The 130,014-nt window shown below is 32.2% G+C and overlaps 12 protein-coding genes, 1 long non-coding RNA gene, 1 other non-coding gene and 2 pseudogenes across 25 annotated transcripts; 13 read left to right on the top strand and 3 right to left on the bottom strand.

Annotated features, from left to right (window-relative positions):
* Positions 1 to 10,595: 10,595 nt before the first annotated feature.
* LOC111018433 (vestitone reductase) lies at positions 10,596 to 13,885 on the top strand. The gene is made up of 4 exons (XM_022294515.2): positions 10,596 to 10,825; positions 11,294 to 11,815; positions 12,745 to 12,940; positions 13,558 to 13,885. Exons 1-4 carry the CDS (start codon positions 10,702 to 10,704, stop codon positions 13,706 to 13,708), a joined length of 993 nt encoding a protein of 330 aa, XP_022150207.1. The 5' UTR covers positions 10,596 to 10,701; the 3' UTR covers positions 13,709 to 13,885.
* A 9,601-nt stretch (positions 13,886 to 23,486) lies between these two features.
* LOC111018442 (vestitone reductase) lies at positions 23,487 to 25,968 on the top strand. The gene is made up of 4 exons (XM_022294526.2): positions 23,487 to 23,668; positions 23,861 to 24,382; positions 25,032 to 25,227; positions 25,619 to 25,968. The coding sequence occupies exons 1-4, from the start codon at positions 23,545 to 23,547 to the stop codon at positions 25,767 to 25,769; spliced, it is 993 nt and encodes a 330-aa protein (XP_022150218.1). The 5' UTR covers positions 23,487 to 23,544; the 3' UTR covers positions 25,770 to 25,968.
* A 1,445-nt stretch (positions 25,969 to 27,413) lies between these two features.
* LOC111020829 (vestitone reductase-like) lies at positions 27,414 to 32,624 on the top strand (annotated as a pseudogene). The gene is made up of 4 exons (XR_015792131.1): positions 27,414 to 27,546; positions 30,363 to 30,887; positions 31,670 to 31,865; positions 32,474 to 32,624. The product of XR_015792131.1 is annotated as a vestitone reductase-like (transcript).
* Positions 32,625 to 36,847: 4,223 nt separating this feature from the next.
* LOC111019896 (vestitone reductase-like) lies at positions 36,848 to 40,513 on the top strand. Its single transcript, XM_088126370.1, is given in 5 exon segments — positions 36,848 to 37,062; positions 38,224 to 38,477; positions 38,479 to 38,749; positions 39,538 to 39,733; positions 40,297 to 40,513. Coding segments are annotated over 5 exon segments (987 nt in total). The 5' UTR covers positions 36,848 to 36,938; the 3' UTR covers positions 40,439 to 40,513.
* Positions 40,514 to 44,052: 3,539 nt separating this feature from the next.
* Positions 44,053 to 47,866, top strand: LOC111022109 (vestitone reductase). Its single transcript, XM_022299276.2, has 4 exons — positions 44,053 to 44,420; positions 45,031 to 45,555; positions 46,819 to 47,014; positions 47,473 to 47,866. The coding sequence occupies exons 1-4, from the start codon at positions 44,297 to 44,299 to the stop codon at positions 47,612 to 47,614; spliced, it is 987 nt and encodes a 328-aa protein (XP_022154968.1). The 5' UTR covers positions 44,053 to 44,296; the 3' UTR covers positions 47,615 to 47,866.
* Positions 47,867 to 52,933: 5,067 nt separating this feature from the next.
* On the top strand, positions 52,934 to 53,483 carry LOC148210460 (uncharacterized). The gene is made up of 2 exons (XM_088126326.1): positions 52,934 to 53,421; positions 53,480 to 53,483. Exons 1-2 carry the CDS (start codon positions 52,934 to 52,936, stop codon positions 53,481 to 53,483), a joined length of 492 nt encoding a protein of 163 aa, XP_087982452.1.
* Positions 53,484 to 53,512: 29 nt separating this feature from the next.
* On the top strand, positions 53,513 to 54,004 carry LOC148210459 (uncharacterized). The gene has a single exon (XM_088126325.1). The coding sequence runs from the start codon at positions 53,513 to 53,515 to the stop codon at positions 54,002 to 54,004; it is 492 nt and encodes a 163-aa protein (XP_087982451.1).
* Positions 54,005 to 58,205: 4,201 nt separating this feature from the next.
* Positions 58,206 to 70,322, top strand: LOC111014784 (protein transport Sec1a). 2 transcript variants are annotated; one of them, XM_022289616.2, is made up of 21 exons: positions 58,206 to 58,522; positions 58,795 to 58,850; positions 59,003 to 59,084; positions 59,366 to 59,444; positions 60,356 to 60,406; positions 60,504 to 60,600; positions 60,703 to 60,735; positions 62,192 to 62,317; positions 62,743 to 62,934; positions 63,016 to 63,099; positions 63,204 to 63,302; positions 63,383 to 63,459; positions 63,639 to 63,732; positions 64,578 to 64,703; positions 64,798 to 64,893; positions 65,119 to 65,238; positions 65,338 to 65,415; positions 66,767 to 66,975; positions 67,378 to 67,468; positions 67,572 to 67,661; positions 70,067 to 70,322. In XM_022289616.2, the coding sequence occupies exons 1-21, from the start codon at positions 58,444 to 58,446 to the stop codon at positions 70,136 to 70,138; spliced, it is 2,031 nt and encodes a 676-aa protein (XP_022145308.1). In that variant the 5' UTR covers positions 58,206 to 58,443; the 3' UTR covers positions 70,139 to 70,322. The 2 variants fall into 2 exon arrangements, with proteins under 2 accessions (XP_022145308.1, XP_022145299.1); XM_022289607.2 differs by having other exon boundaries at positions 60,504 to 60,735.
* Positions 67,908 to 69,175, bottom strand: LOC148210458 (uncharacterized). Its single transcript, XR_015792333.1, has 2 exons — positions 68,705 to 69,175; positions 67,908 to 68,506 (listed from the first exon to the last, which is right to left on the bottom strand). It is a non-coding gene; the product is annotated as an uncharacterized LOC148210458 (long non-coding RNA).
* Positions 70,323 to 71,680: 1,358 nt separating the features above from the next.
* LOC111019663 (peptidyl-prolyl cis-trans isomerase FKBP43) lies at positions 71,681 to 77,897 on the top strand. 2 transcript variants are annotated; one of them, XM_022296069.2, is made up of 13 exons: positions 71,681 to 71,820; positions 72,054 to 72,127; positions 72,295 to 72,527; positions 73,070 to 73,206; positions 73,898 to 74,216; positions 74,491 to 74,691; positions 75,627 to 75,803; positions 75,948 to 76,130; positions 76,759 to 77,014; positions 77,120 to 77,207; positions 77,297 to 77,338; positions 77,437 to 77,485; positions 77,564 to 77,897. In XM_022296069.2, exons 1-13 carry the CDS (start codon positions 71,808 to 71,810, stop codon positions 77,643 to 77,645), a joined length of 1,854 nt encoding a protein of 617 aa, XP_022151761.1. In that variant the 5' UTR covers positions 71,681 to 71,807; the 3' UTR covers positions 77,646 to 77,897. The 2 variants fall into 2 exon arrangements, with proteins under 2 accessions (XP_022151761.1, XP_022151769.1); XM_022296077.2 differs by lacking the exon at positions 74,491 to 74,691.
* Positions 77,898 to 80,171: 2,274 nt separating this feature from the next.
* LOC111014741 (DUF1499 family protein) lies at positions 80,172 to 83,962 on the top strand. The gene is made up of 7 exons (XM_022289553.2): positions 80,172 to 80,423; positions 80,506 to 80,562; positions 81,360 to 81,485; positions 82,574 to 82,652; positions 82,794 to 82,886; positions 82,978 to 83,091; positions 83,207 to 83,962. Exons 1-7 carry the CDS (start codon positions 80,254 to 80,256, stop codon positions 83,258 to 83,260), a joined length of 693 nt encoding a protein of 230 aa, XP_022145245.1. The 5' UTR covers positions 80,172 to 80,253; the 3' UTR covers positions 83,261 to 83,962.
* Positions 83,963 to 84,417: 455 nt separating this feature from the next.
* LOC111020444 (protein cornichon homolog 4) lies at positions 84,418 to 87,633 on the top strand. 9 transcript variants are annotated; one of them, XR_015792358.1, is made up of 6 exons: positions 84,418 to 84,983; positions 85,248 to 85,429; positions 86,302 to 86,387; positions 86,913 to 86,984; positions 87,123 to 87,171; positions 87,335 to 87,633. XR_015792358.1 is itself a non-coding variant. In XM_088126741.1 (5 exons), the coding sequence occupies exons 1-4, from the start codon at positions 84,912 to 84,914 to the stop codon at positions 86,942 to 86,944; spliced, it is 372 nt and encodes a 123-aa protein (XP_087982867.1). In that variant the 5' UTR covers positions 84,420 to 84,911; the 3' UTR covers positions 86,945 to 86,984; positions 87,123 to 87,633. The 9 variants fall into 9 exon arrangements, 8 of the variants coding, with proteins under 8 accessions (XP_087982866.1, XP_087982867.1, XP_087982865.1 ...); XM_088126741.1 differs by having other exon boundaries at positions 84,420 to 84,983; positions 87,123 to 87,633; XM_022297139.2 differs by lacking the exon at positions 86,302 to 86,387 and having other exon boundaries at positions 84,647 to 84,983; positions 86,913 to 87,035.
* Positions 87,634 to 92,922: 5,289 nt separating this feature from the next.
* On the bottom strand, positions 92,923 to 95,813 carry LOC111020435 (LOB domain-containing protein 19-like). Its single transcript, XM_022297120.2, has 2 exons — positions 95,345 to 95,813; positions 92,923 to 93,477 (listed from the first exon to the last, which is right to left on the bottom strand). Exons 1-2 carry the CDS (start codon positions 95,627 to 95,629, stop codon positions 93,142 to 93,144), a joined length of 621 nt encoding a protein of 206 aa, XP_022152812.1. The 5' UTR covers positions 95,630 to 95,813; the 3' UTR covers positions 92,923 to 93,141.
* A 12,069-nt stretch (positions 95,814 to 107,882) lies between these two features.
* LOC111020837 (LOB domain-containing protein 18-like) lies at positions 107,883 to 112,145 on the top strand. Its single transcript, XM_088126351.1, has 2 exons — positions 107,883 to 108,377; positions 111,655 to 112,145. Exons 1-2 carry the CDS (start codon positions 108,021 to 108,023, stop codon positions 112,021 to 112,023), a joined length of 726 nt encoding a protein of 241 aa, XP_087982477.1. The 5' UTR covers positions 107,883 to 108,020; the 3' UTR covers positions 112,024 to 112,145.
* A 3,090-nt stretch (positions 112,146 to 115,235) lies between these two features.
* LOC111020855 (calmodulin-like protein 3) lies at positions 115,236 to 115,873 on the top strand (annotated as a pseudogene).
* A 534-nt stretch (positions 115,874 to 116,407) lies between these two features.
* Positions 116,408 to 116,491, bottom strand: TRNAL-CAA (transfer RNA leucine (anticodon CAA)). Its single transcript has one exon. It is a non-coding gene; the product is annotated as a tRNA-Leu (tRNA).
* Between the last annotated feature and the right edge of the window lie 13,523 nt (positions 116,492 to 130,014).

Here is a 130,014-nt window from a genome sequence, read left to right as displayed (position 1 = left end):
ACGAAAACATATTCAATTAATTTCTTGAAATGTAACCTTAACTTCATATTAAAGAGTTTAGGCTATTTTTACGTTGTGTGTCAAAAATAGACGAACAGTGATGAATTGGTTTTTTAATATACAAGAACCAAACGGACGGTTTCACATCCCTCATTCTCCACTCCTGTTCCAAAAATCTTGCCCTCATCTTTTTTCTTCGTGGCTGTATGCTTTAAGGCATCTTTTATTATGAGTCCCACGTGAAAATGGTCATCGGTGAAAGAGGAGAAAAGATAATTGAATGCACCGGAGTCGGGATGCAGCAGCGTCTTCAAGCCCCAAGCTCGATTCTTGAGATCTCTAAATTATTTATGGAAAAATAGTTTGCTGAGAGTGGTAGTAATGAATGCTTAAATTTATTCTCGTGAATAAGAGATGTGTTTCTTAGGTTGTTTGTTTGTTCTTTTCTTTTTCTTTTTCTTTTTCAAGTGTTACTGAGGTTCTATTATTTTCTGCTTTCTCTGTCAATTATCTCTGAAGGTGACATAACTTTTGCAAAATAAAGAGAAAAAAAAATACACTCTTTAAATTATGTTTCTCTGTTTTTTCTTTTGGTTGGAGGGCATTTGGAGAAATTTGCTAATATAACCCCACCAAGAAACAATGGACTCATTTGTAAGATTCAATTTTTATTAGAAATCCAAGTTTCAAGTTCGAGATATGCACTGGTTACACTGTTGTTCAGCTCAGATAACAATTATCGATTAAATATCTACTAGCATAAATCACACAATATAGATTCCGAAAAAAAAAACCTTCTTCGAGAAATCCAAAGAGGAATAACTTATGATTTCAAGTCATTGACTCCTTTTATAATACATAGTTTTTTAAGAGTGATGACCAAGTCTTGTCCTCACCGTTATCGTACAACTGAGAACTCATTATTCTATTTTTAAAAAAATGTTTATTTTTGTATTTCTCTCTTTTAGTTTGTCAAACATTTAATACAGGTAAGGACAAAATTTTTTCTTATTAAGGATGTAGTTCCAAAACTATAAAAATGGAGGGATTTTTCTTTTTCTTCTGCTCTGCAAATGCATCTCTAGACATGAGTATATCTTCATCCCTAATATATCTTAATATATCACTGATATCATTAATATATCGAATATAAACATTATTTACACTAAATACATGAATAATGTGTTTTATATTTGATATATCACTGATAAATTCTTTTAGGATTGAAGACTTTGGTTCAAGCACGCTGCAAGTCTCTTCAATCAAGTATATCAGTTATATCAAATACTAAGTATATTACTGATATACTTCATAGGAAGTTTAATAATCACATTCAATATATGAATTATATACTTCACATTAGGTATATCACTGATAAAATCTTTTTAGGTTGCAGATTTTGGTTTAAATAATATTATAGGTTTCTTATTGATATATTAATTATATCGATATTATGCTCATTTTAAGTGTATATATAACTGATATACCTAATATATATAACTAAAAAACTATATATGTTTGGTAACAATTTTTCTTTTTTTGTTTTTAAAAAACAGAAAACCAAACATGTTTGGTAATTATTTTTAGTTTTCTGTTTTTAAAAAGTTATAAAATTGAAAATACAAAATTAGAGAGAAAATTCTATGTAGAGTAGAGATGACAATACTGTGGGTGCAGATGAGGATGCTTCCCCCATTCTCGTGCTCGTGAAAATTTTTGGTCCTCGTCTCTACCTCGTTGTTCGGATCGAGAGATGTTATGGAGAAAAATTATCGGTTTTATAATTGTTTTTAATTATTTTTAGAATTTAAGTATAAAAAAAGTGTAATAAATATATATTAATTATTTAAAAAATGAAATCGGGGACGGGGTCGAGACATGCATTTCCTATTTTTGGGGCTCGACTCTGCAGAAATTTTTGTCATCCCTCAAGTAAAGACATCAAAATAAGTGTAGAGAGATGTAAATAGACTTTTGGAAGATAAATTTTAGAGGGATAAATAAAAAAATTTAGAAAAAAAATTAGTGAAAGAAAAGTTAAAAACAAAAAAAGAAGAAGAAAAATTTTGAGAAAAAAAATTGAGAGGAAAAGATATGGTAAAGAAAAAAAATTAGAAATAAAAAGAAAAATTATAGTGGAAGAAATTTAGAGATAAAAACAATATTCAAATTATAATTTTTAAAGAAAATAAATAAATACAAAGATAATAAATAAAAGCTAGTGTGAAAGAAAATTGAACGAGAAAAGAAAATAGGAGGGAAAGAAAAGCTATAAAAGATGAAATTAAAGTTAGGAAAAATATTAAAATTCTAGAGAAAGAAATGAATTAGAAAAAATGAAAAATAAAAATATAGAAAAAATTGGAGAAAGATAAATAATAATAAATATTCAAAATGAAAACTTTATAGAGAGAAAAATAAATTTTGTGGAGAGAAATTTAAAAAGAAAAATATTTTAGAGTGAAAAGAAATATTTTAGAGATAAATATGAGAAAGGAAAAAAAAAGTTGAGCATTACAAAAAATCAGATTTTTGAAAATTCTTTTGTTCTAAATTTACTTAGAATTTCAAAATTGTTTAAAAAAAAACAGAAAATGGATTCGGTTATCCAACGACACCATTTTTTAAAAACTAAAAATCAAAAACTAAAACCAAAGTCCTAAATAAATTTAAATTTTTAAGCCAAATTTTAAAAACTAGAAAATGATAGCTTATAAAAACTTGTTCCCATTTGATAACCAAAGTTTTTGGTTTTTGATTTTTCTTGTTTTTAATTTTTGGTTTTTGGTTTCTATTTTTAAAAAAACAAAAACATATATTTTTTATAACCATTTTTTGTTTCTTGTTTAAAAAAAAAAACCAAAACATGTTTGGTAATAATTTTTAGTTTTTTATTTTTAAAAAGTTAGAAAATTGAAAATACATATTAGAGAGAGAAAATTTTACCTAGAGTAGGGATGATGTGGGTGCGAGTGATGATGCTCTCCCCCATTATCGGGTTCGTGAAAATTTTTAGTCTCTATCCCTATCTCGTTCTTGGGTCTGAGAGATGTTCTCGAGAAAAATTATCGGTTTTATAATTGTTTTTAATTGATTTTAGAATTTAAATATAAAAAAGTGTAATAAATATATATTAATTATTTAAAAAATGGAATCGGGGACGGGGACGGGGTTAGGACATGCATTTTATATTTTTGGAACTCAATCCTGCGGAAATATTTGTCTTCCCCTGACGTAGAAACATGAAAATAGAGATGTAAATAAACTTTTGGAAGATAAATTTTAGAGAGATAAATAAAAATATTTAGAAAAAAAATAGGTTGAGAAAAGTTAAAGACAAAAAGAGAAAAATTTTGGAGAAAAAATTAAAGTCGGGAGGAAAAGATATGTTAAAGAAAAAAAAAAGAGAAATTATAAAGAAAGAGAAAAATTATAGTGGAAACAAATTTAGAGATAAAAACAAGATTCAAAATATAATTTTTATATAAAATAAATAAAAACAAAGATAAATAAAAGTTACCGTGAAAGAAATTGAACGAGAAAATAAAATATAATTTTTAGAATAAAAAATAGATTACGGAGGAACAGAAAAGTTATAAAATATGAAATTTTCCAGAGAAAAAAAGTTAGGAAAAATATTAATTTTTTAGTAAGAGAAATGAAACTGGTCGGTTAGAAAAAAAACAAAAAATATAGAAAATATTGGAGAGAGAAAAATAAAAATAAAAATAAAAATATGAAAATTTTAAAGAGAAAAAATACAGTTTGTGGAGAGAAATTTAGAAATAAAATAAATTTAGAGGAAAAATAAATTTTTTAAGGATATATATGAGAAAGAAAAGATAAGATTTTAAAAAACAAAAACCTGTTTTTAAAGATTAGTTGTTTTTGTTTTTGAAATTTACGTAGAATTTCAAAATGGTTTTTGAAAAACAAAAAACTGAAAATTGAATTGATTACAAAACAATCCTGTTTTTTAAAAATCAAAAATCAAAAATAAAAAATTGAAAATTGAATTGGTTATCCAACAATCCTGTTTTTTAAAAACCAAAAATCAAAAACAAAAAACTAAGTATTTATCAAACGGGTCCTAAATAATTTTAAATTTTTAAGCAAAATTTTAAAAACTAGAAAATGATCACTTATAAAAACTTGTTTATATTTTAAAAATTGATTAAGAATTCAGGAAGTAACTGTTAAAAAAAATAATAAATAAATAAAATATCTACATTCACGTGAATCATGTGTGAGTATGTATTCACGTGAATCATGTTAAACCTTTAAAATGATAGATATTAAAAAAAGTGATATTTAACTTATTAAAAATTAGTTTAAAGACGAGAGATCTATTAGAACTCTCAATGATTTGGGGACTAAATTTGCAATTTAAATAAGGTTTTAACTGCATCTTCTAGAACACGTTGATGTGATCAGTTGTGCTCATTATTAGACTAATTTTGGGCGAGTTAGCGCACCATAACATATATCTCAATAAACTAGTTTCAACGACATTTTATTGATGGTGTTAACGATGAAGATAAAAGAGAATCATGATTCAAAATTCATATGTACAGATACTCGGGCATTTTATAGATTCCATTTTAAATATAAGCATAGTGCATGTAGATGATATGGCGAAAATGTACATTTTTTCTTTTCGAACATCTAAATGCCAGTAAAAGGAAGATATGTTTGCACTTTCCACAAAATGACATTGGAAGAAATGATTAAATTCTTTCTTCCAAATACCAAGAATTTCAGATACCATCGCATGAGTGAGTTCAATTGCTTATTAGATTCCTGGGACATTACAAGTCAACTAAAAAAAAGATTAAATTACAAATTTATTTTATGAAATTTGATACTTGTGTCTATTTAGTCTTTATAATTTAAAGAGTTGTGATATTTATTCACTATTAGCATGTCCTATCGAACAAACAATGACTAATTTTGTGCAACATGACCGACATGTGACAAAAGATCTAGTTAAATATAATGTGGAACTACCTTTTTTGGAGTAAGATATTAAATCTCTTTTATAGTATACGCGGCATAATTTACTCAATTTATATATATAAAAAGTTATTTGTCTTCCACGTCGTATTATGATTATGTTACATGATCCTTGTTAATGGTAGAGACTACCTATTTATTTATTTTTTATTCTTAATCATTATTTATGTAGCGTCGTCTCAAATTAGCCAACTTTTATTAATAGACATGTTGTATAAGTTCGGAGATGTGATTAAAACTTTTCAAAGTTACAAAACAATCACAATTAATTTTAAAAGTGTCCAATAGATTTTTTGACTTATTCAACATGTTATTTAAAAAATTATGAACTTATTAGATAAAATATTGTTCTTGACCTTTTAATTTTGTATCTTAATAAATCCATAAAAAAAATTTAAAACATACCGAATAGGTTAAGAATCTTTCCAACACAAAATTTAAAGTTTATCTATTGGACACTTCAAAAAAATTTTGTTCAGTACAAACATAGGGGAAGATTTGAACTCTCGACTTTTTCAAATATATCTTACTCAATTAAATTATGCTCACATTGGAAGATAAAATTTATAGACGTATGAGACACAAAATGTAAACATAGTGATCTATTAGATATTTTTTAAAATTTAAGAATGATTAACCCTAACTTTTAAAGTTTACAGATTAAATTTGTAATTAAAATTTTAAATATATATATATATATATATTTTGGAAGATGTACTTCGCTGTTTTGTGTCTCACCAATCATTCTACCCATTCAGCCTTTCATGTTGATCTTAATCCAGAGGAGGTTTCTAGACATTCAATTATATGCAAACATGGGGCTCTTCCTGCAACTTATTCTTCCCCTCATAAATGAAAGGTTTATGAAAATTATTCAATTCATAGATTTGTTAGTTCAAAAAATCAAAATAAAATTATTGAACTATTTCTTCTGGCCCTTTTCCAAATATGACCCTTAGGATTTCGATTCATTGATTTGCTAGTTAAAAAAAATCAAAATAAGATTATCATACTGTTGATATAATAATATGTCCAAATATAGTGGAGCTTGAGAGGGAAGACCTCTCGAACGAGCTTATGTGAAACGAGATGGAGGAGGAAGACTTGAACACTCTGATGCTCAAGTTAGTCTGAGTTCGAGTTTGATAGATCAGTTTCAGACAAAAATTGCATACTTGATTGAGTGGAGTGAATGTGTATTTATAGGGAATTGAGGGGTAGTTACTCATCCCATCAATTGTAAACTGTTTTCAGATAAGTAAACTCTTCTGTGCGCACTGTTGACGAAACCATATGGCGTCAGAATTTGTCATTGAAGAACTCGACGGTAGATGAACTTAGGAGCTCTTACGTAGATGAATTTAGGAGCCCGACAGTGGATGAGCTTAGGAGCCCATCCATAGATGAGCTTAAAATTTCTTCCGACGATTAGCTTTGCAGCTTGACGGTAAATAAGCTTAAAGAGGTCTTCTGTGGATGAACTTAGAAGCTCTTCCATAGATAGGAGCTATATTGGTTAAAATTACATAGATCTCTTCATTTAGGTGTAAATTTCGCATTTAGTAAGGAAAAAAAAAAGGTAAAAGGTTAATTCTATTTCATTCAAAATGGTTCGGATGTCCATTATAGACCTCCAAAATTTCTAAAAAAAACAAAACTCAAAACGAAAAATGCTGTCAATCTTACCAAAGACTTGAGAAATCCGTCCCCTAAGTACTTATTGAAAAAGGTTTAAAAAAAATATTCTCTCCATTTCATGCGAGGTTCTAAATGTTGATCATGTCGATCATGTCGATGTATATTTCTTTAAAAGTCAGGAAAATAAAAAATCGAAAAAAATATTTAAATTAACAAATAAATATTTTTTTATTTCTAAAAACATTAAAAATAGTTAATATTAATATTATGTATATATCAGTGACATTTTGTTGATATTTTTCATATCTTATCGATTTATTTTGTAATTAATATTAATGAAAATGTCGATTTATCCTTTATATCGATATTCAACTCATGGATATATGAAAATATCGATCGACATGTCGACAAAGGCTTAATACCAAGATTTCATGCCCAACAAACTTTTAGTTAAAAATGATTAAATCATACCCTGGCCAAACATTAGGACGAAATAAGAAACCTGTCTTAACCTTGATTTTCTAAATTTGGATCCATTATTTCACTTCCTAATAAAAAGATAAAAGGTAAATTAAATATAGTTTTGATGATTAAAGATCGACTTTATTTCTAAATTACTCCTCAAATGTTAATACTTATTTTAATTTTTCAGACGTTGTTAAACTATGTTCGCTTTCGCCTCTATTGAGGCAGCTTTTATTTTAAATAAACTCAAATTTTTTATGTATTTTCAATTTCTATGGAAGTAATGTTTTTATAAACTATATGTACTTAGATGATAATTAACAATAAAATAGGTAATGTCGTTGTTTTATAAATTCTCAGGAAATTTATTAGGAATTGAAAAATTTAAAGCATATTATTAAAATTTAGTACAATTGATTAACAACAACTCATCTTTCACATTTTCACAATGACAAAGTATTTCATCTGGGACATGAACTCTGATGACTTTACTTTTGGTTTCATCCAAAATATATCATACCAATGAAGATGTCCTCTATTACTTATAACTCCGACAATTTTAACAACTCTTAGATAAATGTTAAGACTTTTAAAAGATGGGCGATGAAGATGGATTTGACACGTGGACTTGTAAGCTAAGAAGCACGAATACGACATAACACATACATATGACACATCATTTTTTTTAAATATAGGACACGGACATATGACAATGACACATTTTTTAAAAAATACTATTTTTTTAAGCATATATAATTTTTATATAGCAAGGAAACTCAAAGTTTATAAGTTTATATATTTGTATGCTTAAAAGAATAAGTTTGATGTATTTTACTCTCAAAATTTATTATTTTGTCCTATATTGCTATTTATACTTATTTCTTATGTTTAACAAGTGTTTGATAGAATCCATTTCACTTTGTACAATTATATAGTGAGTGTTTGACATACATCTATTGAGCTAACAAGTGTATGATAAGTGTCGTTAGCGTGTCAAAGTATTCGACACGGACACGTTATCTAAACTGAAGTGTCCTACAAAATATGTCCTCCTCATCCTTAAATGTTTGATAACTGAGAGAGAGACATGCAAAAATAGATTTTTTTAAAAAAATAATAATAAGTTGTCAAATATTTAAAGGTGATGAGGACAATATTCCTCATCATTATTGAGGATTCAATATTTTTTTTAAGTTAAAATATTAATTTGGTCTCTGTACTTTCTACTTTAGTTCATGTTCATTTTAATCTCTGTATTTTTAAAAAGTGACCATTTTAAGTCATTTCATTTTATTTTAAATCTCATTTTTTCTTTCACAAATTCAACACCACACTACAATCAATATATTTCTTAAAATGTAAACATTACTTTATACTAAATAATTTCCGTTATGTGTAAAATTTGTGTTAAAATCTTGCAAAGAGAGATTAAAATAATCACTTTTTAAAATTACATGGACCAAAATGAACATTTTCAAAATACAGAGACTAAAATGAACCAAAATTAAAAATATAAGGATCAAAATGAACATTTTAAAAATACATGGATTAAAATGAACTCAAGCTAAAAGTACAGAGACCAAAATAGTATTTTAACATTTTTCTTAATGGACGAAGTATATCACTGATAAATATTTTTCGAGTTGGAGATTTTGGTTTAAGTAGCATTGTAGGTTTCTTATTGATATATACTTTAGGTATATAATTGCATTTTATACTTTGTAAAAAAAACACTACATTCACGTGAATCACGTGAGTATGAATTCACAAAAAAAAATGAGAAAAAAAACTACATTCACGTGAATCACGTGAGTGTGGATTCGCGTGAATCTTTAAGAATTATACGTATTAAAAAGTGATCTTTAACTTGTTACAATTATTGCTATCCACAATTTTTTTTTATCTTTTTATTTCTTTACAAATAAGAGAGATATTTAAATGGTAAATTGTTAAATAATAGTAGCATAGGGATGAAGACACCGTTCGATATTTGTTTTGTTTTTTTTTTTAAATTTTATTTTTAATTTTTTAAAAACAGGCTTGATGTTTGTGAAATTATAACAAAATTAAAAATTAAAATTAAAAACAGATTTTTATTTTTAAAATCTCATTTCTTTTCTTTCTTTTCTTTTGCTTTTCCTTATCTAAATTTTTTCTTTTTCAATTTTATTTTATTATAAATTTTATTTCTCTTTTTATTTGTTATTTTTTTCTAACAAATATACTTCAAATTTTTTCTTCTAAAATTTTTTCTTACTATAAATTTTCTTTTTCCTAATATTTTATTTTGTCACTAATTTTTTTTGGTCTAAATCCTTTTATTTATCTAACTAAATTTATGGTTAAAAAATTTATTTTTATCTCTTTAAACTTTTATTTTCTGAACAAAATCACCGCAGATCAGGCATTCGCTCCAATAACAAAAAAGCATCAGGAATATACGAGTTTTTCAACCTTGTAAAGTAGCCGACTATGGGACACGTACTCATTGGTGAGCAAAAAGCCCTTTAATTTCCCACCATGCCCCAACTCCGTTCCTAATTCATTTTTTAATAATAAACATATATTTTATTAACTATATTTACTAAATAGGAATAAACTATTAAATATTTTTAAAACTAATCATTTATACTAGTAAATAATAATTTCAAAGTGTTTACATAATCTTCCTCTGTTCGAAGAAATGATTCATCGAAATAATGAGTCACCGTCGATATCGACACATCTGAGATCGCTAAATGTTCGGGAGTTCCTCTATTCATTCCTTTTGCTTCTTCTTCTTGTTGTATATCTCGTCGTACTCATTTTCTCTTTGTTTCTCGAGCTTATAGTGAGTTACCTGCTCAATATCGTAGGGGATCCACCCTATTACATAAGTGGATTCCTTCATTTTGATCTTATATCATGATATAAGTAAGTAGTTTTTATTGTATCGGCCAAAAACCTGACTAATTGATCTTTACGGTGCTTCTTCTATCAATTAGATCCTTTATCCATAGAATAAAGTATCTAGGCATATATATTTCTTCGTTGAGTTTCTTTGCTTTCTGATATAATTTTTATGTATTTATTACTCATTTTTAATTTTTAAATTCTAAATAAAAATTTTCTTCGAAGATTCTCATCCCCAAACAAGTATTTTTCTACTTGGATCTAAATTCTCATAAGAATGAGATAGAGATGGGAACTTAAAATTTACCCCAAAACTAGAATGAGTTTATCTATCTGATTTTTAAAAATCAGAAAACAAAAAATAATTATGAAACATATTTAATTTTTTATTTTTCTAAAAAACAAAAAACATTTATCAAATATATGATTTTTATTTTTTTTAAAACAGTAAACAGAAAATAAAAACCCCAAAATTTGTGTAGTGTCCCCCAATCAGCAGAGCAGAAGTATCGCGTGGTAAACGACAGCCATAAACCCTAAACCTTATCTCCAATTACACCAATTATTTTATTTGTTGTCGTCCCAATCAATTCAACTGATCAGAGTAGATTAAGATTTTAACTCCCAAATAGAAATGGCCGCATTTTTCAGTATAATTGAATCTGCAGACGGCAAAGAAACACAAAACCAGAAATGGAAGGCGGGGCGAAGGGCAAAGTTTGTGTAACCGGAGCCACTGGATTCGTTGGCTCATGGCTCGTGAAGAAGCTTTTGGAGAGTGGCTACTCTGTCAATGCCACTGTAAGATCCGACCCAGGTAAACCACCCCTTTGCCACACCTCTATAACTTCGATTGTTCATGATTCATGAACAACAGAGAAGATTTTAAGGCGTAGCTTGTTTCGGGTTTGTTTGTTAACGTTTTTTTTTATTTTTATACAATTTTGAGAATGGTTTTAAAAATTGGAATTAAGAAACAAGATAAGGGCTGTTGTGGGCAAGTTTGATAACGTTTCCGTTTCCTAATCCTGTTTCATGTCGGCGGTTTCTCGTTTCTAAATTTTGAGAAAGGTTTCCAGTGAACCAATTTTTGGAAACTTTTTTCCCATTTCTGTTTCTTTATTTTGTGTGTGGAGGCGCATTAGATTAACTAATATAACTTGTGTCAAGTTGTATGAAACTAAATAATGGCCTTGTGGTGCATGAAATGGGAACGAGGAAGCTAGAACAAACAAGCTCTTCCTAATTCCTCGTCTAAACTTGTTTACAATTTGACATTGAGCAGAGAAGAAAAGAGACTATAGCTTTCTCACAAATCTACCCGAAGCATCGGAAAGACTCCAGATCTACCATGCCGATCTCGACGATCCGGACAGTTTTGGCCCTGCCATTGAAGGTTGCATTGGAGTCTTTCATCTTGCTAACACAAGTCATGGGGACAAAGAACCTATCGAAACAGTGAAAAGAAGAACAATCGATGGAGTATTGGGGATCTTGAAAATTTCCCTGAATTCCAAAACAGTGAAACGAGTTGTATACACTTCTAGTGCATCTTGTATACTGTTTACTCCCAACAAAGTGGATTTTTTGGATGAAAGCTGTTGGAGTGACGTTGATGTCATTAATGGTCAAGTACCATTTTTAAGATCTTATGCAATTTCCAAGACATTGGCTGAAAGAGCAGCTCTTGAGTTCTCCCAACAACATGGATTGGAAGTTGTCACTGTTCTTCCAACTTGCATTACTGGTCCTTTCATTTGTCCTAAGCTTCCCGGCTCTGTCGTGAGGACACTGGCTCTGCCTTTCGGTAATTTTTATGTTGCTTTTTGTTTCATGATCTTTTAATGTTTATCTTACTATAATTTGTTACAACTTTCATTGAATCCTACTGGCTTGCTGGAGACATAATTCTACTTGCATCTTTATTAAATAATGAGTTTAAGCATTATTTTGGTTCTTTTTACTTTCTCCTTTGGTTCTTACTTTTAGAACGTTGATGGTATATATAGTTTGTGTAAATATTTAGAAATAGGAACCAAAATAGTCACTTTTTATAGGGATTAAAATGAACAAAAATTAAAAGTTATGGTCATTTTAAAAGTATGGGGACAAAAATGAAATTAAATGAATTAAAGCCAAAAGTACCAAGAACGAATGGTATTTAAACCTAAATAATGTGTCTCTTTAGTCTTTAGGCTCCAAACTTTAAAAAGTTTTAGGGTAAGTTATTAACATGATCCATGAACTTTCATGGTTATGTGGTCATGGAACTTTATAAGGTGTCTAATAAGATCTTAAAACTTTAAAAAAGGTCTAAAATGTCTTTGAACTTTAAAAACCTCTGATAGGTTTGGTAGACACAAAATTGATCATTGTTTAATAAATCTTGGATCTAATAGACACAAAATTGAAAGTTGTTAGTACCCACCAGACACTTCCTAAAGTTCATGCTTTGTTAGATACAAAATTGATTGTTTCAAGATCTATTTAGACACTTTTCTTAAGTTTAGAGATCTATTAATGTTTAGGGACTGTATTTGAAATTTAACTAAAGTTTTAACTCCATGTCAATTATGTGAAAAATATTGATGTGATACTTATTAGATTAATTTTGGGTGAGTTAGCTTAACATAACATATATCTTAATCAACTAATGAGCATGTTACAATGGTATTTTATTGATAGTGTTAACGACAAAGATAAACAAGAATCATGACTCAAAATTCATATGTGCAGGTACCGAGGCATTATATGGATTCCTTTTAAATATAAACATGGTGCATGTAGATGATGTGGCCAGAGCACACATTTTTCTTTTCGAACATCCAAATGCGAACGGAAGATATGTTTGCACTTCTCACAAAATGACATTGGAGGAAATGGCTAAATTCTTTTCAGCCAAATACCCAAAATTTCAGATACCATCTCTTGAGTGAGTTTATTTGCTTATTGGTTTTCGAAGTCATTATAAGTCTTTTTTCTCCTTTATGAAATGATTAAAAAAATATTAAATTGCAAATTTGCTTTATGAACTTTTGATACCTGTGTCTATTTAGTTTTTAAAATTTAAAGAGTTGTGTCTATTTATTCACCATTAACCTATTCCATCGAACAAACAATGACTAATTTAGCACATGACTGACCTATGACAGAAGGTAGTCATTAATAATATAATAAAATATAACTTGGAACTACCCTTTTTAGAGCAAGATATCAAATCTCTTTTTATAGTATACGCCACATAATTTGCTCAATTTGTATATATAAAGTTATTTGTCTTCCATGTCGTATTTTGGTTATGTTGCATGATCCTTGTTAAATGGTAGAGTATTTATCTTATATTCTTAATCATTTGTATGTAGTGTTATGTCAAATTAGTCAACATTTATTCACTTGTCATGTTGCATCGTCGTTTAGTTGACATCAAAGACTTATGTAGAATCATAATTAAAAAGTATGAAGATATACTTAAAACTTTTCAAAGTTTATAGGCTAAACAAACACAACCCATATAAAAATAGAGGCTTTACTTGTCGAACTTGGTTGCAGGTCTTTGAAAGATGTCAAAACCTATGTCAAAGTCAGCAATCATATGATCTCGTCGAAGAAGCTTTTGGATACTGGTTTCGAATACAAATATGGGATTGATGAGATATTTGAGGGAGCAATTCAAAGCTGCAAAGAAAAGGGTTATCTCTAGCTTTTCCTTAATATATATTTATGAAATAAAGTGAGAAGTGAATATGAGAATGTTGCAAAAAGATACTAAAATGTGATGATATGGCTTGACTTGTGTTTCCATGTATCATCTGACCTCACTATTATGCATGCTCGAACTTCTGTTTTAGAATAAAATTTTCACCTCTAAATTTTTCTATCTCTATCGGTTAAAATACTATTTTGGTTTCTATAATTATAGTTTTGTTTATTCTAAGCTATGTACTTTTAAAATGTTTATTTTTATTCTTTACTTTTAAAAAGTGATCATCTTAGTTCCTACATATAAAATTTAAAATATAAATTCTACACATAACAAAAACTTCTTGATGTAAAAGTTATGGTTACATTTTAATAAATATATTGAAGGTAGTTGGTGTCGTGTTAAAATTCTGATAGAAAAAATAAGATTAAAAATAAAATTTAGGGATCAATATGATCACTTTTTAAATGTATAATGATCAAAACAAATATTTTGATGGCTTCAAAGTACAATGATCAAAATGAACGAGGAGGACAAAAAAAAAAAAAAGATCCAAATGAACCTTTTAAAATTACAAACCAGCAAATTTACATTTAAGTTGATAAAGGACAGCCGAGACTCCGACTGAAATTAGAAAAAATGGTAAATCGTAAACTAACTTTTCAATGGTAAACATTAAACCTTTAAATTAAAATAATAATAATAATAATAATAAAATTTGGTTCTATTTAAAAATTTCATTCATTCATGCTACTGAAAATAACTTCTCTAGTTCGGCTACTTTAATATGGTCGAACAGCTTCGATAAATCTGCTCCTCAATGTCTTAACCCACGACCAACATAAGCTATATGATTCTTCAACTTCTTTACCTACGACCAGCATAAGCTTAGTCAGCCTTAATTGAACTTCTTTACCTACAGCTCTCCTAGGTAAGAACAAAGCGACCGTCACTTGTCCCTTTAAAATTTTAATTTTGAAATAGGGACAATTGCTCCTCTCTGTTTTTTTTTTTCCACTTCTTTGACGAGTTCTATAATTTTAATGGGTGTTTTGCTCTCTTCCATTTTTGTTGGTAGGCACAAATTGGGGAGGAGGTTAGGTAGGTTACTAAGGATAGGGGGAGATTGTTCTTAGAGTCGGTGGACAAAGAAAGGCTCACATTAATCAGGGAAGAGAGCGATATGATGATCTGTATCAAAATTTTTCACTCAGAAAAGTTTAAGAGTTAGATTGCTACAATTGAAAATTTAAAGGTGCAATTGTAACAATACATAGTAGTTTGTGCAACTTGTCCATAAACAAAATGACCATCAAACCCACGACCTCAAAGTAGACGAAGAAGACAAGAAAGCCAATGATGGTGTACCTCCGACAACCTCCATGTCACTCCAAATGAATGGGAAGATAAGGCTGCCAATGATGGCAAAGAGAGGTCCAATGGCCTGAATGGGGCCATTAAACGAGAGGCTCTTCGCTGTAACGACCTCTGGAGACCTGAAAGTAGATGAGGTGATTAGAGTTAGCTTCTTTATAGTGGTAATGACAATGATGATTCGAACAGTTTGAAAAGTTGAAAGAGAGATCGTGAAGTATTTATGAAGAAAAGAGTTTTTGTTCGTTAGAAAGAGGTAGAAGAAGAGTAAACGTAAAAATCATTAAAAATATAATTCAATATTTCAAAAATATATATACTGCACCTATTTTTTCAACTTTAGCCCAACGGTAAATAACAAATTTGGTAAATAACAAATTTAGTTTATAAGTTTTGGTAGTCGTGTCTATTTAGTCTTTAAATTTTAAAAAGTTAAAAAGTTTAACTATGTTCTTGAACTTTGTAGTGTAATTCTGTCTTGCCAAATGGAGCTGGAGATTTCTTAGGGAGGATTCTGCCCTATGGAGGAAAGTTATTGTAGCAAAATACGCCATCACAGACCACCGAAACCAGCTACCAAACCGAACCAAGGGTTTGTGGAGGGACATTGACAACCATAAGCCCCTGTTTTTTGACAGAATAGCATACAAAGTGGTATAGGCTCCCTCCCAAGATTCTGGAAAGATATTTGGCTCAACACATAACCCCTCTGCAACACATGCAACACATACCCCCAACTTTTTGCCTTGCACAATAGAAAATTGGGCACTGTACAAGACTTTTGGTCTTCAATAGACAACTCTTGGGACATCCAATTTAGAAGGCATCTAAAGGATGAAGAGATTATGGAGCTGACATCTCTCTTGCACAATCTCTCCACAATCTGCCTCACATCCAACAGGGACATTATTATCTCGAGATTGGAACCAAATGGGCATTTCAGTACTTCCTCCCTCATCAAAGACATACAACGGTCAACAACAACCCAGGTCTCACCCTCTCTGTACCGAATCATATGGAAGGACCACTACCCCAAAAAGATTAAGTTCTTCCTTTGGGAATTTAGTCTCCATGCTATAAATACACAGGATAAGCTCCAAAGACGTATGCCCTTCATAAGTATCTCCCCACACCGGTGCATTTTGTGCAAGCATCATGGTGAAACCATCGGGCACATTTTTGTCAGTTGTGACTTGGCCTCAAACTTATGGTATAAGCTTCTTTACTTGTTTGGTTGGTCGACTGAATTGACCACACCACGGATATCTCAAAGCTCCTCGATTATACCCTCAATGGTCACCATTTCAAAAAAGAGAAACTTTACCTTTGGCATCATTTTGTCCAAGCTTTACTGTGGACGATATGGACAGAAAGAAATCAGCGAATTTTCCAAGATTGGGAGTGCAGACATCACCTCATTTTTGAATCTATAGTTTTTTTTGTTATCTCTTGGTGTAAATATTCTCCTCTTTTCCATCATTAGAGTTATGCCTCTCTCTTATCTAACTGGAGAGCCTTTTTGTAGCCCTTTTCTTGGGTCTTATATTCTCATATTTCATATATCAATGAAATAGTTTCTTTATCCAAAAAGTAATTCTGTTTAGTCTTTATTATTCACCATTGACCTGCCCATCGAACAAACAACGACTAATTTAGCACAATGTGACAAACATATAACTAGTGGTAGTTATTAATAACAAAATAAAATATTATGTGTACTTACCATTCACCAAGATATCAAATCTCTTCTATAGTCTACACCACTTAATTTGCTCAGTTTATATATAATATAATATAATATAAAAGTTGTTTTTCTGCCCCCATCGTATTATATAAATTTATATTAGGCAACATTTGTTTAACAGATAGGTTGTACGATTATTTAGTTGATCACTTGTCTATCACATTGGGTTAAATTAGCCAATATTCATTGATTAGACATATTACATCATCGTTTAGTTAATAACAAAGACCATGTATAATCACAATTCAAAGTTTGAAGACATGATTAAAACTTTTCAAAGTTTATAGACTAAACCGACACAATTGTCACAGGTCTTTGAAAGATGTTAAAGGCTACATATTCACCGATGTCTCGTCGAAGAAGCTTTTAGATACTGGTTTCAAATACAAGTATGGAATTGATGAAATGTTTGATGGAGCAATTCAAAGCTGCAAAGAAAAAGGTTATCCGTAGACTATGATGAATATATATTTATGAAATAAAGGGAGAAGTGATATGAGAATGGAACTTCTGTTTTAGAAGGTTTTAGTGTAGGGTTAAATTATAAATTTAGCCATTAAACTTTTTACGGCATCTAATAGGTTTCGTTGAATTTAAAAAATGTCTAAATAGATTCTTGACTTATTTGACATTTTTTTTAATTTATGAATCTATTAGATGCAAAATGGATCTTGAAATTTCAATTTTGTGTATAATAAGTTCATGACTTTTTTTTTTAATATTGAATAGATTAGGAATATATTAGATGCAAAAAGAACTATTTGATAACTTTGAAACTTTATGGACTTAATTTGTAATTTAACTATTTAAGTGATATTATTATTATTTTTTATTTTTTTATTTTGAAGATATGCAACTTCTTGCTCTTATTCGAATTTCAACTTTCGGTTCCATTCTTTACTCTCTCATTTTTCCTCTCTCCTTTGTTCTTTATTATTTTTTATTCACACATTCAATTTATTTTCTAATTTTAATGAATTATTTTTAAAAGGTATTTAAAATCTATTTAAATATGGTAAGTATAAATATCAATTTTTAACTCATAAAAGAATCGATTTGATTCTTGGATAATCTCGATGCATAGGAACAATGTGGTTTTCAAAAGGAAAGCCCTAATACCCAGACCCTGAATTCACAATGCAATGAAAGTCGTTATTGAAAACAACACAAGATTGGACTGACATTGAATACTGATGCGGCTCGGTCGGAGACTCAGCAGGCAAGGGGACTTGGGTGGGTCTTGCGTAACTGGGGATGTGTCATCATTCTTGCAGGCATCCATTTCGTCGATAATTGTAGGAGTGTGAAGATGTTGGAAGCTATGGCTATTCTGGAAGGGATGCAGAACCTCCAGTTTATGGTTTCTTATCTTATTCAGGTGGAGATATACTCGATAGAGATGGATAAATTATTGTGAAGGGAAGATGATGATCTTACTGAAATTTTTGTATCCAGTATCTTGTTCACGGGACTTTCAAATTAGAAGAAACTGTATGTTGGATTACTTGTATCCGTGATTGGCTGAGTCTTGTGGCCAATCAAGATTTTATTTCTTCTTAATAAAAGTCCCTTCTTTTCTTAAAACAAAATAAATAAAAAAAAATAAACTATAACATAATTAAGTTACAATAAATTTTATATGAACTAATTTCAACATTTTCCATCCAAATTTATATGTTTGTCGTCATTTTGTCCAAACTGTTTGTCGACTTCGACATTTCTATAAAAATATTACTATTAACTTTCATGAAGATGATTAAAAATTATCTATAGTAGCTTAACTAAATTATAATTATAGTTTTGTTGACAAATTCACATCATCTCAAATTCAAAATAATTCTTAGTTTCTTAATTAAAGTTGAAATGTTGTTATCTATCCTCTTATTAGTTATTTCCTTAATTTTGTAACTAAAAATTAGATTAGATTAGAAATGATCAATAAAACACAATCAAGCAACATGAACTTTAATTCACTATGTTGACGGCGAATTTGGAAGAGGTCCACATATCCGTCGGACCAACATTCACTCCAAGGATTAAATGAACCTGCTACCAGAAAACTTGAGCTGGTGCAGTTTCTACCTAATGTACTTTGACGCTCAAGTTAGTAATAAAAGTAAGAGAATAGGATAGACACCTTAGGTTTGAACGACAGATTTTTTACTTGGTAAAGGTTTCCCTTTTATAGGTGCAGATGGCTGACCAGGAAGGACGACAGTTGAAGTGGCAGGAGATGCCGAGCTGTACGAAGTCCTGACGGTGGAGTGTACGCCCCCAACAGTGGGTGGTTCCTCCATTTATAGGCATGTAGCCTGCAGCCTACAGGTATTAGGTGGTAGTCCTCGGCGTCCTCTTCATACAGTAGTGGTGACGACGTACCTGCATGCCAGTATACGGTGGTAACCATTGTGGTCTCGTGCCTCGTTGTCGATCTCGAAGTCCGATGCGCGTCTTGCTCGAATTTACTCTCAACATATTAATTTAAATAATTTTCATGATTTTGTTCTGACGTTTTCATTGCTTCGTCGACATTTCCATTAGTATATTACTTATATATTTAGACATGGTGGTTAAATGTGATCAATTATAGTCTAATTAAGTTACAAGCCTTATTCACTAATTCAAAAAATCTGCATCATTTTTCACAATTTTCATGATTTTTCCAATAAATCCCTCGATATCGACATTTCTGTAAAATTGGGACCTCGACAATTCCATTTACATCAACATTTCAAACCTTGGTTATATGTTTAAGAATTGAATTACTTCCTTCCTACATGTTTGCTATTGTCACGTAGGATGCATTACCCTTATTTATACCATGGACGCATTTGAAAGTTTTTTTTTAATTTTATTTATCTATTTCCTTATCTTTTTTACCAACGGGTTATCGTTTTCTTGACTAGTTCTTGCATCAATTCAAAGATGTTAGACACTATGAAGGCAAATAATTGATCTATAGACTCTGTGTGTGAAACATATATGTTTCATTCTCTAATTATAATATATGTACAAAATATTGTAATAGCAAATTTTACACATTTTATTCATGCATGTATATGAATGCTTTGATTTTATTATATACAACTTTGTTATATTTTAGAATTTATAAGTATATCGAAATCCAATATTTGTGAACATATTATCACATTAAATTTTTTGGGTTTTCACGACGGCTAAAAACCATTGTTACATTTATTTGGAAGAAAATTGACTATATGGTGACGTTTACTAGTTGTCATGAAAAGTTCTTGTGATGTTTTTTATCCGTCATTAAATATAATGATGTTTTTTAGTCGTCATAAAATCTCTTTTCTACAACATTTTTTACATGTCATTAATTCCATTTTGTATGACGTTTTTTATTCGTCGTGAAATCCATTTCCATGCCATTTATAATAAATGTCATGAATACCCTTTCGTAATGGGCAATACAATGACGTAAAAAAAAGTTCACGAAATTGTTTCTTCATATTTTTTAACGTCACGAGAATCAAAATTTATGCTAATGGATGGATCCTGGGTATATAAATTGGATACGTCGTACGCCATGGCGTTCTGATGTACACAATTTTATACTTGATAAGGAAGTGCATGATTTTGTGAATAGTTAGTATACAAACTCGTAGTTTTGGAATTTTTTTTTATCTGATTTACATTTATTTTATTATTACTTGGGTACAATGTTTTTGTAATTTATATTCTAAATTATATTATTTATGAAATTTACTCAAATTTTAAAAGAGAGTAGTATTTAAAAAGAGAAAAAAAAAAGAAACTGACATGAATCCTGCATTCACGTGGAAAGAAAAAACTACACCCACATGTTACATGTGATTCACATGAATCATATGTATAATGATAGAAATTAAAAAAGTGATCTTTAATTTACTAAAAGAATATTCGAAACTAAAAAAGTGATCTTTAATTTATTAAAAGGATATTTGAAAGTTTGGCGGTGCTTAATAACTAAGGTTTGAAATGTTGGAAAATATCGGGGGTTTTTATTTTATAGAGATGTGATGTGAATAAAAATTTAAGAAATATTATAGAAATCATGGAAATGATTTAAATTAATATAATAAACTTTAATTGTGACTTAGTTGGGTTATAATTAGTTGGGTTATAATTGACCTTTTTCAACCATCACATTACCGTATAATGAATTTTGAGATAATGTGTTCGGAGGGTTGTTTTAGAAACTTATTTACACAAATGTCTAAAATTTTCTAATTTTACACTTTTAGATTTCTACCATTTTATTTTAATTTCGATTTTACCCTTATTTATTGCATTTACATTTATTATAGTTATTTTTTTTAAATATAAAATATTTAATTCCATAAATTATTCTCATAATTCTGTAATTATTGTGGACCCCATACTAATTTTTAATTCAAATCCCTTAATTCACTCTTTCAACGCCTTACAATTCAAAATCACATAAACATCTTTTTGAAGTCTTGATAAACACATATACGCATATTCAAAATCACAGTATATATCCACTTATATATCTGCATATATATATTCAAAATCACTATAGTAGATATCCGCATATATACAACTTGAGTTATAAGATGTATCTACTTATATATCAGCATATATACATTCAAAATCACTATAGTATATATCCGCATATCTACATATATACAAGTTGAGTTATAAGATATATCATAATCAAATCACTATACTATATATCCTCACATATACAATATTTCACACCAAATTAGAAATTGAAGACATCCGTTGGAATGCAAACCTTTTAATCTGGAGAAGAACTGAGAAAAATGGAGGCGGTCGAAGATGAAAGGCTCTTGTGACAAAAAAAAAAGGCAGAGTAGGCCGGAGAGGAAGGTAGACGGTCGGAGAAAAAGAACGGAGGGTCGGAGAAGAGGAACAGACGGTCGGAGGAATAAGAAAGGAGTGTGTTTCGAAAATGGATGGGTTTTTGGGGTTTTGAGATTTTTTAATTTTGGAAAGTATCATTGGCACATTTTACTCCCAATTTACCAATTCTAAATTTTAATAATTATTTAAAATTGAGATGGACCCTAAAGATATACTAGTAATTTGTATTATAGGTATCATTTAATTCGGGATTATTTCATGACAAAAGTGTAAGTTCTATACTTTTTGATATTTTACGTAATTATGATTTATAAATAGACCATTTATGTACTAATCCCATGAATTTTTTTAAATAATTTGATTATCGGCCCAATTTTCATATGATCCAATTTGACTAATTAAATCTAAAGAGTCTAATAAAAGATATGTGGCATTATTCAAGCATTGTCATTTTTGCTTTAATTTTAATCTACGAATGTTGATCGCAAAATATAGCAAGTCCACGTGTCCTTCAATGGGAGCCGTCAAACTAGCGAACCTACAACAACAGATCTCAAGACCAACAATCAAGTTAGTAATTGAAGGAGAAGAGTAAAATGGAGAACACCTTTAGTATAGAGTGATAGATTTTTCATTTTAGATTTATCATTTACCTCGCGAGGTAGGTTCTGTCGTCTTTTATAGGTGGCAGAGCAGATCAAGGAGGATGCCTGGCGCAGCAAGTCCCGCTCGCGTACATGCTCTAGTTGGTCATTAGGACATATTCTTGACACGTGGTATGACCTCTATCGCTTGTCACTCTAACTCTCACACTACAGAGTGCTTAGCGCCACCGCTTGCATACCTCTACCAGCTTTAGCGTCGCCCCTTCTACTGGTCCTACGTCCATAGTAGATCGATCTCGCTACCACTTGTCATCCTGCGCTCCCTACGTCTATACCCTAATTCTCACCCTCAACCCACGATAATTTATAATTGGCCCAAATAAAATATAGCTCTATCCATTAATTTGTCATACTACAAACTTAAATGTGAAAAATAGTTAAATGGTAACTACGAGATTAATTTTTCTTATAAATAAAAAAAAATTGTAAAAGTAGATAATTTTTAAAGAGAATAATAATTAACAAGGGAGCCAAAGAAGCACTCACCGCGAATCCCAGAATATTTTCCCCCCAAATTTCTGTAGTGTCCATCAATCACCAGACAAGAATTACTATGGCCTCTAAAAAGTGATAACTACGGTTAAATATTTTGTAAACAAAAAGAAATTGCAAAAATAATAATAAACTATCAAATATTCGAATTTCCCTTACCCATAATTCTATATATCTGTCAATATGTTGACATTTCATCGATATATCTATGTTTTTTTATTATAGTACAAGAAAATTAACAAAATATGAAAAATATCAACAAAATGTCACTAATATATGCATAATACTAATATTAAATTATTTTTAACTAATTTAGAAATAGAAAAATGTTTATCGGTTAATTTAAATAATTTTCTACGATTCTTTTGTTTTTCGAATTTTTACAAAAAAATCTATGACATCGACATTCTATGGACCATCGATATTTCGATGAAATTGAAACACATCTCTATTAACATCGGCGTTTAAAATCTTATCCTTTCCTGGAATTTTTTTTTATCCGCGTAAAAAGGAGAAATCTTTTTTGATCTATCTATTTGTTTAATCCCGAACATTGTTTCCTAATGTCCCGAGAAACTAAACGCCAAAAAGCCCTAAACCCAATCTCGAGGACTACAGCGATCCAGTTATTTTAATGGAGGGGAAAGAAATGGCTGCATTTCTCAATATAATGGAATCTGTGGAGTGGAAAGAGAGACAGAAAGCGAAATATGGAAGGTGGGGCTAAGGGGAAAGTTTGCGTCACTGGCGGCACTGGATTCATCGGCTCATGGCTCGTGAAGAAGCTTTTGGAGAGTGACTATTCTGTCAATACCACTGTAAGATCCGACCCAGGTAAAAAACCCCTTTATTCACACTTCTCTAACTTTGATTTTTCATAAACAACAGAGAAGATTCCAAGACGTACGCTTATTTCGGGTTCGTTGGATAACGTTTTCATTTCTGTACAATTTTGAGACTGTCTTTAAAATTGGAATCAAGAAACCGGAAACGAGTGCTCTTGCTAACTGATTTGAGATTGAGCAGAGAAGAAAAGAGACTATAGCTTTCTGACAAATCTACCCGGAGCATCGGAAAGACTCCATATATACACTGCTGATCTGAATGATCCAGAAAGTTTTGGCCCTGCCATTGAAGGCTGCATTGGAGTGTTTCTTGTGGCTAATCCAAATCCTGGGGGCCAAGAGCCTGTGGAATCTGTGGTAAGGAAAACTACTGATGGAACATTGGGGATTTTGAAAGTTTGTCTGAATTCCAAGACAGTGAGGCGAGTTGTGTACACTTCTAGTGCAGCCTGTATGGAGTTTACTCCCAACAAAGTGGATTTTTTGGATGAAAGCTGTTGGAGTGACATTGATGTCATTAATGAACAAGTACCATATTTTAAATCTTATCCAATTTCCAAGACATTGGCTGAAAGAGCAGCTCTTGAGTTCTCCCAACAACATGGATTGGAAGTTGTCACTGTCCTTCCAACTTGCGTTACTGGTCCCTTCATTTGTCCCAACCTTCCCACCTCTGTCCGCATGACATTGGCTCTGGTTTTTGGTAATGTTTATGTTGCTTTTTTACTCTCATTTGCTATGCATCTTTGTTAAATAATGGGTTCGTTGAACTTTCAGATTATGTCGAGTAGGTTTTCCCGAAACTTTAAAAAACATCTAACATATCTAATAGGTTAGGTACCTAATTATTAATGGAGACAAAATTGAGCAGCCCAAATAAACCACTTGACATTTTTTTAAGTTGGCTTGTTACACAACATTGAAAGTAAAGCTTATTATGCATTTTTAGACGCTAAAAGATCTATTGAAACTTTAAAAAACATCTAACCTGGTACCTAATTAGTTAATAGAGATAAAATTGAGAGCGGCCCAACTGAACCACTTGACAGTTTTTAAAGTTGGCTTGTTACACACAACATTGAAAATAAAGTTTATTATGCACTTTTGGACGTTAAAGATCTATTGAAACTTTACATGTTCAGGGAGATTCATAAATTGACTAAAGCTGTAGCTACATTTTCAAACTTTGAAATATATTGACGTGATATGTTGTGCTCGTTAGATTAATTTTTGGTGAGTTAGTCTAACCTAACATATATTTGAATAGCTTAAGGAACACATGTCACTATTTTATTGATGGTGCTAAGGATGGAGATCTAATGAAATCATTCTTCAAATATTCATATTTGCAGGGAACGAGGCATTATATGGATTCTTTTTAAATGCAAACATAGTGCATGTAGATGATGTGGCCAGAGCACACCTTTTTCTTTTTGAACATCCAAATGCCAACGGAAGATATATTTGCTCCTCCCACAAAACGACATTGGAAGAGTTGGCTAAATTCTTTTCTGCCAAATATCCAGAATTTCAAATGCCATCTCTTGAGTGAGTTCAACTACTTATTAGTTTCTTGGTCATGACAAGTCTTTTTTCTCCTTTATGAAATGATTAAAAAAAGGTTAAATTACAAATTTAGTTCGTAAATTTTGGTAGTTGTGTCTATTGAGCCTTTAAAATTTAAAGAGTTGTGTCTATTTATTCACCATCTACATGATACCTTTAGTTAGTGGAGGGTAGAGACTACTTTTTTGTTTTATTCTTAATCATTTGTATGTCATGTTATATAAAATTAACCAATATTTGGTCACTAGACACGTTTCATAGTTGTTTAGCTAGAAAAGAAAAACTATGTAGAATCACATTTTAAAGTTCGGAGATGTAATTAAAACTTTTCAAAATTTAAAATACAAATTTTATTTGTCATACTTGGTCTCAGGTCCTTGAAAGATGTCAAAAGCTTTGTCAAAGATAACAATTGTATGATCTCGTCGAAGAAGCTTTTGGATATCGGTTTCGAATACAAGTATGGAGTTAATGAGATATTTGATGGAGCAATCCAAAGCTGCAAAGAAAAGGGTCATCTCTAGCCTATTAATAAGGCCTCTCAATTGCAGAAAGAGGACGAAACGAGTTGATATGACTTGTTTTTCCATGTCATACATCATATTTATGCTTGCAAAAACTCTTTTCAGGTTTCGGTTTCTGTATTTCTTTGGATATGATCAAAACCCGAATGCTTCCTCGGTTCAAGAAGTCGAAATAAGAAAGTCAAACCATTTTTTCTTACCATTTTTTAAATTGGTAATACTTAGCTCCTTAATTTTAGGAAGACCAAATCATATTTTTATATTGAAATTATGAGAGTGAGAATTCGAATTTTAGTTATTTTTAGAGACGACTAATTTTGTTAGTACCCAACAGATAATATATACATGAACTCAACTCATATTAAGGATGTGAAACGGTTTAAGTTTAATAGTAAATTTCAATTCGTGAAAATAAATTTATTAATTGATCAGCTTACACACACTTTAACTAACGGAAGAAAAGCAAAATAATCGAAGAAATGCAACATAAAGAATAATTAACATAGAGATAGCATAAATTCTACAGGACGGTGCGGCATCACACCATTTTTTAAACCTCTAAAAATTACAATCTTACCAATAATCTTTGTTTTTAATTTATTTTTTAGTTAAATTTAAAGAATTAAAAAGAAAATTATTAATTATTAATTAATCTTAAGAATAAATGAACACATTTGTAATTATTTAATATAGATATAGATATCAAAATTATATAAATTTATATAATTTTGTAAAAGTATTTTTGTCCAGTAACCCACCAATGACTCGTTCGTAAGATTCAACCGAAATATCCAAAGAGGAATTAATTTTTACCAATTTTTTCTAGGCTCAAATCCTTTTCAATTCTCCCATGCTTTTCTTTTCCATATAAACAATGCATTAAAATCTTAACCAAACTCATGTTTTTCGACTAACATGATTTAATCCGAACATAATTCAACGGTAATTGACATATATCTTCAATAAAAAATATGTGAGTTTGATCCCCACTCCCACATATTGTACACTACAAGAATTTCAAGTTTCGGCGAAGCAATTTTTAAATATCGTCGCCAAAAGTGGCCTTCAGCGACAAAATTAAGTTTCGTCGCTAAAAGTCGAAAGTTGGACTTTCAACGATGCAATTGAAGTTCGTCTCTGAAAGTGCCTACTTTCGGAGACGAAATCAGTTTGCATTGTCGAAAGTAAGCACTTTCAGAGACGAAATTAAGTTTTGTCTCCGAAAGTAGGTACTTTCGGCCACGAAATTAAGTTTCGTCGCTGAAAGTCCAATTTTAAGACAAACATTGATTTTCGTTGCTGATGTTGATAACTTTCGGCGACGAAAACTAATGTCGTCGCCTAAAGTCCAAGCTTGGCCGTCCAGCCTAGACTTTATGCGACGACTTTTAGAAATCGTCGCTGAAATTTGGTAATACGTCTAATTATTGGTATGCAGACGACCCATTAATTCTCGCTGGTCAAGTACAAAAGTTTTTTATTTGGATGACCCCAAACTTGGTAATAATTGGAAAGTTGTTCAAAATACTCTAAATAAACGTATGGGATATTCCATGACAAAAAGACGCTGGAAATGATTATCATATTTCATTGTTCGAAGTGGGACCCAAGATCAAAGTAGATGAATCTACTCAAGATAGTTCAATGCATCGAGATGATGTTGATCCTGTTGTCATTGAGGGTCAAGAACAATCAAATAGAAGCATACATATGCGCAATATGGATGATTTTATAAATGACGAATCAGACGATGTATTGGACGCGTCAACTGACAATAGTATAGATGATGTTAATGATTAATACAGTAGCGAATAAATAATCCTCCAAGTACATCAATTTAATTATATGTTAGATAAATAACCATTTCATTATCGAAACCCTCTTCGGCGACGAAATCAACATTTCGAATGTTTCGTTACCGATGAAACATTGGGCGACAAAATGTTAATTTCGTTGCCGAAAGTATAATCAGCGACGAAACAAAGTTTCATCGCCGAAGCTCTCATTGGTGACGAAATTTTGTCGTTGCCAATCCGTCGCCGAAGATATTTTCGACGACAAAAATTGTCTTTTGTTGCCGAAAACCTCTGGTGACAACCCTACAGCGACGACTTGGGCGACGAACTAATTTCGTCGCCGAAGACCTTCGACGACAAAAATGTTGCTTTCGACGACGAATTTGTGCGTCGCCAAAACCTAAAATTCTTGTAGTGGTACTAAAAAACACTAACATAATTTAACAATTAAAATTAATTCTCACATCATAAAACTCATTTGCAAGTGTTTGTCCTACATTGATTAGGTAAAATGTGATCTAGGACAATATCTTATTCATACGAGACATTTTGAATAATTACAAAAGTAAATCCATGAATACTTATTATCTTAGTGTTCGGGGATAAAATATTTGACCGCCACGTGGAGTACGGGGATTGATTATCAAAAAGGTTGTCCGGAACAGCTAGTCAGCAAGGCTCCTTCTCGGAACCTTCCGATATGGGAGCTCGTAGCTCCCAAACAATTTATAACTTAGAAAGTGTCTGAGTTCGATTTGCTCGAACCCGACACATCCGACCTCAAATCCGACCAAAATAACCGCCTGTCGCGACCCCTGTCGGAACCTAAACCTATAAATAGAGAGCCTCATTTCACCATCAGGTATCGAATCTCTTCTCAAACTTAATATTGAGTTCGAGCTGTTTACTGACTGGAGCGTCGGAGATTTTACCTTCTTGTTCAGGTCTTCCCTTCACGTTTCAGGTCGGGACAATGACCGAGTTCGAGCTGAGCAAATGTTGTGCAAACCCTTGCTCTTATTCGGCCGATTGGCTGCTTCCTTTTTTAACATCATTTAACAAATTTAGTGTCTGAGCTTTGAGAGCTGTGTCTGTTTGAAGTTTAAAAGGTTCAATTATGTTCATGAACTTCGGTTACTAATTAGCATAACAGAATAGACATATGACAAAAGACGGTTATTAATAAACAAAATAAAATATAATGTCAACTACCTTTTCTAATGATTTTGAAGTCTGTGCCACTTAATTTGCTAAACTTATATAATTTTTTGTATGCCGCATCTTAGTATACAAGTCAACATTTTTGTTTTTATTTGCACGAACATTTAGTCAATGGTACGACTACATAAAATCACTCTTCACATTCAAACTTTTGAAATTTTATATATTAAACCGACTTTTAAATATCGATGTCGGTGAAAATTTCGGGATTTCAATTTCACGGAAATACAAATAAAATATCAATGTCGATATATATTCTTGTAAAATTTATAAAAATAAAAAATTCGTAAAAACTATTTAAATTAACAAATAACTATTTCATCATTTATAAATAGATTAAAAATAATTGATATTGATATTGATATTATGTTTATATTAGTGAGATTTTGTCGATTTTTTTCATATTTTGTCGATTTTTTTTTTGGTAATGTTATGGAAATGTTGATTTATCCCTCATGTCGATATCTTTTTTAGTACAACACGTGGGGAAGAGTTTCGAATTCACAACCTCTTGGCTAGAGGCTGATGTTAATTATCGCTCAACTATATGCTCGCTTTTGACATTCCTCATGTCGATGTTGAACCATGGAAATTATTTAATACTGGGATCGTGATTTTAAACATTCGTCGACACATCGACATTTCGATCGACATATCCATGTTTTCATGGGTTCGACATCAACATGAGGAGTAAATCGACATTTCCATCATAGTACAAGAAAATCGACAAAATATGAAAAATATCACTAATACATACATAATATTAAGATTAATTATTTTTTAACTAATTTAGAAATAAGAAAATGTTATTTATTCATTTAAATATTTTTTACGATTTTTTAATTATTCTAACTTTTATAGAAATATTTATCGATATCAATATTTTATCGATATTTTCATTCATATTTAAAATTTTTGACGGAATAGATACAAATTTTAGTGCACTTTTAGCCATCCATATCAAACCTTCTCTTATTACACCAATTCTTTGTGGTTGTCCCTGTAGAACCAAAAAATTTGGGCCAATCATAAACGGTTACGTCATTATCTATTTTATTTAGGAATTAATTATATATTAACCATAAATTAAAATTAAAGATAAGTTGACAATTAAAATATGTAATTGAGTCATATGAGTGTTGGCTTGGAATCGATTTGGTTCACAATCTTGGCACAAAACCCAATTTACCATGAAATAAAGTGGATTAATATTTAAATTTAAATAAATCCATTTAAAGAATTGGGCTTGACCCAAAAGTACCCAACCCAATGGTCCACGAAGCCTATGTAAACCTGAGAGGACCTCATTCATTTTGGGTTCAGAATTTCAGAATTGAATTCACACCAAATTGAAGAATCTGTTGAACACTAGAAAATTCGAAGACCAACTTGAAGACTGAAAAACTTACATGAGAAAAAAATCAAAGGATAAACATTAGAGATGGAATCATTTCTCCGGAAATTTCGTGTGAGCTTATTTACATTTTCATAAAGAACAGAGAAGATTCTTAGGAGTGAGCTTATTTCCTAGCTCGATTTCCTTATCTAAACTTGTTTACATTTTAACATTGAGCAGAGAAGAAAAGAGACTATAGCTTTTTGACAAATCTACCATGGGCATCAGAAAAACTCCAGATATACCATGCTGATCTCGACCACCCGGACAGTTTTGCTCCTGCCATTGAGGGTTGCATTGGAGTCTTTCATCTTGCTACTCCAGTTGATGTGGAGGACAAAGAACCTATCGAAGCAGTGGCACGAAGAACCATCGATGGAACATTGGGCATCTTGAAAGTTTGCTTGACTTCGAAAACAGTAAGGCGAGTTGTATACACTTCTAGTGTAACCTGTATGCAGTTTAATCACAAGAAAGTAGATTTTCTGGATGAAAGCTGTTAGAGTGACATTGATTTCATTAATAATAACGTTCCACTTTTAAGATCTTACTCCATTTCCAAGACATTATCTGAAAGAGCAGCTCTTGAGTTTTCCCAACAATATGGATTGAAAGTTGTCACTGTTCTTCCAACTTACGTTGTTGGTCCCTTCATTTGTCCTAGCCTTCCCGGCTCTGTCCGCGCGACAATGGTTCTGGTTTTTGGTACTGTTTTTGTTGCTTTTGCATCTTGAAAGTACCTCATGTTCTTTGAATAATATCTCATGTTCATTGAATGCTGTCGTACTATTTGTTACAACTTTTATTGAATCTACTTGCTAGAGACCAAGTTTCCTGTATCTTTGTTAAATACTGTGTCTATTTGATCTCAAACTTTTAAAAATTTTGTGTTAGGTTACCAATATAGTCTATGAACTTTTAGGATGGTGTCTAAAAGATTCTTAAACTTTAGAAATAGTCTAATAAGTCCCTGAACTATAAAAGAACATCTAACAAGTTCTGATAGTTTTTTGATCTATTAGACACAAAATTGAAAATTTCTTAATTAGTCTGGGTCTTAATAGACACAAAATTGAAAGTTGTTCAGAGACTTATAGACACTTTTTATATTCTTATACAATATACACAATATTGAGACTTTAAGAACCCACTGGATATTTTTTAAAGTTCTAGAATCTATTAAAATTCTAAATATTTAGGGACTAAGTTTGTAATTAAAACTAATTACATTTCCTCACTTTAAAACATATTGATGTCCCATGATGTGCTAACTAGATTAATTTTGGTTATGTTAGTGTAACATGACATATATCTTAATATACTAACGAGCATGTCACAACGGTGATTAATTTTAGTTGAGTTAGCGTAACATATATCTAAATAGACTAGCGAGCATGTCACAACGGTATTTTATTGATATTCTTCACTATGAAGATTGAATAGCATCATGGTTCAAATTTCTTATGATTCAAAATTCATCTGTGCAGGTGATGTGGCATTATATGGATTCGTGTTAAATGGAAATATGGTGCATGTTGATGATGTAACTAGAGCACACATTTTTCTTTTTGAACATCCAAATGCCAATGGGAGATATGTTTGTTCTTCCCATAAAATGACATTGGAAGAATTGACTACATTCTTTTCTGTCCGATACCCAGAATTTCAGATACCATCTTTGGAGTGAGTTCAACTGCTTGTTAGTTTTTTTTTTTCTTTTGCAAAATAACTACTCATTAGTTTCCGGGGTCATTACAAGCCTTTTTATCCTTTATAAAATAGTTAAAAAAAGGTTAAATAACAAATTTAATTTATGAGCTTTTATAGTTGTGTCTATTTAACCTTTAAAATTTAAAGAGTGGTGTCTATTTTATTCACCATTAATGTGCAACTACACTTTTGTGGAGAGCAAGATATGAAATCTCTTTTATAGCATGTACCACCTAATTTGCTCAGTTTATATATACAAAGTTATTTGTCTGCCACGTCGTATTTATTAGCCAATATTTGTTTAATGGATATGTTGCACGGTCATTTAGTTAATAGTAGAGACTACGTATTTATTTAGTTTTGGTTCTTAATCATTTGTATGCTACGTTGTGTTAAATTAACTAACATTTGTTCAATATACGTGTTGTATCATCATTAATTAACAACAAAGACTAGAATCACAACTCAAACTTCGGAGACGTAGTTAAAACTTTCCAAAATTTATAGACTAAACAAACACAATTATCAAAGTTCAGGAACTCAAATGTAAAACAGACTTTATTTGTCATACTTGGTTGCAGGTCTTTGAAAGATGACCAAGGCTATGTCAAAGGCTACAATCAAATGATCTCGTCGAAGAAGCTTTTGGATATCGGTTTCGAATACAAGTATGGGGTTGATGAGATATTTGATGGAGCAATCCAAAGCTGTAAAGAAAAGGGTTATCTCTAGCCTATGCTTGATATCTATTTATGAAATAAATGGATAAGTGAATATGGGAATGGTATTAACAAAAGCCTTCTATAGCAAAAAGGGACTAAAAAGTGTTGGTATGGCTTGTTTTTCTATATATCATCAGACTCAACCGAAACTTTTGTTTTAGAAAGTTTTAGTGACCTCCTTATGCAGGGATTGAGAAAGACAGTGGGAAATGGACATACGATAGGCTTCTATGAAGATGCTTGGATTCCCATATAATCGACTTTTCGGCCATTGGGGTCGAATCCGATACAGAATGAAAAGATGATGGTGGCAGATTTCCGTGAGGTATCTCCCCACTTGATTCGATTACTTAAAGAACAAAAGAACAAAAGACCCGAAGGCAATACAAAAGCTATCCACCAATTCGAGAGGGTGGGAAATCTCTCCCAAACATTACAAAATAGCAAAGCACTGAAATCTCGAATGATTCTAATGACATTCCTCCCCTTTTTTTAAAGGACTACTCGCTCCTCCTACTCTAATTAGCTCACACATTCTCTCTCTTGACCGTTTTGGCCTACATTTGTTCAATTACTTTCTTCCCCTTCGTACCGTAAGTTTTTACAATTGGGGGCCTAACAATTTCATTACTTCTTCAAAGCATTGGAATGTGGCTAAGCTAAGATGGAGATGAGGTTTGTGCAATTCAAAAATTCCAATAAGTAGCACATATGGTACCGATAGGTGGACATGGCACTTCACTAGGTAGGGTACAAAATTGCAATGAGAACCAAATTTTGTGGCCATTCTTCAAATGCGAATCTACAGGGATTTTGGTCGGAAGAAATTCTGGAAAATTATGGACCCGTTTGGTAATGTTTCTGTTTCTTTATTTTTAATGAAGAATTTAAGTATGATAAAACAATTTTTTTTTTTTGTGTTTTGGAACAAATTGGAAATGAGAACAAGAAAGGAGAAACTTGTTCGGGTTGTTTCTAAAAGTTCTATACAATCATGAGAATGTTAAAAAGAAATAGAAATAAGAAACAAAGTTAATTGTAAAGGGTCCGTTTGATAACCATTTTAGTTTTTGGTTGTTGGTTTTCTTTTAAAAACTATATGTTTGATAACCATTTTTTGTTTATTGTTTTTAAAAAACAAAAAACCAAAACATGTTTGGTAACCATTTTTAGTTTTTTGTTTTTAAAAAGTTAAAAAATTGAAAAAATATATATTAGAGAGAGAAAATTTTATATAGAGTAGAGATGGTGTGGGTGCGAGTGAAGATGCTCTCCCCTATTATCGGGCTCGTGAAAATTTTTAGTCTCCATCTCCACCAGAAAAATTATCAGTTTTATAATTGTTTTTAATTATTTTTAGAATTTAAATATAAAAAGTGTAATAAATATATATTAATTATTTAAAAAATGGAATCGGAGATGAGGTCGGGACATGCATTTTCTATTTTTGGGACCCAGCCCTGCGGAAATCTTTGTCTTCCCGATGTAGAAACAAGAAAATATATATGTAAATAAATTTTTAGAAAAAAAAAGTTGAAAAAAGTTAAAGACAAAGAGAGAAAAATTTTGGAGAAAAAAATAAAGTCGAGAGGAAAATATATATTAAAGAAAAAAAAAGAAATTATAAAGAAAGAGAAAAATATACAGAAAATATTGGAGGGAGACAAATAACAATAAATATTCAAAATATGAAAATTTTAAAGAGAAAAAATACAGTTTATTGGGAGAAATTTAGAAATAAAAAAAATACAGTTTCTGTTTCTTCAGAATTTCTGTTCTTTGAATCACATAATTCAAAAATAATTCTCAAAATCAAATCTGTCAAACACACGTTGATTGAATCCAGTTAATTTCGTGGACGAGGAAGAAAGAAATAGGATATGAATTGTCAACCAAACATGTCTTGAGATAATCTCTAAGGTCTTCTCCCTACTTTTCAATCTAAACAAGGAGATTTTTCCAAAGTAGAAAAAAAATAATAAATAAATAAGAATTTGCAAAAAAAAAAAAAAAAAAAAAGAGCGACCTTTTTAATTGTACAAAAATAATAAAATCTAGAAGTCCGAATCATGCATAAGAAAGTACATACTCTTAATGAATAATCATCCCAAATATAGCCCAAACAATCATATACGTGGTATATACATATATGTTTGATATACTTGTTCAATTGTGTTGTATTATTTACATATGTTAGATGAAATGTCTGTCTTTTGTTATCTTTTTACATCTAAATAAATGTTGATATACTTAATTTGTTATATTATTGAAGGAATCAATAACATTGAATTATGAGTGTTTGATATATTAATGATATACCTAATATGAATGTTGATGTATTAATATTACACCTTATGTACTTGAAAATTTGGAAGAATAAAATAAAAATAAAATCAAAAATAAAATTTCAAATATTTTGTCATATTTGCAAAATCCAAAAGTTGTTGCTTTCTTTGCAAAAATATACGACAAATATTTTAGGTATTCATTACAAATTCCTTACAAACAATGCACTAAAACCTAGCTCAAATTCGTGTTTTTCAACTAACATGACTTGGGTAAGAAGGAATTAATTGACACGCCATGAAATTCATTTGCAACTACCGACTTAATGGTCAATAAAAAAAAAGTAAAGGGTAAGAAGAAATTCCTACTTAAAATTTACCATCCCATGAAATTAGTCGAGCGAAGCAAAAATGAAGTTTTTAAAGCATAAGGGTCAATTAGAGACTAAGACTAAAAACATAAAACGAGAATTTTAATTTAACTTTCTTTCGTTCATCTTTTTCTTTTCCGCTAGTACGTAAACAAAACAAAGGAACTAAACGTTAGAACTGTCTTTTGTATTATGCTTGAAACCTTCGTCGGCCACTTTTCCCGCCAAACTGCACCAATGTCCATGTTGAACAACAACAAAGAATATGTTTGTCGTTTTCTAAAATCATCTCTATTTCATTGTCAACTATTAGAGCATCTTTTGAAGTGACCAAAATCACTCCCATTAAAAAAAGAGTAATTACAAGTGAAATTTACTCGGTTCTACAATCATGTGAATTTTGCATAGAAGTACACAAGTATTTAATTTGTTGGTCTCCTATCCATCAAAGGACGCCATTGTACTCTTTGCCCTTCTCTTCTTGGTGTCTTTGTAGGTTTTTTTAATCTACCATATAAAATCAATTAATAATTGTTGATGTACTTCGAAATAGGGTTGATTGGTGCCACATCTTTTGTTACTAAAATTAAATGTTGCGCTATAAAATTTATTTTAAATATCATACATAACTTGTCACCTAAAATTTCTATTCTTTCAGTCAATAATAGAAAAATTAGAGCAAACTTGGTTAATATAAACACAGTTGAATGTTTAAGGTAATCACTATTTTTCTTGAAGTTGGAAATTCTTAAGAATGAGTGATTGCCATTCTCTGATCCTTACTGCCCAATCAGAGAGTGAACGACTAATGCGTTCCACTTATTGAACATGATTCTATAGTTAATCTGCGACTCTTGGATATTGAAGGTATCCTTGGAGCGATCTCGTAATTCCTACAGGGTGGAGACAATGAGGTTGGTCCATGAATTTTTCTTCCTTTTGTCGCATCTAACCCAAAGGGTTGAAGAGAAATAGTGCATCAAGGTGTTTGTAAGTGTCAACTTGATGTTCTTTCCAAGGATCCCAGACGAGGGAACCCTAAGAGAGCTCCCAACTCCAACTACCATCTATGTACGTTCAAAGATGTCACATTTGTTATAGTAAAAGACAAGTATCGTGATTGAAAATGTAATTTAAAGTATATAGATACTTTGATTATTTTTTCTTCTTCTTCGTGCAAATGTGAAGATGGAGAATTGAACCTCCAACTTTAGTAGAAAAAGCAAGATACTTCAACTGCTGGGATAAGTCGAGTAGATTAAACGCAAATATCTTGATTTAGGCGTTAAGTTTTAAGCTTAATTCTTTCCAAATTAGTTTGAATGTCAATCATAGAAGTTCAAATTTTCAAGAAAAACAACCAAAAGGCAAAGGAAACGAAGTGTGTCAAATCTCATCAAAGACTTGGTTCCCATAATTTGGTAGCCCATCGCCAATTCGCCATCCCATCCATTACCCTAAGCAGATTCTAGCGTCTCCAGAGAGACAATATCCATAAACCCTAGACGATATCTCCAATTCCAGCAATTCTTTGTCGTTGTCCCAACCAACAGAGTAGATTTTAACCACTCACCGTCTCTTCCGAATCGAAATGGGCGTATTTTTTCAATATAAACAGTCGCATGAGATTGCGCCATTTACGATCGAATCCGCCGTGGGGAAAGAGAAATGGAAGGTGGGACGAAGGGGAAAATTTGTGTAACTGGAGGCACTGGATTCATCGCCTCCTGGATCGTGAAGAAACTTCTGGAGAGTGGCTACTCTGTCACTACCACTGTAAGATCAGACCCAGGTAACGCCCTGTTTCCAAATTCATTTCTTAGATCGTAAAGATTGAAATCATTTGTGAAGAATGAGTGTTTTGAATCTTGGTAATGGGGTCATGAATTGCGATTTCTGTAGTTGAATCATTTGAATGTTTTATGGACCTTTCCTCTTCGTATGGCATTCTTTACTTTATTTTAAGGTGTTTGGTGAAATTACTGTGAGAGCTAGTCACCTGATTTCTTATTCTACAGCTTCTTTGCTTACTATACGAGAACAACTTAAATATTTTTTTAAAGTTATTGAACCATGGGTTAAAATATACTTTCAACCTTGGTTTATTTTAGTCGTTATACTTTTAAAATGTTCATTTTAATCCATATACTTTGAAAATGTTGATTTTGGTCATCGTACTTTTAAAAGATAATCATTTTAGTCCCTCTTTGCAGATTTTGAACAAAAATTTTACAAATCCTTTAGTATAAAGTAACGTTTACAGTTTACATTTTAAGAAACATACATTTTAAGAAACATGTTGATGGTAAAAATGTGATAGAAAATATGAGATTAATAATAAAAATGAACGGATCAAAATTGTCACTTTTTCAAAGTACAGGAACCAAAATAAACATTTTGAAAATACAAAAACCAAAATGAACCAAAACTGAAAGTACAGGGGCTAAATTAGTATTTTAACCGAAACGGACTATAATATTATATGATACAAGTTTGAACACAATACTATGTTAAATTACTACTAGATTTAAAAGTCCAAAAGTGATGGGTTGGTACATTTTATCTTTCTATATATCTCCTTTTTAACATAAAGACAACTTTGGGAAAAATTCTGTTTGTACTTTTTGCTTCTAAGAATTAAAACGTTAAGCTACTTTCTTACGCAGCAGTGATCTACTTTTTAAAGTTTTTTGGAATTTATTGGATTTTAAAAGGTAGATCTAACTCAAAAGAAGGTTAATTAGTGCAGGAGTATAATTTTAAGAAAACCAAACTAACAAAAAGACGAAATTGTTATCAAATTGATTATGACTAGAGTTTGTCAAACTTTATTTTTCTTATCTAATCCAAAACTTGCTTGAATTTTCATGAAGAACAGAGAAGATTCTAAGGTGTGAGTGAGCTTAACTTGATTTTACTACTCTAAACTTGTTTCTATTTTAACATTGAACAGAGAAGAGAAAAGACCACAGCTTTCTGAAAAATCTACCAGGAGCATCAGAGAAGCTCCAAATTTTCCATGCTGATCTCGACAACCCGGATAGTTTCGCTCCTGCCATTGAAGGTTGCATCGGAGTTTTTCATGTTGCTACTCCAGTTGATATTGAGAACAAAGAACCTGTAGAAGTTTTGATAAAGAGATCAATTGATGGAACATTGGGCATCTTAAAAGCTTGCCTGAATTCAAAAACAGTGAAACGAGTAGTAATATACTTCTAGTGCAGCCACCATTCAGTGTAGTTCCAACAAAGTTGATCTTCTGGATGAAAGCTGTTGGAGTGACATTGATTTCATTAATAAGAATGCACCATTTGGAAGATCTTACCCAATTTCCAAGACATTAACTGAAAGAGCTGCTCTTGAGTTTTCCCAACAACATGGTTTGGAAGTTGTCACTGTTCTTCCGACTTTCGTTGTTGGTCCTTTCATTTGTCCTAAGCTTCCCGGTTCTGTCCGTACGACAATGGCTCTGATTTTAGGTACTGTTTGTTGCTTTTTTCATTTAGAAGGTGTTATTGTTCTTTGCATGCTGTCTTGCACTTGGAACTGAAAATCTCCATTGACAAAGTAGATGGATGCTATAACTTTTTTTTCTTCTTTTTTTTTTATTATTATTTTTAAGACTTCAAAGGTAAAAGGATTTCGAACGGTCCAAATGTTTACTAAGAAAATAAGTAATATGTTGACTAGTTGAACTATGTTCATATTGACTATTTGAATTTTGAGTAGTGTGTTTATTTAGTCTCGAAACTTTTAAAGTTTTAGGTTATAGTACAAGTTTGGTTTATGAATTTTCAGGATTTTGTTTAATAAGATCCTAAAAATATTAGGAGATTTCTGAACTTTCAATTTTGTGTCTGATAGACACACATTTAAAAGTTCTTTGAGACCTTCCGGACACTTTTAAAATATTTATGGTTCGATAAAATACTTTTTGAAATTTAGGGACCTGCTAGAACTTTGAAAAGTTTAGGGAGTAAACTTTTCTTTTCTTTTATTATTATTATTATTCTTTTTTTTTAAAAAAATATTAGGGGTAAATTGGTAATTATAAAAGTTTTAATTACATTCCTAAACTTTGAAACACTAATAGCATTAACGAAACATTGATGTGATATGTTGTGCCCCTTAGATGAATTTTAGTTAAGTTGGCATACGGGATGTACATATCGCAATTGACTAACGAAGATGTTACATCACTGATTTATTGAATTATTGATGGTGTTAAATTTGAATAGAAATCATAATTCAAAATTCATATGTGCAGGTAATGAAGAACAATATAGATTGATTTTAAAATTATGCATGGTGCATGTCCATGATGTGGCCAGAGCACACATTTATCTTTTTGAACATCCAAATGCAAATGGGAGATATATTTGCTCTTCCCACAAAATTACATTGGAAGAATTGGCTCAATTCCTTGATGCTAGATACCCAGAATTTCAGATACCATCTCTAGAGTAAGTTAAACTGCTTACATAGTTGTGTCTATTTAATTTTTTAAAATTTAAAGTTTTGATTATATTCCTAAATTATGAAGTATGATTCTATCTGGTTTTTAGTATTCATCGTTAACTTGCCTATCAAACAACCAGTGACTAATTTATCACAACGTGGCAAACATATAACAAAAGACAGTTGTATTAATAATAAAATCAAATATTTGCAACTGTTCTTTTCTGAATTAGATATCAAAAATATCAAATCTCTTTTGTAGTGTGGCAACTTAATTTGCGTGGTATATATATTTGTCTACCACATCGTATTATATTAACCAACATGTGTTCAATAGACACGTTGCATTATTTTTTAAATAATTATCTTCCACGTGTTGAATTAGCTAACATTTGTTCAATGGTATTTTCGCATCATCATTTAGTTATCGACAAGGACCACATGGATTTATAATTCAAAATTCAGAGACGTAATGAAAACTTTTAAATTTGTAGATTAACTATATTCAATCGTTGACGTTCAAAGCACAAACGAAACTATGGTCTTTATTCGTCATACTTGGCTGCAGGTCTTTGAAAGATGTCAAAGGCTACACATTCACTTATGTCTCGTTAAAGAAGCTTTTGGATACTGGTTTCAAATACAAGCATGGGATTGATGAGATGTTCGATGGAGCCATCGAAAGCTGTAAAGAGAAGGGTTATCTCTAGCTGCCTTATTTGCATGTAATATATATATAAATAAAGTTTGATATGGCTTGTTTTTCTGGGCCCTGGACCCTTCAATGAATGTCTGCATGATATAAATATATTATCAAACTTCTTGTTCCTAGCTAGGTGTTGAACTTGACTGTATTTGAATGGCTATAGGGTTTCTATTTTCTCTGCGGGGGCTCGGAACAGCGGAATGGGGGTGTGAGTGGAGAAAAAAAATCCCTCATCACCTAAGGGAATATGGTCTCCGTTCCAGTTTCATATATCTATATATCTATATCTATATATATATTCACAAGATAGTCCAATGTTGTCAAGTTTAATATTGTCCAGACTCGATCTACAGTTAAAAATAAATATTAGAATTTATTATATTATTTTACCTAAATAACTAAAAGAAAGGAAACCCTAATACATGAAAAAAATTTCATCTTCAATTATTTTGATGTCATTTAACCATGTAAATGAGAACTCATAAGTGAAAATTAAGTATTTAATTAGAAAGTTCTTTGAAAACAGGTCATTTAATTGAGATTTAAAAAAAAATAGGCAAAAAATAATTACTCTGAAGAACCTAATCTCCACGAATTCCTTGCCAGAAACTCCCACCCCGATCTCCATAGGTGGAAAATTTTGCAAAGATGGAGATTGAAATGGGAGCAGGGAAGCTCCCCCGTGCCCTACCTATAAGAATAGCATTTCTGGTCGAACCCGTAAGAAGAACCGAACCTGACAGACACATCTTTTTCCTTTTGGGAGGGTACTCCGAGTAGTGGGTACCTCGTAAGACCTCGACCCGCCTACTTGGGTCTTGTATGAATATGCAGGAAGGGGTGCTCCTAGGTGTGTGTAGGGGTTGTGTTTGTTCGCGAGAATGGATTCCTCGTCAAGTCAGTTTGGGGGGTGTGGACACACTTGCGTGAATTCGGGTAACAGCTACAAGGGAGAAAGAGAAAGGAAACTATATCCGACCAAGGATGGACGTAAACTCGTAAGCTACGAAGGGTAGGGATAATCGTCCAGATCTCTTATTATGAAACAAAAAAGCCGCCCCATCGCATGGAACGATTTACCTGCATCATTAAGACGTAGGTGGGAGAGTTTCTTATCCTGCTATGATAACTCTTCTCTCACTCTCTTTTCTAAACTCATCTCCCTCTCTTCCCTCTAAAACTGATCTCCTATATCTCTTGTTATGTACCTTCTTTTCTTCTTCTTTTTTTTCTGCTATTTGTTTTTTCTTTCTTGGTGCTTTGTTATTATTTTTTTCGTTTATTTTTTTTCTCCTTTTGTTATTTTTTCTTTAATTTTTGTTATTATCAAAAATTAAAATTTCTTTCCTACTCATAAATTAGGATGATTGAACCACAAATTAATTCTACCCGTCAAAAACTCAAAAGAAAGTTTTAGAACTAGGAATTTGAACAACTTCAACTTTTCTTTGAAAAAAATATTGTTTACAATAATAAAATAAATTTACTACCAATTATTTATTTAAAATGATTTAATGTAAGTGAATGGTTAAAAGTTGATTTTGATTAATTTTAATACAAATTTGATACCATTCCCCTCGTTAGCAAATACATTAATAATTTATTTCCATGAAATTCTATTAACATTTTCATACACAACTAGTTATCTTTGATTCTCAGACATCTTATTCCCAACCATCTTAATCTCAATCTCATGGATCTTAATCCCAGATCCTATATTTTTAAAACCTCCAACCAAACAATGAGTGTTTTTTATATTCAACTCTATGAGTGCTAAAAACTAAAATGCTTCATAATTTTTTATTTTTTATTTTTGTCAAAATGGGACCACCTTTTGATCAGAGATTGGTGTCTTAACCACTTGAGCTATATTCGGTTTGGCATAAATACTATTTTTATTTTAATCAAAGTAATGGCATAAATAAAAGATAAATCATTGAGTGGCATGTTTGGAAATGTTAAATTATAGAAGGAAAATAGGTCCCATTCTCAAGTATTATATTTCGTTTTTTTAAGCTCAACAAAGAGGGCGTAAGATTTGAACCTTTGTCATATAGGGAGGTAAGTTAATTATCGCTAAATCAAAATAAGAGGAACCATTTCTTCTAATCATCTTTTAGATTTCGTAAATATTTGATTGCAATGTTGTCAAATTCTCCTATACCATTTCTTCTAATTATCTTTCAAATTTCATATATCACTGCTTCACCAAAAATTTTCACCTTGTATTAGTTTCGGCCACGATCGATTGTCAATGTATTTGGTCGGTCAACATGATAGACGATTTTTAATTTCGGTTTGAATTTCATATATCAATCATTGGCCAAAAATTTTCACCTTGCATTAGTTTCGGCCACGGCCGATTGTTAGTATAGTTGATCGGTCAACATCATAGACAGTTTTTAATGTCGATTTTCCTTCGCCAAAAAATTTCACCTTACATTAGTTTCAGCCACGGGCAATAGTCGGTGTAATTGGTCGGTCAATATCATAGACGATTTTTAATATCGGTTTGAGCCCAAAATCGACGTTGCTCTCCATACCTCACGAGGAATTCCAAATAGAAATGAAGTTTTTACCCACTTTTTCCACGTTCAAATACTTTACATTCTCCATTGCTTCTATAAAACGTTTTTTTTTTTCCAACACTCCTTCATTTATGTGGAAACAGCCAAAGAAAAGGGAAAAAAGTCTTGAAAGTTTGACTGAAAAACTACTCTACAAGGAAATTTTCAACAACTTTATTCAGGTTTTAAAATTTTCATCATTGTCCCTACCATTTTATTAAAATTTACTAAATATCCGTACCATTAACGAGAATTAAGAAAAATTGAATCCAAATAAATTATTTGTAGGTGCAAGTATTTTCTAAGGTTAAATTTTCGAAAAAGTAGGATAGAGGAATGGAGGAAGAGTGGAAGATAGAGAGATTTTTTCCTTAAATAAAATAAATATCTGTCATATTTTTAGCGAGAGATCAATGCATATTGTTCGATGTCCAATCAATCTGCTTCACATTAGTATCATAGTTATCGCTTTTCTGACCTAACAACCCCTGTCCTTCTCCTTAGGTAACCTCGTCTTGGCGAAGTTAGATTTATGTATTTCTTCAACAATAACACAGACATCCAGTAAACTTTAATAAACTAAAATAGATAATAATAATAAACATTTGTTTTAAGGCTTGATGTGAGCCTAGCTCAATCAGAATCACCAATCAAACCGAAAACTCAATCTTAAAATTTGGAGTAGAAGTTAGAAGAAGGTTTTCTAGATGTTGCCAAACAGACATGAGAATGAGTATCGTTTCTCGTTGGAGATCCTTTACTAAAACTCTGGAAAGTCTCTCTTCTCTATTTTGGCTCTCAGGAATGGAATAAATTCAACTAATGTACACTTAGATGAACTATGAATATCCATCATCGGATAAAATGTTAGATGTTTGAATTTCCACGGATAGAAGAAATCAAACCATCGAGCTTTGAAAATGTATCCGTGAAAACTGTTTGTTTTAGAACAAATGGTTAGAACAAATATGAGAGTGAATGAAGATCAAATGTAAAGCATTAACCTAGAAGAAATACCCAAAGGAAAAATGCTGAATTACCAGAAGGGATTCAGTAGTTTCAAGCACCAGAAGCACATTCGTTACCATTAGGAGATTCTAGGGTCTCCAAAAACACCACCCATAAACCCTAAACCATTTCTCCGATTATAGCAATTCTTTGTCGTTGTCCCAATCAACAGAGTAGATTTTATCCACTCACCGCCTCTCCCAGATCAAAATGGGCGTATTTTTCAATATAAACAATCCCGTGGGATTGCGCCCTTTACAATCGAATCGAAAGCAAGAGAGAGAGAGATGGAAGGCGGGCCGAAGGGGAAAGTTTGTGTAACTGGGGGCACTGGATTCGTTGGCTCATGGCTCGTCAAGAAGCTTCTCGACAATGGCTACTCTGTCACCACCACTGTAAGATCTGACCCAGGTAGTGCCCGTTTCTCCAATCCATTTTTGAACTGTGGTGAGATCTCTTATTAGATTGTAGAGAATGAAATCATTTGTGAAGAATGAGTGTTTTGAATCTTAGTAATTATGTCATGAATTGGGATTTGTTTTACCTAATCTGTAGTTGAATCATTTGAATGTTTTATGGGTCTTTTCTCTTGGTGCTTGTTGTCATGGATTCTTTACTTTATTCACACTTTCTTGCATGCTTGGTGTTTGGTGAAATTACTGTGAGAGTCAATCACTTGATTTTCCATTCAAGCACGGTTTCTTTGCTTACTATTTGAAACAAAAAGCAAATTACAAAACATTTATCTGCATTTTTAAGTTTTTGAAATTTATTTCGGATTTTAAAAGGTCTATCTGACCCCAGAGAATATTATTAGTGAATAAATATGATTTGGTAACAAATTGGTTATCAAATTTATTCTAAGGCACAAGCTTTTGCCAGACTTGGGCAACTTTATTTTCTTATCTAATTCTAAACTTTTTTACATTTTCATAAAAAACAGAGAAGATTCTAAGATGTGAGCTTACTTCCTAACTTGATTTTCCTACTCTAAACTTGTTTTCATTTTAATATTGAGCAGAGAAGAAAAGAGACTATAGCTTTCTGACGAATCTACCAGGAGCATCAGAAAAACTCCAAATATACCATGCTGATCTCGACGACCCGGACAGTTTTGCTCCTGCCATTGAAGGTTGCATTGGAGTCTTTCATGTTGCTACCCCAATTGATGTGGAGGAAAAGGAACCTACTGAAGCAGTGGTAAGAAGAACGATGGATGGAACATTGGGCATCTTGAAAGTTTGTCTGAATTCGAGAACAGTAAGGCGTGTTGTATACACTTCCAGTGCAGCCTGTATGCAGTTTAATCACAACAAAGTAGATTTTCTGGATGAAAGCTGTTGGAGTGACATGGATTACATTAATAACATTGCACCATATGGAAGATCGTACCCGATTTCCAAGACATTAACTGAACGAGCAGTTCTCGAGTTCTCGCAACAACACGGATTGGAAGTTGTCACTGTTCTTCCAACCTATGTTGTTGGTCCCTTCATTTGTCCAAAACTTCCTGGCTCCATTCGTGTGACAATGTGTCTGATGTCAGGTATTTATTTCTTTTCATGTTTGAAAGTATCTTGTCCTCTTTGAACGCATCTTGGACTTTGCAACATAGATCTGGAAATTTTTAATAAGTTGGCATCTTTGAATCTACTTGCTAGAGACATACTTGGCAATGGCATCTTTATTAAATTGTAAATTTTTAACGGTTGTGTTTATTTAGTTCTCAAACTTTAAAAATTTTCACTTACGTATCAAAACTTTGGATTATGCTTCTATTTAATTCTCGTAGTTAATACCACTTGGAGAGTGTTGATATGACACATTCCATTGAGTTGGTGTGATGTAATTGGTAGCTGAGTAGACTAATAGGCATGTCATGCTACAATTGAACCTTTTAAATTTTAGAGACTAAATCGACACAATTCTCAAAATTATGATTCAACCAAATTTTAATATTAAGAAATATTGCCAACTTTCTTTTAGTTTTACCACGAATACCTCTTTTATCTCCATTGTTTGACAATAGCCACAACGATATTTTAACCCAACTGAACGTGGACAACAACCCCATGGAATTATTGGCTAGTTTAAGATAGAAAGATAGGAGACGTTTGAATATTTTAATCCATTGCTGAATTTCAAACTTGATTTGGGTTAATGTAAACCCCTCTATGATTATTTAGGGATTATAGTTTGTGACTCCCATAGTTTCAAAGTGATTTTTAAGTTAAGAGTTCATGGAGTTTCAATTTTGTGTCTAATGGGTCCGTAAACTTTAAAAGTATCTAATAAGTCAATAAACTGTCAATTTTGTATCGTCATCGATTTATCTTACATTTTTTAAAATTCACAACCTTATTAGACACAAAATTGAAAAGTCAGAGGTCTATTAATTATGTGTCTAATAGGACGTGAATTTTTAAAAATATTGAATAGGTCATGGGTCTATTAGACACAAAATTGAAAGTTCAGTGACCAATTTGACACTTTTAAAGTTCAGGACTTACTAAAGATAAAATTAAAAGTTCAGGAGCCTATTAGACAACCTTGTAATTTTAGAGACTAAACTTATAATGACCATGATTTTAAACATTCACGTTGTTAGCAATATCGGTAAACCGTGGCCTTCTTTTATTCAGAGTCTTTATTGCTTAATGGAATTGGTATTATTTGTTGACTTTCTAAACTACTTTTAGTAAATTCATCCATCACGAAGGTTAAATTGTACTATCCCTTTAATTTAGAGGCAAGCAACTCTATGATCTTCTATGATTTTGATGATGAACATGAAATGGAACTTGTGCAGGTAATGAAGCAGAATATGGATTGATTTTAAAATCAAATATGGTGCATGTAGATGATGTGGTCAGAGCACACATTTTTCTTTTTGAACATCCAAATGCAAGTGGGAGATATGTTTGTTCTTCCCATATAATCACATTGGAAGAATTGGCTAAATTTCTTTCCGTCAAATACCCAGAATTTCAGATACCATCTGTGGAGTGAGTGCAACCCTATTTCCACCCTATTTTAGTTTCCATAATCGTTATAAATCCTTCTCTTCCTGAGATTAAATTGCAAATTAAGAAAATGATTGTCATGGTTGAGTCTTTAAATTTTTAAAGTTTCAATTAGGTCCGTAAATTTTAAATTGTAATTAGTTATTGCACTAAAGGATGACATGACATATTAGATAAATAGATGATAGAAAAATGTTGATTACTAAACAAAATAAAGTGAGTTTTTTTAGACTACACCACTTTATTTGTTTAGCTATTCAATTTGTTCTTATCATCTACCTTCTAACTTCTATGCTATGTTAAATCAGTTAATATTTGTCTTATAAACATATTATGTCATCATTTAGTTAATGTGAGTGACAATTACGAAATAAATACATTTAGAGACCAAATAGACGGAGCAAAAGTGTAGGTTTTTAATTCCTTATACTTGGTTACAGGTCTTTGAAAGATGTCAAAGGCTACATATTCACTGATGTCTCATCAAAGAAACTTTTGGATACTGGTTTTGAATACAAGTATGGGATTGATGAAATGTTTGATGGAGCAATCCAGAGCTGCAAAGAGAAGGGTTATCTCTAGCTCATGCTTTACAGTAATATTATATGAAATAGAGGGAGCAGTAAACATGGGAGAGAAGCTTTGGATTGCAAAAGGAGACAAAAAGTTTGATATCGTTAGTTCCTCTGGCCTTTGGACTAAAAAAAATCTGCATGTTACAATCTTAAAGGAAGTAATGATAATTTCTGTTTATGTTATGATCTGAAATTAAGGGTTTGTATGATGAATGGTTGCTTCTGCAGTATACAACTGTTATGGTCTTATGGACTTGCATGTCTCGTGCTGTTCTTTTGGGTCTGTTTGGTGACGTTCTCATTTTTTGTTATCTATTGTTATCTATTTTAATTTTTAACGCTTGAGAAATATAAGCATTTTATAATTATCCCTATTACTTGTTTTTCATTTTTAAGAAATGTTTGTAAAATTGTGTAGAAATTTTGGAAATAACACAATTAAGTTTGTATCTTTTTTTTTCCCCAAAACATAGTTAAAAGCATTATGTTATCATTTTTTACTTATAAAATATATTTAAAAAAGATAAGAGAAAAATACGTTTTTGGTTCGGTTTGGAGTTCGTATCTATTTGGTTTGTGAGATTTTAAAAGGGACACTTTTATTCCATAGGTTGGAAAATATTCTTAAATGATCATGGAAGTTAAGTGACTATTAGTCGACTAATGTAAAGATGATGTGACTATTAGTCGACTAATGTAAAGATGACCATTATTGTTTATTAAGTGGACTATGACATGTGGCAAAATATATTAATTTTATAATACATTTTTATGGGGTGGCAAATGAGGTGGAATCTTTTTCCTCATTCTCGAACATGAGACGTTGCCACTGTCGCCAAAAAATTGCCCCCATCATAAAGGAACGAGGAGCCTCGTCTAACATCTGGACCGTCCAGATTTGAAATCGAATGAGAACGCTCCTCATTCAAGACCTCGTCATCATGCCCTTTATCAAGTCGTTTCTTTTGTTTGCGCCATGGAGTCATTGCGTCTAGATTTCACCTTGGAGCCAACCTACCTAATTTTCACTCTCACGATCTATGGCGAGGGAGAGTAGGCGACGACAACCAGTCAATAAATAGTTGTCATGTTATCTTTTCGTTAGTTAACTAATAGTCAATTAACTTCTACGGTTAACTAATATTCAATTAACTTCTATTGAATATTTGATTTGAAAAATTAATTTTCATATTAAATTTTTACTTTTTTAATTTAAAAATTGAGAGAACAAAAAATAATTACCAAACCTATTTATATTTCTTTCAATAAAAGAGAAACAACGAAAAATAGTTGAAAAAATGCAATTCAATTCTTTTTTTACCGGTTTAAAAAAAAAAAGAAACGAGAAAAACAAGAAAATTACAAAAGAGTCATTTTGGGGTGGGGCATGTATTGGGTTAGTCTAAGGCACTTTTCAAATCAAACTTCTTTGGTTTGTTTGGATCTAACCCAATTGTATGGATTCCAAATTTAAGTCTAAATATTATTTTGGTCGCGTGGTTTTAATTTTACTTTAATTTTAGTTTTTGTAATTTTAAAACGTCTATTTTGGTTCTTATATTTTAGTTTTTATTCGTATTAATCTCTATATTTTGTTTGTTATGGCCCTGTATTTGAAAGTGATAATTTCTTTGGTCCTCTTATTTTCGTTTTTTTTATTTATTTAAATAGAGAATTTATGATGATATTTCACTCACTATTTTTTTTTAAATGTAGCAATAAATTTGTATTTATGGCTTTTATAAATTTTGTGTTAAAATTGATTAAAATTGTCACTTTTTTAAAGTACAAGTATCAAAATTAAAGGCACAGACATCAAAATGAACAAAAGTTGAAAGTACAAAAATCAAATTGGACATTTTGAAAGTACAACGACCAAACATGTTGGAGGGTAAAATCTGACATGTCACATGGACCTTTGAAGATAGATCAGAAAATCTACCCCAAGGTGTGTAGACAAGGGATGCATACACACTTAACTTGTGGTCTGACCTATAGAGCTCGAGAGGAACAGACAATAGACCAAGGCACCTTTATGATCTCAAGTTTGTTGACCCGTGGTCCGACAACTATAACCGCCTATCGGAACAGCCATAGCTACCATCGCCTGCCCATAAAGTGGAACTCACACCTTTGTATCAAGTACGCAATTATGTCTAATGCTGACCTATTCAACTTGAACTCGAATTGACTTGAATTTTAGAATGTTTGTTCTTTTTTTTGCAAGTCTTACTTGCATAATTCACTCCTTATCTTGTCTAGGCGAAGACATTGCCGACCTTCGGTACTTGGCAATTCATCAACAAAAATGAATAAAGTCAAGAATACAATGATTAATATTTAAATCAAATATTTAAGTTGAGGTTGATTTTGATAAATAAATTGTGAAAATGTTAGTTGCTCAAACATTGATTTACGATTAAGCATCTTAGTTTAGTGGTAATTAGTCATAAAGCATGCCATTTCATCATTTGCAAATGTTGCTCTAGAACTTTTTAACTTGAGGGAGTCTAATTTATATCATATTTACTTGTGCAAGAAATTGTTTTGAATGGGTAAACAAATCATTTGTCATTCTAGATCTGATATTAATCCTCTTAACTTGAACTTATTTCAATTAATTAATATATCTATTTTCGATTAAAAGGACGTGAGCTTGAATCCCCTATCTCCACATATTTTTGTATTTTAAAAAAAATTATTTTTCCTTTAGTTAAAAATAGTGTTACCATAATTGGTAACAAACTTTTACCTTTACCGATTGCCATTTTGAACGAGAAAAGAAAAAAAAAAGTTTTATTATTTCCTATTTTTCTTCACTCCATTACGTTGGATTTTTTTTTTAATGTGACATTCATTATGTTTGGTTAGTAATAATACTTTAAGAAAAACGAACTTCTAATTGCATCAATGATATTCTTTTTAAACTCATATTAAAAATGCATTATATATGATATTGAATAGATTATAAATTACCAAAAAAAAAATTAATCATTGGTACTCAAAAGAATAATAATATCAATCACTCTAGAAAATAAATTAAGTTTATAAAAATGGTGAGAACAAAATAAAATTTAAACATTTTCATATTTGTTATGGAGAACGAAAATGACCCGAAACGAGACAAGGAGTTGAAGTCTGATTGGGGAAGACTGGCCCGGGACATAACGGGCCGGCCAAAAGAGTGACCTAACGCCGGGGCAGAGAACGAGGAAAGCGACCAGAGGGAAGCCCACTGGGCCACGAAGGGCTCGGCCCCGACCCGGTGCTCGGCCCCGACCCGGTGCTCGGCCCCGACCCGGTGCTCGACCCCGACCCGGGGCTCCGTCCCGAGCCGTGCTCGGCCCACGGCCCAGCCAGTGATCCCCCGTCTTCGATCGACGATGTCGCCCAGGCCCTGCAACGGTGAATTAGGGTTAGCTACGGAAGATTCTGGAACAACTTCACGCTATAAGTATTGATCCAGCCTTCGAGGTATGGGGGGAAGAGAGTTGACTACATTTACGTTATTCTCTTACTAACTTAAGCATCGGAGCCCGTGTGACTAGAGTCACACCGGTTTAGCTCGATTTGATTTTGCAAGTACTAGTCCCGGATCAACAAGTTTGGTGGATGCGAGGTAGTGAACCGGAGGATCGAAATCCACGCATCAACAATTGGTGCCGTCTGTGGGAACGATATAGCAAAACGAGTTTCGTCGAAGCAAAATCTCGATCTGAGGTGAAATTTCGATCCAAGGCGTGTAGGGTGCAGTGGCCGACCATTCAGGCGAGGTAGGACGAAGCCCTGATCATCGACTTGGTCCAAAAGCGACATGAATCCTGATGAGAGCCATCGGTGCTTCGAAGAGAAGAGCCTGAAAGAAGCGGCTGATCACTTAGATGAGGCAAGACCGAGCCCTGATCGTCAACTTAATCCGACCACCCTTGACGGGGGAGAACCAGTGTCGGGCCTGAATAAAGCGACAGACCTCTCGGGAAAGGCGAGGCCGAGCCCTGGTTATCGACTTAATCCGACCACCCTTGATAAGGGAGAACCAGTGGCGGGCCTGATTAAAGCGACAGATCTTTCGGGAGAGGCAAGGCCGAGCCCTGGTCATCGACTTAATTCGACCACCCTTGACAGGAGAGAATCGGCTGAAGAGGTAGAATTTGTCCCTCTGACAGCCGAAGATCGACGGGTCAACATCGGAACCAAGTTGGGGAGTGAGGAAAGAGAAAGCCTTATAAACTTCCTCACAAGCAACGCTGATGTGTTCGCACGGTCACCGGAGGACATGTCAGGAATCGACCGAGGAGTTATGGTACATCGACTCAACATCGACGAGAGCTATAAGCCAGTGAAACAGAAGCGTCGCGCGTTCAACCAAGAAAGGAACGAGATTGTAGCTGAACAGGTGGATGAGCTACTGAAAACAAGCTTCATTCGGGAAGTACATTATCCCCAGTGGATATCCAACGTGGTGCTGGTAAAGAAGCCAAACGGCAAATGGAGAATGTGCATCGACTTCACGGATCTAAATAAGGCCTGTCCAAAGGATTCTTTTCCTTTGCCTCGAATAGATCAACTGGTTGATGCCACTGCAGGACATGAAAGATTGAGTTTCATGGATGCCTACTCTGGATATAATCAAATCAAGATGCATGTACCGGATCAGGATAAAACTTCTTTTGTCACGAGTCGAGGCTTGTATTGCTACACCGTGATGCCGTTTGGATTAAAGAATGCAGGTGCAACCTACCAACGAATGGTGAATCAGATGTTTGCAGCCTTAATCGGCAAAAATATGGAAGTCTACGTAGACGGCATGCTAGTAAAGAGTCGAAAGAACGAGTGACACGAGGAGGATTTGGCAGAAGCGTTCGACATCTTGCGAAAGTACAAGATGAAGTTGAATCCCACCAAATGCACGTTTGGAGTGACCTCAGGCAAGTTTCTGGGATTTTTAGTGCACCAAAGGGGAATCGAAGTCAATCCAGATAAGATCAAAGCTGTTCTGGGGATGGATCCACCTAAAACTCTAAAGCAGCTGCAGGGACTCAATGGAAGGATAGCAGCACTCAACAGATTCGTTAGCCGTTCCACTGACAAGTGCCTACCATTCTTCAAAATCTTAAGGAAGAAAGGACAATTTGAATGGACGGAAGAGTGCGAGGCTGCCTTTAAGGAGCTGAAACAGTACCTAGGGGTAGCTCCACTCCTCGCAAAGCCGATCGTGGGTGATGAGCTCTACTTATACTTAGCTGTATCCAGCACTGCGATGAGTTCCGCGTTAATAAAGGAAGAAGATTGACGACAATCCCCAATTTACTACACAAGCAAAGCAATGGTAGATGCAGAACTTAGATACCCACCAATGGAGAAGCTGGCATTGGCACTGGTCACTTCAGCTCGGAGACTACGCCCGTATTTCCAAGCTCACAAAATAATGGTCCTCACCAACTTTCCCTTACGACAGATCTTACAAAAGCCAGACACTTCTGGACGACTGGTAAAGTGGGCTGTAGAGCTCAGCGAGTACGACATTCACTATAAGCCAAGAACTGCCATGAAAGGGCAGGTTGTGGCAGACTTCATACCGGAATTAACACCAACAGAGCCTCAAGTATATAGTATCGACCCACAAGTGGTTGAGGAAGAACAACTCTGGACACTCTACGTAGATGGGTCCTCAAATTTTCGGGGATGCGGGGCAGGACTCCTACTAATCTCTCCAGATAAAGAAAGATTCGAATATGCGCTGCGATTCAACCTTCATGCATCCAACAACGAAGCCGAGTACGAAGCTCTACTAGCAGGACTAAAAGTGGCCAGGTAAGTTAGGGTCAGGAACATACTAATACTTAGTGATTCACAGCTGATTGTGGGTCAGGTGAAAGAGGAGTTCCAGGCTAGAGAACCGCGAATGGCGAAATACCTTTCACAGGTAAGAAACCAGCTCGACCAGTTCTCAAAATATGAGATTCGACAAATTCCACGTGCTCAAAACGTCAACGCCGATGCGTTAGCTCGACTAGCTGCGGCTTATGAAACCGACTTAGGCAGAACTGTACCGGTCGAGATTCTACCCGAGCCAAGCATAGAAGCTCAGGAAGCCATGGATATCGACAATCAAGGGCAACTAGAAGAAAACTGGAAGAGCCCTTTGATCAAATATTTGAAAGATGGGATCCTGCCTACTGAAAAGATAGAGGCCCAACAGCTACAACGACGAGCGGCCAGATATGTGCTTAAAGACGACAATCTGTACAAAAGAGGCTACTCGTTGCCGCTTTTAAAATGTCTAACGCCCGATGAAGCCGACTACGTCATGAGAGAGATACATGAGGGTGTTTGTGGGAGCCATTCTGGAGCACGATCCCTAAGTCACAAAATAATTCGACAAGGGTACTATTAGCCGACTATGCTGAATGACACGAAGCAATTCACCAAAAAATGCGACAAATGCCAACGGTTTGCAACCGTACCTAGACAACCGCCAGAGCCTCTGACAAGCATAATGAGTCCTTGGCCCTTTGCTCAGTGGGGAATAGACCTTATAGGGCCTCTCCCACTAGGAAAGGGCCAGACCAAATTTGCAGTAGTGGCAGTCGACTATTTTACTAAGTGGGCCGAAGCCAAAGCCCTAGCAACAATTACAGAGAAAAAGGTCACCGACTTCATCTGGAAGAACATAATTTGCCGCTTCGGAATACCCTACGCCATTATCAGTGATAATGGGAAGCAGTTCGACAATGCTGTCTTTCGAGAATTTTGTAGGAAGTTGGGCATTAAGCACATCTGTTCCTCGCCAGCACATCCGCAGGCTAATGGGCAGGTTGAAGCAGTCAACAAAATTATCAAAAGAACTCTGAAGACCAGATTAGAAAAGCTCAAAGGGTTGTGGGCAGAGGAACTTCTCAACGCATTATGGGCATACAGAACGACACCTTGTACTTCGACAGGAGAAACGCTATTTTCATTATCATTTGGCTCTGAGGCGGTAGTGCCAGTCGAGATCGGACTCCCCTCCCCAAGGGTAGAGCAGTTCACTCTACTTGACAACAACAAATCCGTAAAGCTCAACCTCGACCTATTAGAAGAACATCGAGAAACAGCATGACTACGAACGGCTGAATACAAAAATCGAATAGCTCGATACTACAACTCGAAGGTCAAGCAACGTGACTTTAGAGAAGGTGATCTGGTGTTAAGAAAGATTATGCCCAATACAAAAGATTCAACTAGTGGTGCGCTCGGGCCAACATGGGAGGGCCCATACAAAGTCACTAAAGTGGTGCGAATAGGCACTTGCTTTAGAAGACCAGCGAGGGAAGGCCTTACTACACCCGTGGCACGCCCAACACCTCAAAAGATACTACCACTAGTTCGACATATTTCTGGACATTTTTATGTTTCTCCATTATTTGGACCAACTAAGCTTATTGTAACCAAATCTTCGACAGGACGATTTTCCTACTAATAAAGTATTCGACGTTCGACGTGATACTTGAGTTCTTATGTTCATTCTGAAATAAATTTCTCAAGCAGGGGGCATCATATAAATATCTACATATCTACGACCTGAACATCTACATATCTACGACCAATCAAGGAACTCAAAATTGGGACGGACCTAGAAGCAGGCCGATAAGCTGAAAGCCAATCAGTGAAACCAGGGAAAAGAATCCCGAGGTGCTGAGAAAGGCATGCGTACGGGCCCAGCAAGGTTAAAACAGAAAACAGACAAGCCTAACCGATCAACGAAACCCACGGGTAGAAAATCATATGGCAAAAGCCAAAATAGGTTAAAAACCCGAGGGTGTTGATTTAACTGGGGGTAAAAAACCGGCAGAAGCCAAATATGTTAGAAACCTAAGGGTACCGACTAAACTCAGGGTATAAAGGCCATTGACAAAAGCCAAGTGGGTTAGAAACCCGAGAGTAAACCCTGAGGTATAAAACATGGGCAAAAGCCAAATAGGTTAGAAACCCAAAGGTATCGACATTAGTTCTGTTAAAGTTAGATCCCAAGGCCAAAATGGTTTAAACTCAGATGAGAATAAAACCAGGGCTCAGGAGACTTGATTATGGTCAACGAAAATTGGAAAAACTTCCAATTCATGAATAGTATCGACAAGTTCAAGGTACAAAACCAGTGGCAGGAACCAAGCACTAAGATCCAAAATTAGATCAAAAGTAAAAGCCCTGTGCGTTAGCAACCTTCCCATTTTTAGCCACTGATATACAATGATCTCGTGGTAACGACAAAGCGACAAGTACTCTCAAAACAAAGATCATTACACAATTATTCGTTTCTGTTTTGAGAGTGGGGGCCATTACGTTGGATTTTTCTTCACTCCATTACGTTTATTATTTCCTATTTTTCTTCACTCCATTACGTTGGATTTTTTTTTAATGTGACATTCATTATGTTGGTTAGTAATAATACTTTAAGAAAAACGAACTTCTAATTGCATCAATGATATTCTTTTTAAACTCATATTAAAAATGCATTATATATGATATTGAATAGATTACAAATTACCAAAAAAAAAAATTAATCACTGGTACTCAAAATAATAATAATATCAATCACTTTAGAAAATAAATTAAGTTTATAAAAATGGTGAGAACAAAATAAAATTTAAACATTTTCATATTTGTTATGGAGAACGAAAATGACCCGAAACGAGACAAGGAGTTGAAGTCTGATTGGGGAAGACCGGCCCGGGACATAACGGGCCGGCCAAAAGAGTGACCTAACGCCGGGGCAGAGAACGAGGAAAGCGACCAGAGGGAAGCCCACTGGACCACGAAGGGCTCGGCCCCGACCCGGTGCTCGGCCCCGACCCGGTGCTCGGCCCCGACCCGGTGCTCGGCCCCGACCCGGTGCTCGGCCCCGACCCGGTGCTCGGCCCCGACCCGGTGCTCGGTCCCGACCCGGGGCTCTGTCCCGAGCCGTGCTCGGCCCACGGCCCAGCCAGTGATACCCCGTCTTCGATCGACGATGTCGCCCAGGCCCTGCAACGGTGAATTAGGGTTAGCTACGGAAGATTCTGGAACAACTTCACGCTATAAGTATTGATCCAGCCTTCGAGGTATGGGGGGAAGAGAGTTGACTACATTTACGTTATTCTCTTACTAACTTAAGCATCGGAGCCCGTGTGACTAGAGTCACACCGATTTAGCTCGATTTGATTTTGCAGGTACTAGTCCCGGATCAACAAGTTTGGTGGATGCGAGGTAGTGAACCGGAGGACCGAAATCCACGCATCAACAATATTTACTCTATTCTACCAAATAAATGAATTTTAAAAGAACCAAATAAAATTCTAAAAACTTTCCTATTAATAATTCATCATTCATTGGCATTTTATAACCCATTTCATATCGATTCAATTTCCTATTTATTATTTCATACTTTTTTAATACATACAAATATGGATTGAGTATCTATTTCTTGTTTCTTGTTTTTTTTTTCCTTAAATATATTTGATAATCACATATTCTTTCTAGTTGTTTAAAATTTTAAACTAAAAAAATAGATATTTTAAAATAAATATTTAAATTTGTATGTTATATATATATATGTATTTTACAGCTAAGAAGGATAAAATAATCATTTATTTTTATTTCGAAAAAAATGAGAAACGAGAATAATTATTGATTTCGTTGTTCTATAATTTTGGAAAGATTTTTTAAAAATGAAAATGAGTAATTACCAAATACCACCAAAAGCAAGGGCGAATCTACGAAGGGACAGGGGTGGCATGTGCCCCTTGAATTTTAGTTAAATATTGTTTAGCATGCAATTTAAATTAAAGAAGTACGTATGGTCCGTTGGTGCTCCACCCTCCTCTCCCAAGTTTGAATCTCACCTATTTTTCATTTTGTTTATCTTTGTTTATCTAATTAAATTTATACAGGTGAAGGTATTTCTTTTAATAAATTTAAGTTCATAATCATAAAGTTAGATAAATGTTATAATTTTTTATCTTTCTATTAAATTTATTATAATTCATCTCATTAATTAATAAAATCTACAGAAACTTACTATGTTTATAATCAAGATTCTCAAATTAAGTTTGATTAATGCATAACGTCTACAGTTAAATAATTCTGCCAAAACTTACAAATTTAGAACAACTCTAACGTTGATTTTGTCTAAATCCTATCAATTATTTTCATACCAAAACATGTGTTTTCTGATTAATTTGACACGTAATATTATTTTTTTCAACAAATTTTCAAATGCTTTCTCAAAAAAAAAAAAAAAAAACTCAAACTAAAATCAGTCGAATGTAAATTGTGTGACACAATTTTAAATTCAAGGTAAAAATTACAACATTGTCCAATTATAAGGTGTAAATTGATAAACATCGTCAAATTCTAGTCTAAAATTGATTGTTATTTTTATACATTTGTGCCCTGTTGACATAGAATCCTGCATGGACCACTGATCAAACGGGGTAGTAAACTAGGATGAGAAACCATAATAATAATAATAAAAAAAAAAGATAACTATCAAACTTGCTCAGAGAGCTTAAAACTTTCAATATTTAGTCAATTTCCATAATAATGAAACAAAATATTGAAAACATGCGAGAAAAAAAATTTATTTGGTTGGCCAGTGAAAACGTTAGCGAAGTTCCCGCCCTCGCTTGCATCGCGCTTAGCTTCCGAATATAACGACCTTCCCTTCCCTTCCATTCAATTTCTCCATTTTCCTCAACACAAATGCCAAATCTCTCTCTCATTTCTTCTCTGAAAATCATCATGTTTCTCTTGATCTGAACTTCGTTGTACAGTGCGTTGAAAATCCACAATCTCATCTCCTTGTTTTGCTCTTCAACAATGTCGTTCTCGGATTCCGATTCGTCCTCCGTCGGCGGAGCCAACGAGTACAAGAACTTCCGTCAAGCCACTCGGGATCGTAAGCTCTCCTTCTCTTGCATGCTCTATTTGGAACTAAAACAATGGCGGAATGCAAATCGGTCGATTTAGTTGTCAGTTTAAACTGATTTTAATTCCTAATTTGTATCGTTTTTGGTGTTTGATTGCGTTTGTTTTGGAATTAAGAGATGTGGAGATTCTCATGTGCACGGATTTTGAAGAATCTGAGTGTTTGATTTTGTTATCGTGTGAATTCTTATTCTACTACTGTGCCAAGTGCATTCTCATGACATACGGTTGAATTACTCGCAGGATTATTGTTCGAAATGCTAGGAGCGGCTAATTCGGGGGATTCAAAACCTTGGAAGGTATGTTCTTCAAATCATGTTCCCTCATTTTGAATTATGATATGAAGCTTCGTTGCGCAACAGCGTAGAGCCACTGTGATTCTTTTGAACACTGTCGTTCTCTCTCTCTTGTTCCTTTTTCGATGATCGATCCTTCATTAACTCATATGCAGGTACTAATCATGGATAAAGTGACTGTGAAAGTCATGTCTCACTCGTGTAAAATGGCCGACATCACAGACCAAGGAGTTTCACGTAGGTCTTTTTTTTTTTTTTTTTGCTTTTGCTTTTGCTATCCATTCCCTAACTCTAGCTTCTATCTGAAATATAGTCATTTAATTGTTTTGGGTGTGTGGTACATGCTATCCTAAACTCTGTTCCACTATTTTCATCGTTTTGTAATTGTTGTTCTGTAATCCATCCTAAATTATGTTTCCACTCGGCCGATCAACTATGTGGAAGTCTTAATATACTTTGTACCTTAACCAGTTATCTCTGGTTATGATAGCTCACTATAGATTCTTCTTTTACTGCAGTTGTTGAAGACCTCTTTAGAAGAAGGCAGCCATTGCCATCAATGGATGCTATTTATTTTGTCCAGCCATCCAAAGAGAAGTAAGATATATTTTGTTCGTGAAATAAATTTTCATATACTTTAGGCTGGTAGTATGCTTTGCTCTTAACATTCGCTAGCAACCACAATCTTGTAATCTATCACTTTCTTTTGCATTTCCAAAATTCAGATCAGCTTCTATACCTTATATTCCAGTTTTTCAACGAGCCTGAAGCACTGGTGAATCTGTGATGCATGAAAATTTCTTATTCTAATTCTTTCGTTGATTTGTTTTTGTTATATTTGTAAATAGAAGTAGTCACTGCACACCTGCTTCACGTAGCGTATGTAAATTATCAAAGAAGTTGCCTACTTATTGCTTTCTATTTACTTTAAATGCGGACTATCACCAAACGAAAAACTTCGGGTTTGGTTGAGTTTACTAAATTTGACTTTTTAAGTCATTTGTATTCTTCAGAGGAGTTATATTTTTAAAATTTCATGAAAATGTTTTCTTAGTTTCAGGCTTGGTTCTGCATTGATTGAAACTAAAAAAGGTATTTGTCGTTTTTTTTAATAAACTTAGTGATTGTTCAGCTCCTTTTAACAGTTTAAGTTTCTAGAGCATTTAATGATTAACAAGGTGGTAGAACTTTGTGAGGTCCCTAGTCAAATTCTTTTGCCTTCTTTTCTTGTAAGGTTATATGTCCTGTACATGCATGGCATGTATTTCTGTCATTTGGAAGATTTTCATTGTTGCACGTGAGGATAAGAATTGGTGTGTGCTTATTATAGTATGGAAGACGTATGTAATTTGTATTTTCTGCTGCTGAAGTCGAACCAGCTATGACTTCAGGCACGTATCATTTTCCTGTCAAATTCTTTCAATAGCATTTGCTGTTGAACAGTTCTGCAATTGACTTGAATGTATGCCCATGGACTCTTTTTAACTGTATCTTTTTCTAGCATGCAGTATTGTCATGTTCTTGTCTGACATGTCTGGAAGGGAACCTTTATACAAGAAGTATGTAAAATGGCCCCCACGTTCTTCTTGCAATCTTCATACCATTTATATGTTTTGTTTCCTGATCGTTTCTAATGTCTGTTTTGCTTGGCTCCAGAGCATTTGTATTTTTCAGTTCACCCGTCCCGAAAGAATTTATTAATCACATCAAGGGTGATACAAGTGTCTTACCCCGCATAGGTGCATTAAGAGAGGTTGGTGTCTTCATTTTATTCTTAAAAGCTTCTGCTATATATGATATTTATCGCCAGTCTTTCTTTCCATCTTCTCATTTTGCTTTTCTTGATTTACTGCAGATGAATCTTGAGTACTTCCCCATTGATAGCCAGGTACTTGATGATAACATTCGTGGCTTTAAGATGCACAATGAATGCATGATTTGTAATTTCATTGTTATATTTATTAGACAAATCTGTGGCTTGACTGTGTGAGAGTTCTCTGGAACTCAAATTTTGGCAATACTGTAATTTTAGTCTTTTAGATTCATCTTCTTTTTTTTTTCTTTTTCTTTTCTTTTTTTTTCTGGCAAAAGAGTCTTTTAGATTCACCGTAAGTTGTTTCGAGGGAGCAATTATCGTCTCTTTCTTCCAGATTGTATTGTTTTTGTTGTCTCTCTCTCTCACTTTTTTAATTTAATATTTTTTCGTTCTGACATTTTCATTTGGAAAAAGTTTGTTGCTTAATTGCAAAAGCTTCTTACAAAATTTACATCAGATTTATTCGTCACCATCCCAATCTGCGGAATAGAAGTAAAGGGGAAACTTTGTTTTTGTGTTTACTTATTCTATTCAGGAGCATTTTTAATTGAGTAAGGACCACCTATTGAATTGGATTTGATTAGGGCATAATGGGGAAGATTGTTATTGTTACTCGGAAAATGTGACTGAAGCAATTTTTTCATCGTGAAAAGTGCACTTAAGTGATAAATTTTTCACTTATTTAGAGGTGAGAGGTGTACAAAATGCCTCAGTGAGGTGAGGTGAGGTACATACTATAAAGGTAGAAAAAGAATGTAACTATTTATTGTAAATAGAATATGAATAAATGATAACATAGTATAAAACATATGATTTTAAAGATAAATATCTCAAAGATTGCGTTACTTATTTAAGATGTAATAGAAATGACCGAGGCAGTTGCCATGACAACCACTAGGTGGGAACTGCCTTCCCCATCTTGCCACTTGCCTCCTTGAAAACATTAAATTGAAGAAGGAAAGCCTGTTATGGTGAAGTTCTCTTGTGGCTTTTGGTTCCTTGCAAATAAACTTCTGAGCAGCCAATTCTTAATTTATCTTGATTACTTTATTTAGTAGTAAGGCTTGAAATCTGAAAACCAAACCATCACCAATTGTGAAGTATTATAGTAATGATCATATTGATAGTCTCATAGATTTAGTTGCATGTGGTCTGTTAACAAACTAACTTGACCAAGCATCATATCCGAGCGACAAGCTTAATCAGATGCAGTCAAATTAGATTGGAAATTTTGACTTTTATAAAGAGATGATTGCGATTTCTCTATTATTATCATACTTTTAAGAACTTGACCTGTCTTGCTTTATCTCACCACAGGGATAAGCCAAACTGAAAAAATCTTCCAGGCCTAGAGGAGCATAAAATATATGGTTTCTGTTTCTCCAGCTTGCTTATTACAGTCTAATAATGAAATTTAGTCGCAGGAATTAAAGATATTATGTGATGCTTTTTCATCTTCCATATACTTCGTTTTTGCTTCACTTTTTGCTTTACGATGACCAGTGAACTGACAGTGACATAAATGCAGGCCTTTATCACTGATCAAGAAAGGGCATTAGAAGATATTTTTGGTGATGTTGAGAATACTCGTAGATTTGATAGTTGCTTGAACACAATGGCGACAAGAATTGCAACTGTTTTTGCTTCACTAAAGGTTACCACTCTAGGAATGATGTGTCTATGTTTTCTATTTGTGATTGGTTTCGAGCTTTTATTGAGTCTGAACTAAGTATAGATGAGAGTAGTTATTGGTTGCTGGACTAGCGACTATTGTTTAGCAGCATGCCGAGCTGACTTAATACTCCATTATTTTTTTGCTGTTTTCCTTCCCGCCGAACTTCTTCATTTTAAGAACTACTACAGACATGCAGCTAAATATGTATCCTGTATGGCTGTATAGGAAAACAGTTAATTATATTGCTAACTTAAATTTGGGGTAATTATGAAAAACTTTATCACCATCTGTCTGCATCAAATTATTACTTTGTCGTGGATCAAAGCAACAAAGCTAATAAATGGCGATTGTTTAGTATTTAATGTTTAATGATTGATGCCTACGAAATCCTCTCCCTTATTTAGGAGTTTCCATTTGTGAGATATCGAGCTTCCAAGGCTTTGGATGATCCCACTGCAGCATCAAATCGTGAATTAGTACCTACAAAACTTGCTGCTGCCATCTGGAACTGTATTTCAAAGTATAAAACTACCATTCCCAACTACCCTCAGTCTGAAACATGTGAGCTGCTCATCTTGGATAGATCCATTGATCAGGTTACTTTAATTCTCTGTTCCAAGTGATGATGTAACTTTCTGTCTAGTTTAATTATTTAATGTTTTGAACTCAAACTATAGATTGCCCCTATTATTCATGAGTGGACTTATGATGCTATGTGTCGCGATTTGTTAGAAATGGATGGAAATAAGTACACGTATGAGGTATGAACTTTATCAGTTAATGTGCCAAGTTCATTCTCTTGCTCAATTTCCTGGCGTTTTCCCTTTCTTTCCAAATATATAAATTATGCATATTGTGTCGATAGGTATCCAGCAAGACAGGAGGTGAACCCGAAAAAAGAGAGGCCCTTTTGGAAGACAATGATCCAGTTTGGCTTGAGCTTCGACATGCACATATTGCAGATGTATGTCCTTTCCATGACATTTTTTTTCCAATCATATGATTTATCTATTCATTTTCTCCTTTCACCAACTGATATAACAGGCTAGTGAACGTTTACACGAGAAGATGACCAATTTTGTATCTAAAAATAAAGCTGCGCAACTTCAAAAAAGTGCAAGGTTCATTTCAGTACTGTTTAGACTTTTTTGTTATCCTTTTCATTTTAAATAAAATATAAGTTGTCAAATCGTTGGATTTGTTTTTGTAATAGTTTGTCATGATGGTTTCTACATTGAAGGTCATCTATTTCCCATCTTTCATATTTCTAGCTCTTAAATATTGAAGTTGCTTTTTTCAGAGATGGCGAAATTTCTACCCGAGACCTACAAAAAATGGTTCAAGCTTTACCACAATACACGGAACAAGTTGAAAAGATTACTCTTCATGTTGAGGTTTGTTTCTCATGTTGGTTATTTCCACTTTAAGAGCTAATTATTATCTGGGATTAGCTTATTCCCATTTTTCTCATGTTTTGGAAATGAAGATTGGTAAGTTATAATTAGGAAAATTGCAGTGGGTAGCAAAAATATTTTATGTATTTTAAAATGTCACTTGTTTTTTAAAATTTTCAAATATAGCACAAATTTTTATTTATACAGTGGTATATTGCTATACTACACTCATATCAATAGTATATCATATGTATATCACATACATATTGCACAAACACTCATATAAATAGTATAACAAATGTATATCACATACATATTGCAAGTATATCAGATACTCATATCGGTACTATATCAGATGTACATTATATACATATATCAGTAGTCAGATATATTACAGATATATTATAGATGTATATAATTTAGGTAAAATTGTCATTTAAAAATTGGACCTCTATTTTTTTATAAAAAAAGAAAGAGCTATATTTGAAAAAAAAAATGTAGTTGTTATTTTGCTCATTTTACTAAATGTTTTTGACATATTTGCAACTGCCCCTTATTATTACTAGTATCCACTCTTGAGCTGAAATATAATGAAGTTGCGAAGGCATTATAATTTTAATTTTATTGAATCTTTCTTTTTTTACGGTCGGGATTGCAGACATCTTACATTTTCTATAAACATAAGAAAAAATTTGCAATTCCCCCAAACTAAAAAAATAAATAAATAAATAAAAAATAAAAGCAAGCATTACTTGGGTTTGATAAGAAGCCCCTGGTTGCTAAAATGAATCAACTATCACATTGTTTTCCATGTTGGTTGTTATCTTTCTTATTATTTGATATAGATTGCTGGAAAAATAAACAAACTTATTAGAGAAATGGGACTTCGAGAACTTGGACAACTGGAGCAGGATTTGGTTTTTGGAGATGCGGGAGCCAAGGATGTTATTAACTTCTTAAGGACAAATCAGGTAATATGCTAAGGAGTGAATATGGTAAAATGTTCGTGTAAAAAGCTCAGATAATTGTCTATAATCTTTCTTCAACTTCTCTTTTCCTATGCAGAATTCAAGTCCGGAAAATAAATTACGTTTGTTGATGGTTTATGCGTCTGTATATCCTGAGAAGTTTGAGGACGACAGAGCCATAAAGATAATGCAGGTAACACTTGAGTTATTATTTATTGAAGATGGATGAGAGATAAGAATCTGTAGGGGCTAGACATTAGCCATTTTACCATTTCCTCCATTTTGGCTTTCTTACTCAAATATTTTCATCTTCTATTTTAAAGATTGGTAAATTTTTTAATAGTACGAGTTAATTATTTATTGAAGCTGAAGTTAATAATATAACTGCATTGACTAATCTTTTCATTTTTTGAATTAGTTGGCTAAGTTATCAGCTGACGATATGAAGGTAATAAAGAACATGCGGTTGCTGGGAGGGTCAGAATCCAAAAAGGCATCATCAACTGATGGTTTCTCCCTAAAATTTAATGCACAAAAGGTAAGCATAAGTTATTGTAAGATATTAATCAAGTCCAATGTTGAATTTAGAGCAGAGCTGGTGCAAGCATCTAAAAGATTTAACACCTTTTATTATCAGACAAAACAAGCGGCAAGAAAGGACCGCACGGGTGAAGAAGAAACATGGCAGCTATTTCGATTTTACCCCATGTTAGAGGTTTGCTAATAAGGAGCTTTCCATACTTTTTGGCAACAGTATTTAACTTCCGATTTCAATAATTTTTTAGTTTTCTTTCTGTGGCTCTTCTATAAAAGTTATGGACTTTGAGGTTGATATAAAGGGGAAAAGGAAATTTAAGCCTTTCCATCGAAGGGAAGAATAGAAGATAATGAAATTGACTGATATCTATGGAAAACAACTTTGGTTTTTAGTGATATGATACATGAAGGATTTTAATTATTCTCAATTTCTCGATCTTTTTATGTACTTGGCAGTTTGATCTTTTTCTTAAGATCATCCTACATCCACATCTTTGTTTGAGCTCCAAAAGAAATAAAAAACATTTAGTCTCACATGATTTGGTGAGGATAAATCAAGTGCCACTAGATTGATAATTTATTTATATATAGAAGTATTTGTTGAAATATCTATGCCAATTTACGGGAAATTTTTTTTATGGTAACATGCCTTGAAAATGGCTTTGTAGCATTGCATATGCTATCCCCATACTATCTATGTCTCTATCTATTAATAATTTAAGGTTTTGTCTGACATTAAATTTATGTTCGATTGTCTGTTTTTTTCTTTTTTAATAATTTCTTTGTCGTGTAATGTACATTTTAATTTTTGTGTATGTTTATTTGCTTGATATTTCAAATGTGTTTTTAAAAAGAAAACCCATAGCATGAGTCATTATAATTCATTTAAGAAATAGAAACCATTCATTTCAATCATTTGTTGGTAAGTATCCTTGCTTTTTAAACAGGAAATTAGAAATAAAATGATTACGAATAGAGAATTGAAGTTGCTGGGTTTTATGTTCCTTCTAGCACGATAACAAGCGACTGTAAATGAATTAGTTTCTGTTTCTTAAACGGTCCACAATGCCTTACAATACAAAATACCATAACTTATAATCTAGTTTCTTTAGATGCAATAAACAGGACACTGACGTGGATACACTTTCAACCAACTATAATTACCGTCTGTTATGTATTTCCTATTGTTTTTACCCAATTATTATTGGCTGTTGCCACTGAGATAGTGCCAATTTGGTGAGCTCATACAATTGTTCTTTGATTAAAAGGACTTGAAAGGATAAGTAGAAAAATAAAAGTTTCATATTACGTGACATGTCGAATGAACTTTTTGACAGGAATAGTTTTTTTTTCCAGTGGATTTTTTTCACTTGAATGTTTCATTCTAATGTGGTATCAGTTATATGCATAGTTAAGAAGAAACAGAGAGGCTGGAACATGCCTTCGTTATAAAGAACATGAAGTAAGACCATTTTGATCTTGGCATTGCCTGAAGATTGAACTTCAAACTATGATTGAATACTTTTCAGGAACTTATTGAAAAATTGAGCAAAGGTGAAATATCAAAAAGTGGCTATTCATGTATGAATGAACCACCTCCATCTACTGAGAAAGCTTCCCAAAAAGGTACTCATAGTGCAACTAGCCAGACTACGTCTACTGGTGGTCCAAAATCAATGAGATCAAGACGAACAGCAAATTGGGCACGATCTAGTATTTCTGACGATGGATACGGAAGGTATGTCAATTAATTTCTCAAATTTCTTTTCTTCTCCCTTGTTACTTAGTTGTGTTGTTTGGACGAACTACTGGATTTAATTGTCCTTGATGATTTTATTCTTTCCAATCTAATATTTGCTGCCAGGATAATGGGGAGTGGGGATTATACTTTATGTTAAATCATCGATCAGTCCAAAAGTTTAAGAAATGACATTACATAAGTTCTATAAGACCTCCAACGTTAATATCATGTTAAATTATTAATGAACTCAAAGTGGGTTACAGTAAATTTAGTCTTTTATATCTATCTTGATTGTTCAAAAGTTGGTATGATCGATGATATGAAATAACTTTTAAGTTCATCAATAAAGATTATAGCACTTTCTTTTTCCTAATGCATGATGCATAATGCTTTTCACAGTGACTCCGTTTTGAAAGCTGCAACTATCGATTTTAAGAAGATGGGACAACGTGTTTTTATATTTATTGTTGGTGGAGCTACTCGATCCGAGGTATGATTTTATGAACCATTCTCTTGCTCACTCTCAATTAGTTCGGAATCCATCCTACATTTGATCTTGGTTTGATTTTTTCTTTTGTTATTGTTACTTTCAGTTGCGAGTTTGTCACAAGCTCACAGCAAAAATTAGAAGAGAAATAGTGCTAGGTTGCTCCAGTTTGGATGATCCTCCCCAATATATCACGGTAGCAACTCGCCGCTCATTACCTTAACTTTTCATCTTCTAAATGCATGATATATTATAATGCTTTGCTGCTGAGTTACTTTGTCTTATTTTTACCTCAATTCTGAATAATATTTAGGTATTTAGGTGTTCACAGGTTAATAGGTACCATTATTAAAAAATTTAAACCCCAAGAGGGATGCACCTAAAAGGAAGAGAAAAAATAAACAGGTGTCAAATTTTTAATTGTGATAAATAGGAAGATATCTACCGATTCATAAGCATTTGAATGATATTATTTTGTTGGGTAAAATACACTTTTGATATTTGAGGATAAGTCTCTATTAGATGTCTAAGTTTTAAGAAGCGACAGATTGATCTGGACTCTGGTAAATAATTCTAAAAGATCTAATCAAACTAAATGCTAATGCGTCCTTAATGAGTTTGATGAGATGCAATACTTATTATTGTTATATTATTTTTAGCTTACGTGGCAATTGTTTTACCTTCTCTCCTCTCTTTTATCTCTCTTCCCTCCTCTTCTCCGGTACTTCACAGGCACCCATTTCTGTAGATTTTCTCCCTTACTTTTTCTGTTGTCCGCCATTGTTGATCTGCTCGAACCTTAGGGCTGGTGTTCTGGGGCGGCTCCAGATTCGGCGGGCCTTTTCTATTCTGGGTTGATTTTGGGGCTTTCTTAACAGAGTTGAACAGAGTACACCGTCTTCTCAAAAGCTTTGCACTTCTGTTGCCAATAGACGAAATAGCTAAGCCTTAAGAGTAGATCTAATTATTCTCAACCAACCCAAAATCACCTCCAATTCAAACCCACCAAGCTACTCTGATCAAACGAACACCCTTTTCCTACTGTCATTTCATCAAACACAAGAAAAACGCAAAGACCCAGAATCAAATTCAGAAGAAATAAAAGAAAAAAGAAGCTGCAATCAATTATCTTAGACTCTAGGAACATCAAATCGATGAGTTTTACTTCAAAACACCAAAATTCTGAAGAAACAAGATCTTGGTCAGAGTTCAATTGCAATTGAAACTGAAGATGGGTACCTCAAATCGAGGCTAATGCAGCTATTGTTCTTCGTTCTGGCAAGTGGAGCAGAGAAGAAGATAATGAAAGGAAAGATAAAGTGAGAAAGGGATCTGAGAAAAATATCCCAGAAAAGTGGAGTACAGGAGAAGACGAGGAGAGGAGGGTAGGTAAAAAAACTGCCACATAAGCGACAAATATTATAAAATTAATAAATATTACTGTATCATCGACTCATCAATGGCCCATCAACATTTAGTTTGATTCTACGAATCTTTTAGAACAATTATTTAAACATCGGAAACTAAACTATCTTTTGAAACTAAGGGACCAAAGAAAAATCAATATTCAAACTCAGACACCAAAAATCTATTTTACCCTATTTTGTTTTTGTCGTACCGTAATTGAGATAATGTTTGTGTTTTAGCTTTTCATGTTGTTGGTGGAAGAAGCTATGAATATTAGAAATAGAATAGTAGTTATGAATAACATATTTTTTATGGTGATGGTACTTAATGGTTTTCTATTTTTAAAATAATGCTTGTGTAATAGTCCATTTTTAGGAATATTTTAAAACTTGTAGCCAAATCTTAAAACAAAAGGGCTAGATTAGTAATGATTTTATTAACCATTATTTTGAACGGTTTTCATATTATAGATTTGGTCATATATACTGTTTTATTTTGATTAGTTGTCAATATTGCTCAATGATAATTATTTTATTTCAAATTTAACCATTTATTATAACTTTTGCACTTTTGTTTTTCTTAAAAAAAAATATTTTAGTATTCGTCAAAATATTTTAGGATTCAAACCTCAAACTAGTAATTTGTTATTAAAATTAAAGACACAAATGTTTGATTTATTTATTTTTATCCATTTTGTTAAAGATGGGTAAATGTGATATTATTTGTAGATATAGTTTTTTTTTTTTGTCTTCAATAATATGTGGAGATGAGGACTCGAATCGTCAATCTTTGTATTGATATATGTATATGTCAACTATAGATGTAAAAATTTTGTTTGTTTTGTTTGCTTAACTACTTTTAGTTCTTGTTTTTAGTGAGAGTTGGCATCATTTTTCTTCTTCCCCAATTCACAGTATGTTTGAAAATAGGGAAATTTCTATACGTGCTTTTTCCTCCTTTTTCTGCTTTTCTCTTATGTCCACCTCTTTTTCTTATACTAAATGACATAAAATAAACGAATATCATTACTTCTTCTATTTTTTTTCTCAAAAATGTTACGAAAGTGACTTTTGAGTTATCTCATGTAATTGTTTAAATTTGTACCTCATGTCATTTTTAATACAAATTAAAAAAATAATGTTATAAATATAAATACTATGTTGTTTTTGTAATTCCCTCTTGAAAATATTGCAGAAAATGAAGCGGTTGACGGAAAGAGACGAGACAGTGGAAGTCCCCGGTGCTGCTTTCTTATCTTATGGTTAAAAGTGGTTCTCAAAAAGCTCAACTCATCTCCATGTATTATTATTCTCAGTATAAATGATTTGTACTTCTAATCTAACACCATTTCCCCTTCACAACAATTAATACACAGTTGTGCTTGCGGAGGAAGTGAATCAAATTTTAAACAACTTCCTTTTAAATCGTATCGATAATCGTTTTCGTTTTCTGTCTTCCCTCTTTTTCTTCGAGGGTTGTGTTATAGTTGCTTTTAGAATATAATATTACAAATGTAAAAGTGCGTACTTGAAACCTTCGAGCTATTAAAATGGTTGTTGGTATCATAATTTATTGGTTGAACTTGAGATTTGTATTTTGTGTTTTTTGGTAGCTATTTAAATAGAGTAAAAAAAATTTTGAAGCTCGACTTCGTTAGATAGATGATCTTTAATTATATTTTCATCTCACTGAATGCTGCAGGGGAGTGTAATTAAGGTATGTTTAATTTTATTTTTCAAGTAGTAACTATCTCCAATTCTTTTGGTGAAAATAAAGTTCCACGTTTTTTTTGCCAATAAGTAAAGTTTTACTTGAAAATTATCTTTTAAAATAAAATACTAAAAAGTATCATGTTGGATTTACTATTAGAGAATTGATAAAATGTACTTTTGTTCATGTTTTCAAAAAGTTGAACACAGAAGGGGAAAAAAAAGAGATTAAAATGTTGCAAAATGATTATGTCTACATTAAATGACCAAATACTGGTACTAAAAAAAACCAGATACTGTAGAGCATAGGGGCAGATTTTTTTTTTGTTGTTACGAAATGACAACCTTTAGAAGCAAATTAGATAAAAATTACCTAATTAAATATTTATGTGTTGTGAATTTGAGGAGCTAAGAGAATTAAAATTGGATAAAATATAAAAAGAAAATAAAAATTTCATAATCAAAATTTTCTTCACAAAATATCCCTAAAATACTCTATTTATAGGCACATTAGGCACCATGAGGTGGCTATTTGGATGCTAATGATAGGTAAAAATGAGACACAAATGAGACACGTGAAATATTGAGATTAGGCACATAGGAGATAAATCTATTTGACACTTAGATTGGAACACTAAACAAACGGAGGGAATTCATACCTATAGAGTTATGACATTAAGATACTTTTAATTGGGACACGAAACACTAAACATCGAGCAATTACAATATTTAATTAAAATTTATAATAATATATACTTTTGGAACGGTTGCAAATTTAATAAAATTTACTTATGATTAGGTCTCTTGAAATGGCTCAAGAATTTTGAGCCTTGTGTATTACCTACCATGAGACTTTGAATTCGAGTTTTGTATTGGTTACTGTATTGCTCAACGGGTCTCAATTATAAGAGTCACCACGTAAGCCACAACATCCATTCGGAAAAAAAAAAAAATAAATGTACAGGAAAACAGTTGAAAAAACAACCGTTATTCGTTCCCACGTGTGTGTTCGTGGTAACGGTATTAGATGGCCACACCCTCGAGAGCGCGCCAAGAGCTTCAGTGGGTCCCACAGAAACCGGGTTCGGTTTATCTAATATCTCACACAATCCCAATTGTTGGACCGGAGCCCCAATTGAACTCTCTCTCTCGGGGGCTAGGGTTAGGGTTTTAGCAGCGACATTTCTGCAACTCTCTCCTTGGTTGGGTCTCCAACCTTCTCAAACATGGCTTTCTGGGGTAAACTTATCCATCATTTGTATTATATTCACCATTTCTTTTCTTTTTTTTTTTTTCCTTAGCATTTCGGTTTATCTTTTAATCTCTTGCTTTTCGTGCCCGGTTGGTTGCTGAGAATCCATCGGAACTGTTTAAGGAATCTGATTGTTGGTTGGAGTTATTTATTGGGAGCATTTTGATTTAATTTTCTGAGTTTGCTTTGAGTTTCTCATTTCTGTTTGTTAGTTTCCCAGGAACTGAAGTGAAGCCTGGAAAGCCCTTCACTCAAAAATTTGATTATTTTAAAGGAAGGCTTCATGTTTCACTGGTAATGATTACACTTTCTTCTCTCTTTTTCCATTTGAACCTCTGATTGGAGATATTACACGGTTAGGTTCAGAAGAGCGTTCTTCAGTGTAATGTGGTATCTGGATAGGTTTAGGATACTGAATTAGTTTTGCTCACTGGTGTAATGTGGTATCTGGATAATCTCAGGCAACATTGGGGTTTGGTACGGCAACGAAGAAGAGCGTTCTTCAGTGTAATGTGGGAAATAAGAGTCCTGTCTATCTATGCTCATTGTTTCCTGAGAAGACTGAGTGTTTGCAACTAAATTTGGAATATGAAGAGGCTGATGAAGTCATTTTCTCTGTTCTCGGTCCTCGAAGCATTCATCTTTCTGGTTATTTTCTAGGCAGTTATCGGAATAATAATGTAAATGATGATACGTATCCATTAATTTGTGCAGCGGGTGGATAACTGTTTTTACCTCTGTAAACTGTATTTATTTATGTTGTAGTACTTGTCATCCTCCAATTATGAGGGATAATGGGTAAAGATAAGAAATTATAAAATGTTCCTAAGCTTTTTCTTTACTGTCAGGAGATAGCATGGGCATCATTCATTTTTTCAAGTTACTATAGCCAATTTGTGCATAGTTCAAATGGTTAAGCCTTATACCCGTAAAAGGTCGGATTTTCGAATCCCCGCCTTTATTTCAAATTAGTATAATTAAATTTCTTGTATTATTTGGGATGTCCAATTCATTAAGCATATGTATCATATATCTATATATATTTAAATTACTATGTTTTTTTTTGTTCGTTAGTAATATATCCTTAGTTAAATTACTATGTTTTTTGTGTTCTCTTCTCATCATTTGTTTGTTTTTTAAAAATGGGATACAATGATTGGAGTTTTTCTGGGACTTGTTGGTTGTATCGTTTCACGTGGATTTTCTTTATGTTTCTTTAACCAATTAAATAAAAAGAGAATCCTATGGGGAAGATATTGCGAACACTGAAACACAGAGCTCTGAGTATGCTGATGAAGACAAGTATGAGGATAGTTTTATCAATGACGAGGATCCAGAAGTTTTACCCCCTTCTCCAATTTCAAATGAAGAAGGTTTGTATCTTGATTGTGTTGTTATATCTCTCTCCTCTCCCTCTCTCAAATACAGATGTTATACTAATTACAATTGATATGCTTCTAAGATTATTTATTAGGCACTTAGCTTGTTCGAATTTTTAGATTGTCTGGTGCATGAGTTTGATTTGCATCTAGGTTCTATATTTCTCACAAATGTTAGCATACTCCAACTGGTACTCTTGTTGCATTGTATCTCACAAAAGAGGGATGAAATTGATATTACCACCAAATATTTTTTAGACCCAGGTTCATATTTGTATCCTTTTGGGTATTTGCTAGCTTGATTCGAACATCAGTAATCTAAACCAATAGGAACTTAATTGCACATTTTGTGATGAAAAATGGCATATGGTGTCTGGTTCTGGGATGTTCCTACGAGGCCATTCCTTAGTTGCTAGCGATCTATATACCTTTTATTGGGCCCATATCATCTATGTTCAAACAATTTGCTTTTATGCTACACATCATATCTCCTGTATATATTCCTATAATTTTTTTTTAATAATAAAATACCTTGATATTGTTGAGTGCAAAAAAGTTGTTCTTATTCTATAAGAAATAAGATTTATTTTGCTATATTTAATAGTAAGCCAAATTGTACTGATTGCAATATGAATATGCTACTTGATTTTCATTAGTCTGACTGGTCTCAATCTGGTGATTATAGATGAATCTTTTGGCAAGAACAAAACCAGAAAAAATACTCGCAGCCGTAGGCGGCTTAGAAAGAGCTACCAAATGAGTGAATCCGACGATGACGAAAGTTCTCAACAGAAAAATGTTGTAAAAGCTGGCACTCCTTTCTCAGAATTGGAAAGTTTAGATGAAGATAACCATCCCATTTCCACCTTATGCAATAATAAAACCAAGGGAGAGCACAAAGTTTTACATGAAAGCAGTGATATGAAGACAGAGTTTGATGGTGATTCTGTTATTGGAGTAAATGGAACTACTGATGGCACTATTGAGGATGGTCAGCTAACTGGGTTAGTTCCTACTATACAAATTGTCTCATATGAGATAAATTGTCAAGATGATTTCTGTTCTTAATAAGAATAAGTGAAAATCTTAGATTTATGTAAGAATGCAATTCATGATTTTCTCTTAGAAGATGTTTTGAACGGTCATGAGTCAATAAAGATGGTTGAAGACTTTCTCAAGAACATATTGAAATGAACATGTGTGTTGCGTTTTTATGGCTTTGAGCTTTTGTTGAACGGTGTTTGTTGATTTATGTTATTCATGTTTGATGAATCCAAGCAATGAAGCAGGAGAGCAAAATAGATTTTCTGTGTTTGCCACTGGGTCGTTCTCTGAAAATGTTAAGAGACCAATTAAGCTAGTGGAGGTAGAGGGGCAAACTTCTTCAGATAATAACAATAATGTTAAAGAGGTGATACCTGTGCCAAATGATGCAACGGCAGATGAGTTTGGCCAACATCCAACATTAATCAATGAACGGTGACTATTCTTTTCCCTTTTGGTTTGAAGTACTAACACCTGATGTTACTTGGTGCAGTTTACTATTTTTCCCGTCCAGGAATGTAATTTAGTTTTTAGATGATTGGGCCATATTTACTTATGTTCATAGAAATAATTCTTTTCAAGAGAATGACCACAGATATTTGATGAAGAAAGTAGTAAAACAATTGAATGAGCTCATCTCAAAGGATAAAACAGGAAAGCAATTAATTGATGAGAAAACAAAGACCAGGTTGGTGCCAAGTATCATTAGGCTGAGTAGGCCATATTCTTGAAGAGCAACTGCTGGAGTGGTTAAATTTTATCTAGGTTTCTACTGTTTTTTTTTTTTTGGTTGAGAAGACATTCTTTCATTGAGAAGGAATAAAAGAATACAAAAATACAGTCCAACAAAAGGAGCTAAACTGAAAGAAGGGGCTTCAATCTAACAAGATCAAACCTAAGGAGTAATTACAAAAATCTCTAAACACCAAGGCCTAAAGAGAAACATAATTCTTTGGTGGTTTTTGAACACCAACCTCTCATGGGAGAAGGATGATACAAGTGAGGAAACAAGGAGCAAAAGTTCTACCCTCCAGCCACCTATCATCGCAGAAGTAGGTGTCATTCCAATCCCCCACCAAACAATAAACGAACTAAGAAAAGAAGGAGAAGCCGGAAGAAATAGCTATACACTACTGATTCTACAGCTTAGTTTCATCTAATGGCTAGCTGGGGTTGTGATAGGGAGACAGAGAGAGAGGGATTTAATTTGATAGGTTGTAATGTTAGTTTATATCATTGTCTGAAATTTGTTTCTTAATGAAGCTGTTTTCTTTTGGTACTTCTGAATGATGTCAACCAATATACTAGCTCCGTTAGTGCTTGATACCTGCTTCTGTCGTCAAGTCATCTTGTTTGCACATTGGATGTAGGGATTTATCCAGAAGAGTTGATGGTGAATGTAAGAAGAAACGAAAAGGGGGTCGATCTAAGAGAAAATCTGTTGAAGCTGATGGTAATAGCTGTAGTTATGCCACTTCAGGAGTTGAGATCCAGCAAGAAGACTTGAAGATGGAGCTGACCGTGAGCAGTGAGAAGCAAGAGACCAGGTGAGTATCGGCTTCAGATATTCATATGTGCTAAATCACATTTATTTAAGTTACTCTAGCTTCTCGTTTCAAATTAAATCTTGCACGTCTATCTTTAGCATGCTGACTTTTACATTTCTTTTCTTTGGTTTTGTCATCTTCTAGCACTGGAGCTGAGCTACTTGATAATTTATCATTCCCTTCAGCTGATGTGGGCCTTGAAGATAGTGAGAGACCAAAAAAGAAAAAGAAGAGAGGGTCAGAACAGGGGAAAATTATTGAAAGTATCGGTACATGTGATCTTAAGCCTGACAAGATGGACCAAGATTTGCAACCGACTTCTGATCAGTAAGTGTGAAGTCTCTTTAACTATTGATTTCGTATATGCCTAAAAAAATTGGATGATGTGATTATTTGCAGTTTATGTGTGCTGCATTTTTGTCATTTTTTTCCCCTCAAAACAGCAGGGGAAGATAATGCAGTAGCACTAATGCAGCTCAGCCACAATGCTAATGATATTTTGATGGGATATCCCTAATTCATTGGAAAAAGTCTGTCACCTTGAAATTGAATCAAAATTATTTAAACTGATTTAATTTGCATTGTCATGGTAAAAACAACCCTAATGTCTTTTTTTGTTATTTTTATAATATAAATACTTCTACTTGTAGACGAATGAATTATATGGACCATCTATCTAGATTCTTATTCGATTAGGTCGAGGCCTTGGTTTCTTGCTTCCAGCCACTGATCACTGTGATTATGGTTAATGGCTTATGTTGTCCTACGATTAGACGGAAAGCTCACTCTCCTTCAACTTTGCACTTGCAAAGCTGCAAGCCAGAGTGTCCTAATATTGTGTGTGCCACAATGTCTAAGGACGTTCTTGTTTCTAATAAATATACAATCATTACTTGTTATTGTAGCATTATTATAGTATTTTCAAGTTCACTGTTTTCAACTGCATTATGTTCAGGACTGAAAATCAACCCATTGCAAAGAAAAAAACAAAGAAGAAAAAGACCAAACCACTAGAGAATGGGGATTCTCTGAAGTCAGATATATTGTCTCTCTCATCAGTAGGTGAAAAGAAGCCGAACAAAGAAACTGAGGATAAGGAAAGTAATGGTACTTCCAACTCATCTCAAGTTAGAAAATTGCCTAGTGGCTTGGTTATTGAAGAACTAGAAGCAGGGAAACCAAATGGAAAACTTGCTACTTCAAAGAGAAAGGCAAGATCCATTTGATTTGAATATACAGATTTTGAATGCTTCTTCTTTTACTACTGACACAAGTTAGAATGTTATTCAAATTCTTGACTTTCTGTTTGGTTTCAGGTTAGCGTGCTTTATGTTGGTAAGTTGAAGGAGAGTGGTGAAATAGTTGATTCGACGGACGATAAGACTCCCTACAAATTCTGCTTGGGTATGAAGATTTCATTTGTAATAGTGCATTAATGATTTTTTTCGCTCATTTATTTAAATTGATGATCTTCTACATCTTGCTTTCTCCAGGAATTGGGCAAGTTATAGAGGGTTGGGATGCTGGTCTTGATGGTACAGATCTCATGCCCAAATTTGGTGTCAAAATAATCTAATTTCTCTTTCCTTCATATCTTAGTTTTATGAATATATCTCTGCTCATAAATCCTCAGGTATGCGAGTCGGCGAGAAACGGAGACTTACCATTCCGCCCTCAATGGGGTATGAGAGAAACCATTATTTTTCTCTCTCTGCACTGATGTTTTTTCTTTTGTCTTAAAATGCTTATGTTTATTGCAGATATGGGAATGAAGGAGATGGAGAAAACATACCACCAGATTCATGGCTCGTGTACGATGTCGAATTGGTAAGAGTCCATTAGTTCATAACACATCGCTTATCGCAAAATACAGGCGTGCTTTGTTTCTTATTGAGGCAGTGAGATACCAAAGCTATGGTCAGCCATTGTCGAAATTTTGTAATACTATATACATAGCCAAGGGACTCTATTTCCTTGTGTTGCTGTAGTTAGCTTTGTTCCTTGAGCTGAATATACGAATAGAGAAACTAATAGAGTTGGAATTGGAATGTCAATATCAAATGGATATAGAGTTTTGAAGATACGATTCTATCATATTTGAAGTCTCTTTCTGTTTGATTTGATTTGATCTTTGTCCTCTCCAAATCCTGGAGTTGAATTCTTTCTTTCTATTGGATATTTTAGATTCGGTTCGGTAATGTTCTTGTTTTTTCGTTTCTCAAGATAAAGAAACATAAATGTATTTGATAATTTTTTTTTTCTTTGTAAAAATTTGATTTTTATTATAAAATATTTTTAAACAATTATGTTACATTTAAAATTGTTAGTGTGCATTTTGAAAGTAGAAGAATGATAGAGAAGGTCTCTATTTATGTGTTTGAAAATTACCTATTTTTTAATTTAGCTCCTATGCTTGTTTAGTCCAACTTAAACATAGCTTTGATTGATTAATTAAGATGTCGTGTGTCCACATATTTTATGTTGTACTAAAAAAAATGTATGCGCATTTAAATAACTGAATTTCTGTATTGTATTTGAAAATGAAATATATTAGTTGGTTTCCAATTTTTAGGTAATTTTCAGTTATCAATTCTTTTAAACCTCTCAATTTTACTATTAAACAGGTTTAATTAAGTTTGTCTTTTAGAAGAATCGTCAAAATTTGTTTACAGAATAAATTTTCTGATGTCGGGTTCGATCTTTTTAATGGATGAGTTGGATTTTACCTGTCTAAGTAATGTTTGCATGGTACGTTTTATGTTCCTATGTTAATAAAATAATAATTTAATGATACATCGACATTTTATTTATAAATTTTAACAGTTCCTTTTATCAGAGAACGAATTGGATCATTTGATTACTCATTTGATGTTGTTTACCAGAAAATTTTCGAAATCGGAATTAGATATATGACAATTACTAGTATACCCTGTCTTCTTTCTAACTTATCACAAATACATTCTGGTGCAAGTTTTTTAATTACATAATAATTTATTTTATTACTATATTATTGATAGTAAATATTTTTTTTATCAAAACAATTTATTTAATATTAATATTAATAAATAATAAATAATAAAAATAAAATTACATCCACTAAATACTATTTTATTAGAACCATCATCATTTAATATAAAATATTAATAATAATGAATTATATTTTAGAAAAATTGACATTAATTAATAATAACAAAATTAAATTAAAAATTAAAAATTTTATAATAATATCACATTAACTACTAAAAGAAAAATTATTAGTAGTATAAATGAAAAAAAAAGTATAAAAGAATTAAATAAAAAGTTATGGTCTCATTAATTAATTAAAGGTTAAAAATAAAAAAGCGAATGCAATAAATACGTGGAATCCACGGAATAGGGAATGAGAATGAAATTGACGAGGATAGAAATGTGATTGCCTATTTTATTCTCATTTCAACAATTTGATAAACACCATTAAAAGAGAATAAAAAAATTGATTCTCATTCATTCATTCTGATTTCTTCGAGGTAAACATGATCTCACAGTAGAGGGTAAAAAATCATACGGGTCAGTTGAAGTATATAGAGCAGACCAGCAATGACACAAGTAAAAAATTTGGCCGGTTGGAGAATAGTCAGCTTTGTGAGTGGGGGAGGAGGAGAGAGGAAGATAAATAGAGATTTTGAGAGGGAATGAGAATTATAAAAAAAAAAAAAAAGAAAAAGAAAAAAACAACTTAGGTCAGCACCTATATCATTGCTCACTCCGTTAAACTTTTTAATTATAAGTAAACATTTAAATATTGTTCATAGGAATATTGGTGGTCGTAGGTCGTAGATATGCTTTTTTTAAGTACAACACATAGACTATTGATTTGGAGATAGATGTTTTAACTAGTTGAATTGTAATCGGGTACGAGAAAGAAGAGAAGTGAAAAAATATGTGAAGTTTGTCGTGAGAAAATAAAATTTTTAGTTTTTTAGATCGGTTCCTAAATTTTATAGAGCTATTAATACAAAATTAAATTTTATGTTTGATAGAATCTCAACCTCTCAACCTTATATTCTTCATAAGCATGTGAATTAGAAAAATGTCTAATATGTCATGTTCATTGATCTATTAAATATTGTAAAAAAAGAATCTATTAAATACCTTAACTACCTATCTAAATAGGATAATAAAGAAATTAAAATTAAAAATGAAAATAGGAAACGGAGAATAGTTATTAAACATATTTTTGTTTATATATATATTTTTTTTTTAAGAAAAACGAACTTAATTTTTTGTTTTTCTCTTTTTGAAAAAGAATCATCATTCATAAAACGAGTTCCATTCTTTTTTTAATATTGATTTTTTTTTTCCAAGTCAAATGGTGGGGAAGGGAAGGACGGTGCGCCGGCTATATATACACTACCCGTTATATCAAAATCAATCCCACAGTTAAGCCAATTTTCCCTCTGAAGCTTTCTCAATGGCTTCAATGGCGTCAATGGCTTCCATCGCGTCTTCTAGCCCTTATTGTTCCTGCAAGCATCTCACAAATGTACGTTTACGCTACGCTTCTACTTCCACCTTCCCCCGTGTCCTGTGTCACCAGCAGCACCAAAACCGCGACAAATCCGCAGATATTATCAATAGAAGGTACTCTCTCTCTCGCTCTCTATCTTTCGCTCTGTCTCGTTAAGGACTGGACTATCTAAATGTGAATTGTTTCGTCTTGAAGGGAAATTGTGCTGCGGAGCAGCGAATTAGCTGTGCTTGGAGCGATTTTTAACTTGAGGTATTCATGTCGATACATTTCCTTTATCTCTTTCCTATTGGACGAATTGATGAAATTTGTTTCTGGTTTGTGATGTTGAGCTGCTTAATGATGTGTGCTAACTTTGTGACTCGGAAATCTCATCCTATCTGGTTTTTTGGTGCCCAGCATTTTAGTTGTCAATTTCTTATCCATGAGCTTTGGTTAAAATCTACGGGTGTACTTTCACATTTATGTCCATTTCGTACCATTCTACTTAACTTATTAACTACTATGGTCGGTCACTACTATAAAGCAGCTCACATCACTGTTGTGGCAATCTATAGTACCAATTTTTATTTTTGAGTTTACTAATTAATGTAGGGTGGAGACTTAGAACATTTAACCTTTAGAATAGATCGAACTAAGTTATGCTCAGGTCGCCAATCTACAGTACTAATTATCAATAAATTGAAGTAGAGAAGCATCCAAGGGGCAGCCCAATTGGCAAGGGTTTGGGTCTCTTGGTCCTACTGGCTTAGAGATCTCAAGCTCAAATCTTCTGACGAGTTTAATACAAAAAATTATTGATATCTCACAGGTCTGGATATTGGGGAGGGCTCAAAAAAACAGGAAAAAATTGAAATAGAAAAATAGAAACTTAAACTTTAAAGTTTTAAGACAATTTTGAGACAAACGTAGAGGTAGAAGGAAGAGGGATATAATTTAACCAAATTCTACAGTGTTTAAAAGAAAAGGGAGAAATGCAGGGAACTTCTATTCTTTTTTGGACAGGGATACGAGTTTTTATTAAGTGCTGCAATCTGTGTTTCATGCAGTGGAAAAAAGCCTGAATATCTTGGTGTGCAGAAAAACCAACCAAGTTTGGCACTGTGTCCAGCAACTAAGAACTGCATATCTACTTCAGAAAATGTCAGTGATCTTACCCATTATGCTCCACCATGGTAACTCTATTTTCCCATTAAAATACTTCACTTAATTTTCATTGAAGTTCTGAAAATGATTCTCCTAATATTTTTTGGGTAAAATACATGAACACTGTTCATCCATTGTAATCATGTATGATGTTGTTTGAAGCCATCTACAGAGTCAATTTTTTTTTAATGTTTTCGTTACATTTTAATTATGCAATACTTTCTGAAAAAATAAATTCAACAACAAAGTTACAAAACGATTTATTTGTGTAGTAAATTTAATATGAACAAACTTTCTCTTGCGGAAATCAGCACGTTTCATTACTCTTACCAAAAAGTGGCAATAGTTTAAAATATAAAGTTTAACAGAAGAGTTGAATAGTATACTAATTTCTAGCTGATATTGTAGTATAAGTTTGACTTTGTTTAAGACAACTCATTTCAAATGTCTGCATCACACTTTTTCTGAAGTGGTGCTTTTAAGTTTTAACATGTGAGAATGTGAAAAAGGATCTTGATAGGACCAGGCAGGAAATCGTCATATGATGATTTGTTGGCCAAACCAAACTAAAGAATAAAGTCAAAATTATGCCCAACATTTTTGACCTTTGTAGCCCACAATATTTAGGAGGGCATCACTTTCAGTTTTCACATTTAATATGGAATTCAACTCTTTTTTGGAACACAAAACATGTGCCTTTTTTTTTAATGATAAAAAATGGATGTGATCAATAGTGCGATATGATGATGCATGTTTTTATTATTAGTTAAAGAATATCGACATGGGCTGTAAAGCTTTCAACTGAAGTAGTCAATCCTTTTGGTCTGAGGACAACTTGTTAACCAACCTTGAATCATTCTGACATATTTGTCTAAACTTACAAGACTATATTCCCACTTTTTTGAAAGATACTGTTGTTAAATATAAGCTCGTGATGAAGCTTAATGACAAACATATAACTATGAGATTAAGAATTTATGGTGCTAAAGTTTGTGACAACTTTTATAGTTCTACGATTGACGAGATGTCTCAAGGCGTTGTAGCTCTGATTCTGTTGTTCAGAGGATGATGAGGAGTTGTGATTATCAATTTTTTTTTTAATTTTGAATTTTGGCAGGAATTATAACCCAGAAGAAGGAAGAGGCAAGAAAAACCCTGTAAGCAGAGAAGTGGCAATGCAGGAACTTATCCAAGTGGTAAAAACCAAGAACCTGCCCTTTCATATTGAAAATTTTGGTTGATTTTTGCTGTGATGTACATGCTAATTTAAAACTAACGGTGTAACACATTTCTGTTCTTGAGAATTGAGTTTTGACATTTTCTCTGTTTTGTTGCAGATTAAATCAACAAAACCCGACAAGTTTAAGCCGAAGATAGTAGAGCAGAAAGACGACTATTTACTAGTGGAATACGAAAGTCCCATATTAGGGGTAAGTTTAAGCTTCACAACTCACCAAAACATGTATGAACTTTCACTCGAAACACTAACAGAAAGCGACTAATTTTCTTTGCGCAAATTAGTTTGTGGACGACGTCGAGTTTTGGTTTCCACCAGGCGGGAAGTCGATAGTAGAATACCGATCAGCATCCCGAATCGGAAATTTCGATTTCGATATCAATAGAAAGAGGATCAAGGTGAATGAATTCCCAGCAACAGAAATCTTATCCATTTTTTTTTTCTCATGTCTCTGGCATCTGACTTCATTTCATTAATCCACTGTTCCCTTGGCCATGCATATTATAATATCAGGCTCTGAGACTGGAACTAGAGAAGAAAGGATGGGCTCCAGTAGACAGCTTTTAAGATGGATGGGCTCCATTAGAAGACAGCTCTTATAAACTTTTGTTCATTACATTTTTTTATTTTATTTTTCTATACATATACGAAGCCTTTTTTTTAATCCTAAAGTAGCATAAAAAAATCCCCAAAGCTACAAGAAAGATTGAGACTACAACCGCTACTTGCCTAATAGTACAACACCTTCCTCCATGGCCATCTGCTTCTGAGTGAGCCTCATAGAATCTACATTTGAGAAAAATAGCAACAGATGAGTCTTAGAACAACTAGTTCCATCATATTTGTCTATGTCAGACATCGTCGAACTTTTTGGAGATTTTTCCTCTGGAAAAATGGTCAAACTTGGATTCAAAAGAGAGTACTTGGATTCTCTCAATAACTAAAAAGTGTATCATACCTAAATCTAATTAGAGTTCGTAGTGGTGAAGGAACTGGATCGAAGAAAAGATAGATTTCTTGAGGAAATTCCTCAATTGTGATGGAAATGATGTGAAATATTATATGGGGGATAGTTTTTTTTTCCGGCAATCCCTTCAACAGTAGCACGTCAATTTGTTCATATAAAGGGGGCCTAAAATTGGCCCCACAAGCTTGTATTTGCATCAGTGCACCATTGATGTCTTTCTCTAAATCATATATTTGTTATTTTTTGTTGTTGTAATGAGGTTCTGCCACAAAATTTATCCAAATTGAACTAATTGAATGATTTGTAGTTCTGTACTGAAAATCGAGCTGATCAAAAAGTATAGTTTATAACAGTCAAATTGACTCGTTTCTACCGACTTTTATTTATAGTTAAATTACAAGTTTAACCTTTGAACTTTCATGTTTGTGTCCAATAAGTCTGAACTTTAAAAAGTATATAATGGGTCCTAAAATTTGTAATTATGTATTAAAAGTTCCTATCTAATAAATGTTAACATTAATTCATATTTTTTTTAAAGAAATCCAAAAAATATTGAAATACGTCAAAGATTTATTAGATGGTTTTAAAGTTTGTTAGACAAACTTAAAATTTTTGACTAAACTTATAATCTAACTGTTTGTTTATTTTTTATTATTTATTCTTTGAATTTTTTCGATTTTTGCTTGCATGTCTAATTAAAACTTTCTGTTTTAAGCATATAAATATATATACTTGACTTTAAATTTCCCCACTATAAAAACTGATATATATTTCAATTTTTTTTTTTCTAACAAAGTGGATACTCATCATATTTGTCTCTAGGCTTAGACATGGTACTAAATTTTCACCAACATGTCGAAAATTTCCAATATTTCTGTAGGGTAAATCAATATTTTTGTAGTACCATAAAAAAAAAATAAAAATAAAAAATTGACAAAATACCATTAATAAAAACATAATATTAATATTACTAAATTTTAACTTATTTTAAATGGGTAAAATACTTATTTGTTAGACTACAAAACGCATTAAACTCTTTATTTTTATTTCTTGATGGTGTAAAAGCGAGTATAATATCTTCGGAGCTATAATTAGGAAATTTCACTGCGAAATTCGAAACCCGAACCAATTGAAAATGGAGAATCCATTCCGGATTCCTTCATTGGGTTTTCCTTCGGAAATCACACTCAGAATCTGAAAGAAAGCTTGAAGAAGAAGAAAACAGAGCACCAATAAGGGAATGACGGAGCCATGGGAGACCTATTTGCTTGGCTCTTCAACTTATTCATCCTTATATTTCTTCTCCTCATTCTTGGCTATCAGGTAATTTTTGTTTCTGTTCGATTTTTCGCTAATGGCTTATAATTTGTGTTTGTGCCTTAAATTTCGATTGCGAAAATCAAGATACGATAGTGAGAAAATGTGTGTAGTAACTGTGAAGAAAAATTGGGAGAAGGAATTTTTGTCGAAGAGGGATTATTTAATTGAAGGATCACAGATTATTGCTTTTGCATAGAGTACTTTCAACATTAGAAATCTGCTCAAGACAAACGAAACTAAAGATTATGGACTGAGTTTCTATTGCAGAACATATGCTTGGTGGATTTGGAATCGGACTATATCAACCTCTTCGATTCGACGTCTCGGATAAACAGAGTTGTGTTGCTTGAATTTGTTGCTCAGGCGGTTTTCTGCTTTGTCCATCTTCTAGCACGGCATTGGTTCATGTTTTTGGTGTCTCTTCCTTGCCTATGCTTTAATATCAGACTGTAAGTTCTGCTTTCTTAAATCCAACTCAACTCATAATGCTATGAGAATATACTGAATACTATGAAAATTATGAAAACTGCTTTTTAATATACTGAACTATCGTTCATTGTTTCAAAGGAGTTAGGATTAATTGAGAGGGAATGGGTTAAAACTCCATGATGGTCGCCTACTTTAGGAATTAGTAATTTCTATGTGTTTTATGACACAAATTGTTGTAGGGTTAGGCAGTTGCTCAATGAGATTATTAGGTGTACACAAGCTGGTCCAGACACTCATGATGATGATGAAAGGGAAAGAAAAATTTATTATCAAAAGTTATCTCAAACTCACACTTGACGTTGTTTTTGTTACTGGAAGAATGGCATATGAGATTAAACTGGGTATGAAAGCATGATCTTTCGAAACTGATTCTCTTCACCAATTCGTTCATGTGTTAAAACTGTTTGATTGTGATGTTGCATTGTGTTTGAAAAATGTTGATTACAGGTTCAAAAGTTAGATGGTTTTTGTATGCTTGGCGTTTCAAAATAAGTTGATTTTGGGGGACAGATGGCTTGAATATTGTAAATTGAAAGTTCAGTATTTAATCTCTGATATAACTTAGGAAGAAATATAATGAAGAACTGTATGAACTGTTCTTTTTCTTTCCAATAAAAGCACTTGAGTGGATTCTGAAGATCTGGTTTCTTTTAGTTTCAGATAAATGTTCAATGATTTGATTAGGATTTGGTTTTAAAAATGCCTATTTAAGTCATTTTGATTTGTCCGAAGGGGCTACGGTAATTAAGAGGGAATAGGTTCAAATCCCATGATGACCACCTACCTTATGAATTAGTAATTTCTATGTATTTCCTGGCACCAAATGTTGTAGGGTCAGGCGGTTGTCCCGTGAGATTAGTCGAGGTGCGTGTAAGTTGGTCTGGACACTCACGGATCTATATATCATCGGCCAAAAAGGTTGGAGTTTCGAATCCTCACCTCCATGTGTCGTTGAATAAAAAAAAAAAGAAAGTTTGAAACCATGGTGGGTTGGTTTAGTGGTCACTATGACAATTGAAATAGTAGAAGGAACGATGGGGGAATGAGTTCGTTCACCTACCTAAAATATCAAAGTTCTAAAAGCTTTCTAACAACCAAATGTTATATAGTTGGGATTTTGTCCTACAAGGTTAATTGAGGTGTGTGTAAGCTAGCTCAGATACTTATGACTATTATCTTTTATCCTGAGAAAAACTAAGTTAAAACCTATTCGCTTTCAATCAAAGTTTTTTTCTGTCAGCGCAGTACACTAGAATTCTGAACACTTGAGCTTCCATGTACTTGATCAAACATAGTCGTCATAGGCGCGGTTTCTTAATTCTAAACCTCGGCTTTCGACTTCATTCTATGGTGTAAATAATTGCAACTTAAAAGCAGAGATAAATCACCTGGGAGGAGGGCTCTTAATTACTTGAGTTGAATTTTGATGGTCACCACTTTCAGGTATGTCAGGAAAGAACACCTTGCAGATGTGACCGAGATCTATAACCAGATTGGCTGGGAGAAAAAGCAGCGGTTTGTGAAGATGGTTTATTTTATCATACTTTCATTCATTTCTTTGATCTGGTACATATATACAGATACTTGTGACACTTCTGGTGCTGATTTTATGAACATCACTAAACTGTGTAACACATTTGAATTGGTTTACAGGATGATTTCGAGCGTGGGAGCTTTAGAGAAGAACTGGGATATATAGTTAGTACGTTCTTATGAGTTTTCATATTTTAAAATTCTTAACTTACGACTAACACGGTGTACATTAGTTGGTAAAGACTTGAGGTCTCTTGGTCATACTGACTTAGAGGTCTCGAGTTCTCGAACCTTCTGATCAGCTTAGTACAAAAAATCCTTGATGTCTCCAGGATCCCGACCTTGGGGTGGGCGTGGGTGCCCCTGAGAATAGCAGAGCGAAGCTCCGACTTTTAATTATGAGAGATACTTTTTATGGACACAAATAAGAATACTTATGAAGTTGGTTTGAATCCCCTTCTTTTTGGTCATTACTTTGATTCTAAAAGGTTTGTGTTTATAAGATCAAACGATCTTAGAGTGTAAAAGAGTGTTTCTTCGCGTTTGAGAGCGGGTTGGAATTTAAAAGTAAAAGAGTGACAAATACTATTTTGGTTACTGTACTATGACATTTGTTCTAGTTTACTCTATATTTTTAAATTTTCAAATTTAGTGATTGTACTTGCAATAAATCATAGAATCTGTGTCCCCACTGTTGGAAAAATAGGATTATAACATAATGGTAATGAATCACATTAAACATGATATAAATATAAATATTAGAATTTATAATCAAGAACCGAGCTGTATCCTCTTATTGTTAAACATACTTATATGAGTACTATTCAAATTTGATGTATATTGAAGAAAAAACAATTAAAAAAAAAAAGAAGCCAAATATATATAAACCTTTATTTGTTAACTCTTTATCCCATTTGTGTTTCTAAAACAAACAAATAGGAATTAGCACAACCCTAAGGAAAGGAAAAAAGAACATAAAGACCTTAGGAAGTCCAAATATTAAATATAATTATGCTTTACATATATATTGTAACTTTGACAATGAATCTAGAGATCAAACCTATCATATACCAATTCTTCTCTCCAAAAAGAGTTCATCATGTCAATGAACTCTTGAGCCTTCTTCTCCAAATTATCACCTCAAAGCTCTTCTTTGCCATCTTTATCGTAACTATCATAAACACGATCTTCATAACTACTAACTTTGTCATCGCTTCTACTATAACTTTCTTCCAATTCTTCTATCACTTCTCCTTCACTTAGCGACGATCGCTTAACCTTCTGGCAGAAGAGGATGAAAATAATGGTGTTAAATGCAAGAAACATCGATGCACGATTCGATTTCCTTACCCGAATGATTTCGTACAACGGGAGGAGGAAGTTTCGATGCTTGAAATTCACCAAAAGGGATGAGGAATAGAAGGAGAAACTGAGTGCAATAGTGGTGCAAAGGAGCAAAAGAACAAATATGTAAAGATTCTTCATGCCCCTTAAATTACTTCAATTCCAAACAAAAAAAACAAAATCCAATTATGTATCTTTCTAAAGGCAATTCTATTTATATGCATGATTTTAATAATCTTTCTCGACACGCAAAATGAAGAAAAACTTCCAAGAAAGTTACAAAGGTAGAAAGACCAAAACAAAGCGGCTGGCCGCAAAAGGGGAGAGAGAATTTTTTCATAGCTTTGAGTTCATTTCATATTGTTCTTATAGCATGATTTATCAATTTTGTCATTGTTTTTTTAGCCAAAAAAACATAAGAATTTACGTAGAAACTCCAAAGCGGAGAAAAACTTACGCCCACCAACATGAAGAGTTCCACTATGTGAAAGTATTACCCCAACCCCAGTTACAAAAAGCACATTCAAAATATTATACCACTTACCACTAGAGTTAGTATACCAGACATAAAGTGTTGCTAATTGGGATAAATAAAATCTAAAGTCACGAGTTCTTTTTATAGCACTTAGAGAGCACATTTTATGTATCTTTTAAATATGGATTTTTTGTTTTTCTAATATATTTTTTTCCAAAAAACATCGTTTGTGTTTCACATCTGCTGGACATTGAAAAAGTATGTGTAATATATATATAACGTTAATATTTCTATTGGCATGAGATCTTTTAGATAGAAAAAAATAATAATTATGCATACTATACTTAAGTCGAAAGTAGATAAAAATGGGATGAGACTCTCTTATCCTAACACTTTGATTTTTTGGGTTCTTTTTTCAATTCGGTTCCTAATTGTGCAAATGTTTTAATTTCATCCTTAATGTATTTTGATTCTTTTGCAATCAAATTCTTATTGTCACGAAGCATTTAAAATTACTTGACAAAAATGATAGATATAATATTAAAATACGTTACTAATTCAGTTTAAAATGTGTTATGTTTTAATTTTATGAAATAAACATATCACTTACTGATGAAATAGATGAAAAATTTACTCATTTTATATGACGACTTAGCATGTGGTAATTTTTGAAATAGATGAAAAATTTACTTATTTCATTTGACTGGCTTAACATGTGGTAATTTTTTAAACTTACCTGTGACGCAAAGTTACATCTTATGAAATAAAAAATGTACCCATTAAAATGTGAGTATACTACAATTTGAGAACTTCAAAAAAATGAATATTTTTAAATTCATATATATATATAATATATTGAAAAAAATCAAATATGAATCAAATCAAAATAGGACCCAAAACATGAAGACTAAAATTACATATTTATCCTACAAATATAATGTAAAAAACAAATATGAGGAAATTACTTTGTTGGTTACATTGATTGCATATAGAAAATCAACACCCATAGCCTTAAAGAAACATTTCCCAAAGACAAATTCAAAGTTGCAAAATTTAAGCAAAATGGGTGATTAAAGCCCCACTTGAATTCTCATATGAAATATAATATAGGAGCATTTGCCCACAAAGTCTTGGTTTGGATTCATTTTTTATCAATAAAAAACGATTTAAGTATATATATTTTTTATTATATTAATCTTCACTTATAAAAACATAAAAAATACTAACATAAATGTAACATAAAATTTTGAATATTTAATTTAAATAAATTTTAAATTTTAGGGAACTAGAAACAAAAAATATCATCAAATGTATTTTTATTTTTTTCAGTAAAAAAATAGTTACCAAAAATGATTTTATTTTTTAAAAACAAAAAAAAATGATAGGAAAAATAATAAATATAAATAGAAAACGAGAAACGAAAACGTCACATTTTAGCACTCGGAGCCCTAAAATTTTGGTAGATTCTTGTAATTGGATGTTCTTCTTCATAGTGATTATATTGACCAAGTAGGATTCAGCGTTAAGTTGAGGAGGAAGTTGCGTTGGAAACTCTGGCCGTTGAAGTTATCTACCTCATCATCTCTCACTATCAACGTCTATTTTGGCCACAAATATACACATTTGATTTTGAGTTTGAAATTATCCCATCAAATTAACATGATTTGGAGTTAGGAAAAACGATATAGGTCGAGCTACTCAGATCGAATCACTCGAGTCGGACCACCTGACCATACTAGACCTATGCCAAATCGAACTCGATTGAGCTGGTTAACTTGAACCAACCCAAGGAGGTTCCCTCTATAAATAAGAGGAGATCAGACTTAGCAACAAACTCACCTAATGGATGTCCGACACTATGTCAGAGCGTGTCATATGTTAAGGATCTCACATTGAAAAGATAAAGAATTTAACAAGGGTTTATAATATAAGTGGACTAATTTACTCATCTCATAGTTGATTGGTTTTGAGATGGAATCCCGTGAATATTGATATGGTATTAGAGCCAAAAAGCTCAAACAAATATCCAGTCAAAAAATGAGATCTGGCCAAGATTGGTAAATCCAAAAGAGTCACAATGTCACAATCTATCTTGGATTTATAATATAAGTGGATCTTGAGATGGAAACCCATGAATATTGATGCCCTAGACACCGCCCCATCACTTTGCGCTAGTAGGAAAATTAATGACATAGAATGTCGAAAGAGGTCCCCACTCCCCCAATTGGCCGCTGTCCATCATGCTCCACCACTCTCTCTCCTTCCCTATAACGAAAAGAGCAACCCTAATCAAGGTAAGCTGCATTTTCCTTACACAATTCCTTGTGAGGAAAATGCAGCTTACCTTGATTAGGGTTGCTCTTTTCGTTATAGGGAAGGAGAGAGAGTGTTTCCGATGGTAAATATTTCTCAGAACATGGAGTGTGAATCAAACCCATGTTTGAATTGAAATTGAGATACTGATGCAAGTTCTTCCCCTCTGAATCAGATAGATTCATATTGAAAGAGGTTGACAATAAGTTCTTTCAAAATTGACTATTTGTCCCTCTGTTAGAGGTGTTCCAGAAATGTCTGCGATCGAGTAAATAGCTCGACGAACGAATGGATCGGATCGAATTGGAAAATGGAAAGATTTGTACAAGTTATACCTTTCGTCACCACTTTGTGGAAAATCGTTAGGTATGAATCGGTTAGATACCTGTGAAGCAGACTCTCACCCTTGAGATAGTTGTCTTTTCACTCTTTATGCTCCATACCCATCTACTCCCGCTACTTTAGTTCTAAATTAAAAGCACTAGAGCGCATTTGACATAGCACCACACACTATCATTAGATTTCTGTGCGTGGGTATCAAAACCTTGGAGATGAAGAAACCTTGGAGATGAAGACGTACATGACACCCACGCAGACCTCACCCATAAATCGGCATCAACATATAGTTTTTTTTTTCTTGATATAAAAACCATTGCCTTGATGGAAAGATATGTGAGATCAAACATATATATATAAGTAAGAATAGGCTAAATATAAAAGCACTCTAGTTAAAAACAATGATAGATATATAAATAGCTAGTACGATGTTGGATGACCAAGACGAAGCATCGAGAATAATATCATCTCATATAATTGTTTTGTGATTCTTGAAAAATTATTGAAAGGCGGGTTGTTGCGCTCTAGCCAAATATTTCGATGAATTGAGCCTAGGGCATTTGACCACAGAACATTCCCAATTATTTGTCTAAGTTATAACTTATTATTTGCAATAATCTCTTTTTCATACAAATTTTAACCAAGCCTTTCATTAATCATGTTGTAGTCGTTTCCTTTACCTCGTCATGAGCTATCATAGAGTCAAGCCAAACAACTCCCTGGACCTATTTTATCAAGAACATTCAAATCTTCCCCTCCTTCATACTTTTTTTGTGTGTGTTATATATATCTATATTTATACGAATAGCTCAAGGACAACGGATACCCTCATACTCCAAGTATCTTTACAATAGTATGATATTGTCCGCTTTGGACGCATAATTCTTCGACTTTGCTTTTGGTTTCACTCAAAAAGGTTCGTACCAATGAAAATAATTGTCCTCATCTATATACTATGGATGATGTTCTTCCTTAGTCAATGTGAGACTTGTTCACATTTCCTTTACAAACCCAACAATTTTCTTGTATTGAATGTTCCACTGGCTCCATTTGGGGACTTGCATTTGTAGGCCAAGAACTCTTAGAACTTGTAACCCAAATATCAATAATGGACCTCTTAGGTAGAGAAAAAAAAATACTTAGAAACCCATCTTATCTAATTTATAAGAAACTTACATCTAATCATTCACAATTACAGATTACAATTAACAAAAAGTTCATGAATAGAATTTAAATCTAAATTCTTCCTCTCAATTATGTTTGTCTATTCCAAACACATACAACCACAAAGTTCACTTGAATCAATTTATTGGAATTTTATTGAGATTTAATCAATAATAAATAATTGCCATACTGTTCTTGATCATTATCTGTTGGTTTTAATCAAACCCATTTGCTAGAAATCCCCACCCCAGCTATTTCTGATCAAACACCAAAAATAAATAAATAAAATAAAATAAAATAAAGATGAAGTTATTTCAAAAGTAACAGTCAAATTTTGATTCTGAACCAAAAAAGAGATGCAACTGATCAGATTTCACCAAACTTTCAGAACCAATGAACACAGTTAGATACCAAAAGGCTAAGCAAAAGAAAGAAGCGAAAAAGACTTAAAAGAAGCTGAGAGATTACAAATTAGCTTACAAAGACTATTAAACAGCCCGGCCGTCTTCAACTCTGAGAGCACGGCGGCCGGAATCTTACTCCGGGCAAGTACCTCGACACGAATTCTCGAGCCAATGACTGAAGATCGCCATCTTCGTCGAGCTCTTGATCAATTGGGTTTAGAAAGCTCGTGGTTTCGCCATAATTATGTGGCTGAATTTGGAGGGGATCAAGGAGCATAGGAACATTGGAAAGCAAGTCCATGTCAGAGCCTGATCCCGTTTCGGGTAGCGACGTGGGGCGAGCGGTCGGGGAAGGGCTGTGCAGCGGCCGTGGCAACAGCCGCTGCAAGGTGGAAAGTCTGGCCTGAATGTATGCTAGCTCTGCCTGCAAACTCACTACCTGCAAATACAATATGGAGATTGATCTGAATTAGGGTTAGGTTAAGGTTTATTACCGCCATCATACGAGAATTCAAACCAACGTTCTCTTTTCAAAAGCAATTAAAATATCTTAAGAATTTTTTTTTTTTTTATACAATAACGTGTAAGGTGGAGATTATTTCTAAATAAATTATCACATGTTTTAAAAATATTTTATTGATACTTTTGCTAAACTCTGAATTAAACTTTACCAAGGATGTTATGTGAGACATATATATAAATTTAGACTTCTAATCATGGAATGTAAAATCTATAAAAAAGAGAACAGCTAAGATTTTAATTTTTTCTCAAATTTATCCCCTAATTAAATTTAAAAATTTAAAAATTTAAAAATTATGTATATAAAATTTCTAACTCTGCTCCGGACCATATTCTACAACTTTTCTTTTTAAAGAAAAAAAATGCACAAAAAAAATTCGAGAGTGAACCTCTAACATCCACAAGCATCAACATCTTGTTTTAGACCGTAAATAAACAAAGATATTTAAAAAGAAAGAGAAATTATACTAAATGACATAAAAATAATCACTATTTATTGTTTTTCAAAAATGTCACAGAAGTGACTTTTAATGGTCTGATGTGTGATATAACTTATACCATTTTTGTAAAATTTTAAATCTAATAGCCATATATATAAATAAATATAAAAAGTAAAAAGAGACTTGAAACGAACAACAATAAATAAAGGAGAAGAGCAAGTCACAAAATTTAAAACTTTAACCGTAGATTCCTTTTTAACTTATCTTAAAATGTAACGGACACGAATATTATTTAAATTAATAATATGTATACATGCATGTATGTATACATGTGTCAACGTACGAATATATGTATGAATATCTCATCCAAGATTGGAAAATAATCAAAATTGTGAAATTGTACTATGTAGGGAGTTTGCTTCAAGGGACAAAACAGAGAAAAATTAGACCATAAAATGACAAAGAAAATTGATATTTTTGGTAAAAAAAAAAAAGGGAAACCAAGCAAGAAAAGGGTTGCAAATAAAACACACTAAAAAAATTGCCTTAATTTAAATAAAGTAATTAGTTTAATCCATATCCATGCAAAGTAAAATCACTCACTTTTTAGACCATTAAATCAATAGACTGTTACAACCAAATTTATTTGTTCTTAAAAATGGTATTTTTAAAGCAATTTTTAAAATCTAACATAAAAAACTGTTTTTAAAAAGAGGAGAGAGAAATAAAGAAATGATTAGCAACTAGTAAGCAAGCCTCTTTTTTTTCTAATTACAAATTAAATTAAGCAAATTCTCATAAACAAAAAAGTTTAATAGTTATAAAGAATAAATTAAGATGTATAAATAAGAAAGTCAAATCTAGAAATTAAAGTTTTAATTTATTTCTCGAGCAGCTAAATTTGTTTGCTTGGTAAGGCAAGCAACACCAAATATAAGCCAGCCGCCACCTCTTTCTCTCTCCTCTGAAGAACTATTTTCTAATAGTTTGACAAAATTCCATTGGAAAATGGGTCACAATTAAGTTTGAGCAAAAAATAACCCTAATAATTTATTTTCTAGAAATGTAAGTCACCATGGTTTTCAAGCAAAATACCAACTGATAATTAATTATCTGGGAATTTACAATTGTATTATACAAATTATATATATCCATTTCCACACCCAAACCAAAACCTAAAAATATGGCGTAAGAAAATCAAATTATACTCAGCTAGGTTAATGGTAAATTTAATGTTTTCATTCATATTTATAATACGACATAATGTCGTAATACTACGTTAAATTACCATTAAATCCAAACAAATTTAAGTTGATGGGGGTAGAAGTAGAGGGTAATTAAGTAAACCTGTTGCTGAAGGGAGAAGATATGAGGGACGCAGCCATAGACGGGGTCTCGAACTCTAGCGAGAGCCTCATAGCATAGTGTAACACAAGCGTCGAGGCGCTTGGGGGGAGGGATGCGGAGGAGGAGCTTGGAGGCATTGCTGGCTCCGAACACCTTGTGCACCGCCGCGAAGTGGGCAGCGCCTTGATCCGAGTCGAAATACGGGGCGAAAATGCACCCTTTGACGCACTTCCTCCGCAAAAACTTGCACGCGCCGCACGGTCCCCCGCCGTGGCTGCCGCTCATTGCGCCCCTCCTTCTCTTTCTCTCTTCTCCTCCTTAATTCAGAACTAGAAAGGGGTCTCAATTTCTAGAGGAAATTTGGAGGGTTATTTTTTTGGATAAATTTGAGCGAGTTTTTTTTTTTTTCTTTTTCTCTTGTGTTTGTGTGTGTTTTGGCTTTGGTTTGAGTCTTAAAGGCGAAGGGAAGAGGAATGGTTGTGAGAGAGGGAAATTGGAGGAAGCTTGCGTGAAGCAAACATGTAGAAAGACACCGTGGGGTGACACAAGCAAACTCTCCCAACCCCTCTCATTGTCTGCCACGTGGACGAACACATCCAATCATTTCCATCCATCACATCTATTTTTCTCTATCTCATCTCTTGTCTTTTCCATTTCACCCGTCTCTTCTTTGCCCTTTACAAAATTTTTATTCAAGCAACTATTTAGTCTGCGTCGACGAGAGTTTTAGTAATTTAAGTTTATAACAATTTAGCTTTTGCACGGTTAAAGATTTGATAGGGTTTCTTTTATGGATTTTTTAAAGTAATGATTTAGTGTACATTGACAAGAATTTGAACAATTTGAGTAGTTTTTGTAATTTAAAGTTTTTAACGATTCAGTACCTATGTTGTGAAAGATGTTGTTAAGATTTGATAGAATTTTTTGTGTTTAGATATGAGGAAACCAAATGTGTTTCTAAATTAAAAATGATAAATTGTAATTATATAATAAGAATGGATGATTAATTGTCATGAGGTTTTTCATTGTGGGGATTAAATTGTTACAATTTTTAAACTATATGGACTAAATTGTTATATACTAAAAAAACGAAAGACTCAATTGTTATTGATTTGAAAGTACGATGACCAAGTCATTACAATTTACAGTATATGGATTAAATCGTTACTTCAATGAAAGTACATAGACAAAAAATATTTTTTTAACGTATATCATTTATTTGATGATTCTCTCGGACAATCTTAAATATTGCTAATGTGTCAAACAATGAATGAAAATTTTTCTATAGGTATACTAAAATTTTTACCGTTATTGTGCGTACCTCGACCAATTATAAAAGATTTTGAAAATTTATATTTCGAAGTTATTCTCAATTTACGTCCTTTTTAAAATTGAAAGCTCGATTCTCCGCCCACACGCTTTTTGAATTTAAAAATATGAAATAAAAGGTTTGGTTATTTGCATCCATTTTGAACTAGAGTTGATTTGAGTTCATAAAATATTGTTTAACATGTTTCTATTTATGGTAAGTTATTTAACATGGGGCTGTTAAAAAGAACACATGGTGGTCTATCTTTTTAACTATGAAGTGGGTCAGTTTTTGTGTAGTTAGTTCCATCAATTCAGTTTTCAAATCAATCTCTATTAATATATTAGGGTTTGAGTTTCACATCAATTTTCATTAAAACAATTGTATTTTTTATTTTGGTTATTTTTGTCAGGTGTATTTTCAATTTTTGTTCCTTTTAAAAAATTGAATTATACATTTTGACCTTTCTACTTTTATAGAGGGATACCATCATTTTAGTATCTATTTGTAAAAATTTAACACGAATTTTATATGCAATGAAAATCTTTTAATACACATTTATGATAAAATAAAAAAAGTAAATGAAATGTTACGTTAAAATTATGATCCAAATAAATAAAATAAAAATATCAATATAGTCAATTTCTAACCGTACAAAAATCAGAACGGATATATTTTAAAATTATAAAGATTAAAATACATAGAAAATTAAAAATACAATTATCAAAATATCTAGGGCTTATTTTGAAAAGTGCATAAGCTTAAAAATTTTATACTAGTTTTTTTCTTTACATAAAAATAAAATGGTATTTGTAAGATAAAGAGTGGTTCTGTTTTTTTTTTTTTCAAATTCCAAGAAATGGGACGTTGTGGACTAAATCTTTGACTGATCAAGATAGTAAGGAAATTGCATTAATGGCTAAGGAAGACAATGTTGAAGTTTATCTAATTTCACTCGTGAATTATGCTTTACAACGCTATAACGTGTTGAGATTTTAACTTTATAGAAATATTAATATCAAAATTTATTGACCATTGAAATATATTCATCTTATCATCAATATTTACAGTACATAGAAAAATCGAAGAATTCTTAAATGTCAATGTTGAATTTATTCAATTTATGAATATCAATATCGACATTCTTTTTTGTACGATAAATGTTGGGAGAGAAATTGATCTTCAACTTAAAAAAAAGTAATTGATGTCTTATCTCTATTGAGTTATGTTCTAAATGTCAAATATCCACGCATTGACGATATTCTATTCCCTACATAATTATGTAACATTGCTATTAAATGAACCTAGAATCATTCAAAGCTACGAATACTTTTACGTGTCAATAATCTATTATCATCAAACCACCCCAATACTTTATTAAATGTTAAATTAAAAAGAAATTCACGTACAAACAATTGAGCATCAAAGTTCAATGAATGAGTTGGTTTGAATGTGGCAACGGAATGAGATTAATTTATGATTTTTTTTAATTCAGTCGTTTATTAATATATGTGGAATGAGATTAATTTATGATTTTTTTTAATTCAGTCGTTTATTAATATATGTGGGGTTTCATCTCAAAACCAATTGACAATGAGAATAATAACTCATTTATATTATAAATCTCTGTTAGTTCCCTTGTCTTTCCGACGTGAGATCTTTAACAAGATCGACCTTCAACTTTTTGATCGATAGTATGATACCTTAACCAATTGAGTTATTTTGAGGTTGGTTTATGACATCCAACTTTAAAAGTCTAATAACGTAACTTTTCAAAAACATTTTTCAATGTGTATGGTGATAACGATTAAATCAAATTAAAATACATTGTAATCTGCCATTCAATATGTTGTTAACATTAAGCAAACCTTTTTTTCGTTCATAGTGAACTATTCTTCTTCGTTTGTAATTATTTCTTCTCGAATGAATTTCGCTACCTACCTTGTTTATATTTGTCATAACGGAGTCGCGCTCTCATCCTTTTTCTCCCTAATCAATATCAAAGCTTAATATGATAATTACATTAGGTAGTTTATTTGAAGTAGAAACCACTGGAATTCAAATCTAATATAGCAACTTATGTTCATTCAACACAAGATGATTTCAAGACAAATTAATGTAGACCCTCTTGGATAATCATACAAGGCAGTGATTCTTTTGAATTTGAATTCTCAAAGAAACTCTATAATACAATCCAAAAAAAAAAAGTACATAAAATTTTTATTCTATTTTTAATTTTTGTTTTGTAGGGTAGGGCACCATATTAATGTGGGTCACAGTGCCCCATCTGACACAAAAGCAAATTTGGTCCCTATTGATAGATCACAAACAGATAGGCTATATGATCTCTAAAATGTGTCTAATTTCCTTTATCCAATCACAACCTCTGTGGACAAATAGTTAGCCTAAGTTAGGTCAAATGTGGACAAAAAGATAAAATAAAAAAGAACCAAATAAATTATTTCTTGTGCATGCCCTACACAAATTAAATGTCTTTTAACATAATTTTGTTTCTTTCCATTGAGTTTCTTGTTATGGCCTATTATGGATTGCTTTGTGGGATGTGAGGATGGTCTAAATAGAACCGAAGAGAGAGTCGTGTGGTTAACTCGAGACATGATCGCAAACATGATCGCAAAAATTATAGTGTGAAGAGACGAAGAAGTGAATTATTGTTTTCTTGCCTATGGTGTGTTGGAGTCATGCCCTTGTGCTGGGTCATATGGATGAAATGTTTATATGTCGAACTAAAAACGGTAAGCATTGATTATATCTTTTTCTTTTTAAATAAAACACACGTCACATGGTGGTCCTACTTCTGCGGGTAGCTATCATGGAGTTTGAACTCATTTCCTCTCACTTTGCCCAAGCATTGGTTTATAGTCTCCAATTTATTATTAGCGACCTAAAATATTATTTGGACTTAAATTGAGTCAATTCTGTATTCGAAAGTTACTTTAATTCATGAACTTAGCTCATTAGATCAAAATTTAGATTTAATTTGAATTGATGCAAAAAAAGGTTGAGGTTTCGAACTCGTGACCTCCTTGTCAAAGATAGGTGCTAATTACCACTCGGGTAAGCTATATTAACAAAATAGAACAGAGTTAAAAAACCAATAATCCGTTATAAAAATATAAAAATTAAAATGAACGGAAGCTACCGATACAATAATTAAAATAGTATTTTAAACTAAAATTTATGACTATAAATATATAATATTATTGAAATTTACTTTGTTTATATATTGTGGAGGGGGCATTTTATTGCCTTTCAGACAATTTGAAATTTGAGGAGTCTGATTAATGGCGCGTGAATGTCAACGAAAATCTTCGGTGAAATTGACAGCAAAGTCAAGTTTTCCACCAACAGTTGCACGAAAATCCATGCCTTCATTTAATTTTAATATGTCATATCATCACACGTGGCGCCCGATCGAGGCGTCTTTCAATTTTGCAGCGTACAACGTTGGTGCAACCTTAATGGGACTTGTTTGCCTCCTCCTAAGCAAATTAATTATAACTTACAGTTTTTTTTTAATGTAAATTAATAAATTGTCGAAATGATCGAGTATGTTTATAAATTATATAATGTAAATTAATAAATTGTCGAATGATCGAGTATGTTTATAAATTACATAAATTAAAGTGTTGTTTTTTACGGTATCAATTAAATTGTTACAAATTTTAAACTACGGTGACTAAATTATCATATATTAAAGTTCAGAGACTAAATTATTACTAATTTGAAAGTAAGGACTAAATCGTCATAAATTAAAGTTTATGGACTAAATTGTTACTTTAACAAAACTAGGACTAAATGTGTTTTTTAACCTTAAATATATTAAATTACGAGTACAGTTCAATCCAATCGTAAGTTAATGGTTAAGATATCTATTTTTTTTTATCGATGATTAGATTTCTTACTCTTGTTATTATTGTTGAACTAAACAAAATGATCATGCATTGGTCAGAGTTTCAAATTTCTCATTCCTCCTTTTTTTTTCTTTTTTTTTTCTTTTTGAGTATGGATTGGAGATCAAACTCGCAACCTCTCAGTTGGAGAGATGTAAACTAATTACGATTGAACTAGGCTCACTTTGACTATCTCCTTTCGTTCTTTGAGCTAAGAAAAAAGAAAACGGAAAAAGAAAATTAAATATGTTAAGTCTAGATTTTCTGTGGCATTCCAAATCAGCATTTGTACTATTTTTAGAGCAATAACAATTGAAATAAACAGTACAATTAGGTAATAGAGTGAAAGGTTTATTAACATTTTCATATTATTTTATAGGTTCAGCATTAACCTATATATCTATAATATTGCAAAAGAAGGTTTATAGAATATAAAAAATATCAACATCATATATTAATATGAACATAATGTTAATATAATTTATTTAAAAATGGTAAAGGATTTATTTATGAATTTAAATATTTGTTACAAACTTTTATTTTTATAATTTTTTTAGAAATATCTATTAATATCATCATTGTATTGAATTTCTATAAAAATTGAAATCTTGACTTTCTTTTGATCATTACAATTTTATTGAGACAACGATTTAACTTTTGAAGTTTAGCATGTAACAATTTAGTCTCAAATTGATAACCATTTGATTTTGATTAGAAAAAATCTAAAAATCTTATTAAAGTGATCTAATGGATTTTGTTATGTATGTATATTGTACCGTGATTCTAATTTTTGTGCATATAAATTTTATCTATTTAAATTCTATACCTTTTTGAAAATATTTTAAAATTTGTATCCAAATTTCAAAAATTAAAATAAATTTTTAAAAACTACTTTTATTTCATTCGTTTTTAAGATTTTACCTACAATTTAAAAAGTGATTTCTTATATAGATATGTTCATGTAAGTCGGACGAGAGAAAATATATACCATAAATGAGATTTTAACACCAAATAAATTTTTATCTGTTGAATTAAAAGACTTTTCATAGAGTAGCATAAAATGTAAAACAAATTTATTTTCACCACTTAAGAGATGAAATTGACTCGGAAGCGTTCTCCGACTTACAATGTGCTCTCGTTTTCGTCATTGGAGACCAAGAACGACATCGCTCCAACGACCAACGCTGTGTTGGTCCCTGTTTCATCTCTGATTGAGATTAGCGGCGAAAATTTTACTTCAACTAACAAACATTTTAATGCATGAAATTTTACTTAGACTAATTAGCAATTTGACATATATTAAAAAACTATAACAAAAAATAATCAGCAAAAAGTTTTGACCAAAAGGACTAATATTTAAAAATATAGGGGTTAGATTTAATTAATTGTTAAATTAGGGTCTAAATCTCCATCATTGACCCCTCGGGTTTTCATAGTCATAATTTAAAATAATAAATTTAAATTTCTTCCCCTCTAATTAATTAAACAAAAAAAAAGCCCTAATTCCTTTTCAAAGTCATAATTATTTGACTTTTTTTTTAACTATATTGGAAGCTGAATTTGCCGTTTGTTTAGGCGACATGCTGCAATTTAATACATATTTTTCTTAAACCCTTAAATTTGGGAAAGCAATCATAACCCTAAATATTTTATTTTTACATGCATTTTAGGGACCAAACTTTATGAATTCTAGGTTTTGGTCACACGGTTTGGGAACTCGTGGGGCAAATTTTATATATTATATGGTTGATTATATATATAATACTTTAGTCCCTAACTTTAGAAAATTTCAAATTCATCCCTTTATTTATAAAGCATTTTTCAATTAAACTCCTACGGTAACTAAATATTAAAATAAAATAATGACGTGCACATTTTAAAAAGGTACTATTTTCTATTATTAAATATTTTATATAATAGTATTTTAAATGGGTGCCTTTTTTTTTTATAATAAGTAATTTTTAGTGAGGTAAGTTACTCTAGGTTATATCATCATGTGTCCAAGGCATCTCATTTTGACGTTGGAATCAAATTCACACCCTTGTAATAAAAGAAATATGAAGAAAAAAAATGTTAATAAGTGGTCATGTACTCTATACGTGAACTAGAATATAAGGAATTTAAAATTTGATTTCTTGTTGATGCAGAAATTTGGTTCTAATATTCGACATTGATAATTTTGACGAACATCTGAAAACAACGAAAACTGCACACTGTTGAGGTGCTAAGCCCAACACACTTTGATGCCTAAGTTAGAAAAGAGTTTCGTTGAGAATAACAAAGAATGGAATTGTGAGAGTGTAATTCACGCCTAAGGTCTCTCCTCTTATTTACAGAGAACATCTCCTTGGGTTGGTTCGAGCGGACCAGCTCGATCAATTTTGGGTTGGCTCGAGTCTTGTTTAGTTGGGTGGTTCGGCCTGGATGGTTTGACCTGTGCAGCTCAATCCTGTCGCTTTCCTTACATAAATTCATGTGAGTTTCGTTTTCCTCTAACAATTTTGATTACAATTAAGGATAACAAAAACTACCAAAGATTAGTTGATGGGAAGAATATAATAAGCATTCGATTCTCTCTATCATTTATTACTTTTATCAAAAGAAAAAAAAAATTAAAGCAAAATCTAATTAGGAAGGGTCAAAGTGAAGCTATTCACCCATATAAGATCAACATAGGCAAAATAGTCAAAATTAGGAAGAGAAAAAATAGAAAGCTAGCTAGGATAGCTTTTGAAATCCTTTTTCTTGTAATCTTAACTAGCTTTTTTGGTTGTCTTTGATTTTTTTTTTCCTTATCCATGCATGATCCTATTTTTTTTTTTTTAATTTTAAACTAATGGTGACAATGTTTCCTTAGCTCCATTAAAAAAGGTTTAAGGTTGATTAAAATGTTCAAGGTGGGCCATGGGGTTGGAAGAATCCATGGCTTTTTGGTTAATATATTGATACTAATGGAAGTTTATTTTGATTTTTAATTTTCTTAAAAAATGAACATAAGATTATATATTCTAATTAAGTCAAAACTATTCTATTGAAATTTTTTGTTCAACGAATATAATTAAGAGATAAAATTGTCCACCTAATTAAGTTAATAGGTGTTTTATCTACTAAACTATGTTTAGAGTGACGGAAAAAAAAAAGAAAATTGAAGATAAGATTAAGTTTTTATATGGTTAGATTATGTAAAAAAAAAAAGAAATCTTTTTTTGCATTAATTCATCTTCCCATCAAAATTAGCATAAAAGTGATGGAAAAATTGTAAAGTGACCATGGTTGGTCCTAGCTTCACGGTCGAACGACTAGAAAGTGAAGGATCGGTCCTTTTGTGCCAATACTATTGCAAGATTGATACTTGGCAGCTCACGAGCAACATATTGCTATAGAGTAATGGTTTCCCATCACTCACTCGCTCTCTTTTGAACCAAATCATTTTACACCTAGTGGGAGTCATGGAATAGCATAGCAATTAGATGTAACATACAAAGTCTTGCTTAAAGGGTCAGCTCTGGAGATATAGTAACTTGAGACAATCTCAATATCCTGCTTGACCAGTTGCAAATTGCAAGTTTCTTTAGTATTGAGGTTGGCATTAGGTCAATGCTCATCTATCCTTAATCATATAAAAGTTCTTCCACAAAACAAGGACTTAGAGTGGTGAAACTACCCAGATCTTTCACGTTTTCGTTAACAATTTCTTCCATTTTGAAATAACTTCTTCGATATTCATTTTAAAACTTCTGTCAAAATTAATATTTGATTATGTGCTAATAGTCCAATCCGAATATAGCTAGTAAAACGTCTACTATCATCCAAAGTTCAATCTCCTGCTCCTATAATTATCAAACTAAAATTATATATGTGCCAGTAATTGCATCACTTAAAAATTCTTTCGATTACCCATTACATCAATTTTTTTACACATGAAAGAAAGTACTGTGAGGACGTAAGGGAAATCAAATCTTAGAAAGCGTAGGAGTGGATGGGATTGTGACACGTGTCGATGATCTGGTGGGATGGAATCGAAGATGTCTGTCACTGCTTCCTCTTCACACCGCACGGATTGGACAAAAGCCGGACAGCGCGGTGATGCGCCGTTACGAACTATTTACACATTTCTCTCTCTCCCTCCCTTTTTCCTTTTCTACACTAAATAATAATAATAAAATTTAAATAATATTTTGGTGTAACTTCAAAAGATTTAATAGGTTAAATGGCAGGCTAACATTTTAATAGAAATAAATGAGATAAAAATGAAAATCATGATCAAAATGATTATTTTTTAAAACTATATGAACAAATGAATGTTTTAAAATAAAAGTTTAAGAATTAAAATGAGGCCAAAATAGACAAAAATAAAAAATTAGTATTTAACCTAGCTAATAATATAATAATAATATCGAGGTTGAATTATGAATTTCGTTCTTACAGTGTCAATTTAATATTTACAGATTTAAAAGAACTTTAATTTGATCTCATGGTTAGAATTAATTTCTTTTTTTGCGAGTTCAAAAACAGTGAAGAGATCCGAACCTTTTAACACTTCAAATAGATAACGATTGTATCCATACATATCCCATGCTCAAAAGTTTTAATAATGTTTTAATTATATATTATTAACTTCGATTAATAAATTTTATGAAATAGTACTAAAAAAATTTTATTAAATAATTTTGTAGAAGTAAATATATATTAAAACAAATATAATCTAGTAATTTTTGTTTTTTTTCTAAATTTTAATTTGAAAATGTGTATTTTGTATGATACTTAAACATTTAATTAAAAAAAACATAGTCGTATTAATAAAAATAAAAAATACAATCTATCAACTTGAATATAGTTTATCATTGATTCATTCACGCCATCATCTTGTATCGGTGAATTTAAAAATAGATAAACTAATGAATTAAGGTGCAAAAGATATACTTTTAGAAGAATATGGATCAAATTTAAGCCAAAATAAAAACAATTTGAACCAAATAAGTAATTTAACATAATATTCATAGTGAATAATACTAATGAAGCAAGTGGATTTTGGATTTATGTAGAGAAAATAATTAATATAAAAATAAAAGAGAATATAATATAATAAAAACAAAATTTATGAAGAAAGAAAGACGTTACCTTATATATACATCAAGTTTGAACGGCGCGTGGGGCCCGCACTCGGGATGTGATGTCAGCAAAGAACCCGGCCGTTACATTCGTGGCCACCGACTGAAACGTGGCGTCCACAAATTGGTCTAATCTGATGATGGGCCCCACTTTGAACGCCGAACTTCGAATTTTGACCTTTTTCATTGGCCACCTCCTCGTAAAATTAAAAAGAAAAAAAGAAAAGAAAAAGACCCATTTTTATTTTCCACGAAATCAAAAGTATTATGGTCTGTTTGTTTTTTACTAAAAAAAAAAATCCCTCCTTTTTCAACAAATGGGTTATTTTTTGGAAAGTTGGACGAACTCATTCAACTATTGAGTTTTTGAGTGACTTTGGGTGGTTTCAAAAGGGTGTCATCATTAATTAAATGGAAATATAAAACTTTAAATAAAAAACAGAAACAAAAAAATTCAGATTGTGCACTTGGTCAAAAGGGTAATTTTGGATGGAAAAATATTGATGTGTCGTATTTTGAATGGGATTGAGACTCGGGATCACCTCTTCTTTGGAGGTATGTTTGTTTGGGGGGTAGGATTGTATCGACAGGCTGCTCGCATAATATTTGCCTATGAGATATACAACTAGCGTAGATACATTGTATTAGTAGAGGGTGTTCACCTGTAGAGTTTGGAGGATTGTTTGGACTACTTCTAATATCTCATATTTGGAGATAACGTAATTTTAAGATTCACGAGGTGTCCATTATTGTCCAATTTCGGTTATTTAACTATTTGGTGGGATAACTTTCGTTATAGATCCCAACCATTGATAGAGTGATTTATTTTCAGAATTGAGTTGTTTTTTCTCGGTTCTGATGATCAAATTTTCAGGTATTGAGATTTTTTTTTTTGGTAATATTCATAATCTTTTCAATCTTTTTTACTTTTGAAAAGATGTACTATTTCTATATGTGAGAAATATACCAAAGAAGTAGGTCTAGAGGAAGTCGTACGCTCCAATTAAGAAAAATTGATAATATATCATAATTACAAAAGACCTTTAATTTAGAGGACCAAGAGAATGCATAGACTCTTAAACCTGTTCAAACTTTTTTATGCAATCGAACATTAAAAATTTGATCTCACTTCTCTCTCCCTCCGTACAATTCTCTTTCTTACTTATCAAAAGTCTTATGCCCTTTGGTCAGTGTAGAAGAGTCTATTTTTCTTTGAATAATACTTGGCTACTAATCGATACGTAGAAATCTTTCTACTAGTCAACTACCACGAAGAAATCTAGCAGCCATTTATTTTTTTGGAAAGGAAAAAACTCTTCCTTTTATTATAATTTTTTCATATTTGTGAGTGTCCGAATCAGCTTATGTGCACTCAATTAATCTTATGGGGCAACCACTTGACTCTACAATATTTGGTGTCGAAAAACACGTAAGGAGAAAAAGCTATTTTTTTTTATTACTTTTCTGCATTCGTCTCTCTTGCTTGTCATAAAGGTTCCAACGGACCAGTTAGTACCGAAGCATGGTTCTTTTCCTTATGGATATGGATCTCTTCTAGCCTTTTTGTTACCCTCTTTCCCCTTTTGGCCTTTTATAGTAAATGAAAAAGGGTGAGTCATATTCAACTCAACCCCACCATAGAGTTAAGAGTTACAAAAATAGAGAGAGAAAGTTGACGTCTTTTGCCCTCCACGCAGCTTAAAACACGCAGTGTGGCAAAATATAGACAGTCTCTTAGACACGTCTCCAAACCTACCAAATACAGATTTTTTTCAAAACCCTGTTAACATATATCTAATGGTTATTATAAGACACGAAAATTTTCTAATCGACGTCTAACAGTCATATTGTGACAGTTCCATTCAATAATTTTTCATCCGCTCCTCGAAAGCGTGTTGTTTTCCTTTCTCTTTCGTTCAACTCTGACTCATGAAGAGGAAAAGAGAGAGCTTGTAGAGGTAGAATTTGTAGAGAGAATACCCATAAAGAAAAAGAAAAAAAAAAGACGTTAAAAAAGAAGAGAGAAAAAGAGTAATATTTAGCAATAGGGCTTATCGCATGTTTGCTTCACGCAATCAGCTAAATGTAGGTTTTAAGGCTTTTGCTCTCTCGCGTGGCTTTAAAGACTTTCTTTTGTTTTTTTTTTTCTTGTTTTTTTCCCATTAAATTAAACCCCAAAATAAAATAAAATAAATAGAAAATACATCACTATACCACAAAATTTTATTTCCACCACCAAACCCTAAAAAACCCTCTTCCCCTTCTCTCTCTCTCTCCCTTCAAATTCCCATTGCAATGATCTCTTCTTTTTTCTAATTCCCCTTTTGTTATTATTATTTATTATGAGTGCCAATCCTAGTACTAGCTCCGGCGGGGGAGGGCCGGGAACGGCAAGTGCCGGCGGCGGCGGCGGCGGCGGAGGAGGTGGAGGAGGAGGGCCATGTGGGGCGTGCAAGTTTTTGAGGAGGAAGTGTGTGCCGGGGTGCATATTTGCGCCTTATTTCGACTCCGAGCAAGGCGCGGCCCACTTCGCGGCGGTGCATAAGGTGTTCGGAGCCAGTAACGTGTCGAAGCTCCTCCTTCATATCCCGGTCCACAAGCGCCTCGACGCTGTCGTCACGATTTGCTACGAGGCTCAGGCTCGCCTCCGAGATCCCGTCTATGGCTGCGTCGCTCATATTTTCGCTCTTCAACAACAGGTAACACAATTGCAACCCTTCAACAACTTCCCTAATCTCTTACGTTTAAACACTTTTCAATTAGACTCTTAACTTCACCATCAACAAAACCGAAATATAAAGGATTAAATTGAAAAGTGTTAAAATATAAAGGATTAAATTGAAAAAACGCTAAATCTAGATTAAATGTGTTGTCTTTTTGTTTTTTTTTTTAATGAAATTTCTATATATTTCTCTATGTCTGGATATTTTTTCTGGGAATTTTACTTATTTTGAAACAAAGCCAAAGGGAAGTTCTTTAAGCTATTCTGGAAGTGGGAAGTTTATTAAAAGGAATTTTTTTTTTTTGATAGGGCAGTTATGCCCTTAAATACTAGGACAGTGCCCTTAAATGGTTAATGAAAAAGTTGGTAAATTTAATTAGGGTGGCAGTTTCTAGTGGGTTTACTGAAAACTAGAGCATCAATATTTTTTTTAATTTTTTTGTTGATTATTATCAAATCATGTCTTCGGCGGTTACTGCGGTAAAATACCCTAATTTAAGTGATATGTTTTTTTTTTTTTGGGTTTTTTTTTGTTTATTATTATTATTAATTTTTTGCAGTTATTAAGGAAGTGGTCGGTTTGTTGGCTTAAAGTTAAGCTTTTGATTAGGGACAAGAGTCATTTCCTACGTTTCCCCAATATTTAGCTTCTTGTCAGTGTATCTTCTAAACCAAAACACAAAATAAATTGTATTTAAAAAACAAATTAATATTCTAGACTTTGTTTTTCTTTAAATACACTATTATATTAATTTTTGTATTCTGATTATTCTTGTAAGGTTCTGGTTATTATATATATATATATATATATATATATATTATTTACTTGAAACCCATTTTCTTTCAGTTGTAAATAACTAAAAAAAAATTGTTTTGAAAAGCTTATTTTTCATTTTGAAATTTGGTTAAAATACAAAACAAATAAGTTTTGAAAAATAAAATGTTTATGCATTAGGCCTAAATCTATGAGTTGAAATTTTAATTAAAAATTTGATTGTGAAACAAACCATATATGAATATATGGGTAAAGGTAAATGAAACTTATGGAGGGTGGGAAAAAAATCAAAGATTTTTACCATTTGCTCATTCATATGTTTTGATTAGATTTTTTTTAATATCAGGGACTTAATTGGTAAGTTATTTAAATTACAGAGACTAAATTATTATATAAAGCATAACATCTGTGATTAAAGTGTCAAGGAAGTCCAAATATATAAGATTTAGATGGTTATATTTTCTGAAAAATAATTAATATTTTTCTATTTTAACATAAATATTTGAAACATAATTTTGAGTATGTAAAACTCTTATCTTTTTATTTTTTTCTTCTATCTTTTACCTCTAAATATGCTAGCATATATAATCTATTATATATACTGCATATTAGGAATACCTACTGTGTACTATTAACAGTATGGTTGGTAAATAATTATTTGAGAAAATAGTACAAAGAATTTGAAATTTATTCATTTTTATTATTTTTCCTCAAACAACAATGTTAAACATCAACAAGAAAGCCTTTAAAGGGGAAAAAAAAAGGAGAAAAAAAACCCCTCATTTTAACAAGTTCTAAAATAATCTTTCTTATATTTGACAAGAAAGCTCAGAAAATCAATGGTCACACGTGTTCTATTATTTTAAATTGTTTTTTCACATTATTATTATCATTTTGCTTGTCTTTGTGATATGATTTTATTTTAGTTCGGTGTTTTTCAATTTTGGTTCATTTTGGTTTTTATTCATGTACTTTTAATTTTTGTTCATTTTAGTCATTATACTTTCAAAACGTCTATTTTGGTCCATGTAATTTTAAAAAATGTCTATTTTAGTCTATATTTACAAAATTTTATACACAACAAAATTCCTTTAATAAAAGTTTATGGCTACATTTAGAGAATTTTTCGTAAACGCTTTGAAGTAAAAGAGAAAATGAACAATGGAAATGGTAAAAGTACAGAGACTGAAAATAGACATTAAAAGTAACTAGGACTAAAATAAACAAAAATTAAAACTACCAAGACCAAAATAAATGATTTGAAAGTATAAGAACCAAACCGAAGTTAAAATTATGGGACCAAAACATTATTTAAACTTTTTATTTGTTATTCTCCTACTTGTTAACCCATTTATTTTGTATTGTAATATACTCTCACTAGTATTCTTTTTAAGTATCTCAACTAGTGTGAAAAATTATGTAGTTTTCTTTATCTTTTTTTTTTTCCCTTCTTTTAAGTTAGCTGGTTAAAAAGGGGAATGTCCAGTGGGTCTTTATCTTATCACATTTTACTTTCTAAAGATAAAAAAAACTTGCAACTTATTTGCTGCTAATATATGGAAATCTTAATACAAAAATGTAACCTCCAATTGTTAAAAGGAAAAAAGACAAAAGAAAAAAAAAAGACTGTAGAAGGAAAAAAGGAAGATTAAGGTTTGATTTGATAGTTTGCTTTTGTTTAGCTTCCTATTTTTAGCGATTAAGACTCAAGCCCTAAATTGAAGTAAGATTATTTACTAAAAATGTGTTTACTTTATATTTGAAATATCTTCAAATTTCAATTTTAATTAATTAAACACAATAAACAAAACATTTTAAATGTAGGCTACAAAACAAAGAAATCATATTAGAAACTGATTACATACATAGTTTTTTTTTTGTTGTTTATAATGCAACCAAAATCATCATCTCTTTACCTTTTTACCTCTAACCGATGCATATGCACCTATCCCAAGTCTTAGATCCGAGAGATATTAAAGATTTTTTATATTAAGACTTGAGGGTAGGTGATCCCACAAAAGGTCCCGTGTCTTTGTTAATGGGGTTGCCTCTTGAGGGCAATAAATACTAATTTGTATTAGGATAAATTATAAGTTTATTACTGAACTTTGAACGTTTTTTAAATTTTTGTTATATCTAAATAGAAACACTAGTTTAAAAGTGTTTCTGTTTGATAAGTTTTTTATTTTTCAATTTTGAGTTTAGTAGATCTTTGACTTGAGATGTAAAATTGAAAGTACGAGGGTTTTTTTTTTCTTTTTATGAAAAATACTGGACCTATTTTGATAGGTTATAAAATTTAGAAACTTATTAGATAATTCGTATACTCTTCAACCTATAAGGACTGGTTAGACAATTCTCAAACTTCATGACGAAATTTGTAGTTTTGTTAAAAATTTAATTGAATTAGAAGCTTGAATATATGTTGATTTATTGAGTAATTTTTGTGGTGTAATATGTCAATTAAAAACTTTTGCAGGTTGTGAATTTACAAGCCGAGCTGTCTTACCTTCAAGCACATCTAGCAACACTGGAGCTGCCGTCGCCGCCGAACCCGCCGCCGCCGCCGCCTCCAAGCTTCCCGGCGCAACCGCCGCTGTCCATCTCCGACCTGCCGTCGGCCTCCTCCTTGCCGGCAACTTACGACTTGTCGTCCCTCTTCGACCCCATGGCCCAGCCTGCATGGGCCATGCAACAACGGCTCGACCACCGCCAGTTTGGCGGCGGCGGCGGCTCGTCCACGGCGGCCGGAGAGGGCGATCTTCAGGCCTTGGCCCGTGAACTCCTCCATAGACACGGCGCTCCGCCGTGCTCCGACGCCTCGTCACCGCCGTCCCTCTCCAAATGAGACGGATCCATAAAGGACGATCTTTTTTTTTTTTTTTCCCTTTTTTTCTTGCCTCTTTGATTCCTCTTTTGTCAAAATTTTACTGGAAAATTGCAGGGTGCTTGAGTTTGGTTTTTTTTTTCTCCTTTTTCTTTTTTTAAATATATTTGATTGGAGTTGAAGAGCAAGAAGAAGAAAAAAAAAATATATGAATAACCCAACCTTTTATTTTATTTATTTATTTTACCTTCTCTTGTTTTCTCTGTTTAAATGTGGGTTATTTTCTTTTTTTTTAAGTAAAATATGTCAAACAAATAAACTAGTTATACATGTAGCTAGCATTTTCTTTTTTAAAAAGGTCATTTTTATTCTCTTTTCTTTGTCAACTTTAAATTACGTTCTTGTTCGATTTGAGCGATAATATTGTTAAAGGAAAAAAAAAATCAAAATTGTATACTAATTGTTATTTTTATTCAAGAATTGTATTGATTGTATGGAGGTTTAATTACTTTTTTTTTTAGTATTTTTACTTTATCCTTAGTTTTAATTTGGTTTCAATGTTCTTGAAAATAGGTTATCTATGAATATATTAGGGGAAAAAAACACCATGAAAGAGTATAGTTTTTTTAGTAACTTTTGACGGTGTGACGAGTCCTGAATTTTTATTGGGTTTAATTTCAACGCATTTGTCTTCGCTTAAAAGGTATAAAAATGTCCAGGCGAATGGTGTAGATGATGGTGAGATATTTATAAATATATGGATTAAATTGAAACTAAGTTTAAAATATATGGACTACGGATATAATTTCAACCTTGATATGAATATCATCTTTCTTGTTTACGTAACATCTAGAGATTTAGAGATTTTTTTGTAAGGAAGAGGCAAAATTTTGCATCGTAATATTTTAATTGATATTATCATAAAATTTGAAACTATGAAAATACATTCAAATCCTTGATAAAATTGTGGCATAACCTTTTTATTTTATTTTTGAAAAGTATATTTCTTAAAATTTTGAAATGGGCTATAAACTCAAAATCAGAATTACTCTTTCCTACCACTACTATGTTGGGCCAAGCCCAATATGGAACTGAGCTTGAGCTCTTTTTGCACCACTTTTATTACTCGGGCCTTTTACTATGTTTTGATCTTGAAATGTGTAGATGATTAGGATATTTTACAAAAATAGAACTAAATAATTTTTTTAAACGTTGCTCAAATTTAATATTAATATGAAAGTTAGTCAACTATATAGAGTTGACCTGTCGAGGAATAATATGTAAATCGACTTGAAAGTTATTGTCTAATTCTATGGAAAAATCTAATCGCCTTACTAGATTCGTCCTATCTTCACACTCGACTTTCATATTTTATCTTTTTATTTATCCTTATATTCATTACATCACCTCATCCCTATGAGAAGAATATGGCACGAATTGTGGTGCACAGTAAGGAGTGAGAAAATGTTCTTGGTTCATCTATTTACACTTGTAGACCTATGTTGTTAGAGGTAAAAATATGACCTACCATGTGATGATATAAGAATAGATCATCTTGAGCCTTGAAAAAATTAGATGCCGATCTTGAAGCTCGACCAACTATGATGATCTTCGTAAAGACGTATTTATGAGCTTCGCTATGTCCAACCTAAAGGCCGATAGCCCCTAACCGCCTTACCGCTTTTGTTGGAATGGCCATAAAGGACTAGTATCTCTCTATCCGCCTATAAAAAGGCATCCACGTACTCCTCTCAATCAGAGTGTGGAATTCTGTCTGGAACTGACTTACTTAGTTTGAGCTTTAAACCGACTTGAGATTGCATGTAGGTTTTCTTGCATAGCTCGCTCTAGAATCTTGGCCATGCTTGAGGTCTTTCCTCACGAAGCTTGGTCATACTCGAGGTCTACCCTCATAAAGCTCACTTCGCCAGCTCGATCATATATACTCGAGGTCTTCCTTTACGAAGCTCGCTCATAAGCTCGATCATGACAGGATTTCAGCATCAACTTACATGATTTCGCAAGCTCTTTCGGCTACAATGCCCATGCCATCTTGAAGTCTTCTTATGTGTGTTGCCTCTCAACAATTAGAGAGCCCATTATATTAACAATGCCCATGAGTGTCTTGGTGGGAAATATATACGCATAACAAAATAGCTAACAACGAAACCTTCCCCTCCCAATGGTTATTCAGCGAATGCACTAAATTACGATAAGGAAGGAAAGAAAGCACAGAAACGATACAAAATTCATATTGGTTCACTCAACCACGGGTTACGTCCAATCTTCCGCTACACGCAGAGTCTACTATGATTTGGAAAACATACAATAGAGCTCACAAAACGCTATATAAAACTGTCTGTAGATGCCACAGCAATGACTACCTAGTTTTTAAAGTACTACACCAATAGATACTTAGAATACAGAAAAACTTCACTAACCTCACGACAATGGATTGCCAACAATGCTCTAAAAACCAACGTTCTCCATTTTCTTCTTTGCCAAAGAACACCGTTTCCGCGACTCATATATGTGTTCAAAACTTCACGGCTAGGTTCAAGAAAACACTTATACATGTATAAGTATGGCAGTAAACTAACTTGGTGAAGAAATAATAGTTGGGTATTGTGATTTCTTTTTTGGCCCAACAACTTGCAAGCCCTTTTTAATTTTAGTGTTTGGCTCCACTCATTTCCCAACATGTCTCTATATTTACCACCCTCATTATGAAAAATTGCCAAAAGTTACATTTTTCTTAAATTTGATTAAACAAAATTTTAACAATTCTGTTTAGTCTTTAGGAGAATTTGTTTAGAATTTTCTGAAACCACGTTTATAAAAATAGATCATTACAAATCAAAGAAGGATAATTATAAAAAAAATGAAAATGAAATGGTTCCTAGAATGGGTGTTGAAATTGATTTATAGTGGCGATCAATTCACTTACTGCCAATCTCAAAATTCCTTTACAAAGTCCACCAAAACAAATAGTCCTCACAATTTGGTGGGGCACTGCCTCCACCACTAATAAATTATTGCAATAGACAAATTTTTGCAATTCATGCCGTGGTGGCGCAGTGGATTTGTGGTCGAATGGGGTATCCCTTCTCCGATTCGAGCCCGCATGGTGCATATAGTCAGAATTTTTCCCTCCCTCCACCTTTTATTTAGGATGAGTCCCACAACGTCGATTACAGTGTTGAGTGGCCGTTGACACCGTCCGATTATAAAGATCCAACTAGCTAAACCATACAACATCGATTCTAGGTTATCTAAAAAGAAGGAAAAAAAAGTTATAGGAAACATGAACACATCACTTCTCCTCTCTCACGACCCACACTATTCTCAAAATTTTCAAAGTACCATCTCTCCTCTCTCTCAAGTTATGTTCAATTCTCTAAAATCTTCCTTCACAACATTCCATAGAAAAATCACCTCCAAACCCTACTTCCAAAAAACCCTAAAGTTCAACAACCAAAAGCTCCCTAATTCTTTCACCACTTCCTATGGCAACCTCAAGATCTAAATCAAAGAGAGCTCCATCAACTTCTCCATCCTTTAGGCTACAATAAGAAGCTCAAAGCTTCAAAAGAAGTAGACGAAATCGCAAGCGAAATGGACTCGGACCGCGATGGGTTTGTGAACATGAGGAAGAAGATGATGATGTTCTTATGGAAGCCTTTTCTCTATTTGATTGTTACAAAAATGGGCAGATTTGTGCTGAAGAATTGAGGAGGATTTTGAGCAAACTTGGGTGGAGAAAATTTGGGTTGAAAGATGGCAAAAGAATGATTGAAGGAGTGTGGACAAAGATGGAGATGGATTTGTGAATTTTCAAGATTTTCATCTGATGATGAAAGCAACAAGATAATGGATTTTTGAGTTGAGACTTAATTATTTGCTTGATTGATCATGACTTATATTATATATCTTCTTGTGCTATCTTTTTTCTTTTTTACACTTTTACTTTTTATTGTAATGGATTTAATTAACTATTTTTAAAGTTAAATTACAAGTTTGATATTCCAGCTTTCGAGATAATTTATTTGCTTTTGTGGTGTATACTTATAAACAATTTTATTTTAAATTCTAGTCAAATTTTAATTAAGAGAATAACTTAGGACAACTAATGAAATACTAAACCACATGAAAAATGAGAAGTAACTAACCAATCAAATGAAAAAATATTACCAAAAGTGGTGTTAATATTATTGTTGGACTCATTATTGTTATTTTGAACAAATGAAATAATGTCTATTTTTTAAAGGACTTTTTTTTCTAATTTTTTTTTGTGTTATTTTTTTAAATTTAGAATAAAACATTTACTTTCTATTTTGTTGTTTTGTTAGGGTTTTTAAAAACCAAGAAAAATAACTTAAAAAAAATAGTAAGATAGTAATAAATATGTCAGAAGTGGGATTTGAACCCACGCCCTCTTTCGAAGACCAGAACTTGAGTCTGGCGTCTTAGACCACTCGGCCATCCTGACTTGATGAAAGTTGTGGCATATTTATTTTAGTTTGTTGCTTATAGTTTTTAATATTGTCCAACAATATTTAATTATTTATTTCAAAACTAACCTTTTAATGTACTTTTCTTCCCATTCCTTTTCAATGTTGAGCTAGCTATGTCATTGTCAATAAATGGGCTAAAGTTGGTTCAATTGGCCCATCATTATAGCATAGTGGGCCGTCTTCAAGCCAAATTCACAATTGTAAATATAGTAACTCAACTGGTAAATATGACAAAAGTACAATTATTATTATTTTTATATATAATATGGTATTTGTTGATCTATGTGAATGGTAATTGTTTTGATACAAGATAACATATGAACGCACCTATTCAATCACAGGTCTCTAGAACAACAAAAATGTAATTGATTAGAGAGAATTAATTTGGTAAGTTCAAATTTTAAAGTTGAAATTGATCACTTTGGTACGAAATTATAAAATATGCCTAAATGTTTAATGCCATCCTTGCACTTTTGAAATCTATTTACCGCTTTTTGGGTGAGGTCCACGTAGGTGCTACAAAGGTGTCACGTACACCTTCATCTTCAAAGTCCTAATACTTGCACACAGAAAACTAACGTCGGTGTAGTGCTTTGTCAAATGCATTCTGATACTTAAGTTAGAATTCATGTAGGGAGCAAACGTGTATGGAGAAGAAAGAATAAGAAGACAGTACTTTCAAGGGTGAGAGTATGCCGAGAGAATGTGTGTCGAATCTCACAAGGAATTGTGTATGGAAAATGCAACATACCTTCATTAGGGTTCTTCTCTTCCTTATATATGAGGAGAGAGAACTTGTTCGAGAGGGAGGTTCCCCATCCGGCCATATGAGGCATCCATAGGAGAACGTACGGTATGCCGCGCTAGAGTCTAGGAAAACCACCGACATCCTCTGCTTCAATCTCGTCTCCCGAATTCCAATCATGCCTATCGTCCCGCAGATAAGGGGTGCGGCGACATTTTGAGTGGTCCCTTTGAAACGTATCGTGGTTTAGGTACAGGGTGTCAATACCTGTCCCGCTTGCTATCCTTTGTATGGGACATTCATGAGCACTCGACCCCATTATTGTTGCACTTGGTCATGTCGGGTTGGTTTCTCGACCTGACCCATGTGGTTTAATTGAATTGTAACGCGTGATGGTTTGTTTTTTATCCGATAAGAGAGAGGGTGTGGGTAAAAAAATTAAAATGCAAAGGGGCATGTTTACATAAGTTTCAATCTTCCTCTTGTAAAAAAGTAGTTAAAAAGCAATTGTAAAACTAAATGGATAAGTTTGAAACTTCTTAAAATTTGAAAAAACTAAAGCAAAAACTTAATTCTAGGCATAAAAAAACTCAAATCCTAATTAAGAACAACTTTTATAAAAAATTATAAATTATTCTTGTTGATAGGCTTTTTCTAAATGAAAGGTCATTCCAAAATATATGTTTGTTTATGTAATAAAGCATATGCCAACTATATATTATATATCTACATACACACTTTGGAACTCAACTATTATTTTGTTATCAAGTTGCCCTCACCATACTTTATTATTAATTACCATAATGTATGTAATGTTTCAATTAGTACTTTCCTTTAGATCATAATGGGCACTTCCAAATAGATAGGAATTCATATAATTATGATATTCTCTCTTTGCCTTATTAATTGTGCCCTATAATCTATAAGTTTTTATATAATATATGAGTGGTAGTTGATGTAGAAGAAAAAATATGCATAAAAAAAAGGAGCTAGCTTAGTTTTTAAGGGGCAATTGATCAATGTAATTTTTTCTTTTAATTTATTTAAGGTCTTCTTTTTATCAAAATTTTAGGTTTAATTTTAAAAAAATAATATTGCTTCTTAATGGGTTTTTTTTTTTTGTAATTTACTTTTACTATTTAAGAGCAATTTTGAAATCTTTTATCAAATTTCCAAATAGTAGTGTTCTTTTTTTTTACTTTTTTTAAGATCTTGCTAGTATTCTAAAAATGTCTGTTTTTTTTTTCTTTGGATTAAAATATAGAGAAATTAAACCGAAATAATATTTTTAGGAAAACGAAAAATTAAAATTAAGGTCATGACAATTTGATTTTTTTTAATTAAAAATATGTCCATTTTACTTTTTCATGTTCTTCTTTTAATTAAAAGATAAAATATAATTTAAAAAACTTTATTTTCTCAAAATTTCGCTAGAAAAGTTTTTTTTTAATAGTGAATTACAATACAAATCTTTCTCGTCTAGAGACCGAGTGTCTGTAACCGCATAACAATTTAATAAAAGGTTGTAATAGAACAGTCTCCCTCCTCCCCAAGTCTTATAAATACGTCATCATTGTGGTTAACATGTAAATAATTCTATCTAGAACCAACTTAATAACTCGAACTTTAGACTAACTTGAACATCAGCGTATTTTGTTCCTTGCATCTGGGCTTGTTTGCATAGTTTGCTCTGCACAACTCGATTGATTACCTCGCCACATTCGGACCTGGTAGAAATCAGCATCAACAATGTTAAATTCTCTAACAAATTTAAAGAATGTCTCAACACTAATATTAAAAATGAGCTATGATATTAAATACAAAAGATTTATACAATTAAGAAAAGAAAAGGGATTAAAAAATTAATGAAACTTGTGAGGTGTTCTCTTCTACTTTATTGACATGTCAAAACCCAACTTCTAAACTTAAAGAAGAAAGCTTTTTGACAATCACTAGCTTCCAAACAAAGACTTGATATGAAGTTTTATTTTTTTAATTTTAAAGGTGGATCAAATTTTTATTTTAATACAATGAAATTGAAAGGATCTAAGAGAAAGAATAGCTTAATTAGTTGACACCTAATTAATGCACCAACATTATTAATGCATTTAAAATAATGGTTTAGGAAAGCTAATTAAATGACTAATTATTCTAAATCAATCACTATCCAAACACATGCCACCCTAAACTTTAGTCGGCTGTGTATACTCTAAAAAAATAGTGTCCTAATGCTCTTCAAGCCATTTTTTCATTATAAAAATAATATAATTAACCTTTAATTAAAGGGAACTAGTTGAGTTTGGACTTCCCATCCATCCATCACTAAAGTTGTTCACCAATTGGATTAGGTTGAAGAATTTTTTATAACCACCCTTTTTAGAGGTTCGAGTTGGAAATTTATTCGATTTAATTCAATTTTGTGTTTGGGAATGAATTTGGCATATGTCATTGTCAAAATTACTTTCATTTTCGTTGAATTCATTTTTAAGGAATCGGTGATTTTGAAAAATCAATTGTACTTAAATCTATTTTTTCAAAATCACTCCTACTATCACTCCCAAACATACGCTTAGTTAACGTAACCCATCATGGGTTGGCCAACTGGTCTAAAACGTCATGGGGACAATGCACATACCCCTAACTATAGAGACATAAAGGTCAAAGAGCCACCGACTCCTAGGTAATCCAAAATAACAAAAAACAAAAACAAAAAAACAAAGTCCAAAAGGTCAAGCTAAATTATAAAGAATTTAGAATGAATGAGTTAAAATCATGGCATGGTCATCTACTTAAGATTTAACATTCTGGGAAATTTTTTGACAACCAAATATAGTAGGGTGTTTTTATCCACTCATTTTTATTAGATGACGTATAAAAATTTCAACGACTATGAAGTATTTAGCTTAATTTAGTGGGAGTTTTTTGTTTCAACTATTTGAAAAAAAATTTTAAGTGATGATTTCTAAAAATGTATTTAGTAACGTTTTTATTTCTGGTTTCTCATTTCCTATTTAAACTCATGAACGTGGATTCCATGATAACACACATCTAACGACTATTCAATTAAATGGACATTTCCTACTCGTGAGACCTTTTAGAAGCCAAAAGTGCTCTCTTTTTTTTGGGAACTTATTCTTATACCATCCTCAGCCCCAACATAGCATTTTGCTTTCGGGTGAGAATGTTAGGTATACTTTATAAATCTCTATTTCACTTGTTGTTACAATGTGTCATATATTGTATTTCTAAAAATTGTTGAAGTGCCAAAAAAAGAAAAAAAATCTAAAAGTGCATTAATGAATGAAATGAAATTAATCCAAACTAATTTGAGGACAACTAGATAAACTTATAAAAAAAAATTAATTTTAAAGAATTATATTGATAAAATAAACTTGGTCATTAAAGTTCTATAATCGGGACATCTGTGCCCAATCTCAAGACTTGAACTCGGGATACATCAAACTAAGAACTCAGTAAGTGATACCAATGCAACATATTCTTGACCAATGGAGTTGCGACTTGGGAGCTTATAAACTTTAGTCCTCAAACTCATAATGTTTAACGAGTTGTGAGCTAAGCTTATATTAGCCCTTAAACTTTTGATGTTATATCTATTTAATCTTAAACGTTAATTTTAGGTAGTTCTATCATTAACTAAATGATGACATACATAATATGACATAGGTTATCAAATAAAAGATTAAAAACCTCCCAGAATCATCACATGACAAAATTAGTGGATAAAACATCTATTATCATTCTAAAAATGAATAGTTCGATCTTAATTTTACCGTATATTATCGAACTAAAAAAGACAGGTGTCATGGACCAAAATAATGAAACAAAATTAGTGAAAAGCAATTGAAAAAATAAAGGTAGCAAGCTTGTGAGTGGACATTGTGAGAGAACATGCAATCTTATATTATGCAGAAGATTCGAAGAAAATAAGGTGCCTTTCACATGATGTCTGTCTCTGTCATTTATTTATGTTAGTGTGGGATAATGGGGGTTTCGATTTGTTTAATGAGAGAGGGAGTTGTCAAGAAAAGCATCAAAACATCTTTGTCAACACATTTACAAGTTTCAACTGTTCATTTGTCCTTTAATCTCTCTCATTCCTTTGAACTTTTGGGTTTTGTTAATTTTGGTGATGTACTTTAAAACTTTTATTTTGAATGATATATTTTGATTTTTTTTTTCATTTTAATCCCTATATTTTTTAAATGTTCGTTTTAGTCTCTGTATTTTTTTTATCTCATTTTTACCTATTTATCTATCATTAGTTTTGACATGACACCTTGTTCGCTAAATTTATTGAAATATAGTCATAAATTTTATTAAAAGAGTTCGGGTATAAAATTGTGTTAAAATTATGTAGATAGGAACAAAAATTGTAACTTTTTAAAAGTATATGAACCAAGCCATTTCTCTTAATTAACAAGAGCACTTTCATCTAAACCTTATCTTTTTGTATATGTCCCTCACATAGGTAGTGGAGTGGTTATTTTCCAAAAAAGAAAAATTGTCATTTTGAAAGTATAGATCTAAAACGAACGAGAGTTAAAAGTACGGAGACCTAAATATATGTGAAAATACAGTAACCAAAATGAATCAAAACTGAAAGTACAAATAACAAAATAATATAATTTTTTTTTCAACTTAACACTTACGAAAGTGGAGATTGAACCATCAGCCTTTGAAATGGTAATAGGTGAATTATTTGCAACCTTATATTACTTGAACTGACATCTCTTATTTATTAATTTGATGCAATTTTTCCTTTTTCTCTCTCATTCAAAAAAGGACGGGTTCTTATCCATATTCATATAGTTCTATCTAAAATCAATTGACGGTGAATAGAGTAGTTCGCTTATATTATAAACTTTTGTTAGGTTTTTTATCTTTTCAAAATTCAAATAAGTGTTTTGTAAAAATATGTTTTAAGAGATTAATTTTTCACAGTTTTTTGTTTTCTTATATTTTTTACAAGTGATATATTTAAAAAAAAAAAGAACTTGACATTCCATTGTCCAGTAACATTATTAGTTTTTATAAGTTATTTGATTACGGACAACATGCATAAACATGTATAACTCATCGATAATTGACATCTACTCATTTTCTTGAAATCGAGAGTTCAAACTTCATACCTCCAATTTATGTGAAAAAAAAAAAAGAAATCATTTGATTACATCTTCTAAAAAATTGAATTTATTTATTTGTGTTTATTAATCTACATTTCAACCATAGTTTTCAACATTTTCTATTTTTCAAATTGTGGAGGAATGGGTATGGCAGGATTTAAACATAGGACTTTTTCAGGCTACTATATTAAACCACTATTAAATTCAAAATTTTAAGTTAGACGGGTAATAAAGTTAATTATTTATCAATATTTTAACCTTTTCTAAAATTAAATTACAGAACATAGCAAAATCTTTGTCGATGTGCGAGGAGCATTTGTTAGAATAGAAAATTAAAAACAAAGTTTGTTTTCAAATCGGAAATGATTTGTCTTTTTTAATTTATTTTCCTCGTGAAAGAAAATGTGTAATCAACTGAAATTGAAGGGTTGAGACAAGTTTTTATTAGATATAAAATAGAAAAATTAAGGCGGGTTTTTCTTGTTTCATCTTTACAATTTTATTGAAAAACTTAAGCATTTAACCACTATTTATGTTTCTTGTTTCTCATATTTTTAATAACGTTACCAAAATTTTATAGAAATTTTAGAAATAATAAAAACCAAAATAAAACAAGTTTTTTATTTCTGGTTCTCCTCCCAACCAAATCAAGTTTTATTATTTTTTCAATAAAAAATTAATAACAAGAAATAGTTACCTAATTTAATTATGTTATTTTTATTAAAAAAGAGGAAACAAGAAACGGGAAAGTTATTTAATCCATGGACTTTCTACCTTCATTTTAATTAGACTCAAATTATATATTTGAAATCTCGAAAAATAGCACAACATAAACCTAACCCAATTGGTTAATGTATATATTCTCGATCAAAATACTAGAACTTTGAATCCCTGCCGTACATATTGATATGGTTGAATTTAAAAAAGAAAAAAAAGTTATAAACAACGTGAATTAATTTCAAAATGTAATGAAAACATTAATAGAGAACTATAAACTTTATAAGTTAGAAGTGATTTTTCTATTTCCTTTTTCTTCCAAGAATAAAACAAACGAATTAATCTTAAAAAAAAACAAATTCTTTTATGAGAATAAAATTCAGTACTCAGTAATACATATTTCATCCATTCACATTTAGCCATAATTAATTGATATGTAAATTATTTTATTCTGTGAGATTTATTTATTTTTATTTTTATTTTGTCTAGAGGTCTAATCCATTTTATATGTCTAATTAACTATTGAAGATGGAGGCTTTGAACCCAAACCGCAAGAAAATGATTGAGAAGCGTTAAACCACAGGGCCAAATAAAGTTTGCATTAAAATTGCCTTATTATTATTATTATTATAAACTTAAAGTTTACCCCGAATGAAAACCGTGTACATTGTACACGATTTCTGCATGAAAACCATGTGGCACTTTGAGCCTCTTATGTCATAAATCGCATGTTTCCTATGTGATTTATGTTGAAAACATGTCTACCACATGTGATTTATGTCAAATTGTGGTCAACGTGCATGATTTATCTATCTTATTTTTGGAATTATTTTTTAAAACTAATGTAATTTTGTAAATTTCTTTAAAACAAATACTTTATTTAAAAAATCCTAAAAAGTTTAGTGTGAATTTTTTAGGGCAGGTTTAATTAATATCTATTTGAATTCTGATTCTGGTTTGGAGATTCATTCAACCAAAATTGATTAAGTGAATATATGTTGGCATACTTGTTTTTAAAGATTGTTTTTGGATTATGAAAATAATATTTTTTATGTTTTTAATATCTTGAATTTTAAATTTTAAAATTTAGAATTACGTTAAAAAATATAAAAACTTTGATAAATATACTATTTCATAGATTCATTTCATTTTTAAAAAATTTAAAAATATAAAAATTATATAGGTAAAATAATAATTCTAAAAAGAAACATATATGCTATTAAATTAGTTATATTATTTTATATTCAACTAAATATATTTAGTTAGATAACATAAAAAACATGTAATACAACTCATTCAATTTTTAAATGGGTTTCCAAATACGAAAACACTGAAACTATAAATACTCCTATTTAATTTAATTTTCAAATGTGTTTACAAGTATGTATTCTAAAATAAATTATGGAATACAATTTAGATTCAATTTTCAAGAACTAACGTAGAAAAACTCCAAACCAGAGAAAAAATCACAGTTCACAAAGGAGAATCCACTGTATGAAGAATTTCTCTTCCCACGCTCTTTTCAAAACAAATACTGTTGTTCAGTTTAACTAGATCAATTAGTATACCAAGTCAAACCCATGAACTACTTTTATCCTTTTATAGTAGTTGGAACACACATTCTCTTTGTATTTTTCATATGTGGGATAACTTCTAGCACATGAAGACTAGTATCTTTCCAATGTGAGACAACTTTCATTTGAATATTTTGACAAAACTCAACATGAAACACAATTATGATTTGATCGAATTTGTTGTTTTCAAATCGCCGACCAAACGCACAAACACATTTATATTCTTGAAAATTGGCATTGAAAATAATATAGAATATTAGAGTGTAGAGAGAGAGAGAGAGATGCATGGGATTGAGTGAAAGCAAAAGTGGCAGTGGCACACGCACCTCGTGCGAATCATCGGCGTTCCTGTTTGTCCCCCCGGCGAGCGGCAGGCGGTGTCAGCGCCACCCACGCCGCCGCTGCTCCGCCCCATATTCTCTTTTCACGCCCACGCCCTCCGGTATGCCACTAACCCTACACCCACATCCCTTCTGTTCTCACTTCCTCTTTTATTTTAGTTTTAATTAATATTCGCATCATGCATGGCATTGACCACGTGGTTTGTGCAAAATATCACAACTTTACCCTCAGAAAGTGCTTTGATTTACTACTTTTTCTTTGTGTCATTTGATTGGGAGTGAAAAGACTACGGTTATGTTTTTGACCGGTGGGGAGAGAGGAAGGCAAAAAGGAATATAAAATATATAATTTCTTTTTATCTTCTCCAAAAAAAAAAAGAGTTTACTCTAGACGAATTATCACCGATCAGGTGTTAACGACAGAGGTCTTCAATCACCATGATGATAAGAATAATGAAATGAACAGATTCATTTGGAGTACAAATTAAAGCAGCTCTTGTTGAGCCGAGCTACATTTCACGTTTCGGCCAACCTTCGTAAGGGACAAACCCACTTTGAAGAGCACTTGCAGGCGCAAAGGAAAAATAGACACGTTCTTCGATAATGTGCCACAATTTTCGAACGATTGGAGAGCTGTTGGAGCGCTATCAGAAGCTCTGTCAGGAGCTCACCTCTTTGTGAATAGAGATCCATGCCCCTCCCATACAAGGTACATGAACTATATTCTTTTTCAAGTATAGATTAGATAGTGTACTGTGACTTGAGTGTCAAGTGTTAACTCTGTTTTTCAGGTTATTCGTACATCGGTATCAGGAGTCTCAGCTTCACAATCGAACTTGATCATTTTCGTGATCAAACATAGTTGTCAAATTTTTTGTGGTGATCTACCGAAAAGAATATTCCAACTGATTAGCTAGGGAGCAAGCTAGGTATCAAATTTTCCCAAAACAATTGACGATACACATGGTGCATATTGTGTTGTATCTTGTATGTAATAATTCTACAATTTATGTCTCATTTGATAACAAGTTATTTCTTTAGTTTCCTGTTTTTTAAAATTTGAGCTTTTTAATGGTTGATTGTTTCCTCTCCATTTATAATGATTTTCATTTGTTGGATCTTGTACAATCATTTATTCATCATTAATATGGTATCAGAGTGGGAGGTCTTCTGTGTTCGAATCTTGCATCGTTGTTTCCTCCCCATTTAATGATTTCCATTCGTTGGGTTGTACAATTATCCAAACCAGGTGAGGAAGAGCGTTGAGATATTCATATATGAATTAAGTTTACCACTTTCATCAATGAATTTCTTTATTTTCCTACCTACTTTGTAAAAATATTTTCAAATCCAAGAAAAAATTTTGAAAAAATAAAAAAGTTAGTTTTCAGAAAAAGTGAGAAGATGCTAAAAAAAATTACGAGCAAACATACCTAACTTTCAAAAAAAAACAAACAAAAATTAAATAGTTGTCGAACGAGGCTTGAATTTTTATAGGTGCTAATGTAGCTCAGACTAATTAAAAACCGATCTTACCTTTTTTAAATGCGTGTGGCGATGAATTCCCAACGTTTATCCATACTAATTTAATATGAAATGTAAAAGAAATACAATCAGTACCTACTGACCACCATTAAAAATTTGACAATTCTTGATTTTCTTAAAAAACATAAAAGAAATTTTTTTTCGTCCCTCCTATCTGTCAAAACTTTAATAGTAGTCAGCAAAACTTTAATAGTAGTCAGCAAAGATAGGTGTGGTGACCCATCAGCTCCTAAGAATTGTTCGAGTCTAATTTAGGGTTATCATGACAAATAAATATATTAGGAGTAAACTATGGGTTAGTTAAATGATGACTTTAGAAAAATAAAACGTATATTCTAGAGAAATAAAAGGAACATGTTTTGGCAAAGATTATTTTTGTCATTCCCATTATATTATAATGTCAAAATGTCACACCCAAAACGACAGAATAAACTTGGAAACTTATTATATAGTAATAATGGACCAGACATGTCCTAGCAAATATGATCTCAAGTTGCACCCAAATTTAACCTAATTCTTTTGACCAAAAATGGCCTCCCCAAATCCCACTACACTACTGCTCTTTTAACATTTTTGTGTCTTCTTTTGCTTCATCATCTAATCGTTCTTTGCTTAAATTATATTATTTGATTGATATGATATGTTTGAAACCATGGACATGATTCAAATTCATATATATAGGCACATAACGAGGTGTTTTTTATGATTTCGGACTCATTGTCGACAATGTCAACTTAATATCAGTGATATACTAGAAATACCAGCGAGATGATCATTACCCACATTGTTTTATAAAAGAGTTATTTTTCATGAGGTTAGAACATTAAAATCTCCCCGAATAATTTTACATCTCAAAGAGTAGTGAAAATGAAAAATTCATTACATGGGTGCTTCACATTCGACCGTGTTTATTTTATACATCTTTTTCAATGTGATATTTAATTATGTCCATGCTACTACTTAACAATATAGTGTTTGTTTTAGCTCCCGACCATTAATAGAGTTTGCTTGAGATTTATATTTTCATAAATGAAGTGTGTCTCGTTTATGAAGTGTGTTTTTCTTTTTTTGTTGTTTGTTTGCTTTAATTACACTATTATTGACTTCCTTGTTTTTGTTCCGACGGACAATGAATTTCTTTTCTTTTTGGAGTAGAACATGTGAAGGTGGGGATTCGAACTACTCCTAACCTTTTGGCCATACATAAATGCCTTAATTTATTAAGTTATGCTCGGGTTGGTGTTACTAACGTACACATTCAATAACAAAAGTATTTTTAAGCTAATATTTTGAAATAAAAGTAGGGATTCGGGTTTGGGAAATTGTAGAAGAAGTTGGAGGACACAATTCCCTTAGAATCCGGGGAGCAAAATCTGTAGTTTGAATTTAAAGCAATCAGAAAATTTTCACAAAATGACAGAGAAAACCATCATCATCAATTCCCTTTGGGGAGGATATCACGTGTGTTGTGAATTGAATGTGCAACAAAATTCCAATTTTTCTCTCACCCTCTATTCCATTCTATTATATTCTATTCATTATTTTCTTTTCCCCTCCCACCAAATTATATTATATTATTCTACATATAACATTTTGTCTAATCCTTCATTTTTTTTCCCTAAAAGAATATGATCTTCATTATTATTGAATGCTAAAATCTATCGTATCATTGGTCATTTTTTTTATCATGTGTAGTTTTTCTTATATCCGTGAATGTCTCGATTAGTTCACGCGCTTTGACTAATTTTATTTGACAATCGTCCGACTTTACTATATTTGGTTGTTAAGGAAACATATAAGAAATTAATTTTGAAATAGACGGTCATCATGGGATTTAAACTTATTCCTTTTAAATTCTTTTAGATAATGTTATTTGATGATTTGAGATTATATCAGTATAAATTCGGTTATTAAATTTGTATCCGAAGCCAATTCAATTCAATTTGTTATTTTCTCTATTTTTTCTCCTATCCTGAAATTAACATGTACAACAAACATTTAAGAAATTCACTTAATTAACATCAATATGGCATTAATTAACATCGATGTGGTCCATGCTATTTAGAAGTAAGGTATTAAATTTTTATCAATATTAAATTTTTATCAACATGTCTATATTTCTATCGGTATTTTCATATGTCCATGAATTCAACATCTATACAAGGGGTGAATCAACATTTATATAGTATAGCAAAAAATTGGTAAAATATAAAAAATATCACTAATATGGATATGATATTAATATTAAATAAAATTTTAACTTATTTAAAAAGAGTGAAATGCTTCTTTGTTATTTTAAATATTTGTTATAAATTTATTTTTTATAATTTTCCAGAAATATTGATTGACATTTCCATAAAATTGAGATTTCTAAATTTTTGTATCTTTATATGTTTAGGAGATCAAAAAAAAAATCAACAAAATATCGATGATATATGAATATTATATTAATAATTTTAATTTTAATTAATTTAAAAAGGGGTAAAATACTTATTTATTAATTAAAAAAATTATGATTTTTTTTCAGAATATCAATCAACATTGATATTTTATTGATATTTCCATCGACATTTTCCTAAAATGAAACCTCTGACATTTTCAATGACATTGTCATTTAAAACCTTGATTAGAAATTGAGAAGATTGCTCGTATTAACATCGTTGTCATTTCTATTTAGAAGACGTGAAACCAACAAGTGAGGTAACATCAAGTAGAAAATTTCATATTTGATGCCTTCCAAAGTAGAATCCAAAAAAATAAGTAATTGACATATATTTAGAATAAAAAAATTATGAGTTCGAAACCACAAAAATTAAAATATCACTAATTTGTGCATGTCATGTGTCAGCTCAATGATATGTTGCCGTACAAGGTTAAATAGAAATATAATTTAAAAATTAATTATTTAAAACTTTCTTTTTTTTATAATTTAACCTACAATTTATGTGCCTCTTGAACTTCATCATTCAGACCATCCTTTGCCTTTTTCTTAAAATAAGTGGGAGCAACAAAAGATCATAGATGAATTTACAAATCTCAAATTCCCTGTTTTTTCCTCTCTATAAAATAAATAAATATAATATTTTAGTTATATATAAGCAATATGTATTTTATGGTAGTATGGAAAAAAGGTGACTTATCAATTATTGGCAAAGCTACAAAAAAAAAATTACATTGAATCCCTATTATCCATGGTTGAATAAAAGTTATTCTTTATTGTTGCTTTAGTAGACATGTGAGGTCTCATATTATTAAAAAAAAAATTAACATGTTACGCCTAATCAAAGGATGGCTAAGACATTTAGTAAACTTTCATTGAAATCTAAGAATAATAATAAAAAATTAAGTGTAGAAATTAAATATTGTCAAACTAAACCTAACTCAACTGGTTAAGACGAAGATCAAAGATTCGAATCTTCTCTCTACATATTT

The sequence above is a fragment of the Momordica charantia genome (assembly GCF_013281855.1).
Source record: "Momordica charantia cultivar OHB3-1 chromosome 7 unlocalized genomic scaffold, Mcharantia_2.0 BLBB01000007.1, whole genome shotgun sequence".
NCBI classification, from domain to species: Eukaryota; Viridiplantae; Streptophyta; class Magnoliopsida; order Cucurbitales; family Cucurbitaceae; genus Momordica; species Momordica charantia.
The sequence above is the reverse complement of the archived record's forward strand: the minus strand, read 5'-3'. Positions and strand labels throughout refer to the sequence as shown.

Coding starts and splice junctions, on each gene's coding strand:
- LOC111022109 (XM_022299276.2), top strand. CDS start 44,297: ATGGAAGGCGGGCCGAAGGGGAAAGTTTGTGTAACTGGGGGCACTGGA. Junction 44,421..45,030: donor CACTGTAAGATCTGACCCAG/GTAGTGCCCGTT, acceptor AATATTGAGCAG/AGAAGAAAAGAGACTATAGC. Junction 47,015..47,472: donor TTTCAGATACCATCTGTGGA/GTGAGTGCAACC, acceptor ACTTGGTTACAG/GTCTTTGAAAGATGTCAAAG.
- LOC148210460 (XM_088126326.1), top strand. CDS start 52,934: ATGGTAGATGCAGAACTTAGATACCCACCAATGGAGAAGCTGGCATTG.
- LOC111020435 (XM_022297120.2), bottom strand. CDS start 95,629: ATGAGCGGCAGCCACGGCGGGGGACCGTGCGGCGCGTGCAAGTTTTTG. Junction 93,478..95,344: donor TCTTCTCCCTTCAGCAACAG/GTTTACTTAATT, acceptor TTGTATTTGCAG/GTAGTGAGTTTGCAGGCAGA.
- LOC111018433 (XM_022294515.2), top strand. CDS start 10,702: ATGGAAGGCGGGGCGAAGGGCAAAGTTTGTGTAACCGGAGCCACTGGA. Junction 11,816..12,744: donor GACACTGGCTCTGCCTTTCG/GTAATTTTTATG, acceptor TCATATGTGCAG/GTACCGAGGCATTATATGGA. Junction 12,941..13,557: donor TTTCAGATACCATCTCTTGA/GTGAGTTTATTT, acceptor ACTTGGTTGCAG/GTCTTTGAAAGATGTCAAAA.
- LOC111014741 (XM_022289553.2), top strand. CDS start 80,254: ATGGCTTCAATGGCGTCAATGGCTTCCATCGCGTCTTCTAGCCCTTAT. Junction 80,424..80,505: donor GCAGATATTATCAATAGAAG/GTACTCTCTCTC, acceptor TTCGTCTTGAAG/GGAAATTGTGCTGCGGAGCA. Junction 80,563..81,359: donor GGAGCGATTTTTAACTTGAG/GTATTCATGTCG, acceptor TGTTTCATGCAG/TGGAAAAAAGCCTGAATATC.
- LOC111020444 (XM_088126739.1), top strand. CDS start 84,912: ATGGGAGACCTATTTGCTTGGCTCTTCAACTTATTCATCCTTATATTT. Junction 84,984..85,247: donor TCCTCATTCTTGGCTATCAG/GTAATTTTTGTT, acceptor TTTCTATTGCAG/AACATATGCTTGGTGGATTT. Junction 85,430..86,912: donor CTATGCTTTAATATCAGACT/GTAAGTTCTGCT, acceptor CACCACTTTCAG/GTATGTCAGGAAAGAACACC.
- LOC111018442 (XM_022294526.2), top strand. CDS start 23,545: ATGGAAGGTGGGGCTAAGGGGAAAGTTTGCGTCACTGGCGGCACTGGA. Junction 23,669..23,860: donor CACTGTAAGATCCGACCCAG/GTAAAAAACCCC, acceptor GAGATTGAGCAG/AGAAGAAAAGAGACTATAGC. Junction 24,383..25,031: donor GACATTGGCTCTGGTTTTTG/GTAATGTTTATG, acceptor TCATATTTGCAG/GGAACGAGGCATTATATGGA.
- LOC111020837 (XM_088126351.1), top strand. CDS start 108,021: ATGAGTGCCAATCCTAGTACTAGCTCCGGCGGGGGAGGGCCGGGAACG. Junction 108,378..111,654: donor TTTTCGCTCTTCAACAACAG/GTAACACAATTG, acceptor AAACTTTTGCAG/GTTGTGAATTTACAAGCCGA.
- LOC111019663 (XM_022296069.2), top strand. Junction 73,207..73,897: donor TCCAATTTCAAATGAAGAAG/GTTTGTATCTTG, acceptor TGGTGATTATAG/ATGAATCTTTTGGCAAGAAC. Junction 77,208..77,296: donor TCCCTACAAATTCTGCTTGG/GTATGAAGATTT, acceptor TGCTTTCTCCAG/GAATTGGGCAAGTTATAGAG.
- LOC111014784 (XM_022289607.2), top strand. CDS start 58,444: ATGTCGTTCTCGGATTCCGATTCGTCCTCCGTCGGCGGAGCCAACGAG. Junction 59,445..60,355: donor GTCCAGCCATCCAAAGAGAA/GTAAGATATATT, acceptor TCTAGCATGCAG/TATTGTCATGTTCTTGTCTG. Junction 65,239..65,337: donor TAAAATTTAATGCACAAAAG/GTAAGCATAAGT, acceptor TTTTATTATCAG/ACAAAACAAGCGGCAAGAAA.
- LOC148210459 (XM_088126325.1), top strand. CDS start 53,513: ATGGCGAAATACCTTTCACAGGTAAGAAACCAGCTCGACCAGTTCTCA.